The sequence below is a fragment of the Nymphaea colorata genome, chromosome 1 (assembly GCF_008831285.2).
Source record: "Nymphaea colorata isolate Beijing-Zhang1983 chromosome 1, ASM883128v2, whole genome shotgun sequence".
Classification (NCBI taxonomy): Eukaryota; Viridiplantae; Streptophyta; class Magnoliopsida; order Nymphaeales; family Nymphaeaceae; genus Nymphaea; species Nymphaea colorata.
This window is the reverse complement of record NC_045138.2, coordinates 39248566-39376099: the sequence shown is the minus strand read 5'-3', so window position 1 is coordinate 39376099 and position 127534 is coordinate 39248566. Positions and strand designations below refer to the sequence as shown.

At 39.8% G+C, this 127534-nt stretch overlaps 16 protein-coding genes across 28 annotated transcripts in view; 8 read left to right on the top strand and 8 right to left on the bottom strand.

The window, feature by feature from the left end:
* The first annotated feature begins 1673 nt into the window (after positions 1–1673).
* LOC116246050 (RNA polymerase sigma factor sigE, chloroplastic/mitochondrial) lies at positions 1674–6377 on the top strand. Of its 2 annotated transcripts, XM_031617738.1 has the most exons (7): positions 1674–1806; positions 2026–2745; positions 2896–3042; positions 3456–3692; positions 4713–4976; positions 5356–5456; positions 5888–6025. In XM_031617738.1, exons 2-6 carry the CDS (start codon positions 2032–2034, stop codon positions 5422–5424), a joined length of 1431 nt encoding a protein of 476 aa, XP_031473598.1. In that variant the 5' UTR covers positions 1674–1806; positions 2026–2031; the 3' UTR covers positions 5425–5456; positions 5888–6025. The 2 variants fall into 2 exon arrangements, with proteins under 2 accessions (XP_031473598.1, XP_031473597.1); XM_031617737.2 differs by lacking the exon at positions 5356–5456 and having other exon boundaries at positions 5888–6377.
* Positions 6378–14516: 8139 nt separating this feature from the next.
* On the top strand, positions 14517–17013 carry LOC116247734 (transcription factor TRY-like). Its single transcript, XM_031620026.2, has 3 exons — positions 14517–15216; positions 15389–15476; positions 16588–17013. The coding sequence occupies exons 1-3, from the start codon at positions 15156–15158 to the stop codon at positions 16685–16687; spliced, it is 249 nt and encodes an 82-aa protein (XP_031475886.1). The 5' UTR covers positions 14517–15155; the 3' UTR covers positions 16688–17013.
* An 11120-nt stretch (positions 17014–28133) lies between these two features.
* On the top strand, positions 28134–30940 carry LOC116246754 (bidirectional sugar transporter SWEET3b-like). Of its 2 annotated transcripts, XM_031618618.2 has the most exons (6): positions 28134–28217; positions 28553–28589; positions 28819–29041; positions 29406–29567; positions 29691–29810; positions 30509–30940. In XM_031618618.2, the coding sequence occupies exons 1-6, from the start codon at positions 28184–28186 to the stop codon at positions 30707–30709; spliced, it is 777 nt and encodes a 258-aa protein (XP_031474478.2). In that variant the 5' UTR covers positions 28134–28183; the 3' UTR covers positions 30710–30940. The 2 variants fall into 2 exon arrangements, with proteins under 2 accessions (XP_031474478.2, XP_049931363.1); XM_050075406.1 differs by lacking the exon at positions 29691–29810.
* A 1308-nt stretch (positions 30941–32248) lies between these two features.
* Positions 32249–35316, top strand: LOC126410583 (bidirectional sugar transporter SWEET3-like). Of its 4 annotated transcripts, none has more exons than XM_050080697.1 (6): positions 32249–32336; positions 32668–32704; positions 32940–33162; positions 33278–33439; positions 33550–33669; positions 34711–35316. In XM_050080697.1, exons 1-6 carry the CDS (start codon positions 32300–32302, stop codon positions 34813–34815), a joined length of 684 nt encoding a protein of 227 aa, XP_049936654.1. In that variant the 5' UTR covers positions 32249–32299; the 3' UTR covers positions 34816–35316. The 4 variants fall into 4 exon arrangements, with proteins under 4 accessions (XP_049936654.1, XP_049936652.1, XP_049936653.1 ...); XM_050080695.1 differs by lacking the exon at positions 34711–35316 and adding an exon at positions 33775–34018 and having other exon boundaries at positions 33553–33669; XM_050080696.1 differs by lacking the exon at positions 34711–35316 and adding an exon at positions 33805–34018.
* A 400-nt stretch (positions 35317–35716) lies between these two features.
* On the bottom strand, positions 35717–39381 carry LOC116250654 (pentatricopeptide repeat-containing protein At3g29230-like). 2 transcript variants are annotated; one of them, XM_031624464.2, is made up of 2 exons: positions 39096–39381; positions 35717–39011 (listed from the first exon to the last, which is right to left on the bottom strand). In XM_031624464.2, exon 2 carries the CDS (start codon positions 38933–38935, stop codon positions 36734–36736), a length of 2202 nt encoding a protein of 733 aa, XP_031480324.1. In that variant the 5' UTR covers positions 38936–39011; positions 39096–39381; the 3' UTR covers positions 35717–36733. The 2 variants fall into 2 exon arrangements, with proteins under 2 accessions (XP_031480324.1, XP_049932489.1); XM_050076532.1 differs by having other exon boundaries at positions 39185–39381.
* Positions 39382–40254: 873 nt separating this feature from the next.
* Positions 40255–46003, bottom strand: LOC116256925 (rhodanese-like domain-containing protein 4, chloroplastic). The gene is made up of 8 exons (XM_031633503.2): positions 45182–46003; positions 44495–44597; positions 44314–44400; positions 44060–44134; positions 43876–43950; positions 42685–42765; positions 42231–42455; positions 40255–40667 (listed from the first exon to the last, which is right to left on the bottom strand). Exons 1-8 carry the CDS (start codon positions 45835–45837, stop codon positions 40620–40622), a joined length of 1350 nt encoding a protein of 449 aa, XP_031489363.1. The 5' UTR covers positions 45838–46003; the 3' UTR covers positions 40255–40619.
* A 1580-nt stretch (positions 46004–47583) lies between these two features.
* LOC116256932 (uncharacterized) lies at positions 47584–51820 on the bottom strand. Its single transcript, XM_031633515.2, has 8 exons — positions 51350–51820; positions 50952–51025; positions 50659–50739; positions 50497–50581; positions 50169–50266; positions 49959–50046; positions 48267–48618; positions 47584–48096 (listed from the first exon to the last, which is right to left on the bottom strand). The coding sequence occupies exons 1-8, from the start codon at positions 51611–51613 to the stop codon at positions 47843–47845; spliced, it is 1296 nt and encodes a 431-aa protein (XP_031489375.1). The 5' UTR covers positions 51614–51820; the 3' UTR covers positions 47584–47842.
* Positions 51821–52231: 411 nt separating this feature from the next.
* On the top strand, positions 52232–54170 carry LOC116246747 (uncharacterized). Its single transcript, XM_031618606.2, has 3 exons — positions 52232–52731; positions 53496–53735; positions 53883–54170. The coding sequence occupies exons 1-3, from the start codon at positions 52381–52383 to the stop codon at positions 54168–54170; spliced, it is 879 nt and encodes a 292-aa protein (XP_031474466.1). The 5' UTR covers positions 52232–52380.
* Positions 54171–56079: 1909 nt separating this feature from the next.
* On the bottom strand, positions 56080–57198 carry LOC116256945 (uncharacterized). 2 transcript variants are annotated; one of them, XM_031633516.2, is made up of 3 exons: positions 56962–57195; positions 56700–56847; positions 56080–56581 (listed from the first exon to the last, which is right to left on the bottom strand). In XM_031633516.2, the coding sequence occupies exons 1-3, from the start codon at positions 57054–57056 to the stop codon at positions 56519–56521; spliced, it is 306 nt and encodes a 101-aa protein (XP_031489376.1). In that variant the 5' UTR covers positions 57057–57195; the 3' UTR covers positions 56080–56518. The 2 variants fall into 2 exon arrangements, with proteins under 2 accessions (XP_031489376.1, XP_049935302.1); XM_050079345.1 differs by having other exon boundaries at positions 56080–56847; positions 56962–57198.
* A 6311-nt stretch (positions 57199–63509) lies between these two features.
* Positions 63510–73099, top strand: LOC116256917 (polypyrimidine tract-binding protein homolog 1-like). Of its 3 annotated transcripts, none has more exons than XM_031633491.2 (11): positions 63510–63688; positions 64222–64492; positions 65049–65258; positions 68536–68598; positions 68706–68779; positions 68880–68975; positions 70697–70754; positions 71253–71357; positions 71440–71521; positions 72350–72462; positions 72568–73099. In XM_031633491.2, exons 2-11 carry the CDS (start codon positions 64307–64309, stop codon positions 72970–72972), a joined length of 1392 nt encoding a protein of 463 aa, XP_031489351.1. In that variant the 5' UTR covers positions 63510–63688; positions 64222–64306; the 3' UTR covers positions 72973–73099. The 3 variants fall into 3 exon arrangements, with proteins under 3 accessions (XP_031489351.1, XP_031489342.1, XP_049935287.1); XM_031633482.2 differs by having other exon boundaries at positions 63511–63688; positions 64273–64492; XM_050079330.1 differs by lacking the exons at positions 63510–63688; positions 64222–64492; positions 65049–65258 and adding an exon at positions 65421–65474.
* Positions 73100–74216: 1117 nt separating this feature from the next.
* LOC116246266 (pentatricopeptide repeat-containing protein OTP51, chloroplastic) lies at positions 74217–77934 on the bottom strand. The gene is made up of 2 exons (XM_031618040.2): positions 77242–77934; positions 74217–76452 (listed from the first exon to the last, which is right to left on the bottom strand). Exons 1-2 carry the CDS (start codon positions 77872–77874, stop codon positions 74605–74607), a joined length of 2481 nt encoding a protein of 826 aa, XP_031473900.1. The 5' UTR covers positions 77875–77934; the 3' UTR covers positions 74217–74604.
* A 4506-nt stretch (positions 77935–82440) lies between these two features.
* Positions 82441–83208, top strand: LOC116246741 (uncharacterized). Its single transcript, XM_031618593.1, has one exon. It carries the CDS (start codon positions 82441–82443, stop codon positions 83206–83208), a length of 768 nt encoding a protein of 255 aa, XP_031474453.1.
* A 1049-nt stretch (positions 83209–84257) lies between these two features.
* On the top strand, positions 84258–87557 carry LOC116258906 (pentatricopeptide repeat-containing protein At4g01030, mitochondrial). The gene has a single exon (XM_031636359.2). The coding sequence runs from the start codon at positions 84335–84337 to the stop codon at positions 87278–87280; it is 2946 nt and encodes a 981-aa protein (XP_031492219.1). The 5' UTR covers positions 84258–84334; the 3' UTR covers positions 87281–87557.
* Positions 87558–87696: 139 nt separating this feature from the next.
* LOC116258912 (probable polygalacturonase) lies at positions 87697–93392 on the bottom strand. Of its 4 annotated transcripts, XM_031636401.2 has the most exons (9): positions 93040–93392; positions 92738–92819; positions 92475–92559; positions 91853–92261; positions 90090–90210; positions 89338–89512; positions 88805–88875; positions 88354–88543; positions 87697–88254 (listed from the first exon to the last, which is right to left on the bottom strand). In XM_031636401.2, exons 4-9 carry the CDS (start codon positions 92195–92197, stop codon positions 87816–87818), a joined length of 1341 nt encoding a protein of 446 aa, XP_031492261.1. In that variant the 5' UTR covers positions 92198–92261; positions 92475–92559; positions 92738–92819; positions 93040–93392; the 3' UTR covers positions 87697–87815. The 4 variants fall into 4 exon arrangements, with proteins under 4 accessions (XP_031492261.1, XP_031492243.1, XP_031492254.1 ...); XM_031636383.2 differs by having other exon boundaries at positions 92738–93392; XM_031636394.2 differs by lacking the exon at positions 92475–92559 and having other exon boundaries at positions 93040–93391.
* A 12045-nt stretch (positions 93393–105437) lies between these two features.
* Positions 105438–109221, bottom strand: LOC116260764 (abscisic acid receptor PYL8). Its single transcript, XM_031639240.2, has 3 exons — positions 108624–109221; positions 107441–107656; positions 105438–106338 (listed from the first exon to the last, which is right to left on the bottom strand). The coding sequence occupies exons 1-3, from the start codon at positions 108813–108815 to the stop codon at positions 106120–106122; spliced, it is 627 nt and encodes a 208-aa protein (XP_031495100.1). The 5' UTR covers positions 108816–109221; the 3' UTR covers positions 105438–106119.
* A 16618-nt stretch (positions 109222–125839) lies between these two features.
* LOC116248153 (phospholipase A1 PLIP1, chloroplastic-like) overlaps positions 125840–127534 on the bottom strand; it is a 6842-nt gene continuing 5147 nt past the window's right edge. The window contains exon 6 of the mRNA XM_031620785.2: positions 125840–126425. Within this exon, the coding sequence (XP_031476645.1) occupies positions 126018–126425 (408 nt within the window). The 3' untranslated portion in view covers positions 125840–126017. The remainder of the gene's footprint in view (positions 126426–127534) is intronic.

The following is a 127534-nucleotide window of genomic DNA, read 5'->3' as shown; positions in this document are numbered from 1 at the left end:
ATTTTAGAATCAAAATTCAAGACTAAAAAAATTAGTTTTTAAAATTCATTTTAAATGTCCAAAACAAATAGATTTAGGGCACATTTAGTTGAACCTCAAAACCAATTTTGGAGGTAAAAAAATGGTTTTGCTTCCAAAAACTCATTTCATGTGCGTCTGAATGATCCTAAAAGTGAGTGTCATCAAAACTCATTTATAGCAAAATCTGATTTTCAAGAGGAAGCAAATAAACTGGCACCCCCCTCCCCCACCAAGTCATTCATAAAAAACTGTTGTCTTGGTCCACATAAATCAGTTTTCCTGAACTAATTCAAATACTTTTTTTTTAGAAAAAAAAAAAACTAGTTTTCATAAAACCATTTTTTAGTGTGTTTCATGCGAACGCCACCTCAGTGATCGCAGCAAATTTCCAAGTCCATTTACATTAATTAAACAAACCCGAGAAACAAGAATAACGATGCTTCATACTCGATCTGCATCCCTTAGCATCATCTGGTTCGTCATCGTCGCGTTTTGATCGATATATTTCTTGAAAATTAACAAAAAAGAGGCAGGAAAGGAAAATAACATGCAAATGGCAAAATTTGTGATGGATGGAAGGGCCAGTAAAGAGCGAACAGTTGCATTCTAGCTACGCATACTGTTCAACATTTTTCCACAAAATCTTGCTCGATTTTAGTTGATGATGACTGGATCGAATTTGTAAACGTCTTCGACCGTGGTGGGCTCTCTTAGAGCTCATCCGAACTACGTCTGCAAGAGGAGAATTTTCTTGATCAGTCAAAATCACAAAACTTCGTGTTTGAATTTGGATTCAAATTTGTGGATAAGGACCCATCTCCATTACTGATTAATCAAGGACGCAAAAAAGATCTGTGGCCTGCTCTGGTTTACTTGGCGCCCCTCTTCTCACACATGAGAACGAAAGTGCCTGTGGCTGAGCTCCACCCACCTGAACTCTAGTTGGTGCCCTTTGAAATTAATTGAGAGAAATAAACGAGTGGCTTCAACGCGATTCTTCTCATATACGTTCGCTATATCGATCAACATGAAAAGATATTTTGCTTCCATGATGAACTACTCTTCGTTCCTCCAATGGAAGAATAACTAGAAGAGCGATATTGGCATCCATAAACTTAACTTCTTTCTCTGTAAACTTCTATCAGAATATAATAATGCTAGTAGCTACCAAAAAACTATCCTTTTTAAATGGATTCTCAATCTTTTACCAAACCAAACACTTTGTAAAACAACAATAAAAATGTTTTCAAAGTTGTGTTTCAAACACGTGAATCAAGAACAGAATAGTTTATCCAAAAGTATGGAGCAAAGCAGTGTGTAAAATATGGATCGGGTCCGTCTTTAGATCCATGTTTGGATCTAACCCATGTCCCGTATGAGACGCCCGCCACGATCAAATGGCTGAGAAGAAGAAGCCATGTGGACTGCACAGTCACCACATAGGGAAAGCTCAAAAAATCTATGCGACCAAAGACATCCTACCACGTGGACAAAAGAAAATTCACGGCAGCAAGAAATCCGCTTGCTCCACTCAGTTTACAGCCGTCCGATCCGATGCCCAGCTGATCCCCACCGTTGCTCTTCTTGTGGATGTTCTTCCCCTCCCGTTTTCCACCCCACATATATCTGCGCGCGTGACAGTGCACTGGCTCCCTTCTCCTCTGCACACTGCATCGAGCTTTCTCTGCGGCTGGAAGAATCTCGCCCGAATCACGCTGCTCAAGAGATAACTGCTCCGGTGTTCTGCTCCTACATCTCCTCCTGCTTTGCCTCCTCTCTCTTGAGGTACGCCCTGTATCTTTTCCATTCGTGGTGCTTCTATGCCTGTAAAAGTGGCGCAGTCGCTTGTTTAAATGATCTGATCTTACGCATCATTTTTCTGTAATCGCTTTTAAGTGTTAATTCTTCTTACTGCCTATTGGGTTTTGGGGATAAACTTTTTACTGGGTTGGAGTGTGCAATCCGATAATACATATATGAATCATCCTCGCCTTGAATTGGCAGTTTGGCATGGGAGTTTTCACCGTCTCTGGTTCGGCTTCGCGTGGTCCGCTGGGCTTTGATTTGAGATTCAAGACGAACAACTCTTATTCTCTGAGGAAACCGCTTGTTTTAGCCTTCAAATCGGATCAACAGATCGCTCAAAAACCCAAGAGTTCTTCGGCATTGTCAACTTCGTCAGAACACCTGCCTTTAGCTGTTGAGAGTCTTGAGACTATTAATCACCAGCCCAAGAAGAGAAGGGGCAGAAAACCCAGGAAGACAGCCAATGCAGCTGTTATTGATATTGTGGAAATCGATTATGACGAAGCCGCGGCCGCCCTCGAGAACATATATAAGCTGAGCCCTACCCATGTTCCTGATATGGAACTGGAAGCTCCCCGCGATCGGAATAGGCGGAAAAGAAGTAAGAAGGACCAAGGGACTGCTAATTCAGAGAGTGATGCCGGTGCAAGTGGCGTCGTCTTTAATGGGAGGAGGAGGAGTAAGCGCCTAAGCCTAGAGAGTAGGATTGCTTTGAAGAATATCAAGAAAGAAGAGACGACTAGTGGTTCCAAACTGCAGGACAAGAGAGCACGAGAAACAGGGGATGTTGACAGGCTTCTCAGGGAGCACTCTGCTTCCACTGATTTAGTCAGCACGGATTGGAAGAAAATGAAGATCCCACCTGTACTTCCTTCTTCCGAGCACACCTGGCTATTCAAATTGATGCAGCCAATGAAGGTGAAAGTCCAGATTTCTGCTTTATAGATTACGTGGGGAACCGCTGTTCTTTTATCTTTCTTTCTCTGTCTTTCCATTTTCCATTTTTTGGTCTTCGATCTTTTCTTCTTGGCTTGATCGTTTCTAAGTTTTTTTTCCTTATGTTTTTAGGCTATTCTTCAAGTGAAGGAAAACTTGGAGAGGGACCTGGAAAGAACACCCACTGATGTTGAACTTGCAACAGCCACCAACATGAGTGTGCCTGAACTTAGGAGACAATTGCAACTGGGCAAAGCTGCAAGAAACAAGCTTGTCAAGGTCTCTCTTTCTCTCTCTCTCTCTCCCCCACTACCCCCCCCCCCCCCCCCCCCCCCTACACCCGTTTGATTGCTTGTTTCTGTAGGCACTAGGTAGACGTATTTTATGTCCTCTTGTATCAGATAGCAGAATAGAAGCCAGTACCGCTTCATGACCAAATAATTGCTTAATTACACGGTAGAGAAAACTCTTAATATACGAACCTTATCATAAAATTGAAGGATTTCTATGTGAAAGATCATCAAACTCATTGGAAATTGTTTGGCAGGTTCAATCCTTGACTATTTGTTGATTGTCACGATACTTTAGTCGACTTTTTATTCCAATAGAATATTTCATGCAATTGGCAGGTCAAAGGCTGTAGTTTTAATAGGATATCCTCTCACTGTAGCTTTCCTTCTGTCTTGGTGCAGCACAATCTTCGCCTGGTTTTATTTGTGATAAACAAATATTATCAAGAAATTGCAAGCGGTTCCAAATTCCAGGATTTCTGTCAAGCTGGGGCAAAAGGTTTGATAATGGCCATTGATCGGTTTGAACCAAAACGAGGATTTCGTCTCTCCACTTATGGCCTCTTCTGGATCCGTCATGCAATAATGCGATCATTGACCCTGTCAAGCTTTACGCGTGTCTCGTTTGGCTTAGAATCTGTAAGTCATACTATTGCCTTGTTTCTCTCTTCAATTGAAAGAGTTCAATGCTGCAAAATAACCCTTCTGAACCAGCCATAGACATGCATATACTCTGAAATAAGTGAAGAAAAAGCTTTCGCATGCGATAGACAAAGAATTGTGCAGTTGTAGTGTCATCTCAACCCTAACTATTGAATACTTCAAAGTGGCAGAGCTCCAGACAGCTAGATTTTTTCCACTGGAAACATTTAATGGAAACATTTAATTGATAACTAACTATCTTAAACTGCCTAATAAATAAACTAAACTCCACACGGTATGCTTATGAGTGAGATAATTATCATGTTGGCCTTCTACCTAGTTAAGCTCATCTTGCGTAGTCGCATCCTTGCTTCCTCTGTCCATGACCAACAATTTGGCTACCTAACCCCCTCAATTAGCACTTTATCTACATTTTGCTTCAACAATATTACAACCTGAACTTGCGATATATGTAGTGTCTTTTGATGTGAACTTGCCTTTATTTCGGTGTTTTAATCAACGGAATGTTGTTTGAAACTTCAAATGATGGTATGCTTGTGATTCATGTCTGCTGGTGGTCATGTAAGATTTCGTATACTTAGATGTATGTCTTTCTATTGATTTTGGAAACTCATCTGTTGAACCATTAGCATGGCCAACAAGATTTTGGTTCATAAGAATACAAAAGGTTTAGGATTTCTGGACTCCCTACGGATGAGACAGTCCAAGTTGAGCCCTAATGGTTTATGGGCCCAATGGTTTACTGTTGCATATGAAGGTGGGAGACATTTCTCTAACATGGATACTTGTGTTATGAGACTCAGCCTTCCATGCAAAAAGGTCGAACATGATCAATAAATTAGAGTGGTTGAAGTTTGAAGTTCTTTGCTATACGCTCATAATTTCTACTTCCTGAGTTATGTAACTGGAAAATAAATCTAGTTACAGATTATGTTCGCTCGTGCTTGGGGGGCAAAGATGGGTGAGATGGAAAACTAACATCTGGGTATTCTGCAGGTAAGATTAGAGATACAAAGGGCAAAACTAGAACTACTGTTTGAGCTGGAAAGAATGCCAACCGAAGAAGAGATAATAGAAAAGGTTGGGATTTCATTTGAAAGATACCATGAAGTTATGCGGGCGTCAAAACAGGTGCTCTCTTTGAATGCAAGGCACTCCACAACACAAGAGGAGTTCCTAAAGGGAGTAACAGATATGGAAGGAGTTGGTTTTGAGAGGCGTAGATCACCTGCAATTCTGAGACTTGCTCTTGATGACGTGGTAAGTCATTTTTGAAAGAAATTTTTCCATGAATAGGCGTTATGTGATCATCTCTTCAAAGATATATGTATCTCATTTGCCAGCTTTAGTTTTTCTGATTATGAGATTCCAGCCGATCACCGGATGGAGCAATTTATTCCCCACACTAGGCCGTTATGTGTTAGATATTGACATTTTTCATACTAAACTCACCCAAACTATCATCAGCTTAGCTTTATCCAGCCCCTGTACAGTCAAGTGGGGCTTCATCCAGACTGATTGTTCAGCATCTTGCAATCAGACACTCTGAAGCATGAAGTTCCCAATTATGATTATCGCCTTCATTCTCACCCAGATAACTCTACATTAGCTATCTTCCCCTAACATCATTTTCATTCAGATGCAGGGTCACAGGCTTTGGGACCAGTATGTCCCGCTTCTAAGTCGGTTATATAGACAATTTAACTGAACGATGCTGTGCTAATTCATGTTACTGAACAGGTGACGTGCCAAATCCAGCTGAGGCATTCCTTGTCTGATCGTTTCACTGAATCTTTTGCACTTAGCTGGAATTATTGGTTGTGTATGGTGTTAATGTCTGTTTCTATCGTTGGTTTTTTGCTTTATCGTGGGGGAACCAGTCTTACTGTAACCAGTGGTAATCAGAAAAGAGAAAACGAAAAAAATAGGAACCTATTCTCGCTGCTATATTCATGCTTAAGCAACCTAAGTGCCAAGAGGCTTTCTTCCAAGGCAAATTTAGTGTACTCACGAGGTCCAATTATTATATCGCTGGTTTTTCTTCCATGAATGGACACATCATAAACAAGCTCCCAATTTCCATCCACCAATTTCCTTCTTCCAAACAGGAAGGTGACTTTTTTTTTTTTTATAAAGCATGTGTTTAATATGTACACTGGCTTCCCCTGCAGTTAGACTCATTGAAGCCGAAGGAAAGTTTGGTGATTAGGCAACGATATGGACTTGATGGAAAAGGTGACAGGACACTGGGGGAGATTGCTGGAAACCTGAGCATTTCAAGAGAGATGGTTCGAAAGCATGAAGTGAAGGCACTCATGAAGCTTAAGCATCCAGCTCGAGTCGATTACCTTCGCAGATACGTCATGTAACCACAGTCGCGGCAGCAATTGCATGAGTTTTGCACTCTTCACCAACATCATGATCATCATACATCATGACCTGCTTCAGTCATGAACCAAGAAGAAGCTTTATGCCATGTCATGTCACGATACCTGTACATATGAATTTATACCAGAAATTCAGTCACGGGCCGAGTCTTTACTCTTGTATAATTGATGCTTATCCTTAAAAGGATCTATGCATTTGCAAATATGTATCATATATCTTATGCAGTGATTAAAATTTTTCCACAATTTATATATATGATATGTGAATTTCATACTTCTAGTCATGTAAATCTGTAAGATCTGCACTTCGGTTCTGTTAAGCATGTAGGCTCTGCATTCAATTATGTAGGATGGGTTTTGGTGATACTGAAGACCAGGAATGATTGTCCACTTTGAATCTTCAATGCTTCATTGAAGTTACCCTCCGATGTTAGACCTGCTCCAGTTGTGCGAGGTTTGATGTTCTCTTGATTGGATATCCAGTTAACTGTTTGATTCCTTGCCGTTCATAACTTGGCGGGTGAAGGACTCATCAAATCTTACCAGGTGCTTATTTAACTTGACCCCTTCCAGTGGGGATTCGTGATGCAGCACCTTTTTTTTTTTCGAAAATATAAAAGGCTGAATTTCCTTGATTGAAGTTTCAGGTCTAGTTGCACCTTTTTGCCGCATTTGTTTATAAATATACCAGGTGTTTTGGTGGTTTTGAGAGAAAGAAAGATGAGAGAGAGAGACAAAAGTTTACGTGGTTAATTCCACGGACCTACATCCATGGTTCTGCTTTTGCTCTTTCGTTTGTGATGTTTCTCAAAGTACCTCCATGATTCTGCTTAGATTCCACAAATTTGCTTTTCTATCATGTAAAATTGTCGTGTATCATCTGAAGCATGGGGCATAGTGAATAAGAATATAATATCACTTCAGTACCCCGAGATCTTGCATAAAAATTCAGGTCCGTTTTGCATTTCCAAGACACTTTCAGATTACAGGTAAGAAAATTTCCATAATTCACCATTTTGATAAGATCTTCTTGGAAAAATTGGAGGGTTTCTTTCTGCGACAATATACTTTTTAACAAAAGCAAGGGTCATCCTTTCTTCCTGAGATTCTGTTAATCAAGTGACCGTAAACAGTAAAATTTACTATTAGAACAGTTGCAGGATGTTCGTCCAATATTTCCATTAACATGCTTTGCAGCCAGTTTTAGAAGAATATCAGATTAACAAATACATTGCACCAGCATTAATTAAGGATTGGCAACTCGAGGCAAGACTTCAGGAAAGATTCTTTCTGTTCTCGGTCTGGAGTTTAGCAATTCCGTGAATTCAATCGCTACACTGTGTAAGTCAAGATCACCGTACTTAATGGTAGTATGATTCAGGTTTTCACATTATTCGGAAGCATTTGCATCAATAATTGAGCACCAATACTTGTAATTCGAGCAAGTTATAATGTACCCGGGTAAAAAAACAAAAACTGTCTCGTGAAGATCTCTGATTTTAACTGCCAACAGTTAAAAAATATATAATAAAAAAAAAAAGAATAATAGCGTGGCATACATGTGCTGCCCAAGAACCAATAGTTTAAGCTTACGAAAGACTTTCCAAACAAGACATGATAAACACGAACTACATGAAAGAAGAAAAAGGCAGAACAAAAGAGGACGGCTCCTAGGAATCATCTGGTTTTGCACCAGAAGAGGGATCCCAAGCTGCTTCTCCTCTCAAGTAAGTAGACTGCTTAATGCATATGCCCTTCAAGTTACACCGACATGAATGACAAGAAAAGGTCATACCCAAGTCCACATAACTCAAAAATGGAACTGAACGGAAGATTGATCAATAGAACTTCAAGGAATCTCTCACAGACAAACATCTCAGCACACGCAACCTCTCTGTTTCTCATGATTGAGCAGCAGAAAGAGGCAGCGGAGTGACCAAATTTTTTTGGTGAAACATGTCACAGAATCTAGAGAGGGCCTGCTCTTTGTATCGTACAATGTTGCTACAAACATGGCCTGTAGACCAAGCTGACCCCATTGAATGAACTAAACCATGAGTCGTAAGGACCAACTTTGTCCACCCGTCTTTTCGTACCCACGAGGAGACAGAGAAAGGGAGGGAGAGAGAGACTGGTGTGGTTTATCTCTAACTAATTGGGTAGGTGGGAAGTCAGACCAGTCTCAAACCAAGGCAGTCAAACTCAGCAGACCCGGTTGACCCTGGTCAGAAGCCTGACTCCAAATCTGAATCCGGGCCGAGACTGCCCATCACGTTTTAAGATCCATAAATCCCTGTGGAGTCCTGGATCTCAACCGGGTCCCCCCAGATCGGCTCCGATGAGTTGAGTACTGTTTTGGTTCGGCTCCCCCGGGTCTGATTTAGGTTTTCCAAACGAAGCCGACTTCGGACCTGCCGAGAAATTCCAAAACCCAATCGAGATCCAGATCCATTTGCATTCTACCCACATCGCTTGCTGTTCCCTAACGATTTGAATACATTGTAGATGCACACTTTAACATGAAGTAAAAAAATAAACTCGCTCGCGCTAACATAATTTGCATCTACCCACTTCAACCATGGCATATATCATATAAACCAACCGAATGAATGAACAGTTTCGAAGTTTTAATGTAATATTGTTATATAACCAACAGTTTGGCGCCTTCTATAAAGTATTCGTAGTTAATGCACATTCTGCCAACAAAAGAACTGCCATGGGGCATGGGCTGCTAACCACAGTCAAATCAACGAAAAAAAGGTAAGTTTCTTGTGCAAGTTGCATATTTAGTATTTTTTTTGCAGATACGAACACCAGCGGAGTCGAGCCCCAGTTCAATCAACTTGAACTCGGCTTGACTAATAAAACTTCAAGCTTGAGAATGGCTCGATGGAAGCAGCTCGAGCTCGACTCGACAGTTAGGTGTTGAGCTCAAGCTGGAGTTCGACTCGATTAAGGTTCGACAAACTCATTTGAATAGAACTGATCTTCACTATTACCTGTTGAGCTTGAGCTCGAGCTCGACTCGATTAAATTCGAGAAACTCGTTTGAATAGAATTGATATTCATTGTTACGTGTTGAGTTTAAGCTCGACTCGATTAAGGCTCGACAAACTCGATTAACGCTCGAACTCGGCTCGGCAGTTACGTGTTGAGCTCAAGCTCGAGTTCGACTCGATTAAGGCTCGACAAACTCATTTGAATAGAATTGATATTCGCCGTTACTTGTTGAGCTTGAGCTCGACCTCGACTCGATTAAAGCTCGAGAAACTCGTTTGAATAGAATTGATATTCATCATTACGTGTTGTTGAGTTTGAGCTCGACTCGATTAAGGCTCGACAAACTCGATTAACGCCCGAACACGACTCGACATTTACGTATTGAGCTCGAACTCAACTCGATTATTTGAATGAGTCGACTCATGAACTCGAGGTCAACTGATTAAGCAAATAACTTAGCTCGTACTCCAAGCCGAACCACTCATTGTTCATCCCTACTTTAGGCAGAAAAGGACCTGAATCAAGGCGCTTTCAGCCTGCTGATGATGGGATAACCTCCTCTTCACCGTCACTCGAAGTCCACCAAAAAAAACGGAAAAGGACAAACAAAGATGCGCCTACATGAAAACTAAGCAAAGGAATAAGAAAACGACAGGGGAAGAATGACGCAATGTAATTGTGGGTTGAAGTTGGAAGATGCAGGAAAACTTCAAGTGAAAAAGGAAGCAGAGCTTCAAAAAGGAAAAAGTCCGGCACCTTACTAAATGCCATGAGATAAATACGTCTCTAGATGTAATTGCATCTGCACCAATAATAGTTGTAAACAAAGCTTTCGCGCCACTTATGTCCTGATTCGTGCAAACGCAATAGCAATATAATGGTAGGAGCAATGTGTCTTAACTGCAGAAAAGGTAAGGTTATCTTCAACAACATTAATCGGGAAAACAACTGTACCTGTTTGATTGAGCATGTTTGGAAAAGAACCAAAATTTATTTACCGTCCGTCTTCCGGCATTCTTTAGCCAAAAAATAAGGTCCATCTATTTTACGGTTCCATTTTGTGCCGGTGGTAAACTTATTTTTTCTGCCATGATTACCTGTTAATAAGATTTAATGGTTCAATTTCCGGCGATGATATCTTTCCCTATTCTCTTGCTGGTTTTTCTTTTGCACAATGGAATTACTTCATTTTGACAACTGCGAAAGTATTCTTTTCCCCGAGAGAAAAAACGAAAACGCTTCTTGTAAGGAGGAAGAATCTATTCTTTCTCTTGCTTATCATGGAACCCGATGAATTAATTCAGCGACTTCTTGGTAGGAGTAAGAAAAATATTTTTCAAGTTGTAGGAATGCTCTCTTGGCTGGTCTTAAAAATAAGAAAACTGCTCGCTTAGTACCCGAATTTTTTTTTTTTTGAACAATAATTAAGCTGGTATACTGGGGCTGATCCCTGTTTAATTATGCTCACTAATTGCAGTCTGGATATTAAACTCTTCACCTTGTACGGATTGAAAATCAAACTTTCCAATAAGTTTACCAAACTTTTACAAAATCCAAATCCAGTTAGTAAGCGGGTTCACATTTTGTTACGAGATTGGACTAAACAAATTTGAAATCGCACCAGCTGTATCAGGCGGCATAGCACAGCTGGTCGAAATAGAGGAACATGAAGAAGTGCATGTCTAGTCTGATCCCTATGGGCGCTATGACGATAGGAACGGTGCCTAAGTTGAGTGATATATCGTCGCTATCGCTGATGATGATGCAGCTCAAGACAAAGTAAGGGTCCACTGCTAGATCTTTTCTAAGTAATGAGTGATAATCAACTTGCTCATCGAAAATTACATCAGCAGCAACAACAACGACGACGACAACACCAGAAATTACATCAGCAGCAACAACAACAACAACAACAAGAATACAAGATACATCCAGTCTGTAGTAAAGCGAATGGTGTCATTAGCTGATTTCCACAAGAATTCCTCTTCCCCTTCTTCTTCGTATGAACTTGGTACCACCTAATTCCTTTCCTATGAAATACGGTCACCGTCTCATATCTTCAAGCAAAGAAAGTTTTTGGTTGCGAGTGCACTGAATGTAAACATAAAATACGGTTACTCTCTCGTATCCTTGAGCAAAGAAAGTTTTTTGTTGGGAGTGTAAGGTAAATACAAAATTACTGACGCTGTAATAATCTGTGAAAGTAATCATTGACGGGAATCGATTGTCTTTTAATCCCCATCGCCGGCGAATCCAACAATAATAATACAAAAAAAAAATGTGGATGCATCAGTGTGGAGCCCTTTTTGTGACGCTGGAATAGCAGTAAACCTGTCGTCAAAATTGACATGATTTGATTTTGAAAACACCACCAGTACTTAAACATGTCATGCAATAATTATATATTGTTGGTGTTCGACATTCTCACACCATATTCATTTTTTTAGTGAATTAGAGGTTAACAATTTATTGGTTTTCCGTACTTTCCAGGTCCTAAAATATTATATATTATATTTTATTCATAGGAGAATTGAAATCGAATTGTATGTAAGAACACGCTCACATATATTTCAAAAAACAAAAATAGTATGTTCTTTTAGAGCATATATTTCACGACAACTAAGTGAGGTCGGAGAGATGAAAGGGCTGGCAAGCTCATGTGCCCTCATGTATTTTTATATTTTTGAAAAAATATTAAATAAAAAAAATTATTCAATTATGTACAAATTTTAAAAAAAATTATTCAGTTCATGTTCAAAGAGAGACAACCTGTCTCTGCGGTTATATTTTATGACATAACAGGCGATGGGATGCAATCTTTCACCCCCGACGAACACGTGTCCAAAGGCTTGGTAAAAGACTTTTCGGGGAACCCAAGTTCCACCTCGTGTGCCTTAAGATGGCAATCGAACCCCGTGCGACTGGAAAGTTTTACCGTGTTTGGATGGGACATGCAGTCGTTCCCCCTACCATTCAAACACACCTTAATGCACCTTGTTAGATCATTAGATTCCTTGTGGCCAGGAATGCGTACTTGATCACAGGGGCAAAGACAGATTTTTTTTTTTTTTTTTCTAGGGTGGGCTCCTATATAATTTTCAAAGTTTTATGAAGTCAAATTGAATTTCTTAATAATATTAAGTCCTAAGATTTTGTTTTTCAAAATATGAGGGAAAATGAATTCTAGACTTCTTTTAGATTGGAGGGTGCTACATGCAAGCAGTGATGGGGTTACAATATAACCATGCATAACTAGCTTCATATGCTTGATTATTTATGTATATTAGTGTCCCTAAAGACATGAAAATTTTTGAACTAAGGTCCCTCCAACCAAAATTTATTGCTATGCCATGAGTTCTAAGTCAGCTTATTTAACCAGAAGTACACTAAGGCATTGCAGTCAACATTTTCTTTTGTTGCCTTAGTTTGGATGATACATTGAAAAATTGGTTTTTTTTTAGAAATTTAGTTTTGTGAAAAGCAATTTTTTAATGAGTTTTGCAAATCTGGTTTATGTGTTTGGATGACCTACTAAAAACTAGGTTTTTATTTGGGCAACAAAAAACAATGAGTGGATCTATTTTTTGACAAATATCCTATATCTAATGTTCTTACATTGTAAAAATTAACAAAATTTAGTAAAAAATAATTGGATTCATGTTCGGATATGACTTTTTTTTGTACTCATATTTGAATCAGAATTCGAAACTAAATATACGAATATCCAAAAAAAAAAACTGATATAATTAAAGTTATATCTAATCTGAATCCAATTCATTAACATTTCTAATTGATACGACATGTACGGCCTGTACATTTCATGTTTATGTTTCAATTTTTTTTTTTAAATATTCTTATTGTCATAATTTTATTCACAATAAAGTCTGAGAAGGTAGATGAGGCATTGTAATAAAGGGGCTAGTAGATGGCTAGTTTTCATTTTAAATACTGGAAGCATTAATTCTTTGTGTTGTAAAAAAAAAAGGTATACGACCGTTTGATCTTAGGCGTTGCTCAGCAAGGAATCTTGCCTGGAGTCCCAAAGCTGCTGAAGCAAGAAACTTGGGGTACTTGCCTCAATATATTTAAAAGTAGCTACCACTTTTACTATTGGAAAAAAAAAAGAAGTTGCAACTTTTCACCGATAGATGTTCACATTATTTTATATCAAAATATTTTGTCGCTCATTCATTGGGTGTCTTTTTCTGAAAAATGCAAAAAGTTCTGTGGCATGTTGTGGGCATCACTACGTTTAAGAGGGAACAACGGCAACCCCAGTAGTCGAGCCTTTTGCGTTTTTCGAAACACACAGTCTTAAGACATACGATCTAAAATACTGTTCTTTATTCCAACAAACACCACATGACGTGACTATAAATACGATTTCTAGATTCAACAACTCGGACAATCTTTCATATAAATGATATGGCAGTGCCCACAAAACGCATGTGGCGAGAATACGTGCTCAAGAAGCATATACACTAAAAAATGAAAAAAATCAACGGTTTATTCTACGAATTAAAAACAAGAATTGTAAAGTAAAAACTCAAGCAGATATTCTGTATAACAATGGGATTTAAAAGAAAGCTAATGTATATGGAGGGAAGAAGAGTCAAGTTGGATTCCTTTCATTCACCAAGAAGGGATATGTAAATTTTTGGTTGACAAGATAGGCTAGTGAAGATTTGTGAAGGAAAATTTTGACAGAGAACACATGGCCCCATGGCTCATATTATCTATATATATATATATATATATATAGGCCAGCACTGCTGGTGATGCAGGGCCTTCTGGATCCGAACAAGTACAGATGGCATGCGTAATACCTTTGACTCACATATCAAACCTCGATCGACTCTTTGGTGGGGAATCGAATTGAATGGCCCAATTAGAATCAAACGGGATTTTTCCTTTTTGTTCTTTTAAGTCAGGTGAGTGGTTGAGTATCACAAACCGGTAAATTTTTATTCTTTGTATGTTGTTTTTCTTAAATATGGTCTCTATGATGATGCAATTTGGATGCCCAGATGTGAATTTTATAAGTGTAAAACCTTGAAGAAATGTATGTTTATGTTGCAATATATAGTGATTAAAAATCGGGTGGAGTGAGTGGACCGGGTCGCTGGGAACGTGCGATCGACGCCGACGTTCAGCCTCCGGTCTGGACCGTCGGTTTGGTAAGTCCCGCGGCCCCCCGTGATTGTATTTGTGCAGTCCAATTTCCGTCAACAACCCCGAGAAAAAATAGCCGGCGGGACCCTTTCGTCGAGAGAACGCCGTCGGTCTCTTTGACCCGACCCGGCCCGGCCCGAACCCGGTGGGCCCGTTCCCTATCCGAATCATGCACTTGGCCGGCACCATATCGACGCCTCATTGATCGGCGAGCCCGAAGTCGGACAAGAAAGCAACAAACGAACGTCGTCGCTTCCACAGCTCCGGCCACAACAACATATCAACGCGCCCCTTCGACAAGTCGGGCGCGCGCCTCGGGGTCTGGTTAACAGCCAAGGGGAAGACGACATCTCCGGAAAGCTAGTCAACCTCGAGCCTGGGCTCGGGGCGTAGCGAAGAAATCAGGTGCCCTTTTTTTCTTTTCTTGTTTTGTACGCCCTCCTCTGGTTTCACGCGGCAGCAGAGAGCAGAGGGATGGAAATAAAGAGAACAAAAATCGTGGGTGGTAAAAAACTAAAAACCAAAAGGAGCAGAGCCAGCGGTCGTTGAGACAACTACTCGTCAACTCTTCGAGCTGCTGCCCGTTTGTTGGGCCGATATCACCTGTCGTTCCTACTTGGGAACTCGCTCCCATCTCTTTCCCCTCTCCCTCTCACTCTCACAACAGTTTTTTTGCTCGCGTCCTGGTCGTCTCCGCACTTTGCATCCTTTTCTCCGTGAACTGGAGTGGATGTAAACTATTAAACCCCCTTCTCCCCTCCTCTCATTTATTCCTCCACAACTCTTTCCTTCTTTGGTCCTCCCGCTGTCCACAACTCTCTCTCTCTCTTGCCTTCTCCACCCCCAACTCTTTCTTCCATTCAAAAGGAAAGAAAAGAAAATGGCCATGGAGAATAAGCGTCGTCGGAAGCAGGCAAAGACTTCCAGCTGTGATTCCGAGGGTATATTATTATTCCCCTTTTGTTTTGCTTCTCTCGTCCTCCTTGGTTTTTCTTCCTTTTTTTTTTTTTTTCCCGACGACGGGCCGTTAGCCGGAGTTTGTCCTCCGGTCGCGGCCGCTTTTCCTGTTCTGAGGTTAAAGAATGGTGTTGGTTTGGTTTTTTGCATTTGCAGAAGTGAGCAGCATCGAGTGGGAGTGCATCAAGATGACGGAGCAAGAAGAAGATCTCATTTACCGTATGTACAGGCTCGTCGGCAACAGGTGATTCGCCGGTCACCGGCCCGTCTTTTCCCTTTTCTTTCCACCTCCTTTTCCGCTTCCCCTTTTTGTTTTTTCTTCGTTTGTAGGTCCCGTCACTAGAATGCCGTTCATCTGTGTGATGAACGGCGACGATCGTTACAGCATTTTATGACCCCACGATTTCTCTTTTTTTCTTGCGGAACGACCCTGCTGTTGACGAAGAAAAAGCCATCCCTTCGTTGCCGTTCATCGATTTGATGAGCGGCTTCAGGACAACGGCGTTTCCTCTCTTTTTTTCTTATTCCCCTGTTTGGTATCTCCGATACCGTGAGATAAATACGGAAAGCGGGGCCGTTTGCTCGCGTGGAAGGTGGATCCCGCAAATTTTTCATAGGAAAGGGGAAACCATTTTCTCCTGGAAGGTTTGCTCGGTCCTACCTCTGAGGAAACATTTTCCCTATCTCTTTCAGATGTGAGAAAATGGAGAGAACCGATTCAAACGCTTCTCCCCGTTCAGCAGCTAAAGGCTGTCATGAACCTCCGCCTCAGAATGAAATATTGCCATTACAAAATGACTGAGTTTCTTGATGGTTTTCTCCTCAAAAACCTTAAATCTTTTTCATTGCCGTCTTTCTGTTTTTACTGTAAGTATATGGTCATAGAAATGGCTGCTTTACCTTTAATGTTTCATAGGACGGCCTCCATTCCCCCCTCCTTGGGACACTGCAGAGATTTCTTGCCGGTATTCAAGTGCATTTACTATTTTTTTTTAGAGAAAAATCAAACCTACTTAGTACTAACCTATCTCTTGACTTAATTCTAGCCTGACCCGAAGAACTCGCTCTCTCTCTCTTCTTTCTAATTTCCTTTTGAGTTTTGGCTGTGGAAGAAGCTGAATATATATATATATATATATATGGGACTTGAAAATCTCGTCCCGTTTTTGGGACTGGTGTAGATTGCAGGTTGAGGCTGGCTGTCATTCTTTAATTGTCATTGTCTGCATTGAACTACTGAGTTTCACACCGAGGACACATGCCTGACCATTTAAAATGTAGTTGGTCCACCTGCAACTTGAGGGTTCAGAACTCTGATGCAACCAGAGCTTCTAATTATGTCTGCTGTGCTGCAGGTGGGGGCTGATCGCAGGCCGGATTCCGGGACGGAAAGCGGAGGAGATTGAGAGGTTTTGGATAATGAGACACGGGGAAGTGCACGTAATTAGAGGATAATACGGAATTCGGATCAAAAGGCCATTCAACAATTTCTTCTTCTATCTGCTCGAACAGTGGCTTCTTATTTGTTACTTCCTGTTTGGAGTGTGCTAAGCTTTTCCTTTTCATTTCTCAATCTCTTCTGAAACCCCTCGGTTACTTCTACTAGATTTTGGTGGTTCCGACCGTTTGGAAGTGTCTCTTACTCGCTGGTGCTAGTTGGTAGTAGCCCATTCTCGGGCCCCTACTGTCTTTTGGTTTGTAAAGAAATGTTGTTTATCTGTGCTTAAGATGTACTATTTGGCGTTTACTGAGTTAATCAATACACTTCTTTTTGCTTCGCATTGTGAGGCTGTGCTTGGTGGGCACTAAAATAAAAGGAAAAAAAGAAAGATCAAGTAGTTGAATTCACCACCCATCAGTTTTAATTAAGAGGCGTTTGGATGATAGGTTTTACAAAAAGTAAGTTTTTAAATGAGTTATAGAAACTTTGTTTTTTTACCTGGTTTTGTTGAATAACTTTGTTTTTTCACTCTCTTTTAATAGGTAGATTTAACTGAAACACAAACTGAGGATCTCCTATTGAATGAGTAGGCAGAACTCTTAATAATTTGGTGACAGAAGTAAAGATAAAGCAATCAGGTGCTGGACTAAGAAAAAGGGGCTCAACTTTTAGTGGGGATAACAACAACAGTTTCAAGTTTTTTTTTTTCTTTTTTACTTGAACTGTTTCTTTTCTGTCAAAGAAATTTCAGCCTGGCCATGCTTTTGTCTCCTGAAATTAAAAAAAGGGAGACAAACCCGAACAACCTTGAAGTTTGTGTCGCTAACCAATTCTAATGGGTGCTACTCGAAATATACCAAAACGAAGTGCTTTAGTTTCTTCTTCAAGCACCTGATTATTTTATTTTTTGGGTATAAATGCAAACCCTAAATCTTAAAAGCAAAGAAAAAGATGGGAACTTTAGCTTTCATCCGGTGCAGGGATAACTCATTCGGAAGGAAAATGAAAGGTTACAATAACACTATCAAATTTGTATTCCAAAGAAAGAAAATGCGCCATCAAATTCCCAGCTGTATCGTAAGGAAATTAAATACATATATATATATATATATATATATATGCTGCAGCCGACCTGAACTGCGAGACAAATAAGTAAATTCCGTGTCTGCAGTTTGTACGTTTTATATTCGCCACAGTGACAGGATTTCTTTGGAAAAGAAGAGACGGCAGAGCCTGCGGAGACGGCATACTTTTATAAGGACAACTTGTAGACGTTATCAGGATATAGGGGCAAAATTTTCAAGACACCTAAATTTTTAGATATTGTTAAAGACAGATTTAAGTTTTCTTTGGTAGATAACTAAAAGCATTGGTAAGTTTACTTTTTGTCCATTGTTATGTTTATAAAAAGGTCCATTGTGTTGTCCTCTCAAAAACACCACGAGAAGCGTACCTGTACTAAGAATACATTGATCATCGATCTAATCGTGATAAAATTGTTACGAAATACATGCAAGGGTTGCTTCTATTATTACTTCTGCTTTTCCTTAACTTTTTATATTTTTTATTGAAATACATTTTCATGTAATAAAATTACATTTAAATAATTCATAAAAATTTCATGCCTCAGTCCGAATTTTAAATTTGGAATTGAACCGGAGCAACCAGTCGTTGGTTTCCCAGTAAAAGCCTCCACCTATGCCAACAAGGAATGGGGAGATATGTACAGCAAAAGAACTGACCACTCAAGGAAGACAGGGACATCACTTGAGAGTCGACTACGGGCTCCAAGGACCGCAAAATCAATAACTAGCCACGGTAGATGCTTCTCACCCATGCTGTGTTGCTGAGAAAGAGCAGTACTTTGGAATGATCAGAAATGTCCACCAAACTAGGGGAAGGGGTGGTGGCTTCGGCTCTCTCTTTGGTCAGTGGGATGAAATACTGCTCTCGTTATCTAAAAACACATTGAGTAAACCCATTACGAAACTTTTTTCTTATAAAACCCTGCATGCAGGGGCGGAGGGAGGGGGCTCGCCTAGGCCATGGCCTCACCCCACCCAATGAAAAAAAGAATTACGTTGAAAAATAAAAAATTTTAATTGCGCCATGTATTTTTTGGATTTGAATTCAGTTTGGCCCTACCCGGATCCAGAAGTTAGACTATCGGCCCGCCCCTGAATAAAATATAGGTTCCACCCTTGCCCGCTTGTGTGGGCGAAAGGTAGAGAATGTGCCTCTTAAAGCACATTTGTTTTTCCATGACACCATTGAACTGGGTCATCAGCCTGCACCTTTAGCATGTCATTAGTTTGACATTTCTCTTTCTCTTTTTTATGCATCTTTTGGCCATGGAATCTTCTTTCACAGCATTCAGCCCAACCCTTTAAGCTCAGTAGTTTATAGCCTCATTTTTTTTATTTTTACATGTAACACCTCAAAAGTTTAGTTTTGTAGCTAAAATTATGAAGAATCTTAGAGAATTTATAAAGGGTTTATATGTAACACCTCAAAAGTTTAATTTTGTATTTAAAATTACGAAGAATCTTAGAAAATTTAAAAACGAAACTGCTAGCAGGTAGAATCACACCGTTTGGTATCAGAGAGAGCTCATGCATATGGATATGCTTTATAGAGGTGGGTTATAACACCTCAAAAGTTTAGTCTTGTATATAAAATTAAAAAGAATCTTATAGGATTTATAAATATAGTTGTTATGCGATTTGTGGTCGTGGTTTCTAGCTTTGATGGAATGGAACCCAAGCTTTGATAGACTAGTTGGTGGCTATGTAGTCCTTAAAAAGATGGAATGGAGACTAGAAGGTGGTGCGGCTGCGGCTGCGAGAGAACATTCATCTCATGCTGCAGAAACTTCCTTCAAATTTCAACGGTGGTCCTATCTCTTCAGGTAGAGATAAATTCAGATGTGACGGATAGGATAAGGTTTGTAGGCCTTGTTGCCGGTGCTTAGGCTAGCTTTCCTAACTTGCTGCTTCTACGGTCTCTGCTTCATTCATTCATTCATATTCTTTCGATATTAAATCTGCAACGGTGGCTTTCCTTCAGAAGGATTGCATCAGAACAAAAACACATCGCTGTCTGTTAGGACCGTCCCGTATTGAATTTATTGCTGCCATTAATAGATGTTCTCCGTCGACTGTTTCGACTTTCGTGTTGGATTTCGAATCTGTTTTACATTGGAAAGCTGTGGATCTGAAATCCATTGTTTGTTTGACCGGTTCTCAGATGAGCATCGGATTCAAAGTTGCGATTGCAATCTTGAATCTATGAACATATAAGTTCTTTTAGAAACATTTGGTTGTAGTTAAAAACATATGAATCTAGGTATAAATGAAAGCAATGGAGTTGCATAAGTCGCCTATGTTGCTCCAATTCAAAGGCCTCACAGCCTTAGGCCTACTGCCGATGATATAATTAATCATCATGCACATGGATTCTGAGGTTTTTCTTGGGGTTGATTAATTATCATAATTCACAGCCTTTTAAAATCCATCCTTCAATAAGAACTCGGTCAATTTTGTAATACAGGGTTTGAACTAAGTAAATAAATTTAAATCTGCTCAAAGATTGAAGCAGATTCACAAACCTAGTATTAATGCTCCATAAATCTGACCCAGGTTTTTGAAACAAATTCATCGGACACTCACAAAATGTCGCTGCTACCAAACAACCTTTAAGTTCATATAAACATGAACTTTCTTGGCCATACCATGGTTAAGCCGGACTTTTGCTGGGTCTAACCAATTTAACTGTGTAGATGTGGTCAAGTTATTCAAATTTATAATTACAAAAAAAATCAATGAGCTCAGGCCTTATCCAGGTAATCGAACCTTTTATAATAACCACACAGCTGAAATTGAATCTGGCAAAAATGTCGGAGTCTACTGTATGCTTGATTTGTGAAGGGCAATGGGCAGGGCGTTGGCCAGCTAACTGAGACTTATCGGGTGCTCGGCCTAAATGTGGTCCAGTCAAGCCCGGTTGTCCAGTCTTAATCTCAGCTGCAATTGTTGGAGCAAAATACTGGTGCCCAGTAACGAAAATAGGTAATAAAAAAATATTTTAAAAAAATAAAATTTAATATAAAGAGGACACCTCCATCCCCAATGTTAATGAAATAGTAATAGTTTGTTATTACTTATAAAATTATCAAAACGCACCTACCTTAGAACATGAGAACATGTATTCTTTTTTTTTTTTTTTTTTCTCAACTATCAATCTTAAAAATATCAATGCCAACATAAACCAAAATAGTTGATGGTTTATAGGTCTAGCATCTAAGAGATTCCGGATTCTCTCTCTCTTCATATATACATAAACCATCAACTATTTTTGGGGCATACTAGGATTCAACTGGATTTTTCTAAGACTTACAAGCCAGACCACGTGGATGTGGCCATATTCAAACTTAGATGTCTGAAAAAAATAATTAAAAAGTTGATATACAAATTGAATTCTATTAATATTATAGCACAGAGCTGGCGACCCCCACGACGTCAAAAGTAGTGGAAAAAAGAAAACGGAAGAACTCAAAAATAAAAAACAAGAGGAAAGTTGTTTTAAAAATGTGAAATCATCCCTCCAGATGCTCGTTATCGACCAGCAGCAGTGATTATTATGACTGCCTATGATAAAAAAAATAAGCATGTATTTCGGGGGAGATGCTGTGGGTGGGTCTGGTAACGTGTTGGGCACAGGCTGGTCCCCGACCAAAGAACCATCGTTCGTCCATAAACACTTCCGCTTCCATTCGCCAATTTAAAACCTGCATAGATCTGCATTGATTGCAGAGCGAGTCAATTCACAACAATTAAAGGAAGAGCAGACCGATGAAAAGCTTCTCGCATCGCATCTGAATTCAAGGTAACTCATTAAAGCTACCAAGTTGTCTCGACCTCCTTCCACAACAGCCAGACCCGTGACCATCTTTTCTTCTCCCATCCTATCCTGCAAGTGGAGATCAACCTTTCGTTTTAAATGGCCGTCTATCTTTCCCTCTTAAACATCTCCACTCTAAGCCACATGGTGGCTGTTGTTGTCCATGCCAGCGTTTCTTTATTGTTTTGATATATTTGATTGCTTATATATATAAATAAACATTAAAGTTATTGAATTAGTGTCTTTCAAACCAAAATTTCTGGTTTCTCAAGTGCTCTGAAGCATAATTCCATGCTCGAAATAAAGATTGAGGATGAATCGCTGCTCGAAAATTGTGGAATTCCATGTATTGGTCGCTTTTTACTGATGCATGTTACCGGAACTTTCTCATGTTCGTGTTTCACTCAAGTTATGGTCTAATTGGAGCTCCGGCCGCACTGAGTCAGTGCTCGATAGTCATGACATTGAATGCAGACGATAGCTGGGTCTTCGAGTCCAACTAATTTATTATCTAGTCCTCTACCGCACATCTAGCACCCTATCATCTTTAATTTTCGTGGAACGAAGTCTCCACTGCAAGAATGAAGACGCTCTCATGCATGATCAGGTCGAATCTTAGATAGACATTAAAGTAACATGGATGGGATCCGTTTATTTTTATAAAAATAATATGAATAACTCATTCAGCAAGATCTGCTTAGAGTTTTTATATATATATATATATATATATATATATATATATATATATATATATATATATATATATATATATATATATATATATATATATATATATATATATGTATATATAATTGTAAAATTGCAGTTGCAACTTAGGCTTTCAAGTTCAAGCTCCTCCAGCCTCAGTGGCCATAGTATAGTTGGTTGGGACAGGGCGGCGTGCCAGTAGCGCTACTCTCTTAGGCCATTGAAGGTGGGGAATGCTCCATCAAGTTGAACGTAGCCTGCTGTGCAGTCAGGCCCCGATGCTACCAAGACTCTGAAGATAGGGCAACCGGAGGTCCTTCAAACTTCAAGTGGTGGATAACTCTATTCAGGTACGGAGGGAGGGGGCCCACTTAGGCCATGGCCCCACTCCAACTAACTAAACAAAAAAAAATTACATTACAAAAATTGAAATTCTTTAGTTGGGTAATATATTTTTTAGATTCAAGTTTAGTTTGGCCCTACTTGAATAAGTACATTGGACCGTTTGGCCCGCCCCTAAAAAAATCCTCGCTTCGCCCCTGACCCTGTTCACCTGAGTTCAAGCTCCGCTAACTTATTATATAAATCGAAGTTCATGAGAGAAAGTAGAATCATTATCAAATGATTTGGGCTTGCCTCATGGTCAATATAAGCTAAGTTTGTGCTACTCTAATAAATTAAGAAATTGATCTCCAACAAACCTTGTTCGGTTTGGTCGTCCTGTATGCAAGCCCTACTGGTTGTACACACAAACCTTAGCTCGCTCGCTCTCTCTCTCTCCATATATATATATATATATATATATATATATATATATGCTGAAGCTTTCATATTTAGTTAATTAATTTTTTAAAATACCGCACACACATAGACCGATTATATGTTTTGCGTTTGGATACAGTACTGCTGACCAGTGTATTCAATTTGGTGTATATGCTTTCATATACCAAATCTATGTCTTATTCACTTTTATCTGTCATTCACGTCAATTCATATAGGCTTAACAACAAATTTACTTTAGATTTCAAAATTGAAAGGGTTTTATCAACTTTTATATAATTTTTAATTGTAAAATCTGGATTGCAACCCAAGCTTTCAAGTTTAAGCTCTGTTAGCATTAAGGCTGTAACATAGCTGGTCGGAGTAGAGGTTACGTCCTCATTTCGATTCTCATAAGTGTTACTCTCTTGGCCCTCTTGGGCCATTGAAGGTGGGGTGTGCTGTCGAGCTGAAGGCCTCCCACTGCACACTCAGGCCCCAATGCTGCAACGACCCCAAAGGCAAAGGGAATCGGTGGCCCCAAAGGCAAAGGGAATCGGTGGTCCTCCAGGCCTCGTATGGATGGTGGATAGCTCTGCTCACCCCAGTTCAAGCTTAGCTAGCTTAATATGTAAATTGAACAGTTCATGAGAGAAAGTAGAACAAGCTATGTTCATTGTCAAATGACTTGGGCTTGCCTCATGGTCAATATGAGGTAAGTTTGTGCCACTCTAATGAATTAAGAAAGTGAGCTTCAACAAACCTTGTTCAGTTTGGTCGGTTGGTTTTTAAGCTCTACTGGTTGTACACATAAACTCTCTCTCTCTCTCTCTCTCTCTATATATATATATATATATATATATATATATATATATATATATATATATATATATATATTGAATAGTGACTAGCTTTTTGAATTCACCTAATAATTTAATCTGCACTGTTTGATTGGATATGATGGATGGTTGAGAGGAAATAATGATAAAAAGGTCATGGGTATTTTTGTCATCTAACATTAGCTTAAATATTTTTTTCCTTGTTTTTTCTCAACCATTCATCTGCTTTAGATGGGCGGCATTGGTTAGATGGCTGGGTGGTTTTATATATATATATATATATATATATATGTAAACCTTAAACAAATATTCACCAAAGCAAGATTCCATTTGCCCACTTAGAGGTTTCATATTTAGTTGATTAATTTATTTTTTCCAGAATTAAGAGGTCAACCACCCATGGAGCAAATATGGGGCGTGTGGCCTCGTGTCTTTAAGCTTTTTATGCACTTAATGCTGTTCTGGCCTGGAGTTTCACTAGACAAATTTTTTTCATGCATGTGCTTCGTGATGTGGAAACGCCCATATTCTTAAAGCTAATGGCTCGTTCCAACTTGCTAACATATATTAATAAGGGTCTACAACTTTCAAACGCCCATAAAGCTACCATATTTTGTTGTTGGATCTTGAGTTGTGAATTTGGTCGGCAACCGCTCCATGTATCTGACTATGTGGTTGACTTAGACTCCTTCAGCTTGAAAAGGTGGCCAGGACTTTAATACTCGGAACTATGGGTCAAATTCCATCTGCTTCTCAGATTCAGCTGGCTTTTAGGCAAAAAAAGATGACTGGCGAAGGAAAACCCTAAAACTGTAAATAAAATAAAAAAAACCAATTAACCAGGTCGAGTCAGTGGCTGATAAACGGCAGGTTACTAGTTTCAATGGCATGGGCACTGTCGTTTTGTATCACTAGAAAAGAAGCAATAGATAAGTTAAAGTACTGCACGAGCTCCAACCCAGCATCGACACAGCCATGGATCCAGGGTACAAGGGAATGAGACTTCATCTCTCACTCGAACAGTGGCATAAACATCTCACTCAGCAATATATTTATAAATCAAGTTAAAGGAATTACTCACAAAATTTGACAAAGCGCGATCCTGTGCGTGCAAGCAAGCCCATTTTAAGAGGTGTGCGTGTGTGTTTGTATGTAATAAGGTTTAATAACAACAAAATGAAAGAACAACCGATCAGAATTTGGTATTGGACCAACAAAAATATATACACGGGTACGATTTATGAAACTTCATACTGGTTCAATCTGAATTCTTGTTCTATTTAAGATTCAGCAATTTCTCAATGATGGGTATGCAAAGAAATATATGCGATTTGCTTGTTCTCGATATTACTTTCGATATAGCCATACACCAAGAATCGAGAATCATGTACTGCACTTTTCAACTTTTTGGGCAGCAGCGAACAAATTGCTCGATTAATTTTGGAGAGACTCGACAAGATGCAAACTCAAAGTATAGATCAAAGAGTTCGTAGATGATATGCAATCTCAGAACATGAAAGGAAAAATTCCATGAGTGCCTTTCAGGAGAATATATTTTTTTCTTTTCAGGGGAGAAAGAAATATTCTTTCTTGCATTCCCAAGGAGATCCGCCCACTTTCACGCTCAGACATTGACACAACAATGAGACCCAAAATCATCGTGCTCTAATCTATAAATTCTCGAATAAGTACATGAAATCTTGACTCGAAGACTGCTCAATGCAACCTTTGTCAATGTTGATCATCACAAAAAGTAAAAAAATATAAGCTTTGATCGATGGTGGTCATCACATAAAGTTGATAAGCAGGATGAGTGGGATTATTAGTTCCACTAAAAGGGTCTCCTGCAGACAAAAGAATACACAGGTGAAAAGGCAGAGCATGTGCAGACAGAAAAGAACAGCTTCAGAAAAGTTGAAGTTAGTGGAGGCATGCATTAGCAAAAGAATAATCATTCGGAATTTTCTGGGGGGAATGGGGTTTAGCATAGGAGCAAAGCAGCTGAATGAAACATGCGTGCTGTTTTAGACCGCAAAATTTAAAAAGATGCAGAGGCAAAAGCTCTAAAAAGGAGAGGAGAATCAAGGCCAAGTTCGAAAAGTGCGGACGGAATTTGCTTGGAGCCATGTCACTCCTACAATGACCAACTTTCGGGTAATCATTCTTCCTATCTTAGCTGAAATTTTCATACTCAATTTATATGATTTCTCATTCTTTATGTGATCATGGGAGTGTTCAGCAAGTTGGAAGAAAATCTGAACCCACTTGATAAAAACTAGGGATCGATCAGCAGTAGCATTTGACTTTTCACTTTTCGCCGTAAAAGTGCATCATGTGGTCTGCCAAAACATGGTGCCGTAGATCCATGAACCTGTTGGAGAAGTGTGGAGTCTGATCTCAATCTGACCCTGCCCTTACGCAGATCACACTTAAAATCTCCCATCTTCCTATGTGTTTGTCTCTTCTCGATCTATAGTGTGCGAGACCAACAGAACCAACAATTAACTCCACTGTCCTGATACAGGGACTCCAATGGGACAGATTCAATGTGTGTGAATTTTGCCACTTTTGGTATGTCAGACACGACCAGGACCTGGCCTCTAGACTCTATTCAGCTGTCCTAGATTCGACCTGTTTAAATCCCTCCGATCGGTTCCGTTCATGGGACCGATTTTGCTTTGAAATCTTTGGTTTGTACTTTTCATGCACGATGACATCAGGACAGCCAATTACCATGGCGGTAAATATTTCTCACTGCACTGGCTACCGGTAGGGACGTCAGATCCTTGCACCATCGTCGTTTGGCAGATCATATTATATGCTCATGCTCTTCAAAATTTGCAGAGCCATCACTATTAATTCAAAAAACTTTTGTTGGTACAACCGCTAAGTGTGCATTCTTTCTCGTGAACAAGACAAGGATATCCTAAATGTCTGACGCCGATGCAAAAGTAGAGCAGCAAATGGTAACCAGCATACACCTGCTTCGTGCGTTCTTTATAGTGAAAAAGAGAAATGTCGACAGACGCCAATGGACAAGCAGAACAGGAAATGGTCACTAGCATGCACCTCCTTGGTGCATTCTTTCAAGTGAAAAAGAGAAATGTCAAGCGCCAACGGGAAAGCAGAACAGGAAATGGTAACTAGCGTGCACTTCATTGGTGCATTCTTCATAGTGAAAGATTTGAAATGCCAGCGCCGACCAAAAAGCAGAACAGGAAATGGTAACTGGCATGCACCTCTTTGGTGCATTCCTTCTAGCGAAAATGAGATGTCAAACGCCAATGGAAAAGCAGAACAGGAAATGGTAACTAGCATGCACCTCGTTGCTGCATTCTTTCTAGTGAAAAAGAGATGTCAAACGCCAACGGAAAAGCAGAACAGGAAATCGTAACTAGCATGCACCTCCTTGGTCGACAAGGTAAGCATATCCGGAAAAAAATGTGACTGCTTCTCTGGTCAAGTTAAAAAGTTTCCTGGATAAGTTGTCTGATGCAATCGGGACCAGCTCGACAGCTCTCGCTCAGCTAGCCCACCAATGTAGCTTCCACGTTTTGGTGACCTCAGAATAATTTTGTAAGTGATACTTATATTCCAATATTCAAACATTTGATAGCATGGGAACGTGGGCAACCCTGGTGTCTCAAGTTGGGCTTAGTGGAATTCGTATCATCTAATTCCACTCAAGCAGAGAACAGAACTAAGAATGTCATCCTTGATGCTCCAATTTTATATATTCTTGTCTCCCTTCACGAACTCTCCTTTTAATCATTATCTAGAAGCTAAATTACGATAAACCAATTGATTTAGTGGTCAAGGATATGAAAAAGGTGCTTCGAGAATATAAACCTGATAATCGATCACAGCTAAATGCCCAGGAATTTTAGCAAATTAAGTTACAGAGGAAGTAGTGTTCATGTCATGATTTTGTGCAGATCTCGCGCTCCTGGCCGTCGATCTATGCACTAGAAATGACGTGGTTCCTAGTCATTGCTTAGTCATAGGTGTGCTTGATGGTGCGGAAGATCACTGTTAATCAGCGTCTATGAAAAACAGAAAGTACTAGAAAAATTATGTGCAAATTGTTGCAATATTATCTGCTATAATAAATAATTACGATAAAAACTTCCATTTTTCTCTTTTAAGAATCCTATCAGGTAAGGTTTCAGTGGCTGTCATCCATTTCTTCTCCTGTTTTTCCACTATGAGCACTATAAATACCCCTTCACTCACCAAGCGTCATCTACCAGCGACCCGTTCTCTTCTCTTATTTTATATGCTTCGACAATTTCAGTTGTAGGAGCTATGGGCTGCATGCATTTGATTGCAGGGATCTTGGGTACTCTCTCTTTCTTATGTTTAAGTTGACATTGTTCTCTTTCGAGTTTTACATACTTCCTGTGATCAGAGGTTTCCTTGTTTGGAAACCTGACTATGTTATTTTACATTACAAATCATTTATTAAGAAGAGATTTATAGGTAAAACTACCCATCAAAAGTCATGGTCTTTTAATTAATACTATCATGGAGTCTTCTAGCTTACTGCTTCTGGATAGCAGCTAAGGAAACACTTGCAGTAGTAATATGACAAGCAAATTTATGAAACGAAAATTCTCAAGAAATATAGTTAACTAAAGTCTCTAACCACCTACTTTTCTTTGCTTGTTCATGCAGGTAACGCTACGTCTTTGCTCCTATATGCAGCACCCATGTACGTAAACAGATGAAGAGCTCTCAATCAATAACAGATGCTGCATGAAACGTCCCATATTCACAGAAAACCACATTGATTTGACTTTTAAGATGATAAGAAAATGGCATTTCTAGCGTGTGAATGTGTGAATGTGATCATGCAAGCATGGGCATGAAGTCAGAGATGGTGAGATAAAACGCATCAGAAAGATTAGTAAATTAATGGTGTCTTTTCTCCCTTCTTGCAGATTAACCTTTAGAAGGGTAATAAGAAAGAGAAGCACAGAGGAGTTCTCCTGCGTCCCTTATGTTGTTGCTCTCTTAAACTGTCTTCTTTATACTTGGTATGGTCTGCCAGTAGTTAGCGTCGAGTGGGAGAACTTCCCCGTGGTGACTATCAACGGGCTAGGAATTCTGCTCGAATCATCTTTCATCATAATTTATTTCGTGTTCGCAGCACCACGGACAAAGGTCTCTCTCTCTCTCTCTCTCTCTCTCTCTCTCTCTCTCTCTCTCTCTCTCTCTCTCTCGGCATGCTTGACAAGAAAACACCATGGGAAAAGCTCATAAGTGCAAAGTAGAATATATAAAAACACATATTTGATCAATCTGCGGTAGGAGATGAAGGTTTTGAATTTCTCAGTCGAGATTAAAGAAAGGTTGTGCTAAAAGAAGTAAGCTTTAACTTTGTTTTGTGCGAATGACAGTAGGTTGTAGTAAAGCAATCACAAATTATAGAAGAAGAACAGCTGAAGAGAATTAGCTAACAGTAGTTAGATGCAGATATTTCACTCTGTGATGTGTAGCTTCGTATTGACTGCTTGCTGTGGAGTAGATGATGGTCATTCTAATGCTGGCTGCCGTGCTTCTCGTTTTCGGTGCCACGGCATGCGTATCGTCCTTCAAATTTTCTAACCATCATCATCGAAAAATGTTCGTGGGAAGCGTTGGACTGGTAGCATCTGTGTGCATGTATGGATCCCCATTGGTAGTCATGGTAGGTATTTGAGACATAAACTTGTTCTTCAAATTCCTTGTTCTGTATATAATTGTTCTTCCGGAAATTATAGAACTGCATGTGGTCATGAAGGATGAACTTGGCATTCGTCAAACTTTGCAGAAACGTGTCATACAGACAAAAAGTGTGGAGTTCATGCCTTTCTACCTGTCACTCTTCTCCTTCTTAGCCAGTTCATTATGGATGGCGTACGGGCTACTGGGGCGTGACTTGTTTCTAATGGTATCATCCATGGAACACAAAAACCCATCATCACATTTTTAGTCTTCAGTGTCTTCTGATATCATTCTCCTTTGTTATCTTATTACCAGAGAAACATCATTTCATTGCATGTTTCTTGTCTTCTTCTTCTTTAAAGGCATCCACTAGGAGCTCACTAAACTGTTGATCTCAAGACATCCTTAGCAATCTGTCTACTAAAAAATGGGGAAAAAAGAAAAAAGTAAATGGTTGTCTCTTCATGTTCCAATTTGCTTATGAATCAACATCCTATACATGAAATGCTGAGTACGTGTCAGCTGACAAGTGTCATGTCCTAGAGGTGTCCTCCTGAGAGGGAGAAGCTAAGAGATTCATGATTGCAATATTTTATCCACTTAGTGGAGAAGCATTTAAGATGCCTAAAGGTGTTAGGCATCAACAACTTCATTTTTCAGAAACAAGAAATCACAGCAGTATGTGTAAAGCACCACTGTGGGACCGATCAGTGAAAATCTTTTCCAAAACAAAGAAGGAAAAAACACATTAATGTCTAAACGAAAGTTGTTGCTGGGGACTATATTTTACCCAAAGCGTGGCGTTGATTTACTTATGCTACTGAAATGATTGTTGATCTTTGTATAATATATCATGGCTATCATCATACCATCATCTTCATTATGACTTTATCATAAATTATATAACACCATGCCATGTTGCAGGCTCCGAATCTGGTAGGCAGTCCATTAGGGCTGATGCAACTTATTTTGTACTGCATGTACAAGAAGAACGACAGAAAGAATGTTCAGGGCAGCAAGTTGGATGTAGAAAAAGGAGCACAGTTACAGGCAGTGAACGGAGAAGGTGACTGCAACGCCGGGGATATGAAATACAAATACCCACCAGGGGTCCTAGAGAAATAATGCGCCCGCCTTCTGTCTCGCTTGGAAGATAATTGTTCGAGAAGGTTGTTAGTTGTTACCGATAGACCTCTGAAGGTATAATAGCAGGTCCTGAAATATTTACCGAAATTCAGTGTCTTAATCTTGTTTCTGTCTGAGAAATAAAGAGTGAATTTAGTTCTAACGTCATCTTCCATTCATAGAAATCATACTTGAAGCATGGAAGCCATGCGAAAGCCTGTAATCATTATAGCTATAGCTTCAACGAATTTCTGGAATTGATTCTCAATTTCTTGGGGTGACAATTTTAGGGGCGAAAGTGAACATGGACAAATGCAGATAATCATGATTCTTTTCGAGATATGCAGACAGGATTCTTACAGTCAGAAAGTTTCAGAAATTTGAAACCAGAAAATTTTCAACAATTCTGAATTTTCTCTTAAAACTTAAACTACCCAACAGAAAATTCAACTCAAGGATGGCTTTTGTTTGCAGTAATTGTTTGAATCCAAACTTCAGTCGGAGCAAGTATCTCCAAACCTGATCCTCCTCTTGGTCGAAAAGCTGAAACATCTGGATGTGTGCATGGGTGCATGCAATCCAAAATTTTCATCTAAGCTGGATATATAAGAAGGGAAAAAAGAGAGAGAGAGAGAGAGAAAATGGTGTCACTAAAATGGATATGTACTTGGATTTTGACCCGATATTACAATTCAAGCTCGAACCCCCAAACAGTCCGTTAGTCTGATCAACTTGAATCTCAGAAAAAGGACTTGAAAGTACATATTTCTCTCCGAATGGAAGATGGAAGTCTAAGTCGAAGTGGGCACCATTAACAGTAGCCAAATTAAGAAAAGATATTATTGAAGCAAAGAGTGGGTCTATCAAACCACTAGCTAATTGAACATGTGTCTACTAACTATAATCTGCTCTATATTTAGGGTAGATTTATTGGACACTTATTGAATGTCTTTGTGGCCAAACAACTCCATGTAACATCAGAGACAAATTAATTCAAAGATCAAGTACCATTGAATTCCAATTTCGTTTCTTGAAGGGCCCAAAAGGCTACGGCCGTTGAAGTTCTGCAAATAAAAACTATATCATGTAAAAAAAGAAAACTGAAACTCGTCCGTTCCTAAAATTTTGATGAAATGTAACTGGTCCCTCTTTATTGTTAAAATGAGAAAAAGCAAGAAAGGATGATAGGTTTAATGTGATGAAGGTGAAATCTTCACAGCCTTCACCATGGCAGGTCATAGCTATTGACTTTGATTGCTGGCTTGAGCAGAGCCTTTATTTATACCGCGTAAATCTGTCATATTTAGATTCACTGCGTGATCTTCCATTTTATTTTGGCCGATATCTTCTACTAATTTGTATTATCACCTGGGATGTCTTGCTTTATTTGTTGTGCCTGTTAGGACCCTTTGCAGATTTCCCTATAGCACAGAAGACAATTATGTTACGCAAGTATCTTAAATGGCAAGGCGAATGAGGACGCCCGGACCTTCCCTAATATAAATACCCTTAGATGCTGTAGCCTTACAAAAGCATTTCTTCCTGTTCTGTGTTGTAGCTAGAAAGTAGAAACTAGAAACAGTTTCAGTTATGGGTTCTATACCCCGGCTAGCTCTAGGCATCATGGGTATCTCTCTGGTTTTTCTTTAACCAACTTTCTCCATTGATTTAGAACTCTCCGTTTTCTTAGCTGAAAAAAAATCTCAGTTGAACCAATGCTCTGCTTTCAACTAGGCTACTTGTGCATGTCTAGACCCTCGACTTCTCTTCCTTCTGGAGACGTCTGCTTATGTACCCAAGCCGGCAGCCTGCACAGATATGACCTGTAACATATGCATATTAGACCAATCTAAGAAAGATTGATGGCACTCTTAACAAAAAATTTCACATATATTCCCCGACTCTCGTATGTGCACGTTGTTACTAGCTCAGTTGTCTAATGCGTTTTTCTTTTGCAGGCAATGCTACCTCTTTGCTGTTGTATGCAGCCCCCATGTAAGTGAGCAGACCACAAAATATTTTCTCCAAGACTATACCAAATCGTAGCAAAGAAGGAAAAGATTGTTACCATTTACATTTATTTTGCAAAGAAAAAATTGCAGTTAGTCAGACTATTTTCCTTTGACATCCCAATAAACTGCCCTGTAGATCATAAACTTTGTTGTACTTTATTGGTTCGACGTTGTTATTCTTACAGATATCTTGATTGATGTTGCATGCGTCTCTGCAGACTAACATTCAGGAGGGTGATCCAGAAAAGAAGTACAGAGGACTTCTCCTGCACCCCTTATATCGTTGCTCTTTTAAACTGTGCTCTGTATACGTGGTATGGCTTGCCTGTGGTTAGCTACAAATGGGAAAATCTTCTTCTAGTAACCACCAATGGGACAGGGATGCTCATGGAGGCTTCCTTCGTGTTGATATATCTTTACTTCACATCAGCAAAGGGCAAGGCAAGGTTATGAAATGAGTTATGCTTCTTAATTGACTTGGCTACTTTTGTGGGTATTTCTTCCAAGTGTCAATGGAAGCGTCTGAGCATCACACTAATTTCCACAATTGGTGCAGTGGCATGTATGGTCTATCATGATACCAACAGTTATAATTTTCTTAGCCACTGCGTTGATCTCCTGGTGTTTGTTCTCTGAACATCATCAGCGGAAGGTTGTTGTTGGAAGTGTAGCACTAGCCACGTCAATAGCCATGTATGGATCTCCGTTGGTGGTTGTGGTAATGCCATCTACCTCTTGTGATTAGACGAGCGTTCTCTATGTTTTGTTTTTAACTTTCGGATTCTGTTGTGTTCGACGGCCGACTGAATCTTTTGTCCTTGCTTGTAGAAGCTTGTCATCAAGACGAAAAGCGTGGAGTTCATGCCGTTCTATTTGTCTCTGTTCTCGTTTCTCTCAAGCTCTCTATGGTTGGCATATGGATTGGTGGGCCGTGATCTGTTTGTTGCAGTAAGTCTCTCTCTCTCTCTCTCTCTCTCGCTCTTCATGTGAATCTCTTCGAGGAAGCGTCTCAACTTAATTACGGTCTGACCAAGTAATTGGTTCATCTCATAGTTACTAATGGATACGAAACGGACATGCCAGGCAGTACAGGAAGCAGAAGCAGAGAAACAAGCCTCAAAAAAGGTCTATGAAGCGGGCAGCGAGATATTTCACTGCAACGATTTCAGCGTCAAGGAAGCGTACGACTGTAAATTTTATAACAAAAACTGTAAATAAATAAAAAGCACGTACACGAGTACATAATAAGGTAAAGTTTATAATGGAGTAAACTATAACAGAATATACAATGTATTAATGTGTTAGTGCAAAAAATTCCCTAGGATAAGACGAAAAAATCTGGAGGAGTAACGAGAGGTAAGTTTTCCTTTCTTTGAGAAAGCCCCAACCGTCCTGCTTCATAAGTGTGCTTCTGTGGAAGCAAGATTCTCGTTGAGACAGAAATCTCCCGCAACTGTATGTTTCCATCTGGAAACTTGTTCGAACATGATCGATCGCATGGGTTTCTTATTATGCAAAATCAGGTATCCAGCATCGTTTCTTATTAATGTGAATCACCTCCTAGAACACTCTCCAGTATATGCTAACCAGCCTGCTAGAGAGAAGTAGTCCCCGTTGTGTACTGCGTAAAAGACAATGTGTAATCCTTTGCTTCTAATGGACGCTGTGGCTCGACCACCAAACAATTATGTTGACAACACCGAGGAAAAGCTCAAACAACAGAATGGTAAGATTGGGATTTGATCCAAGGTCTTCAAACTTTACACCGTTCATGCTCCCCCGTTATAACATCCTGCATGTGCATAAAATGACATCCTTACATGTCAGCATAACATCAAAAGTATATTAGTGCATCTTCAAAGCTTTTCCCACGAAGATCGGGCAATTGCTCATCTTTCTTGCGTGAAAACGGCATCAACAGAGTTTTCTTGTCACAGTCATGTTGGTTGTCACTCTGTTGTAATCGTTACAACAACTTGATGGGTGCAGGCGCCTAATATTGTTGGCATGCCGCTGGGGCTTACACAACTTGTGCTCTACTTTGTCTACAAGAGGAAAGAAGAAAGCAAGACGCAACCACCAAGTATACCTTGACACACCAACGCTTCTCCCCCAGGTGGTTGGCCACGTGAACTCATCCCCCTGCAACCGTCTCAGGAAACATCAGTCCATCATTATGCCTGTTTTAAAATGTATATTGCTTTGGTGTGGAGCACTGTAATCCCAAAGCAGGACTTCTATTATTGGGTCGTATCTGCTAAACTGTTGTTTCAATTTAATCCTTTAGTTGGGAGACATGAATCACATGGCACGTGCAGAAGGTGTTGAGCTCTGAAACCTTTACCGCATGTCTGCTAGCACTCTGATCTTGGTTTGCTCATGCCATCAACTTTACGCAACACTCTCATGCCAGTGGGTGCCGAATGCTTGATCTGTTCCATGTGTCCTTCCACGTGAAGGGATTGGTATGGAAAGGCCGTGACCTTTATAAAAAGTGGCTGGCGGTTTTTAGACAGAATGAAAAGATCAGAAACGTGTGCGCTTGTGAGTATGCATGCGTGCCTGAGCGCGTGGGCGAGGGATTGGGGGACGTAAACGGTTACGATTCTGGAGTTGTGGCTTACTTGGAAACAATGAAATTCAAAGAGATCTGAGTTCCTTTACTACCCATCGTCTATATATCCCTCAGTGGATGCGTCTGTGCGTGTGCGCGTGATCTCGTTTTGTGGGCAGAGACGAAAGTTTGATTTGATACTTCAGCAGAGTATTAGGCCGCAGCTGTTTCATTCATGCCACAAAGAGCCTCTCACACTGCACTGAGAACTTAACAGAACCAAACGTATTGACGATACACAGACTGACAGAAGTAGTAATCTGATCTCAATTTTCACGCTTCATTATATTTCATGTAGAATATAATTAACCATAGAATTACAGGTTTCCCACAGCTAGTGAATATGGATCTCACGAGTAAAATTCAATATAACTGCTAAATCTGAGAGTGCTGCATTTCTCTAAGACGGAAAGAATGATTCACTTGAACACATGCGAGTGCTTTTGCCCATAAAAGGAACGGAGGGAGGATTTACAGTACTTTATGGAACCAACCTGCATATTTTTGTGCCATTACTGAAACGAAATGCACGAGTATGGTCAGTTCCGACAACGTAAGCTGCCTTCAGTTCTCCGGTCTTGTCATTTTTTTTGTGGTGACCCCGGCTGAGCGGAAGATCGTGTTGCCAAATGGAGAAAAGTCCAAGAGAAATGAAAGAGTCAAACTCATAATGAAGATGTTGCAAGCTTGTTGCACCTTGGAATATATGCTTACGAATTAGCCGTCTCATTACCTGGATAATCCATACTTGAGATACTCCCCTGATGATCGGACGCCAGAAAGATTTGTTCTTGTCTTCCAATATGTGGTTCAACGGGCCCAGTGGCCTGATCAATCGAATCAGTTATCTCCGCTTTCACTTCCCAAGTTCAATCTCTTACCGTTGTCCAGGCAGCACAGTTTTTCCTTGTCCAGTTCCTTGCTTATATATAGCAGCCATGCCATTTCCCCTCTTTCCGCATTCAAGGTCCCCTTGATTAATTTCTGGGACCAAGTGGAAGACAACATCCTTTAATAGAAAAATACTTGTGTCCACATTCAGCTGTAGGTTTATGGCACCAGCTGAATCAGGGGTGGTAAATGAACAGTTTCCAGAGAAGGGAAGATTACAGATCTTAAACTGCATTTTCATAACGTTGAGGATTGATGATATTTCATATCCATTAGTTGAAGGATTAGCAACTGAATGATCAGGTTGTTCCAATTCAAAACGAAAGCATAAAAAATGACTTGGCAGTAGCAGGATCCGCAATAGTTAAAAAAATTGTCAATATTGTATGGTACATTAGGGACCGTTTCTGTTTACAAAAATATGCAATGTACACGAATCCTATAGTCTTAAGAGCTTACAGGTGAAGTAGCTTAATTATCTTCATGCTAGTGCAGAGACCTTTCGTTTTATATTTGAGCCGTGCAGTTAATATTAACTGCCAATCTATCCAATACTTCATAAATTTTAGCAGAACCGGGATGATATCTGCCTTCTACATACAATGAATGCAGAGTGTTCCCCAGTTCTACCCAACTACAACCTGGATCTTTCACAGCAGAAGACCTTTTCCTGATGCTTTGCACGTCAATCCACCTACCAGCTGCAGCATAAATATTCGACAATGCCACACATGAAGAAGTATTTCTACAATCTAGTGTACATATTTTATCGGCTATCTTTTCACCCATCTCCACATTTGAATAGAACCTGCAGCCACTCAGCAAAGCTCCCCAAACAACAGCATCTGCTCTAATTGGCATGTTGCCTATAAACTGTTCTGCTTCATTAAGGTACCCTAGACGACCCAGAAGATAAACAATGCAGGCATAGTGCTCCAAGGTGGGAGTAATACAGTATGTCTCCTTCATAGAAATAAAATAGTCCATCCCTTTATTAACAAGCCCGCTGTGGCTGCAAGCTGATAGAACCCCCACAAACGTAACCTGGTTTGGCTCTATGCCTTCCTCCAACATCTGATCAAAGAGAGCAATTGCCTCATTTCCTAATCCATGAAATGCGTATCCATTGATCAGTGCAGTCCATGCTGCCACATTTTTCTCGGTCATGAGAAAGAATGTTGATTGAGCACTTGCTATGTCGCCACACTTCGCATACATGTCGATACATGACGTCCCAACATAAACATTTGAACCATAAGGTGATTTAACCGCTTGAGCGTGAACAGATCTCCCTAGTTCTAGAGATCCAAGGCATGCACAAGCAGATAATATGCTTGATAACGTTGATCTATTGCTTTTCACTGCATGTTTATGCATTTGCACATAGAGCAGAAGTGCTTCACCAGGAAGCTTGTTCTGCACATAACCGCACATAAGAGCATTCCAGGTTACTGTATCCCGTTTTTTCACATCCACTGCTTCAAATAATCTTCTCGCATCGTTCAGTTCACCATTCAGTGCATATCCTGATATAATTGTGTTAAAAGAAACTAAAGTTTTCTGAGGCATGAGATCAAATAGGCGTCTTGCTTCCCGGATCTTCCCATATCGTGCGTACCCTTTAATCATTACATTGCAAGTTATAGAATTTAGTTCCACCATTTTAAAAAAAAGTTCTTCTGCACAACCGAGTCTGTCATTCGAAATTAGACCATCTAGCAATGTGTTGCAGGAGCTTAAACAAGGTTGTTCCATTTGAGAGAATACATGCAATGCATCATCAACTCTGTCACAGTAACAATACAGATCAATGAGTGCAGTAGAGATGGAAAAGTCACCCTCGTAACCCCTAGCAATTAAACAACCATGAATCTTCTTCCCCAATCTCAAATCTTTCAAGCAAGAAGCAACTCTAACAATGGCATGGAATGTGAACTCGTTTGGGGATACACCAGAAATCAGCATTCTATTGAGGAGTTCAAAAGCTTTTGCAGCTTCACCTCCCCGAGAATAACCAGAAATCAGAGTGGTCCACAAGACGACATCTTTTCTAGGCGTTCTTTCAAATAAAAGATTAGCATCATCCATCCGTCCACGCCTTACATATGCCGACAACAATAATACCCATGGCACCGCAGTTCCCTGACTCTGCTCATCAAATGCCTTCCGTGCTTCATCCACCATATCGCACTTCACGTAGAAATCCAATAAAGAGAACCCTGAATACTCGCAATTTACATAGCCACTTCTCATCGCAAGACAATGTACCGTTCTGCCAAACTGCAAATTCTTCAAGCCCGCACAGATACTTAAAGCAGAACGAAAACTTATGGAATTGAGCCCAACACCAGCCCGATGCATCTCCACTACCAACTTCAGGGCTTCAGTTTTTAGTCCCCACTTTGCATATCCGGCAATTATGGCGTTCCAAGAAACGACGTCTCTAGCCACCATACCGTCAAAGAGCCTGCACGCCTTGTCCAGCTCACCTTTCTGCGAGTGCTTGGTTATTAAGACGTTCATTGAATTCACAAGGCTCTCGGACGCTTCGTCCGTACTACGGAGCTTACCAATCCTTTTCACAAGCAAAGGAGGCTCCCCAACCCTTTGGGACATTTCATCGAGCGCTTGGTTCGCCAACAAGCGGCACCACCGCATCTTCCTGCGATGGTGTTTCCAATTTCTGAACGACGCAAACCTTTGAGCCATCCCGCGCTAGTAATCGAGAGCCAAGCAACTGAATAGCCGTTTCTACCAGGGAGAATACTCTTTGTTATCGGAACCGCTGTTGATTTAGACGAAAAAAAAATAGTCACGAAGTGACGAACTGACGAACACAAAAAAAGGGCAACAGATAACGAAATCCTACTGTCACTGTTTTTTTTCCGAGTATTTCATTCTACCGCCCGGTTGGGAGCCCAAACCCTCATCCATCTCCCCATCCCCCAGGGTACGTACCAGTTCTACTATTACTTATCATGCCATAACGAAGGAAGACGAGGAACGAAAGGAACAACTAGCAGTAGCCAGTAGGGTGGGCGGGATGATGACGGCTCAAAGACGAGAGACACCATCAATCAAGAGGCAAGCCCGGCCCCGTCATCATCGCCACTTTGACATTGCCTTTCGGATCTTATCGTCTCAAGTGGTTTTCAAGTAAGCCGAACGCTAGGCATGGACCTCGAATCATCGCCAAGTTTTCTTAGAAATCGCTTAACATGGTTCAACTAGTCAAATCGGGAGTCCTTCAATTTTTAAGAGAGAAAGAGGAAATTAGATCACCAAATTATAGTTCGAACCAGCCCATAAGTTTTATTTCTTTCCACATTTATTCTTATTGTTGAAGGAACAATCACGCAATTGTAATATCGTTTCAACGTTTAAACAGTGGGTTGTCAAAATCTAATTATACAAGAAATATCGAAGCAGAAAGCTACAAAATCTAGTAGTTGTTCTGAACAGTGGGTATATATATATATATATATATATATATATATATATATATATATATAATGGTCCGCTTTCCTCCAAACTGCTGATAGATAGATGACGAGTACCATTCTGCTTTCTAAAGAATCGATCTAAGAGAAGCACCAAACGTTACTCAAGAAGGCAACTAAACAGAGAGGGGATCAGATCCACCGATGGCTGGCATGCAACACCATTAGGGACAGCCCATGTTTATTCCAGAGCTTTTCAACATATGCTGATTAGCCCTCAAGCAAGAGGCGTGTCACATGCGGTCCAGCTGGTGTTTTACCTGGAACTGGAAAGGACACCCGCTCGGTAAGTTGATCTTCAATTCCAAAAGAATTTGGTCCACCTGACTAATGAAGTTAAGGCCTTACGCGAAAGAAGTCGACAGACGACAGTTTAATCAGTTTGTGGCATACACAGTTTGTAGCATACATATGCACACACGCACCTGAAATGCATTACCCAAATACTTTTCAGCATATTCAACCATCCTGTAAGTGATCCCACAATCGAGAATAAAAACTACTGCTTCTCAGCTATGCTTCTTCAAGTTTTTCAGGTTTGAATGAACAACCTGGACTGCATTAACTGGATAAAAATTAGTTGCTAGGCAAATTGTCTTCCCGCAAGTACATATGTTTTATTACCAATAAATAAAACACCGTAAACCAGGTTATTTAAAGCAACAGAAAGTTCTTGAAATTTACAGATCGCAAGAAATTACACACAAAATGGCTGAACTGATATTGAGGATGCTCAGAGCAGATTAGGGTAAGGTCCTGAAATCAGTCCCTTAACCCTCCACACTTGGTATTATATGAACAGAATGATTTGATCGTCTCTTCCTAGGGCTTTTCTTTCACATTTTGGCGCAGAGCTAGAAGCATCCTGCTTGATCAATGCATGATATAGGCTTTCATGGCTGCGAAGGTGAAGGCGATGTTGGAGGCTTAAAATCTGGATACTGTAAGATAAGAAAATTTGAGATCACACATCATGCATTACATAGTGGACGTTCACAAACTTGCAGCGATGGCAAACTGGGAAAATAATAAGCATTATATACTACCATTAAGCTCACCTTGTGAAAAAAGCAACAGAAGAAATGGTGAAATACATGCATATTCCATAGAAAACCACTAGTTTTCCATTATCTAAAGTGCCACCGATTTCAGGGTATTTGCCAGTAAGTTCCCGTAATAACCCTTTCTATTTATGTTTCTGACGCTTTTCAAAGGAAAATTTCTTTAGTTATTGCATCCACAAGCATGGTGGAAAAATGGACCACCCCTCTCTGCAGCTGAAAGAGTAATGTTATGAACCACAAACAGCTTAAAAGTTGTCTACTAACTCCTGAGAATTATGGCATCCTATAGCTGACAGTGCACAGCTTTAATTCCAGTCGTCCTGTTCATTGTAGCTCTGCCTTCTCGAAAAAAGTCTAGTATCAGCTGCTGCCATTATGCTGCTTTGCCAAGAGCCCTTCAAGCTGTTAAGAAATCTACACAAGCTTACTAATTTATAGGCACATCTTAGCCTGCATGCATACTACGATGGCTTTCATTTCATATTTCCTGATCAAGTTTCAATTTCAGCCACCAATCGAGCGATCTTTTCAAAGATCAATCCTTAGATGCAAATAGAAGAAATAATAAGACTAGGAAATCTATTTTTTTCCTTCGATGACTCCAACAAACTCTTGACAACTTCCTTTGTTGCCATGGAGAGGTCTTAAGCTGTGACGTGATCCCAATTCAAAAGCAAAAGAATAATGGCCTCTTTCCATCTAGTTACGAAAATGTGGTCAGCAACAAATTTTCAAATTAAAAAAACAGGCTTAATAAGTTGTCAGAAATAGATCAACAAGAAAGAAATGTGTTAAGCCATTGGCTAGTTTAAGAATATTAGTTGCTAGTGCTTCAAAGCTGGTGTAAACTGACATGCTTTTAAAAGCTAAACAAAGCACAAAGTTAACTTCATTAGTTCATTGTAACCTCTAAAGCATAGAGGGCGACATCTCTACATGGAACTCTTGGATGGATACAAAAAGACACTCATCTGATCCATGGGCTAAGGAAAGCCTGTAGTGTAACTGACATGAACAGCTAGATTCTTGACCTATCGTTGCATGCTTCTGTTCCACTTTGGAAGACATCCAACCCAGACAAGTACCTGTTTAACAGTACCACGATCTCTCCACTACCCAATAATCAGTGGACCTTTCTTATATGAGAAGGTCAGCCAGTTTGCCCGTTTTGTGCCAAAACTTGATGGACCAGACTACAGCCGATCCACTTGGATAATTTCTTTCATATGACTAGACTCAAAGTTTGGTTTCCCATGGAAAAATGCCAGTTTCATTTCTTGAAATTTTTTGTTTATTTTGCATAGTTTCTATGATTCAACATGAAAAACAGGCTAACAGTTTCGTTAGTATAAAATACAGAATAAATTTAAACAGGCTGATGCTGGCACTATGATGCTTAGAAGTTAGAAGAACAATATGACAAAAGAGGAAAAAACTTACGTATGGATATGGTGATAAAGGTCTTGGTATTTTTGGAGTTACAGAAATGATTTCTGGCTGCGGTGCTGAGTTGTCCTTCATGTCAGCAATAGAGGGTTCAGCTTCTGGTTCTTTTTTTTCTTCAACATTAACTACAGCTATTTCAGGTTTCTGTTCTGGGACTGAAGAGACAGTAGCACCAGCAACTGCTTTCACTTGCACTGGTAGAAAGGCCTTCCCTAACAGCTGCAAGTTCCAAAGGAAAAGTTATGAGAAACTATATGTGCAACTTCTGGATGGCCCCAACAGAAACCTGAATGTGCAACTTCTGGATGCCTCAAACCAAAAAGTAAGGAACATTTTCATAATAACCTATCTGCTTGCTAAGAAACATTTTGTGCCCTCCTATCTGCTTGCAGTGACTTCAACAATCCAAGTTTACGGTGTAAGATGAAACCATGAGTTTATATTATACCTTTATCTCATCAACAAGTTCTTTTGGTGCCACCTTGGTGTTCAAGAATTCATCAATCTGACGAAATGTTACCTCACGGTCCTATTAAAGAAAAAAACAGAAGGTCTGTCCGTAAATGTTATGCATGAAATTGATTACAAACATTGTTGCAAGAACCAACAAGTCATGCATAAAGACAAGGAAATAACAATTAATGCCGTCAATGCCAAGAGCCCACAGGACAAACAAACAGTTTTATACTTCCATTGTCATATCATACAGATGAAAGCCTAGAGAACATGTTTTCCACTTTTTAAAATGACATCCAGATGTGTTCCCTAAAAATACAGGTGTCATTGTATTAAACAAACCACCATAAGCAAATTAGCATATGATCTCATCATTCCCATATGTGATGCACAATATTTCATGAATTGGCATAAAATGAACAGAAGCACTTGTTTTCCAAGCATTAAGAAAGTATTGCAGTATTACATCTGGTATGCTAGGCTATGTTTTACTTCATACCACCATGAGCAAATTAGCATATGATCTCATCATTCCCATATGTGATGCACAATATTTCATGAATTGGCATAAAATGAACAGAAGCACTTGTTTTCCAAGCATTAAGAAAGTATTGCAGTATCACATCTGGTATGCTAGTTTATGTTTTACTTCATACCACCATGAGCAAATTAGCATATGATCTCATCATTCCCATATGTGATGCACAATATTTCATGAATTGGCATAAAATCTCATCATTCCCATATGTGATGCACAATATTCCATGAATTGGCATAAAATGAACAGAAGCACTTGTTTTCCAAGCATTAAGAAAGTATTGCAGTATCACATCTGGTATGCTAGGCTATGTTTTACTTCATACCACCATGAGCAAATTAGCATATGATAGCATCATTCCATATGAGAAGCACAATATTTCATGAATTGGCATAAATGAACAGAAGCACTTGTTTTCCAAGTATTAAGAAAGTATTGCAGTATCACATCTGGTATGCTTGCCTATGTTTTACTTCATGGTAGAAAGTTGTAGAAAGAGATACGGTCTGTAGCATATGTTGCCTAAAAAATGTAACGTAGAGTGCATTAAGTCCAGCATAACATGCCCGAGAAAGGAGAAAAAAGTGTCACGCTATTTATGTAACATGATTACAAGGCTGAGTCTAGGAGGATTCAGGAACTAACTTTTGCAAACAGGAGCTTGTTAAGAGTAAACTGAACAATTGCAGCTGATCCTAGCAGCTGAAGCACAGTCTCTATCTGCACAATCGAATCTAATTGTAGTCAGCAGATCAAGTCTTCGGAATGATGGAACCCACTTTGGATTGGTACGCATTTGTTTAAAACTGAGAAAACATCAAAGTCCAACCTCTGAAAAAGCCAATGCGCCAAGCCCTGTTGCTGCCGCTAGACCCAGCGTAGTAGGGAGAAGATTAGCGCCTTCCTGCAGCAATTTTTTTCCCATCAATGTCCCATCTGATGAGAGAAAGAGCACAGCATTTCGAAATAGAAATAACTAATGCCGAGCAATAAGAACGGAAAGAACCAGAGTGCTCTTCTACAGTGTCACAGCCACTACTTTATACAATTCATACACCCAACGGAGAGAAAAACTCAACATACCCCTAGAGCATCATTAATTGCGTCAGTCAAATTACCGAAGTCGACCCTGAACGCCTTCCTTGGTTGCACCCAGGGAAGATCACTATTCTGGACAAGAGAAACGGCTCAGATATCTAGTTTCTTTTCCATTACAAACAAAAACAAGCCGAGTAAAGACGCTAATAGATTCAGAATTACATACTATCCACCCACGAGTTCCTTCTGCACCATCCTTAATTGCAAAGGCAGCTTTGAAGCCATTGGCAGTAACCAGCTCTGCAACCTTTGCTGAACTTCCATCGAACCTGATAACAGATTTTTAACAATACTAATCACGGTTGGCCCTTTCTCCAATTATAAACGTAAGGAAAGAAGAAAATAATGATCGACACAGTAAATAGAACAAAAAAGAACTTGAGAAATGCAAGGCCTGAAGCAGGGACGACATGCCCGGGAAGACATGTAAGAGTTGGGACAACATGTTCTGGACAAACAATCGCCAAATACACAGAGAATGTGTTGAATCCGACAACTTTCTGGCAGCATAGACCAATTTTCGGTTTCTTTACACTTCTCTTGATCAAAAAATCTGAACTACTCGATAATCCACTACCTTGGTCTCAAAAGATTTTCAAGTCCGCCAGCTCGTTAAACAATTTGATCTGTCATCAAGCAGAAGTCCGAAGAAAATATCACCACTATCCGCTTTAGTTTCAACTCCCACATTAGGGAGACGGTGTTAAAAAATTCCTCTTTTGTTTTGACATTTTCAAGTTAAATCAACCAAGCTCCCGAATAATGTGCTAATAACAGTTAACCTGAAGGAATACACATTGAAGATACCGTCGAGGAACTTTAATAATAAAATTCTATTATCCTTGTCACTTACTTGTCAATAATGAACAATGTGGTATTGCTTGGATCCTTAAATTTTGCAGAAACCTTCGTCAAGAATGCCTCATTGTCACCTCCGTATGCAATTGACACCACCCTCTTCTTCAAACTCCTGATATCAGGACTACCCACTTCTTTTATATCCTGTGGTCTTCTGATGTCCAGCAATTGCGCCTCACCATCTTCACCCAATTTGGCATATGCACTTTTAGCAGATTCAATCCCCCATGGTTTGGGCTTGCCTAAAACCAACGATAGGACGACAGGAACTGCAAAAGCAGCAAACCCTCCTGCTAGAATTAGAGGATTCTCACTACCAAAACTAACCACACTATCAATGATGCTGCCAACATCAAGGTCCGAAGATTGCCCATACGTTGATGCATTTACAGACTGTTCAAGTGCTTCTTCGTAAGTGAGAGCTTCAGCAAAACCACCACCAAATGTAGAAGAAAGGAATGCTGAAGCGGCAGCACCAAGATACGGCAAATTCGCTGACGGATTTAGGCTACCAGGTAGTGGCGAGATTTTGTGTGAAGGATGAAAGGGGTTGAACGAGAAGAGTTTCCTGAGCTCTATTTTCCTCTCGGAAACGGTGGCTGGTTTGTGGATTGAGAATGGCACAAGGCCAGCAGCTGTGAGAACGTCCATGGCAGATTTTCAGTGTATCAAAGGGCACCCAATCTACACCACTCTTCAAGATAGGACTTCACTATATTCTTAAAGGTTGGCCTTGGTGGAAGTAGATGGTTTCAGGACTATACAGCGGTACTGTCTCTCTCCCTCTCTCTCTCTCTCTCTCTTTTCTGACTGTAAAAAAAGTTAGTGGTGGTATGAGGATGGCCTCCGGCGTTCTGATGGTGACCAATGAGAGGTTGACAAGTAAGCTGGTGAGGATGAGACGGTATAGAGAGCTCATGTGGCTGAGAATTCTGTGAGGACTTACCTGTGTTGCAGTACTTGGGTACTGAGATGCGTCTCAAAGAGTACGAGCGTCGAGGCTTAAGTCAACTGCTACCATGTTAGCGTCTTTCCCCAACACGTCTAAACGGAAGAAATAAAAGGAAAAAGTTTAAAGGCTCACCTTTTAAATCATATAGGTATCGTGAATCTGTGATTGGTTCGGCTCGTAATCTCACAAACCTTTTTAACTTTGGACACGAGGAATTGAGTTTTTTATTTTTTCATCAATGGCAAATGATGTTCACGTCTTTTGCTATGAGAAAACATTTCTAGATGATAAATGATTTCCACTACTGGAACATACTATGGTAGCAGTAAAAGGAAGTTCTAGTTACATTTACACACTTCAGATAAATTTTCTTTTCTTCAAATGTTTCAATTATATGCAATTTAGGCGGGTAAATTTACCATGCTTAAAGTTATATTACGCTTGTTATACCTTTTGGTAGTTATACCATGCATGGCAAGAAGATGCAACAAATCGTACTAATAAAAAATCAAAATGTGGCTTATTGTGAAAACGAAGTCAATTTGAAGTTTAACCGGTTCTTGTGGGATTCCTTTCGTAGAATTTTACCGGCTTCACATACTTCGCATAAAATTTGGAGAGTTTGGGAGTTGTCCCGATCTAAATAGGAGTAATAGATCGGCAAAGTTCTGTAAAGCTCCCAATTTCATCTGATCTCTCAAAAGCTTGTGAAGTTCTTATCTCATGCTTATTACTTCGACCGTGTAAAGAGAACAAAGGACAAATTGGTTTATGTTGGCAAGTGATTGCTTCAAATTATATGGTGAATCAAATCGCATCAGTCAATATGAATCAGGATGAAAAGGCGCAATTATATTTTGTAAAGTAATCAAATTTCAAAAAATAAAAAACCAGCAAAGGTTCATGTCAGCCTACTCGTTGCAGTGATGAGCCGACGCACAACAATGTCGAACACATTAGTAGGAACAAATTCCCTGATTGGCTGGTAAGGATGATATTTGGGTTGCAGAATGGATAGGGTAAGCGAACTTTGGCTCACCTAACAGCATCAATGAAACTGGCCCCAGATGACTTGAACTACTTCCGTTGCCGACCAAAAGCAGGGCTGGAAAATGTTAGTCATGAATCCATTCCCTCGCAGCTCGTGAAAAAACTCACTCCTCATCATCAATTAGGCTCAGCCCGTGAAAATGCTCATCAGATCACAAGGTAAAGTCGCCAAGTGATCCACAGAGCTCGTTTACATACTGAAAGGAGCCTAACATAAACAAATTGATGCAAGTCACAATGTCAAAACCCATGGCAATCCTTCCAATCGAAGTATGAACTTTACTGCCCATTTGTTGCGCAACTTAGAAGCATCCAGAGGCGATCAAACATTCAAGACAAAAGCTTCAAGAGGAAAAAGAATGTGTTCAATTCTTCACAAACAGGGCAACCAAAAAGAGGGAAAGTGCCACCATCAATCTCATCAAGTACCCAGAACAAATAGGCAAGGTTACCCCCAGTTCCTGATACTAAGTTACTAACATCAGGACTACAATGCTATACTTTCCAAAAGGATGTAACAAATATATCCTGCTTAATGAAACAGAAAGGAAAAGCACAAAATGTTTTAGAAGGCCATCCTTGCTCCACCGTAAATACTTTTATGCTTTCTGAGTTTCAACCAATAGTGGAAACCATACAAGACATGGAACGATATCAGAGAAGATCAAAAAAATAATCTAAACCTTGCCCAATCTCCCAGATGGACAAACCAGCTCCCCAAGAATGAGCTTCCTCAAGCCGAGTAGAAATTGACATCAATGATGGATAGAAAACAGCATGCTGATAGTTCCGGTCGTCTGGGTACATGAAAAAATGTTCAGCAACATCACTGTTCCATCGGAGTGCAGGCCGATACTTCTCAAGCAAGGCCAAGTACTCTGAGCCAATGATAGGACCACCACCAAATTCTGGTTTTATTGCAAACAACTTAGTACTCAGGTTACATATAAGTAAAGCCTATTAGAAAATCCAACAGCAAGTGAAGAAATGCTGCGGTATAGAACTGATGACAAGATCAGAATCAATCAAATTCCTGTGCAAAATAGAGCAGAATGGATAGAAACATAAAATCACCTACCTTCAGAAATTATAAAATCATTTCCATAAAAGTTGATGCCAATAAGTATCTTATGGGCGAGCTTCTGTTGACTACTTGCACCATGAAGTAGAAGTTTCAAGGAGGAGCGGATCCAGTTCAAAGGTGCACTGGGACCAGGGTATTGAGCGCTTGAGAAGTCATAGGTCATAAGAGAAAACCAGTCCACTGCTTCACTTAATCTCCGCAAATCTTCTGATGTAAAATCATCTGATTGAAACACTTCAGAACGGGGAGCAGGTATAACATAAACAAGCTGTAGCACACGACTTTTGTCTTGCATGGAATGTGTTGAATGCAATTTATCTGCCAGCTGATTAATGAACTGTAGTGCCTGTGGTTTCAGAGGAGAATGCATTCAACCAAAAGCATACAAATGACATAGAAAAGGAAATGCAAACAATTAAAAATTTAAAATACAAGAAACGGGAATTCAAACATGTAATTATTTTTTTTAACTTGACAACTGTTTCAGCTTTGCACTGCCAGGAACTAGCAACAGACACAACAAAGTCTGTGTGCTGGAGCTAGTTTGACATCTGCCTAATTCCTACAATCGGTACTTATCATAATAAAAGTGATAAACTCAAAAACATTTTCCATATTTTTTCTGTTTTTTCATCAGCAATATGTCCTGAAAATGATTGGACTTGGATAAAAGACAGGGAGCTTAGTCTGGAACTCGAAGTCCAGTAGATTGATCAGGCCTGCATTTGGTTAATGGTCACAGATGAATAAACCAGGTCCTATAATGAAGTTCGTTAAGATCTAATTTATCAATCAAATAAAAAAATAGGTGACAGATAAATACATTAGACCAAGTTTGCCATTTAGAAACCAAGATGCGCACGTAGTCTGGCCTCGGTCCAGACACAGACAACATTGTTCATGATGGTATGCTCACTAACTCCTTTAGTATATTGTATATACAATTGAAGAGCTTTTACCTGACTGTTGATTACCAGGAAAATCATCCAAGAAAAAGGGTTTGCCAGTAAATGTGCAGGTATGCCATTTTTTTCAGAAGTACCTTACTGTTTCTAGATAAGGGGACATAAAGTGGACTTTGGATTCCATTCCATGTGCCATCTTATCACCACTCACTTGGAAATCAGTACTGCCATACTTGACAGCATTGCGGGAAGCTATTTCCTTCATTTATGCTGATGATCAGTCATGTAAACCAACTAACATGCTGAATTTGATGCACCTACCTGCATATATCATCTTAAAGATACTGGATGAGCACAAAAGTTATTGCATAACTGTTGTCTCACCCTCTCAGAAGTGGAACAATCCTCTCAGAAGTGGAACAGTTTACCTTGATCAAGTTCATGCCTTATAGGCTCTATTTTCAGCTAGCTATGGATGTTAGAACCCTAACGCAATGTAATTCATGAAAGTGTTTTCCAGTTACAACGTGAGAGCAAACCATCATAACTGGAATGTTCAGATCCATTGCTAGATGAATATTTACCAACCCATTGCTATGTAAGTAATGCCAACTACAGATATGCAACAAACTCAGATTCTAGTCCCTTGTCAACAGGGAGATGAAAATGAAGACCAATCAATTCGTTGCATCCATGAAGTTAAAGACAGAATATTTCACCTAGTATTCCTGAGATAATCACTGCATATATTGCATAGTACTTAGACAAGATTGGATGTTACCAGGCTTCGCATGTTTGGGTCATGCAATACTCCATAAGCAGCCCATCTTGACCAGGACTCCAGTACAACTCCATCATATCCCATTGCCCTATACAAATAACCACGAAGATGACGAGGAATGATATAAAGAAGTTAATCGAACAATTACCTTCATTGTTGTAGATAACAATTTTGAAAAAAATTCAAAACAGACTATAGTCTATAGTTTACTCGCATTCTGCCAGTATGAGATTGATAGCCTTCTCCCACATCATCTTCTTTTTTAACAACTCGTTAGGAAATGCCTCTAGAACCACCCTAGGCAATACCTGCAAAAGTGCAAACACAAATGCAGGAACTTGCAATGCTTGAACCAGCAGATCTCCACTTAAGAAAATAAGAACCTTACCTCCACTCGTTCATTTCATGTAAAGTTATTGCATATGTACTATTAAAACATAGGTAGGCTGCATAACACTAACGGAAACAAAGTCCCTCAATCCAAAACAAAGCTAAAAGCGATTGCTCTAGCAAAAAGGCACTCAGTAAATGACGTTACCAGTGTATGTCCATTGCTTTTCACTTCCAAGACCCAGCCAGTGTCAGCATTATGTTGACCCACCAACGATAATTTGGATCCCTCACTGAAAAAAATGGAATATTCAGTATCTGACTCATGGTATTATACACAAAATAGCAGCATATTCGTTGTGGGACGAACCTCTTCAGCTCATACCACACAGGCGAGACGTGTGTAAATTTTGAATTAAATTTTTTTGCCACATCATATCCTTTGGAATTCCTGCACAACATACTAGGCGTTACTATCATATTTCAAAGGGCCAATGACCAGAAACGCCTTTGCCCTTCGAGGAAGACGGGCATTTTAAATGGGAAATGGAAAATTCATGAAAAAAAATCTGTTGCTAGAGACAATTGAGATGACAATTCAAAAGAGAATGCCCATTGCTAGAAAGTGTATATCACATTGAAGGCAAATTAGCATCTTCTTACCATGGAGTAACATAAGCCAGAACTGGATGTTTGAAGTGTCGATCAGAAACATTTTCCGATGTCTTCGAATTCTCCTGAGTTTCTTGAAACAGTCAAACATTGTCAGCAGATACCTAAGAAAGAACAGAATCAAACACAAAGCGGAAAAAATTGCACTCAATTTGAGCAAAGGGTCAGCTCCCAAAGTAGCCGCATTGAATGCAATGTTCTTAATATTGTGCTTTTTATTCAACTGTTTGTAAAAATAAAGAAGCAACTATGGGTCGTTTCGTATCCATAAAGCAGAAACTAGCATTTGATTGCACGATGAATCCATCTTCGATTCAAACTTCTAAGAAATTCTACCAGAAAGACACAAATGACAACAAGAATAATAATTTTTCGGGGAGTGTAATTACGTTGAGAACTTCTTGGTACCCAACGTTGGGTTTCACAAGGCCTCTCTCGTACACGGATAGGTGGGTGCTCGGCGAGGAGATCGTCTTGGGCCCACGAAACGATTGATACGAGATAAGCAGGAGAAGAAGGCCGCCTAATGCGAGGAGTGGCAGCAGACGGGAGAGGGAGAGGGATTGAGCTGCCTCGGCCGGGACACTTGGCTGCTGGTGCCGGAGCTCCGCCTCGCTCCCCACATTCTTCCTTCTCTCTCGCCTCTTCCGCATTTTTTCCCCGCCACTGCCCTGCCCAAAGCGTTGAAACGCGCGGTCCCCTCTATAAGAAGACCGGGATTCCTAAAATTCGAACCAGACACTGGCAACTGGGCGTCTACGGCGATTTCCTAGGAATTGGTTCGTGCTTCCCCGGTCAGGAATACCAAGTCCGGAACAAGCCCTCTCGAGTATCTATCCCACCCCAAGCTTTCAGATTCTGGAACTTCTTCTCGGGTATAAACGCTTCAAACAGGAATTGTCACTAGTTTTGAGTAAAGTTTTGTGCACCGTGGTTTTGGAGATGAATGGTGGCCATTGATTTCATATGCGGTTTATCAGATGGTTAACCAGGTATGCGGAAGGAAGACGAACTGGGTTTGACTCGATGAACACGCGAAATTTCGAAGAATCTGCTGGGATTGGATATCTCAAACAAAATCGAGTCTCGGGTTCGAGCGCAGTGGTGGGTCAATGGAGACCCGCCCAAGCCGGACGGACCTGGTGGGATTGAAAAACAAAGGGGCCCTAGCGAACGACCTGGCTACGATAAGGAGGCGGCTGACGTAATGGGCACTCTTGATCTGCAACATGGCAGCGGCGTCGTTCTCGGGTTTTGTCCTGCTCTCCATGCACGATGCCACGTGAAGGCGATGACTGAGAACCACCACCATGGATGGTAAGGTAGAGGAGCCTCCACCCAGCAGGGGAGGGAGCGCTTCGTTAGATGTAGACGCACCTCTTTCTCTCTCTCTCTCGCTCTCCCTCTCTCTTCTGCGAAGATGGTGAAGCTGGCGTCGGTGAGGGAATGCCGATTGTATGGTCCGCCTCGGGTTAGGAATAGATGGGAGTACATAAACGCGGGCTTGCACGTGTTCAGTGCCCTCCTGCTGGTTGCCGGATTCGGGACTCTGCTCGCCGGGGGTGGTGTTGCCGGGCTGTATATGATACTTGTTGCGTTGACCCTCATGGCTGCCGTGAACGTGCATGATCTGGTAGCTCACCTGATAAGTTTGGACTTCCGACTGCCATTGATGGGCTTGGATGTGCAGTTCCTCACCGTGGAGCTTGCGTCTCCGCTCGTTCAGTTCGTGGGGTCCGTCCTTACTTTCTTGGCCATCCTCTTCCTTTTGGTATATGCACGACCTCTCTCTCTCTCTCTCTCTCTCTCTCTCTCTCTCTCTCTCTCTCTCTCTCTCTCTCTCTCTCTCTCTCTGTTGTGCTACTGTGAATTGGCACTTTCGATCCATCTCCCTGCCAATAAAAACTCCTGGTTGATGAGAGAGAGGGTGCTCTTTCTATCTACTGGGAAAAGGAGAAAAACCCTTTTACTGTCATCCGATGCTTTGGATTATTAACATGCAAAGGGAAATCCTGAATTTCCAAAGTTTAGGATTCGCGCTCTAAATTTTCAATAGTGGATGCATGAATGAGCTTCACTTTCCTGTGATCAGGTGCCTTCCTAAGGCGTACAGTTTCTGCATAGTGTTTGAAGATTTCAATAGGCCCGTGTCTTTTGATGAGGTCCTTGTGTCTCTAACAATAACAGATGTACATTGGATTATGAATTTTAGGAAACAAGACAATAATCCGACCTGCTTCCCTGTCTTCATCTTCTTCCTTGTCAAGTTTTAACGGACAGACTTGGACACCAGTGGATTAAGACTCATGCACCATGATTACCATCCCTTAAACCTATTTGTCTCGGAAACAAGCTCAAACTTCACATCTTTTAGCTTTTTTCTTTATTCTGTCGATGCTTACAAGTGCAGCTCGCTGTTTTGACCTGATCGGTTAAGAATTCAATTTAATAACAAACCAAGTAAACTTCACGCATGTCAGCTGCCAGTTTGCAAAAAAAATGATGACAGAAGAAAATTCTCATTTCCTCTTGCAGATTGAGAAGAAGCGGAAATTGGAAAAGCACGCCTCGACTCTATTAATTGCAGGCCCTGCTCTTTGGCTCGTGGGCTCAATCCAGAACGCGTGCCAAGTATACGAGAGGGCCGACGGTCTTCTCCAGGTCCTACAAAAGGGAATCTACCTTCCCTTTCTCATGGGAAGCCAACTACTCTTGGTTGCAGGAATTCTCAACAGGCAAACTCCAAGTCATTCAGCCCATGGCCCAAGTCTTTTGGTACATATCTATATAAGCCCCAGTGCCCTCTCTCTCTCTCTTTGATTCTTTTCTCTTGTCATCTTTCTCAATGGGAAAAGAAGCTCATTCTCTTGATTCTTCGATTTTCCTTGTTGGGTTTTTGGATTCTTTCTTTGTTTTGGATAGGGAAGGACTTGGGCTTGGCTGGGGCTGAGTGGGAGCCTCTTGTACTTCATTGGAGGGCTGGCGAACGTTCGTAAAGTGTTCAAGATGCAAAGACTGGATTGGACGAGGCTGGAGCAGTTGAGGGGTGTGGGGCGCGAAGGATGGTGGAGGGAGAACGAAATAAGGACGCCATTAGTCGCTGCAGAGCAAAGGACAGTGAGTGTGAGCCAGGAGGGTGGTGCAGCTCTACCGCCTTCTTCTTCTTCTTCTTCTTCCTATAAAGTTTCCTTGGCTGCCGGCCAACCCTGAAAGGGAGGATTTTTATTTTGTAGCTTGTATGGGAGATTTGCATGATTAACCAACACCACCGAGGCTATTTGTTCTGCAGGATCTTCTAAGAACCAGCAGTAATTTTCAGGATCTTATCAGAACCAACTGCGATAACTAGACCACTTAATTAAAGGGTTTTGCCTTATTAAAATCAACCCCAGTCAGTAAATCTAACTGGAGTAGCGATGAAACTCTATTGGTGTCTTTTGATTATGGGGGCGTTTTGATTAGCCTGGATCTTAAATCTGAAAGTCTGGTTTAACATGGGGGTCGTGGATTTGCAAACGCTAGATTTAAAAACCGTTGAATTAAGGTTTCCATTATCCCAAGTTCAATTTGTAGATGAATTGCAAAAGGGTTTTTGCCTTGAGATTCATATTTGAGGATGCACGATTTACAAAATTTTCGTATGATTAATCCGTGCAGCGTTTTTGAACAAAAGATTTCAGATCGTTGGTAGAGAGTAGAGAAGGCCCGAGATCTTAGAAATTTAGATCTCAAGATTTCAAGTCAGTAAGATTTGAGGCAATCAAACGTCCCCGAAAAGAAAACGTTTATCTCAAATCAAAAGTCAATAATCTAAATGAGTATTCAAAACAAAGGTGCGATTGCAACTGCTTTTGTAAGAAGATAATTCGTAATATGATCAGCTATGAGACTTTTAAGTTACAATATTTTTTTGTCATTGATCTGTTCACTTTGAAATGAGTATTTAAGACAAAGGTGCGATTGCAACTGCTTTTGTAAGAAGATAATTCGCAATATGATCAGCTATGAGACTTTTAGTTACAATATGTTTTTGTCATTGATCTGTTCGCTTTGTACCAGTTGAAGTTCGATATCCTAGCTGCAAGTTCAAATATTTTTACCATAGAAATTAAATAGAACAGAAAAAGGTATTTTCTTTTTCTTTCAGATAGGCAAGTTGATTCCGAGACGCACTCTGGGCATTGATCTTTTGACTTCAACTCAAAGGTCTCTAGTTCAAGTTCCCACTTATGTACACTTTTTAACCTGCATTTGAATATAGGATTTTTGTCTTTTAAAAGACTTTTCTTCCTTTCCACTTTCGCCCCTACAAAGAGAGTTTACACAGGCCAGATCTAGAGCATTTTGTACATTATATCTATCATTGAGAGAGAGAGAGAGAGAGAGAGAGAGAGAGAGATGGGTTAAGCTGATGTATGCTGATTCAAATGAACTGGCTAGAAAGGATCATCAAGGTCATAGAACTGGCCAAGCTGAGCTAAGTCTTTCTCTCAGTCACACCAAGAGATCATGCCTATTATTCTAAATGGGTTAAGACTAAAAAAAAAAGTATGTGTTACTCTCACATACAGAGGCCATTTGATAGAGAAAACATTGTGTCAGTCGAACGCATATTCAATCTTATAATACATTATCTAAACACACCTTGTTTTTCTCTTCAATGAAGCAGAATCAAATGCTGGACAAAATAATACTATATTTTATGAAATAAGAACATGGTGCTTTTCTTCTTTTTGCCAAACACCTCTTCACAACACTTTACATGCAATTTCTATGAGCTAGTTGAAGGAAAATAATTCTTCTCCCTATTTTGTCCTTAACGAGGCATTTTTCATTTATTACCATTTTTTTTCCACCTTTTTTGCGCCAAAGGCATTTTAACCTTTACCCCAAACAACTTTTACTGCGTTTGGGTCGACCGAACAAGAAACTCTGCTACCTGATGGAAAGATTTTTAACTTTTTTAGCTCTGTGCATTTCAACTCCAACCATGAGCCTTCGTACTTAGTGTCCTCGATTCGACTCCTCACAAAGTTTCCAGGACACAGAGCACTGCACATGCGAGTGGAATATGCCTTCGAACAAACAATGGAGTGGAAAACAACAGCGACACATAAAGTTAATCAAAAGGAGGCCCATGTGCCTCGCCATAGAGGGTCGCCTCCTCATTATAGATGCAAAAAGCTGGTACATGGCAAATATTTTTCCCTTTGTTCCCCACATACATGAAACAAAAATCATAGTCTCTCTTCTGTATCATTGCGACCTCTCTCTCTTTCTAAACTCCAGAATGAAGACTTCTTCTTCAAAGTCCACTTAATTTCAGTCCTCCAGTAATCGCCGTCTCCCCTTCTTCGTACATCATGTCATGATATCATATATTCCTACAAGTTTATATGCTTTTAAGATTCGCATAAGAGATGAAAAGGAAAAACTATCCGCAGTTAATGGCACTGCCCTTTAGGCGTTCTCTCATTGCCATCAGTCATGTTCTTGAGACCCTGCGTCTTCGCTCCAAAGATCAGCAAGGAGCAAGAGTTCAATTACCATATTGCATATCAAATGAACTCTAGATTCTTCTCCACCACTCTCACTCCCTCTGCAGATCTAAGCCGGCTTGCCTGCTCAACAAGATCAAAAAAATGTCTGCTCTCTAGACGAGGTGGGGTCTTATTTTTTATGGAAAAGTATACCAGGGAACTGTAATGGAGGAGAAGTGGGGAAAGGATGGAATGTTACCTGCTCCTTTGTTATCTCAACGCCAAATCCATCAACAATGACCCAGGAAAATCTCTTAGTGTAGGTCCCCGGCTCAAGCACTCTCTCCAGCAACATGTCATGCTTCTTGCTAAGATACGCGTCTAACCCATTGTCCCCATTCTTCGACCTGCAACACCCGAGTACAGAGATGAAACCGCAGCTGATCGTATAGGCACATGCAACAGAACACATTTTTAAGCACCGCACCCGTTAGAGAAAGAGAGAGAGTGAGCAACTCGACCTGTTAGATCTTAGACGCTCATATTCAGGATCGAAGTCCATGAAAACGAAATAGAGCTCTCCTGCCGATGCTGGAGTCACTGTGCCACCCTCCATCGCTGCTTCTTTGAACCTCTCCGTATCTCTCTCTTTCTGTCTCGATGGAGGATGGAGGATGAAGAAGGTGCCTCTCTCTGCATTTATAAAACACAGAAGGAAGGAGAAAGTCTCTTATCCGCTTCCTTGCTCTTGGATCAGCTGTCAAAATTTTCAATCTCTCTTGTTGGATTTAAAAGTTAACGTTGATAATCTAAAACCACGATGGGTCTCTCACTTTTTACCGCAGTTTAACGTGGTCTCGCCCTTTTTGCTAGGATTAAATTAGGCAGCGACGTATTCCATGATGCTGAAAGGAAATTCGTGGGACCACCAAATTATGTCTGGGTTATGTCCGCCTTGTTGTAAGCCTGTTGCCGCAATGACAATCGTATCCTTCTCCGTAGTGTGTGCTTCTAATTAATCCGCTTACTTGAGTACAATATTGGTTACTGTTTTATGAATATACTTCACAAAATGAGTAAATTCATACTGACATACTATATGAAAATTAAAAAACCTTTTATACGGATAAAATGTAAAGAAAATTCAACTATTTTCAGAGTTAACAGCGTAGCTTGTAAAGGGTCAAAACATATGAACAGTATGTTCGGGTCCGAACATGCAGCCCCCCTCTAACTCCTTGCATCCACAATCCGGATATTATTCTAGTTGGGAAATAAGATAAGGTGATTATAAAATGTATATTAAAAAAGCCAAACTTGAAAATCAAGTGCCCGCAGTCTAGATTGAACTATGGTTGCAGTTTCCTGAGTTTGTATAAGGCAACGCTCGGTCGACAACCCAATGAGGATCTCGTGCGTGGCATACCAACTCTGGGGCGTAGGTTACCTGACGAGGGTAATATGGTCATCCCAAGATTGGGGTTGGGGGGTCCCTGTCCGATTGGAGGGGACCATCGTAAGCTGGCGTTTTAACGCGGGAAATGGCAACAGTGGAAATAAATAAATATGACCAGAAAAAAGGAAAAGAAATGCCTCTTATTTTCTTCACAGACGACAGCGTTGGTGGGTCCCGCAGAATATCCCCACAAAGTTTGGTTTTTATGCAGGTGGGTCCCATGCCCTACTGAGCAAGATGTTCGATAGTTAGAATATTTTGTTTAGGTTTTTCTTTAACGAGCATAACTGGGAGTCTGTTGCCATTAGGTTGCATTTTTCCGACTGATGTATAGTTTTGATTTGGTTCTAATTTTATATATGGTTGAGGTTGCTTGAATTCATTTGGGCAATCCCCGGCAGCTTTCGTTAAAGCGCGAAATTGCTACTCGACTACTTAAACTCTTAGTAGAACTTAAGAGCAATGAAATCTGAAGACGAAGTTACTGTCACGGCATTCCCACTCTTTAAAAGCCAAAAGAAGAGCACTGATCTGTTACAAAAGAAAAGATAAGGAAAAAACTATCTTCGTAAAGCCATTGCTTTGAAGCTATGCTACATATATTCCAAAAAGTTGCGGAAATACAAACGTCGTACGAGAATGGCATTATCTGCGCCTCAACTACAGAGCAAATTCCGATCGCCTGTGGACGAAATCAGGCCTGCCATGAGAAACCACGAGACCGGAGAGATGCTGCCGGGTCCCTCTGTAAGTCCATCCGTTTAGCAGGCCTTGCAGATTCAGAACGTTGAGAGAGAGAGAGAGAGAGAGAGAGAGAGAGAGAGAGAGAGATCTGCAGATAGCTGCGTGCATTTCATGAGTACTCCCGTACGTGGCGCACAGCTTCAGAAATTGTTCCCATTGACAGACGCTCGTCAAGATGAATCTAAGGAGCGAGCAACGATGATTCAGCGTAAATATTTCACGACTGTTCATTCCTCTCCACAGCAAGCTACAAAGTTCTGGCAGTAATAAATTTTTAAATTTTAAAGGGCATTAGATATATATCAATATGAATGAAGATAACCATTTTAGTGGGCCTGTGTGGGCAATTTGTCCACACATCATGCCTCCACCCCCGCTCTCTCATGATAACACTCAGACCTAGATTTTCACTTTTACTGCACCAGTTTCATGCAGGGAGAGAGTGGCAGAGTTAGGAGGCAAGAACTGGTCTGACATGAGGTATCAATATGGAGCGCCTAACGAAGAATCCATCCATCGATCACGTCCTGCGATACGGTGGGGACGTAGAGGACGTTGATCAAGGATGGTCCCCAAAACTCCAACTCGACCAGCAAAGCAGGCGATGAAAAGGGCGTCCGAATCGATGAGTGGGACGACTCATCCAGGACGCACCTAGGCCTTTGCGCTCCCCCACGATACAACACTACGGAGGGGGACCATTGAAGGTAGCCCCCAAAAGAAAGGGGAGGAACAAATTAACAAGTTCAAAGGAGATCCGTTTGTACAATCTATGATCTCTTGCTTTTGTTGCTTCCCCGCTGGTACATTTTCGAAAGCATCCCCTGGACGGACCTGGGTTCGAGCCAAGCCCGATAACGGGCTCGACCTTGGCTCGAGCGGGTGCGCGCCGAGCTCGGTTCGGGACAAGCGCTGCGAGTTGGCTCGACCGGGGTTTCGCTTTTAACGAACCAACATGGACATGGCTCGCCCAGCGGCGCACCAAGCTGCGCCTCCGGCGCTTTACGGGAACACCTCGTTCCCGGACGGCACAGACATCCACGAAGGATCAGCGGCCTGGCAAGGGCCAGGGAGGGGGCCCGCTGCGTGCCAGGGTGGGCGTGGGGCCCACCTGCAATGTCATCGGTCGCTGACGGATCTACACGTGCGGCTTTAAACGTTGACAGCTGCCTGCCACGTGACCGCACAAACAATGAGGGAAATATCGGAGGCAGACTGCAGAAAATCCGTGTCTGCCGCTTTTTTCTTTTTTTCTTTTTACATAGCATTTATTTTGCCTGTTTTTCAAAATTTTGGAGTGTGATTTTGATGGCGCCAAACTTTCGCTACGAGTTTCATATTCGTGCACAAAATAATGGTTCCCAAAACATCTTCCATGTCTGTTTGGAGCTTATGTTCTGTTACTAATAAAAAAATAACTTTTATATTCGTCAATAATTTAAAATATATGGAGATAGATAAAATGAAGAATAGATTACAGACTACGCACTATAAAATTTATGAACCAAGTTGTGGATGTGGTTAAGTGGTTAAAATTTGCAAATGGTTACTCCTTGCTCTTATGTTGGGCCGTTGTCGCCTAAGCTTAATTAATTCATTTTGCTTTATATAGGCGACTCAAGCTCCTTTCACTTATATTTTTTTGTTGGGAAGCTTTGAATTTGGCCATAAGTTTAAACCCATGAATTAAAGAACCCAAATTCAGCATATAATATGTTTATGTAATATAACATTTTACACATCGGCGGTTGTTCCATTGATCATCTTCGCAAGTTTTAGAACAAGGCAGGATAGCTTCCTTCCTTTCGCTGCACGGCTTCCTAAGAAAGAGTGGCAGCGATGCTGCGAGCCCAAAAAAGAGCTTCTGAAAACGAACCGGTCACGCGTCCAGGCTCGTGCTTTCTAGCTCGCGACTTGGCTCGTACTATTGTGGTCCAGTCTCCAGCGCCTACTCTCTATGTGAATTGTTGGCGGGTGGTCCTCACTCTCCATTTAGTCGGACTCGATGAAGTATGGCTTTCGTTCTTCTTTTTTTTTTTTAATCTTTTGTTGATAAGAATGAATATAATTGTTAATCTATTTAGATTTGTCTAAATTTGAACAAAATATACACTTGAAATTTTGTGACATCAATTACTTGCAACCAAAGTTTAAAATTTTGTCTAGTACCACATTTAACTCTATTTGGGCACATATACATAAGAACGAAAGCCATACTTCATAAAGAATTCGCATTAACGAGGGAGGGTTGGAATGGTCTTGACTCTTGGAGAAACTAAGTTCTAATAAGAGCTATAATTATTTTCAAGTTCACAATAGCTTAATAAAGTGCTAACATATCTAAGTTCCATTTGACTTACATACATGCCTTGAAAACAAAAAAAAAAAAAAAAAAAAACTTCCATTACTGCTGTTGTCAACGGATCTGCTACCATATCTTTTGATAGAATATAATCACTTAATTTTGCATTTAAATGTCAAGTACACGTTGATATTTAACTCCAATATGTTTACTTCTTGAGCTATCTGCTCTAGTGTAAATTAGATGTATGGTTGGTTTGTTATCATATTCCAATTGTACTAATTCTTTAAGAATATGTAAATGTAAATAGTTTAAGAACCAGTTTATCCATACTCGAAATGTTATTGTCATATTACACGCTACATATTTTACTTCTTGTGTATGTATAACAATACATCCATGTTTCTTAAAAGACCAAAAGATGACTCTACCTCCTACCATAAACACATATCAAGGGCTAGATTCTTCTTCAAATTTATCTCCAGCAAAATCTACATCAAGTTCTCAATCAATTTTAATTGATTTGCTTGATACCACAACTTAAGCTTGTTTGTGCCTTCTACGTACCTAAATATTCTTTTCACCGCATCCCAATGAGGAAGGCAAAGTTTTTTTTTTTTAATCTACTTACTAGACTGGCAACTAAACTAATGTTAGGTATAATCCATAGCATTGCATATATCAGACTTCCAAATGCCTGACATAAGGGACTTGTAGTTTACTTTCCCCACAAAGTGTTTTTACTTAACCTTAAGCTTTTTGCTATAGGAGTGGACTTCGATTTACTTAGTTCTATTTTATTTTTTTTTTATGATGTGATCAAAATATTTCTCTTGACTTAAAGCACGACAACTTGGATTGTCTGTCTCTAGAAGTATATATGATGTTTCACAGCCAAAACTGTAAACTTACTCCACTATTCTTTACATAAACACAATGATCTAGTTTGTTTGTTTTATATCTCAAACTAGACAATGGCTTATTAAATATTAAATAGCATTGCCTTGGAGATTATTTAAAACTATACAAATAATTTTTCAACTAGTATAATTTATTTTTGTGTCCAACAACCATGAAACCTTCTAGTTGCTCCATATAAATAGTTTCATTTAAATTAAGAAAACACTTTTAACATCCACCTAATACACCCCAAGCGGTTGTAGTGCACTGGGCAGTAAGGCAGTCCACCTCATTAAGGGTATTGGATTCAATTTCTGTGGTAGTCATGGTCACATCTCAATGCACTCCTCTAATAGGTTCCAAACTAACCTCCGTGAACTCTAGGGATAGTGGGCGCAGGGGCATGTTTACTATGAATTGAGCAAGTTTTACTACAGAGGAGCATGTTTTTATGTACTCTATCCATTCACATTAAAAGTATTCTTTTGCAACTAACCTAGTTTTAAATTTGTTAATATTTCCATATGCTTTATATTTCTCTCGACGAACCTATTTACAACTGATTGCTTTTATATTTGTAAGCATCCTACATACAAATTTTGAAAAATTATATTTTGGTTCTTGTTAAAATTTGGAATTATAATTTGGCTCCATTCATGAAAAAATTCTGGCTTTGCCTCTGTACACAGTAATAATCAAATTAAAAAAGGAAGAGTAATATAATGTCTAGGTTCTTCATTTGACATTGAATCATTAATTTGAATGAGTAGATTTTGTTTAATTGAAGGCTTGCGTATATCATTTATGGTATCTAAAGGTGTTTGATCTTCTTGTTGGTCATCAATTGATACTCATTTTCTTATATGATTAAGATTTGTCTTTCTTCCAATCCACAATTCATAAGGTGTTATCTCTACTTATTTGGATGACACTCTATTTAAAACGTAAATGTTTGTGATCATGGTCTCTCATAACAAACAACTTAGCTTCAAAGGAAAAATGAACAAATAGGGGCCTTTGATAGTAGGAACATTGTATTTTGTTCTATAAATTTGTCCCAGGACAAATTTATTGAATACTAAAAAAATGCTGAATCTAATATGATCATTGGAACATATTCATGAAATGTTAATACAATATTTCAATTACCAAACACTTCAAAAGATGACATGTCGTCGTGTTAAATATTATTTTTCTTTTGCATATTAGAAATTTTATAGAATCCTAATAATCATAGTATTAGGTAATATGACTGTTTCAAATCACTCATAATACAACAATGCCTTATGGACTAATAATACATTAATAGATCGATATGACTAGATCCACGTCATTTTTTTAAAAATTTACATGTAAATTTTAAAAAACTTTCCTTGTCTTCTATAAAAAAAAAGAAAAGAAGAAGATATTTCAGCTTGTGTCCAAATTTTGAGAAGCGATGAGTGGAACTTGGTGAAAGTGAATAATACACAATGCACACTCCTTTTCAGCCATTGGAGAGAAAATAATTTTGTGTTATCTCATTAATGACATCGATTTATATGTGACAATCACAGGCACTAATGTGTAATACTTAAATAAACGCGGGGGCAGACATGTTAATCGGCCAGCCGCCCAGATGCGGGTAACTATGGATATGATTCTTTTTATTGGTTGGTTGGGTCTGAGTCGTCTGACTAGAAAATGATCTTAGGGTGGCGTGGGGGAACTAGATCCTGAGAGGCGTCGACCCTCCGACACCGACACCGACACCGAGACCCTCGATCTCTTCTCGCTTCCTGCGTTTCTCTCTGTCTAGTTGAATCTGGGTGATCGTGCGGTGAAAGCAGCAGACTCGGCAAAGAAGGTCTCTCTCTCTTTTCCCCGCTATCTCTCTTTGTCTCTCTGGTACTGATTGGTTGTTTGGGGTTGGGACTCGATGGTTTTGCGATTGGATAAAAGTTTCCGGTTTTGATTCGAATATATGACGGTGACTGCGGATAGGGTTCATGGTTGGGATTGAGGAGCTAGGATAAATGTACGGTTTCCTATCAGGATTGGGGGTCAGGGCTCTGTTTCGGGGGCTAGGGTTTGATGTTGACGCTATCTGGTTGATTGATTGATTTATTTAAATTACTGTGGGATGTGAAGTAGTATATCCAGATGAATCGTATTGCACGAATAGAAGGGAAGAGGAAAAAGAACCGTGAAGCAGTTTTGTTTTTCGATTTTGAGCAATAACTAAAGTTTGGTGGTAAAGTTTCTATGCTTCTTTTACATCTTATAGTTTTTATTGTTTCAATTCCAAGCTCCACTGTTTGTATGGAACTTTTCTTAGGAGAATGAATTTTAAAAAATCTGTAACTCATTAGTGAATTTTTTCCTGGTTACTTCCACCAGGTTTCAATAGATTCCTCTGCTACTTGTGATCGTATCTTCTTTGTATGATAGCTTTTCATATTTGTCTTCTGGGCTTCCTGCTGGGATGGCATCTGTATCTGGACAACCTCAGTTTCGTTACACTCAACCACCTTCTAAAGTGCTCCATTTAAGAAACTTACCATGGGAATGCACAGAAGAGGAGTTGATTGAGCTGGGGAAACCTTTTGGAAGGATAGTCAACACCAAATGTAATGTTGGAGCAAATCGCAATCAAGCATTTATTGAATTCGTAAGTCATCTTTTATTTTCCTGTTCTCACTGCTGCTGAAAATTTACTGTGGGACTTTTGAACATCCGAACATCTGGTTTTTCAGTACAAATTAAACAGGAACATGCATGCCATTGTAGGATTATCTTTCGTTAGTCATCATTTATAAGTAACCCATGCCAGGAAACCCATATTCTTTTCATTTCCTTCTTTTTTTGGGGATGTTGGCTTAAACAGATAAGTGCCCTTTTGTAGGTCGTACGGATTTTGAATAAACTTGGGATAAGTAACTCTGATGTGTTCTGTGTTTAGTTTGTGAGCATTTTCTTAGTCCCAGATGGGCCTAAGACCCACATATCATACTGATGATATTTTCAAAAGTTTCAAAATGGTTGCAAAGTGTGTGTGTATATAACTAAGCATGGATGAGTGCCTTCATGATGCTTTGCTATTTCGTGCCTGAGAAAGTGAGAAACTTTAAAAGAAAATGAAGTCACAGTATAGAAGATTGTTTGTGATTTAATAATTAGTATGTCTCTGCACGACTGCACCTTACCTGTCTAACTGTATGTTTCAGGCTGAATTAAACCAAGCTATTGCAATGATTTCATATTATGCTTCATCACCAGAGCCAGCTCAGGTTCGTGGGAAGACCGTCTATATTCAGTATTCCAACAGGCAAGAAATTGTCCATAATAAAACTTCTGGTGATGCTGCCAGCAATGTTTTGTTGGTAACTATAGTGGGTGTTGATGCAGCGAATGTCAGCATTGATGTATTGCACCTGGTAAGAGAATAGCTAGATTTCTGTTTTTAAGGAGGAAGAAGAACACTTGCTCGTTGTACTGTTTTTGTTTGTATCATGATACAGAACCTGAAGAGCTGTTGATGCATGGCTTGTAACTACTATAAAATCTTTTGACACAAATGTAAATGGATCAGCAGGACCATGTCAAGGAAACATCTTCGATGGCAGCCTACTGCATCGGGAGAATGCGCATGTGTGTTTGTTTCCTTTCCCTTCCTTAAAGCTGCCTTCTGACCCTTCTCCTCCTCCTGTCCTTACCTTTTTTAGGGTTAGGGTTGTGTGTTTGTTTCTCTCCCCTCTCTATCCTTACCCATGGCTCCACTGGTTCAAGTCCACAGGACCTGAAATGTGAAGTCTTTTACTCTCATTCTCTATGGAATCATGTGACTGTCGGTGATAGTTTCAATTGTTTTTGTGCTCTAGTTCAATGATTGTTTCCACACAATTTCTTGTTTTTTTTTTCTCTAGATAATCACATTATCTTTTCCATCTAACGAGGACCTTGAGGTACCATTTCTGATTATGTGTATGAAAGGTACATGCTCATGATTCACAAATGCCAAGTGATAGCCATTGCTCTCTTCAAACCCTTCTAGTTTTGGTTGGTCAAGTGTCAGTGACTCATTCCTAATTGTTAGCAACCATGTTTTGGACTAAGTCCATGGTTGCTTGTCCAGGTATAGGTACAAAGGGTAGACATGGTGATTTCAAGAAAATGTCGGTACAGGGGTATAGCGGGATATATTTATATATGTAATTAATAGTCATGAGCCGCAAAATCCAATTGAATAAGTCATAAGTTGCAATGATTCACAGAATTCAAGCAAAATATTTTATAGGTTTGTGCTTCTACATAATTAGTTGCAATTATAGGATAAAGGAATTGTTCATAGTACATAACAAAATGGTCACCATGGTCCTAGCTTCTCCACCTCATCTGCCATGGCCTAGCAGAAAAATGAAAAGAATCAAATTCTTCAATATGATAAAACATGACTGGATAGAAAACAACTGTATCTGAAATGCTAAATGTCATTGAATAGCAATTGTGAGTAACGCTAAAACATGACTGAGCATGTTACTTCAAAATATGATTGAAATTTGAACATGTTATTTTGAGACATGACTCAGCAAAATACTAAATATTTATGGATTTGTATTCAAGATTAAGAAACGAGAACGCTAGACCATGGCTGGAGAAAAGTTCTTGAGGGTTGTAAAATAAGACTAAATAAGAAATAAGTGAAGAATCAGTTATCCAAGATGCTAATAGGTGACTGAATGTATTGGGCATGTCTTACACATTCTAATAGAGAGTTTGAAACACAGAATAAATGGGTACGGATCAAAACATTAAAATAGATAGAAACACAGCAGTATATTTCAAAAACAAAAAATAAGAAAAATGGGTTTGATAAAAGAAGAAACAGAAGAAAAAATAAATAAAGGATTTAGGATCTAAAACAAGAGAACCATATATCTCAACAAGAAAAATAAAGAAAGAGTTTAAAGCTCAAGTAGGCAAAACAGCAGAAAAGAACTTGTTAAAATGCTGATTTGTTTGGAAAAAAATTTCATACTAAGCATAAAATTCTGTGTACCTCTAGGTTGCCACTAATTGCTGGAAACTTCAGACTGTTTCTGGAGTGAGTCGTAGTTGTTGGAGGTTAGGACAGGTGGCAACTGGCATGAGGCCCTCACGGTGGAGGGATTCTTATGGCAGATTAGAGAAGAAAATGCTTGGAGGAAGAAGAAAAATGGGGGATTTAGGATTGCCATGTTTTAAAAGAAAATTTGGGTTGGCCTAGAACTTACTAAACATAATCCAAAACCCCCTTTCCTAGCAGTTCTATGTCCAGCATACCAACTCAGGTGCATGTTATTTATGTGTTTAAGCTTTCATCCTTCTTTATTTTTTGTTGCAAAAATTTGCAGGATATCGAATCATGATAAAGGTGATTGAATTGACCTTATTTTTACATAATTTGGCATTTGACAACAGTATCTGAACTACGATTGATTAGTATGAAGGTGAGGATTATTAGTTTCCATTAACCATGAATGCTTTTTGGGAGCTGGCAGCTGGTATGAGTTGCCAATTTTTGTAGGTTGACAACTACCAGCTACCAATGGGTTTAGACTTTAGCAATCCTGAGCTTCCAAATCCTTTGTGCCAATTCAATGCCAAATAGCGCCTCCACAATGTACTATTCCTCTGTTAGTTTTTTTTCACACTTTTGTGTGGAATATGTTTGGCTCTAAGAAGTGATAGAAAGCATGAAAAAGTCAAATTTCCCTAGAGCTTGCTAATAAAAATACACATATCACGATAAGGACATGGCTTTTGAATCTACCTTTGAAAGTCGTTCTCCACCTTTTTCTTGATTAAAAGAAAGTACATATAGGCATAGTTGGCAAACTTGGGAGTCAGACTCGTATCAGCAGCCAACTGGGTCAGCTAGTTAGTGGGTTGACTCGAACACTCGATCATGACTATATCTTTCTTCTAGGTTTTCTCCAAATGATCTAATTAACTATTCAACGCTTAACGACTTGGTGAATCTACTAAAATGGAAAAAAAAAGTATGTTCTCTTCCTTGTTGGGTGGTTATCGATGGCACGATTGACCACCTTTGGGGCATGAGAGAAATAGAGAGAGAGAGATCAAGAGCCAGGGTGGTTTGGGGTTTTGAGCTTAGGCATTGTCGAAAAGGCAAAAACCCCACAACAAATGATCCAACCTTTATGTACATATTGCGAAAGAGAGAGAGAAAATAAGAGAGAGAACCAACAAATTCAGCATCCTCCTCCCTTTTTTTGGCCTTTCCATTTTGATTCAAGGAAAAAAAAAACTGAGTCACAATTATTCTTTATTATTAATTTATTTTTTATCTAAAACTCATTGTGCTTGACTCAGTTGTGTCAGTCGAGTCAACTGATTCTCGATTGAGTCAAATCTTGACCCGGTTAGTGAACGCTGTGTTCAACCTTCAAAATAATTGAGAACACAAAGAAAGTTATGACATTTGCCACCCAATCATTTCTTATTAGTTTGTGAGGATATACAGATAAATTTCAAACCATGAACTAGCAATGTGTTCTACTTTGACATAGAAGCCACTTTAGGAATCTTCTTTTATCATCTTTCTTGGTTCTGTTGTAGAAGCTTCATGCACCGTTGACAAATTTTCGTCCCTTTCCTCCCCTGTGGATCATTGGATTCAAATGCCTGACATCCATTTTGGCAAAAATGCAGGTCTTTTCAGCCTTTGGTTTTGTGCACAAAATTGCAACTTTTGAGAAGACAGCTGGTTTCCAGGTGATAAAACATTGGCATGTTTGTATAAGCATTTGAGGAGTAGCTCATGCAGAAGAGTTATTTGAGGACCCTCTCATGCCTCTAATTTATTTGTTTAATATCTCCAGGCTTTAATCCAATTCTCCAACACTGAAACTGCAACTTCTGCAAAAAATGCATTGGATGGAAGAAGTATTCCGAGGTAATGTTTCATTCCTATTTGTCTGTGTAGAGTTTAAGCCTTTAAGGTATTCTCTGGATTATAGCAGGTTTTTGATGTTTAATGTTGTCTTCTTTTCCAGATATTTGCTTCCAGAACATATGGGGACATGCAACCTCAAAATTAATTTTTCTGCTCATACCGACTTGAATGTTAAGTTTCAAAGTCATCGAAGCAGGTGCGACCACAAAACCAATCTATTATTGTTCCTTCTAAGTTCTTAAATATTTCATTTAGGAACACTAGCATATACCCTTAGATTGTTGTGTTGAGTTATCACTTTCTTTCTTCAATATGTACTTCACTATTTGCCTTTGAGATTGCTGCTGGTATTATGCGCCTGGTCTTATTGTTTATGACAGAGAAGGCTAAAGCAATACAACATTCTTTTTTATATCCACTTTGTCTTTGTTCTGGTCAAAGGCATGGCAATATTTTCCTTTGTTTGTTGCTTTGAGACTTTGAGTATATGATGGGAACCTTTTCCTCCTGTAACTTGACGGACCTTGGTACTGACCTGGATGGGCTGGGTCTTGCTGCTTCTTAATGTACATATCAGGTCTAGCTTTTGGATGAGCCTGACTTGGCCTGGTGTAATGGGCAAAGAATGAAGGCTCTGACGAGCCTTAGTGTAACCAGCCTCGGTCCAAGCCTGTTGGGCAGTGTTTGCTTCTAACAGGGGTGGCCCTGCTCATTTCAGTATCCACCCTATCTTTGCATTAGAGAAGATTCTATGCAAAATTTGCTTCAGATGGTTTATTCTTTCATTGAGATGGACATTTTTAGGCAGTGGTTGTCAATTGTCATACCAGGACAGTCAATTAACAAATTAGTATACTGGTACATCCTGAGCAGCACCCTGCATTTTTGTTTGATAACTCATATTTCATACTTCTTGATTTGCTTGCACCTACCTTCTCTAGACATGGTAATGTTGACTAAAGTAACATTGTGAATGTTATATCTTATAGTACTCATTTACCTTCAAAGATATATTTCATTCTCAGAGCTTCTTTTGTGAATGTGTTATGTATTTTCAGCTTTTGTTTGACTATTCCTCATGTTACGTCACAAAGACAGCACAACGACATGGGTGGGGTAACAAATACAATATGATAATTATGAAAATCATGACTTCGGGTTTTAGGTTTTGACTTATTGGGAATATACTTCTAATTCTTGTGGAAGTTTGCAATATGAAATATTGTTTTCTCTTTTAAACTTTAAAGTACATAAAAGTTGAATGTTGACAATCATAGAGATGAAGGTTTTGATCTCAAAATTTCATAAAATTTGTAAATTTATACTGGTTATTATGACTAAAAGTGCATGTGCTTCATATGTAGTATGAACTCTGTTGTAACTCGAGTCTTATTGAAAAGAGTTATATGTGCATTGTTTCTGCTAGCATAGTTCTGTTTTTGCCTGGACTGTCAGTGCTACCTTCAATTTCTAACCGAATATGGAATTCTTAGATTTGTCAACAGAGGAAGGGTACGAGTGTACAGGTTTCCAGTAATCTTTTTTCTGTTAGGCTTTGCGAAAGACATTCCTGTTGGAATTTAGTACACTAAGCTTTTAAACACTAATATCGAGAAATTTGAGTTATCCAAATGACCCTTTTCTTTTCCTTTCCTTCTTTCTCAATTCTTTCCGGTTCAGCTTCCTTTTTGTTTTGTTCCTGTCTCTTGCCTTTTGCTTCTTTCACCAAATATACAAACTATTAAGTTGTCAACCGTGGATGTCTTAGCTACTGTGATGCCGTACAAAACTTGCATTTTACTTTCCATGCAATAAGTAGTCTGACTGTATATCTGAAGTTTTTTTTTTAAAAAAATTTTTTTTTTAAATTTTTTTTACAAAACTCTTTCTTATGGTCGTATGTATCTTCATGCACAGGGACTACACCAATCCTTACCTTCCTGTTGCTCCCTCTGCAATTGATGCCAATGCTCAGGTAAGACTTCAAAAAAAACGTGTCTATATTATATAAAATCCACTGATGAAGACATCCAATTTGTTTAATGATTGATAGCTGCCTGGCTTCATCACTGGACCCCAGGTGCTTTTATCATGTCTGACTGCATCTGTATGGTCAAAATGTCTAAAACTATCTATTCAAAAGGAAAATTGCCGAAATTCAAAATGTAGATCAAATTTTATAAAATCATTAAATCAACTGTTCAGAATGGCTATGTTGTAAAATCCGATCTATACATTGGACTCTGGTGATTTTCCTCAGGTATATAGCTTTGGATATCTGACCATGTGGTCAGATATGTGATACACAGCCAGGATAAGCCGGTGCCAGACAGCTATAAGTACTGGACATCAGAAACGTTGTTCTTTCTGTCTCTTCCTCTCTCCCTCTCTATGTGTGTGCATATACATATGTTAAGCATACTTTGTTACCTAGTTTGTGGTCGTGTAATATGAGTTTCATATGTTTATGCAGTTTATCGTTGGGCCTGATGGAAAAAGACAGGAAGCAGAGAGCAATGTTCTCCTTGCATCTATAGAGAACATGCAGTATGCAGTAACTGCTGATGTTTTGCATACGGTACTATATAATTTCACCTGGTTTTAAGATCACATGACTTCTCTTACTTACAGCTCTCTTCCTATTTGGCCTGATGTTTTAGGTGTTCTCTGCATTTGGGATGGTTCTAAAAATTGCAATGTTTGAGAAGAATGGTGGGTGGCAAGCATTAATTCAATATCCAGGTACATATTAACCCTTTCTCTGGGTAGTAGTGTACTGTTAGTGCTACCAATTTTATCTGTTCCTGTTTCTTAGTAAAAATGTTCCATTTGGACTTTGGACTTTTACTACACTGTTCTGTTGAAGTCTATTGATGACTATGGTGAGTATGTTTATAAATATGAGAGGCTTAAAAAGGCGCGTTTTTTGAGAATTATGAGGGTCCTGACAAACAGAGGCCTCAAAACTTGTCAAGCAGAAAAAGGTAATGTATAATTTCAAATTCTGAAATAGTTGAGGTATAGGATAAAAAAGTATTTATAATTCTAAATTTCAACCTGTCCTTAAAGAGTTTCCTTGCTGTAAAGTCTAAATTCACAATTCTATGAAGAAATTATGTACAAGGTTACAGTTCAATGGAATATCTACTGGATTACTCATAGTCTTCCAGTTTGTGTTTTGCTTTATTACATATATTCTGAGTTCTGACTTTGCCTATTTCTCTTTTAGTTTGTGTTGCTCAATAAATATTAATTTTACGTTTTCATTTGTTTGGAAAGATTTTAAAATTACTTAATATTTTATCAAAAATCAAATGATGGTTAGTCTTTTATATTTTTTTTATTTGGTTATACACATTTTTTTTTTTACAAAAATTTCTGTATAGTTTTGCACATTTTAGGGGCTCTTTGATATGGTAAATACTGCTGGTTCTGGTGTAAAATTTCCATTATGAAGAACTTGCATAAGTCAATATATATGTATATTCAGTGGCTTGCCTGTGCATTTCTTCATTGTAAATTAGATCTCTGGGAATCCTTGAACAAACTGCTGCATTTTCATTTCGACAGATGTGCAGACGGCTAGTGTTGCCAAGGAAGCATTAGAAGGTCACTGTATCTATGATGGAGGATATTGCAAGCTTCATCTTACATATTCTCGGCATACCGATCTCAATGTGAAGGTATTATTCGCACCTGAATCCCATTCCCGAAAACCTTATCCACCAAAAGAAATGACTATTGACCTCTCACATGGGCTTATGAAAGAAACAATGTTGATTTGCTAGGCAAACAATGACAAAAGCAGGGACTACACGAACCACAGTGCTACCGTAGTTCAGACACAACCTTCCATTCTCGGGCAGCAACCAGTCTCCCCAATTGGGATGACAGCCTCTCAGCTTCCCAACTACGGTTTTGCTCCTAGTTCTGAAAGAGGAATGGGTCCTAGTTCTGTTGGGAATTGGGATATGGGTGGACAAGCTTCAATGGTGCCGCTGCCTGCACATATCCCTGCAAACATGAACATCCCTGCAAACATGAACATCCCTGCGAACTTGCCTGTGCCTGTGCACAATCAAGTGTATGCGGTACCAGGTGCTATACAAGCTGACATTGGTGCTACCATGTTGCGGTTGCCAGTTCAGAACTCTCAGCCACATATGTCTTGGATGGGTCCTTATGATCGTTGATTAGAATACCATTTGATGTTTTTTCCTCTATACATTACCCAAAAGGGACTTTTTTGATGGCATTAATATATAATTGTAGTACCTTTTCTCGTTGGTGGCATCTCTGATAATGTTTTGGTACTCTCTCATTTAATTGAACGGGGGCTAGGAGTCTGGTTCACCATTTCAAAGTTGACTCCTGCCTAAGTTTCAAGTTTTGTCTAAATATCGGCGTCAACTTTTTAAAACTTGTTCATGCATGTGCGCATGAAAACTAAGTTATTAAAATTTTATACTTGCGCATTTCGTCGATATCAGTTGCATTCAGTAGCTTCACTTTTTGATTGCTGTTTGTGGTCTTACGGGAAATAGGATTTAAGGGTGGAACTATTTGCCATGTGCGACTTTACTATGGTCTCTGGTATATGCCGTTGTTTTTCCAGTTTTTCTTTATGGGAAGACACTTGCAAGGTCAGATTGCTAAAGAATACAGATGAAAGGTTCTTGAGTATACAAAGTGGCTGCCGAGTAGTCTGTAAAGTGGGACTATTGGTTTATCCACTTGGAGTTAGTGCCTATCGTCTGTCTAAATCCAACCCTTCATTTTTCGTCAAACTGTTTCGACTTTCTCTAGCGAATGAGTCAGTCATTTCAGCCCGAGGCCAGAAGAGATCTCGTTTGGTATAAGAAAATAGATTACGTTCTGTATGACGAGCTACAGGTCGTTCTGTTCAACACGCTGAACCTGAAAGAATGCGGCTTGATGGTAGATCAGACAGGCATATGCTTTCAACTTGGGGGTGTAAAATGGCCGATATATTTGCGGGAACTCCAGTTCCACCTTATACAGCCTTTGGATCAAATGAGGCGCGGTGTTGTTCATGCACCAGCGTACATAATTCGGTTCCATCGACAGTCAGACCGTCATATGCAGAATCATGATTTGATCGTTCAGGTTGCAATAGCATGTACCATTACATACTTTCCCATAATGCAAACCAATAACCAGAACCTGCTACTCTCTGTTCGGGCACTTGCACTAAAAAGAAGCAATCACATTTCTACAAGCCACGAAGATTTCAGACAGCGCAGACGCCATCAGGCAGCAATCATTTCATGTGGCTTGTTCTTTGCTGTTACGAAGTTAGAAAAAAAAGATTCCCTACTCTGTTTTCGTTGAACTTTTGCTTTTGGTTCTCAATTTAACAATTAGCATAGCATATTCCTTTGCTTATGTTGATATGTCAAGACAGAACAGCAGCAGATACTAAACCACGATGTAAACCTTGTTGCACTATCTTTTCTTATTGTATAAAAACTAAAATCTGTCTAGTAGCAGGTACCAAGATTGTACAAAATTGGTTACAACAAATTAGGCAATTTTCATTGCGTCCTTGCCTCTGGGGGGTTGGTGGCAAAAAGGACAGAGAATAATTTTATCTTACAAATTGTACAGATTCACGAAAGTATAAACAGGTAATCAAGGCTGTTTTTTAATACTAAGTTTCGTAATGAAGACACCACTGCCTTGAGGTTCTTTGGAGATGACGTCCACGGAGGAGGTTATAATGTTCCAGACCCGATTATTTCATGTTCGTACCATTTCCAGTATGAAATAATACTCATCGCACTAATGAATCAAAAATTTCATTGCTAAACATCCAATCCAGAATCTGTATCAGATCCACTATAGCCCCCTCCTGATGTCTCCTCATCTACAGAGCCGTGAAATTCAGGATTTAGAATACCTTTTAAATCTGGCAAGATATAAGGTTCCACCAGCTTCCAGAACCATATCGCGTTGCTATTTTGACAACCGAGCCAAAATGTTTTGCCTTTCCTCTTAACCTTGCAATCAATGGACTTCATTTTCAATGCCTTGACCAGCCGCTCCACATCCTCTAAAGTGCCCTTTATTCTGAGCAAGACATCCCCTTTTGAGCTCTTATGGCCTCCATACATATACCAGTAAGCCAGCACACGAGGAGAGAGCCATCGATGAATAAGTTTTGGGATCATCGGCCGACCCTTTGGCCAGAATTGATCAGCAAAGAACCCAAAAGATGAATGCGGAATTGTGCTAAGCCCATATGGGATCTCTTCAATTCCATTGCTCTGTCGGCTATAACAGTCCAACCACTCAAAAAATTTCTCCTGGATATGCATCTTCAACATACCATGAACAAAGGAATTCTCTTTGAACTCAAAGTGGAACAAATGATTCCTTTGTTCAATCATTTCCATTTCAGCACCGCCTAAAAGTAAGCCAATCAATACTTCACGTTGTTCTTTCTCAAGCTTTAGCCTTATTGGTTTCTTTACGACCTTCTTCCTTGAGCTCAGCATATAGTCAAGCTTATCGATCAGCGAAGGCTTGATCTCATATTTTTTCCGGCACATCAGATCATAAATTTGTTCTGCCTTCTCATGCTGACCAGAATCCAAATATGCCTGTAAGATAATGTTGCATGCACTATCGTTGGCACCAAGTGCGCCATTAGTCTGCATTTGAATGAAAACCTCCTCAGCTTTTTCAAGATTATTGGTTTGCACCAGCGACTCCAAGTAGACATTATAAACAGTTCTGTTTGGACGACATTCAGTGCTACATTGTACAAAGGCAGATTCTACTTTATCATGCATACTCAGATCCAGATACATATTCATCAAGTCAACGTAAGCTGGCAACAGAGGCTTCATCTCATTCTTCCTGAATTCATCCATAATTGTTTCTGCAATTTCAGCCTCTTGGGCTTTCGACATTACCTCAATGATTTTATGATATGCCACAATGCTGTTGGGCACTCCATGTTCTTGTATCCTCCTGAATTCCTCCAAAGATTTCATAGGCTCCCCTAATTTGGCAAAGAGTTCCATTCTATAAACAAAAGCTTGAGAAGGAATACTAAAATCAGCATTAAGTAGCTTCTTCCAGATCCTTTCAGCTTCATCAACATCTCCTTCTTTGGAACAAATCCTCAAGATGGAGACAAGCACATCTCGACTTTCCTCCAACCCTGCTTGCTGCATTTCTCTCCTAAGCTCTGCAACCCTTTCTTTATCGATGTTGTCCTGATAACTGTGCAGCCAAATTAGACCTGCATATATATCCCCTTGTATCTCGAGTTTACTTGATTCCAGATTATGATAAATAAATTCTGCTTGCTTCAGATAGTATTTTGATGTCCCCCCTGGTTTGCTCACGAGGGCCCTGAACAGAGCATTATGCAAACTAAGGCTAGGACGATAACCTCCTAGCTGAATCATTCTGTTATATATCACACAAGCTTCTTCCAAGCAACCATGGGAATCCGCTCCAATATAGGCAATAATTAATATATGAAACGTTGATTCACAAGGCACCTGCCCACGATTTACAATGTCATCAAACAACTCTCGACACTTTGAATATTTACGCTCCTTGCCCAGGTGATCTGCTAGATTAGTAGCCAGCGCAAAATCAAATTGAAACCAACGTTGTTGGACCATCCACTTATACACCTGCAGAAATTGCAATGGATCTTCTCTTTATTAAATGGTATAGCATACCTCTACAAAGTGCAAACTTATGCAAAAGCTTTTAGAATTTTAAGAAGAAATAAGAGAAAATTCCTAGTTTAGACATATACAAATAAGCAAGTTTTTTACAAGAAAAACTTTTTAAGGCATGCACATCATATAGTAACTCTTTTTTCTTCAATGATGCCATTACTTGCTTCAATATTGCACGCAAACATGGCTTAAAGACTAAAGGTCTTCAATTTGATTGGTAGACTTTGTATCGTTGTCAAAGGTAGCATTAAACGTACCCCATATCTTACTTTGTCTCCCTAGCTTCTGGAAGGCTTTCACATCTTTTCGGTGTTTCTCCTTCACCTCAGTTCCTATATTTTGGTTCGTAACTTTTAAACCTTTGTAGGAAAATCTCATTTGTTAATCCCATGTACCAAAACTGCCATTTTTTTGAAACTCACCCTAGCTAAGGTTCAAAACTAAAAACATTGAAACTTGAACTACTATATATTTCAACCTACGACCGTGCTCTACAAGATAAAATTAAGCAAAGACAGAAAAGGAGGAACTAAAAACAGAAACCAAGGAACTAAAAAGATGTACTAAACGTTGAACGTGTTAAACTCAACTTGGTGGCCGATAATACCAACACCAAAAGCAACTTATATTCTAAGAGCCAAAAAAATTCAGATTGAAAGAATTAGCTAAACTCACACCTTCTAAGCCAAACAAATAAACAGGAAGCTCAAAAGCATAGAAGGAAAAGAAGAAACGAACCCGGAAACTCGCATCGTTCTCCCGAATCCTCAAGAAATGAACGATGATATACTTAGCTTCCTCTTGGGCCATCCACTTCCGTTGAGAATTAAGTAGTCTGATGAGCGTCGCAGGTTTATGAGAAGGCAAAATCTTGCACAGCCAGGCAACTTTCGAACGCTTCCATTGCTCAGGAAGCTCCTCCAGATCCCTCACCTCCAATAACGGGCCTGTGGGCGTGCGAAACTCCCTATCAGAACCCCATGTGCCTGCCCCAACGAACTTCTCCTCGACATCATCCTCGCTGGTCCTCTGGTCATGCAACTCGACGGAAGAGGCGGGAAGCGGACTGTGGGGCAGCTGGCGCTGAGACGTGAGTTGGGTCGTCTTGGAAGAAGGCTGGTGGTGAATGCCCACACGAGGAGGAGGAAGAGGAACCTTTGGGGAGTGAGAGAACAGTGGGGAGAAGCGAGTGAAAGGCGTGGTAGTCTTGAGGGAAGAGAAGGCACCCAAAACCCTAGACCTCAGCATAAGGGCGGAAGCGATAGAGAAGGAGATGGTGGCGGTCGACGGCGGTGGCGGCGGCTTGTGGAGAAAGAAGAGTTGGAGAACGCCCACGGACGCTATCTCCTGGGTTCCGCCGCAGAGCAGCATCTCTCCCTCCCTCTGGGCTCTCTTACGCAGGAGGCTGGACTTGGAGGGACCTCTCCCCTCAAAAACCAAGGATATCAAAAGCGGGTCGCCGCCGGGTTTAAACGGTTGAGATTTTAATTTCATATCCAATGAAACAAAACCATGCCTTAATACGATTTAACTTTTCCATGACGAACATTTGACGGATTTCCAACTCACATTGTCTTGACTTTGAGTTGTAGTAGGAGCAATAGAATCTAATGGTGTCTGCATGCTTAACTCACGTTATCTCTCTTCTTGATCCAAGAGAACAGTGAACTTCGTCAATGGAGAGAATTGGGTTCATCAACAAAATTTGGCCACATATACTAGTGCACTTTTGTTCTTTTGGTCCTTGAGAAATTGGACGACTACAACTCAAAGCCAAGACAATGTGAGTTGGAAATCACCCATGTGATTACTGTTTACTGTGTAAACGGTTGAGATTTTTTTGGAGGACATTTTTCGTTGCCTCGATGATCAATGGAATCGTTAACCATAGGACCAATCGATGCCATTAGTACTAACCATACCAATCAAGATGCCATCTAATGTTGCTCAGTTTACTAAGTTAAAGGGAGTTAACGAGACAAGCGATCTTCTTGCATCACTTTACCTCTTGTTCATTCGATGCTACAAAAAAATCACCCATGAAGATTACTTTTGTAAGAAGATAGGATCGATTAATGTTTCACATTGATCCATGGAAACAAATGAGCGACTGTGGCTGCAAAAGAAATTGGATGTCATAAAATAATCTCGTTAAATGACTTACAGTTTTATAAATGAAAGATTTATATTTCCTTCACATAGCTATGTACATGTGACTATAAGTACACTGCCATGGTCACCCATATAGGCAGATTGAATAAATAAACATCACAAGGAAGTACCTTAAGCAGGTCAAGTAGTTTCTCTTCTATGTACTTTTGCTCAGTGGTTGCATCTTCATAGGCTGAACACATGATGCTGCTCTTCTATACATTTTCTTCACAAAAGCAGAAACAAACATATCTGCAAAAGGTCAGGATCCATCCACTTTGAAGCATGTCATTTCTCTTTGGTACATCAAACATGCTTGCTACTTGCTATAGTTTTTAGCAGTAAAACGGGCTCAAGATGCTTAAATTTATACTCCATTCCTTCTAAGTCACTTACAGTCTTTCTCTTTTTGAAGGAATTTCATTACTTCACTAAAACCCTACTTGTTTCGATCTCAAAAAAATAAAGGGGGTTGAAATGTTGATGTCAGAAGCATGCAATCATATGGGTGGAGGAACATCTGCACTTTGTCATGAAAATGACATCAGAAAGGAAAAATATTGTTGATCAATAGGCCCTAACCATTTTCTAATGTTGTTTGCTACATTTCCCCAACTGGGATTTTGCATAAATTCATTAAAAAAACATAAAAGCAAAACAGTAATAACAAATGTAAACTTGAAATTTATCTGAGTACAGCACCTAAAATTTGTCACAATTTTCCCAACAATGGCATTGAGTAAAACCGGATGTTCCTAGAGATCGAGTTGTGCATTGTAACTGCTGCCACTGCCACTGCTGCAGCTGTAGTTGCTATTGTTGTTGCGTGCTCACTGCCAACCATGCCGAAACGCCCTGACAATTTTTACTAATGCATGATCCAACAACTGAACTAGTGAAAGAGATATACAGGTAACGTTGATACTTGAAATTGCAACACGGTGAAAAAGAATATTTTATATGGAGACATGCATATAAAATCCATGAAGATGGAACTTAGGCCGAACAAGAAAAAACAGATTCTTCAATCATCACACTTTATGTCAATCAACTAGCCTTTTAGGTGATCTCCAACTCCTAGTTCATCTAAAACCTTCCTCCCATTTTTGAAGAGGGTCAAGGAAGTCCCACCACCCGAGTCCCTTGCCCCAAACACCAAAGGTTTTATGCTCAACCTGGAAATTGGAAAAAATAAATTAGACTCTAATCGCCTTGCGACCTAGAATGTGTTTTCAAAAGGATGCTCTTGATCAAACATAATTATTGAACCCTGAATTCCTTCCCTAGAAAGGCCCAAATAAACTTTGAGACCAGTTCCACATTGTCTGCTGGAGATAGTGGTGGTCGAAAAATAAAACTAATTTTCATGAAGATGACTTGGAAGTTGCAGTTCAATCCATGAGGATGATCATACGGAATCCTGTAAAGAAGAGAATGATGCCATTAAATGGAAGGAATATATATCAGGAAAAAGGAGCTAATGAGACTATGGTCTAACTTGGGTCTCGTATGTGAGGCCGATCGACTGGATGAGAGAGAATGACACTCTCCAAACAGATCAAGATGCTGTTCAAAGTAGAAGAATGGCTTTTGATTTTGTCAGCCCCTGCAGAAACAATGGGTATTGTTGGTTGCTCTTAAGGTGGTGATGAAGCTCAATGGAAAGCTCTTAAGTGGGGGATCAATCAGCTTGCAAATGATATTGGCGCCTATCTGGTTACAGTGACCAATAAAGGATGGCAAAGAAGACTGATCGGGATTCTTGAAAGAAGAAGAAGGTGGCCAGCTCGATGGTTGCATTTAGCAAATAGCAGTAATAGAATGGAGATATGTGAAAGCAGAATTTCAGCTATAGTAGGCAGGAAAGTTGTGAATTGCAGGGAGCAGGATGGAAAGCATGAACTTGGATAAGATTGGCAGCACAGGCTCTCTGGGTTGGTTAGTACCCTTCTTTGGATAGATCAGTAGAGACGATGTTTGGATAGATCAAAGGGATTTACATTTTAGGCATGAGTGATTCATGTGAACAAACGCGATGTAAAGACAATCGATTTGGAATACTTATATATACAATTTGAAAAGTATAGAACTAAGCTGGAAGAAAGAGAGATGGCAGAAAAGCGATTCAATGAGTTCCAAAAGCAAAAGTGCCCTTGGCACGTCCGTTGAAACCTTAGAATCTAAGGCTCAAGGAAATCAAAGTCTCCCCAAAATGAGGCCCCATTCACGAAATGATATGTGCGACATATAGTGCTTTCACACGTGGGTCAAAGGATGGTAGGAGGCAGAAATTTTGAAAATGCAAGGTTGATGGTCCCCATAGTGAGCAAGTGAGGCCCGAAAGTCCAGCTTGTTTTCAGACTTGTCTTCTCCACAAGGAGCTTTAGATCAGCCTAAGATGTTCTTGATGGATCTCGTTTGACTGCCATCTTACATTCCTTATAGGCAAAATGGATATATAATTACTCTTATTCATAACCCTTATTCTTCTTCACTTGATTTTAGAACTTTTAGGAAATCTTATTATCTAAATATACACATCTTAAAGCCAAAAAATGTGTGAAAAAGGTTAATTAATGAAGGACAGTGCAGAGAGAGGAAGAAATAAGAACTTATACACTTGTGTGTTAATGTCAATGCTATTATTGTCCTGTTTCCTGAAGTAAGAACTTATATACTTGTATGTCAATGCTATTGTTTGTCCTGTTTCCTGTCTTCTGGTTTCCAGGTATGAACCGACTTAAAGGCGAGTTGGCATTTGTTTCCTGTCTTCGTTTACTCCCCTGCCCCGGGAAAAGACTACAACCTCTCCCAATTCCTAACCTTCACCAGATATCTATTTGTTTTAGTTTTTTAATTTTTAACGTCCTTCAAAGGCCACACCATTGGATAGCTTTGCTTCATTTTTTCGTAAGCTTCTATTTATTTATTTATTTATGGGGGCTGAAACTGAATGGATTGCTTCTCATGAAAGAGTTCTTCCATATTCTCATCACAGCTTTTAGTGAATGTCAAATACCAATCCCATCCATTTTTTGTTGAACACCAAGGTCACTGCCCTCTACAAACAGTAGAAATTCAGCTTTCAGATGATCTCATCAACCTATCAAATTCAATCTAAATAATATCTCATCTCTCTCTCTCTCTCTATATATATAACTCTCTCTCTCTCTCTCTCTATATATATATATATATATATTATATATATATATATATAGAGAGAGAGAGAGAGAGAGAAGAAGAAGAAGAAGAAGGTGCGGTCAGCCGCAGCAGGAAGTGGAAATTCACCGGTAAATAGTTTCGACGGGAGGCTTGAGAGAGGCTCATCGTTATCAGCGGAAGCGTGAAAAACTCCTCCGCCATACGTGACTGCCGCGTGAAACGCGGTCAACGGTCATAGCCGGTTACCGGGCACCCGCTCACCGACAGTCACACGCACACTCCTCCTTATTTGGTAAGACCTCGAATTAGGCCCGGTTCGGCTCTGCTCAAGAAACCGAACCACGATTTTACTTCATAGACCCCGTCTGACTCGGTCCGATCCCTTTGAGGGGTCCATTGACATTTGGATCCGGGAAATCTAAATCACCAAGTTCTCATGAGTCGGGAAACCGAGAACCGAGACGAGCTGGACCGGACTCGGGACCAAGGACGCTAGCCGTGGCCGGTGCTTCCGGACTCCACGCAGAGCCATAGGCGTGACGTTTCCCCAAAACCACCATTCAACGCCTCTATAAAAGTCTAAGCCAACGCTAGTCGTCTCCTCATTCACCCAAGTCCCCAGCCATGGCGAAGGGTTTCTTCTTCCTCTCCCTCCTCCTCTCCCTAGCCCTCCTTATCAATGCGCGGGTTCCTACCCTTCTGCCGGAGAAACCACAGGAAGATGGCCAGGATTCTCTTGTAAACATTGAGCCCAAGCTTCTCCTCCCGAGCGAGAAGCAGGAGTCGGAGTCCGAGCCGGCGACGCTACCGGCAGAGCCACTGACCCTGCGAGGCCCGATCCCCACCGAGGAGGACGATCTCTTTGCCGGAAACCGCCATCACGTGCACCACGTTTACATCCGCCGTCCTTTCCTCTTCCGCTTCCCCCGCCGATTCCACCACCACAAGCACGAACACGAACACGAGCACGAGCGCCACCACGACCACGAGCACCACGACGACCACGACCACGACGACCACGACCACGACGACGATCACGACGACGACCACGACGACGATCATGACGATGATCGCTATAAGCACCACCACCACGAGCACATGGGCGGTGGTCTTCATTTCTTCCCTGAGAAGGAGGGAGAGATCGAGTTCCCGATCAGAGGGGCGGAGTTCGAGGGCCGCTTCCTGGACGAGAGCCATCTTCCCGATTGGTTCCGTGGCCACGATCAGCCCCATCACCGCCATCACCACGACCACCACCACCGGTTTTTTCCCGATGGGTTCAAAGAGATGAAACGCAGACACAAGCACAAGCACGAGGATGAAGACGATGACGACAAGCCGCGGAAGGGAGGTGTTCTCAAGTGGTTTAGCAATCTGTTGAATATGCCATAGACAGAGGAAGATAGAGAAGGAGAGAGAGGCGGTTCTGCTTCTCCTTGGTGTTAGAATAGAAGGACCATGTGATCTATCAGGATAGGCCCCTTTGTCAGGCCTCCTGCTTTTGCTTCGTTGCTTGGTATTGATTTTGCCTGTGTGTGTAGTATGTATATGACTACTGTAACAATAAAACCTTTTTAGGTTTTGGTGCTCTGTTGACGTATACCCATATGGTTTATATAATGATGTTCGTTGTATAAAGTTATTGTTATAATGATATATACTGATAAATACATTTTGATTATTTGTTTCCACTCTTTCTTCCGCTTCATTCTTTTATCCTCTGCAAGTCAGTTTTCATTGTTTGTAAAGTAATGAAATGTGTTACTGACACAATATTTGAAAGATGTTAAATATGGAAAAATTGGAAATGTCAATGGCATGGGCACTGGAAATTGACCAGAGCAGATCGTATCAATGATGAGGTCTGTAGTGTTGGGTCTGTGAGGATCATGTTCTCCTCAAATGGGTTTCTATGTATTTGTCACATCTAATGGAACAACAAAAGATCCTGGGTCATCTGCTTCTGGATCTAGTTATATTTCTTAATTCTTATCCGATCTCATTCTAGATTCACATCTGCAGCTTCTTTTTTGAGAGCAGTGAAACTTTCACTGGAGAAGGAATTGGATGCACACTTTATGCAGGCAATCGCAAACTAAGCAAATGATGCTTTTGGAGGAGGCAAATCCACAAGGCCATTCAAGCATTTCCCCAATGCTTTGATTCCAAGCAATTCAGTGGATTGAAAGTCTGGTTTTCTCGGAACTCTTTGAGAGAACTACAGAAAAATGTTCTGACTAATGCCAATGTAGGCCATGGAATGAAGCCAGGCTAGCCAGCCTATGGTCCAGGTATCCATGTGATTCACTTTCCCATATTCTCAAATCGCAACCTGATTAGGATTCACCTTTCGCGTCGTATCGGATCTGTTCGACCCATTTACCATGAAATAAAATTCATGAAGGACGACGTGGTACACAGAAAAAGGTAGACGCTGTAAATTGCCTTATCCGCTTCCATAAGCCTGGAGCTCACCAGCAACCTGAATGTCTCTCTCTCTCTCTCTCTCTGATTCAAGATGGAGACAATCACTAGACAATCCCAATTCCAGTTGTCATCTCCCTGCAACTTCAATCGTTTCAGTAGATATCCTGCATGTGTTAAAAGCTGCAGCACCCGAGTTCAACCAATTCTTGAATTCTCTGAGTCTTCGACAACGTCAAGTCTTGAAGCGAAGCCATTAACCCTGGCACCACTATGGCGGTACCCGACTGAATCTGTCTTCTCTCGCTTCGACGAACTCGAGAAACCGATCTCCATGGATGCCCTAAAACAGATTCATGCTCAGATAGCAAAAATGAACCGGGAAGATGCAGTGGATGCGTGGAAGAAACTAGTAGACATGTATGTACACATCGATGATTTCGAATCTGTAGGCATTATTTTTAGCCATCTGGCTGCTGCGACGGAATCCTTGAATCATTTGCTAGAAACAATCCGCGGCGCGGTGAAACCAGAAGCACTTCTTAGGATTGTGGCTGAGTTGCATAAAAAAGGATTGATGGCACGCTTCGAGGACGTTCTAGCTTTTGCGGTGAAGATTTGTGGAGACTCAGGGAATTCGCTCATGGGTGGTATGCTGCACGGGGTCATGGTGAAAACCGGATTCACTTCACATGATTATCTAGACTCTGTTTTCTTGAAAATGTATGGTGGTTCTTGCAAGTTAGAAGAAGCACGTAAAGTGTTCGATAAAATGAGTTCAAGAACCACATTTCTCTGGGATGTAATGATTGAGATGTATCTGAAGAACCAATTATGGTTTGAGGCGCTAGATTTTTTCCGCGAGATGCAATTCTCACTCGTCAAATGCAGTCGAGCTACGATAGCAAGAGTTCTCCAAGCTTGCGGGAGGCTGGAAGCTCTCAGAGAAGGCAAACAGGTGCATGGATATGCTATAAGGTACGGTCTATTGCAGTTTGTGGCTGTAGGGAACTCGTTGATTAGCACCTACTGCAAAACCAGGCAACTAGGATCTGCAAGACTGGTTTTTGATGGAATCAGTAACCGTGATTTGATCTCTTGGAACTCAATGATATCAGGGTATGCACTGAATGGCTTTTTGAATGATGCTTGGGACGTTTTCCAGGAACTGGATTCTTCGGGAACCAAGCCAGATGTAGTCACATGGAATTGCTTGATTTCTGGGCATGCACTTCATGGATCTGTAGAAGAAGTTGAGAAAATTTTTCATATGATGAACAGGGAGGGGATAAAACCTGATGCATCATCCTGGAGTTCAGCTATTTCTGGTTTTTCACGACGGAATGATGCATCAGTTTCGTTGAGACTATTCCGGAAAATGTTGAGTTCAGGCATCAAACCAAATGCAAGCTCTATCACAAGCATACTTCAAGCTGTTGCAGAACAAGGAACAGCGAGACTAGGGAGAGAAATCCATGGCCATATCAGCAGAAATGAATATGAGAATGACATCTGCATGAGAACCTCATTAGTGGAGATGTATGTCAAGCACGGGAGATTAGTTGAAGCGAGGAGGGTCTTTGATTATATGAAGCACAGGAATTCATTCACATGGAATACTCTTGTTGCAGGGTATGCACGTAATAGGCATATCGGTGAAGCTTTGGATCTCTTAAATCAGATGGAAGAAGAAGGTATCCGGCCAGATCTGATCACATGGAACAGCCTCATATCGGGGTATTCTCTAATGGGTCAGAGCAAACAAGCATTGGTATTGATTCGACAACTGAATAAGACGGGCTTTACTCCAAATGTAGTTTCATGGACGGCAATGATCAGCGGATGTTCAAAGGCAGGAAATTATGGAGACGCTTTGCTTGCTTTCAGAGAAATGCAGAAAGCAGGAATTCAACCTAATGCTGCCACCGTGGCAAGTTTAGTTTCTGTAACAGCAGCCTTAGCTTCATTTTACCAAGGAGCAGAATTGCACTGTTATGCCATCAGAAATGGACTTGATGACTACAAATACGTAGCGTCTGCACTTGTGGACATGTACTCTAGGTCAGGAAATTTAGAGAACGCTTATCTTGTTTTCAGTAAGATCAAAGACAAGAATTTAGTCTGTTGGAATGCCATGATCAAAGGATATGCTCTTCATAGGCTGGGCGAAAAGGCAATTTCCATCTACGACGAAATGCGTGAAATAGGTATCCAACCAGACGGTGTTACATTCACTTCTCTTCTGTCTGCTTGCAGTCATTCTGGTTTACTTGTCGAAGGGTGGAAATTTTTTGATAGCATGAGAGAGGAATTTGGTGTCATTCCAACCATAGAGCACTATGCGTGTATGATAGATCTTCTAGGTCGGAACGGTTATTTGGATGAAGCACTGGATTTGATCAAGACCATGCCACTAAGACCAGATACAAGTGTTTGGGGATCTTTGCTTCTTGCATGCAAAGTTCACCAGAACGTCAAGCTTGCTGAATTTGTAGCAAAGCGACTCTTCAAACTAGAACCCTATAACTCTGCAAATTACTCGCTACTCATGAACTTGTATGCTGCACAAAGCCGATGGGATGAAATCGAAAATCTAAAAGATGCAATGAACGTTATAGGTGTCAGGAACAAGAGGGGGTGGAGTTGGATCTGGATCAATAAGGAAGTTCATGTTTTCTCTGCGAAAGGAAGGCCACATAGAGATATGGGAGAAATATACTTTGAATTATGCCAGTTGGTCGCTCAAATGAGAAGATTGGGTTATAAACCTGATACAAGTTGCGTGATTCTTAACGCTGATGAGGACCAAAAAGAACAAATGGTTTTGAGTCATACTGAGAAGCTAGCTATAACATATGGGCTTATAAAGACAGGTGAAGGCATGCCGATAAGAGTTATAACGAATACCAGAATCTGCGGAGATTGCCATGTAGCAGCAAAATACATATCTAGAATTACTGGCCGCAAGATATACCTACGAGATGGATGCAGGTTCCATGAATTTGTGAATGGGAAATGTTCTTGCAATGACTATTGGTGAGTGGTGATGGAAATCAAACACATCATCAAAGAAGGTTTATTATTATTATCTTGGCCAAGGAGCAACATTCTCTTCGACAAAAGCGAGATGCAGAAACTTTTCCCTGATTGTCTCAAATTCTCTTCCCGAAAGCTATAAGATTTTGCCATCTGCATAGCATATGGAGAATACCTACAACAAGTGACGGTAAAATGAAGTGTTAACAATGGTCTGCTAGTGTTCAAGTCATTACGCTTACTCCTGAAGTTGTGTGACTATACAACCAGGAGAGAACGAGGCGAAACGCAACGTGAGTTGTACTTGGTGCTAAACTAAAACGAATTGCATAGTCCAAGTACAGGCAAAAGAGACCTATACGCTTCTTCATCAACTCCACTCTTCATGCAATAGCAGTTTTCCAATGTAGAAAAAATGCATTGAACAAATGGACGGTGACTTCTTATCACAGGAAAAGGATGCATTACACGATTATATGAATTACAAGATTTAATGTGGGGAAGGGACACAAGTGGCCAGAAACAACATTCCAAGAAATTCAAGGACAGGAGCCAGAACCCTGTGTACTGATCAGTTGGGTACAAGGCCAAGGGTGCACTCCAAGGGCAGAGCCCTCAATACTGTCGCATTTCCATGGCAAAGTGGCGGCCGTCCCTTTGAGATTTATGTTTGAAAGACAAATCCGTTGAAACGGTGACTTCTGCATGCCTTCGAGAGATCCTGGATTCCTCACATTGATACCCCACACGTTAATGATTGAGATGCCATCCACAACTGGAAGTGCATTGGGGTTATATTTGTCATCGGGATGATCGCCAACATTTCCTGCAAACCTGATCGCATTCTTCACATTCTCCATGTAGATATCTCTGACTGTTATATTTCGAATTATCCCTCCCCTGCCAGCGTTCGTTTTGAGGAATATGCCAGTGGAAGTATTGTAGAGATTGATGTTTTCAACCAAAATGTTCTCGATCCTGCAAAGAGTATCTTGTGAACGTTAATGCCTCCCGTCGGCCACAAAAGATTTCTCATTTTTTTATTAGGAAAGAAAAATGCACTAAAGAGCAACTTACCCGCCAGAAGTTTCACTGCCAAAGGCAATCCCTGCATAAGGATATGATGAGCCACTTATCCGTCGGATGGTGATGTTGGAGCTTCGACGATTATAGGCGATCCCATACTCATCCCACCCACTTTTTATTGCTACCAAGTCATCACCAGTATTTATATAGCTATCTTCGATGCACACATTAGAACTAGAATCTGCAGAGCATTACACATCATGCTTCAGTCATAAAGAACAGCTTTCAAGCTGGCTAGATTAAATTAGCGGAATTCCACAGAATCAGGAAGAAAAATAGCTGTTGATAACCAATTAGCAGGAGGATGAAAAAAGGAAGCATTATCATTTCTGAAAAGGAAAATAAAATTTCAAATGCATAATTATAAAAACAAAAAACAAAAACTAAAAGGCGTTATCACCCTGCAACACAGATCCATCATAAAGGCCTTGCAATGCAGTACCTGGATCAATTCCATCAGTATTGGGGGAGTCAACTGGTGCCAAGATTGTCACATGATTGATAACAACATTGCTGCAATGGTTAAAAAGGATTGGCATGAGATGCAGCATCATAAACTGAGAATTGCCAGAAATGAGCAAATAAACGAGACTTGACCAATGAAGCTAGGAAATGGCTGGAATTACCATCTCTTTTGATGTGTATGTGTGTGTCTGGCTGTGTGCACATCTAAGCAAACTAAAAGCTTGAGTGGCAATACAGGTTGTGCAGCAGACGGGAACACAACCTTGATATTCATTAGCAAAAGATGAAGTGTGGAAGTTTTCTCTAGCCCATAAACCAAGCGTACTGCTAATATCATTTTCTTTATGAAAGTATTGTACCCAATCACAACATATTTTATTTAGTCTGTTTCAGAAATTTAAGAAAATGTAAAAAAGAGAGAACTCGCAACGTCCCACTTCTAAATCACCCTTTTCCCAACCAAAAGGGAAAAAATACAAAGCCAAAAAAGCACAACTCAATTATCAGTACCTGCAATAAACAGGATGAATGTTCCAAAATGGAGAGTCCCTGAAGACCACGTTTGAAATAATGATGTCTCTAGAATGCATCAATTCCAAAAGACTTGGTCTTGTATACTGAAGGGAGCGATCTTTCCACATGTTCCACCAGACTTGACCTTGACCATCGATTGTTCCATTCTCACCTGCATAACTCAAATCAACATTCACTTTCAGTTATGTGCAATAAGAATTGCAAAATGGTTAGAAAATTTGATAGTTCATTAGTCCATATAAAGGAATCCGCCTCAAACTGGGATAATTAGAAAAATTTACAACCAAACCCCCACCCCCCACAACCGATGAGATTCACTCTAAGCCCAGTACAGAACATACAAGATTACCAAGCTTTCAGTTTACCAAGTAATCAGAATCGAATGAACATCTTGTGCATTTGACACACAACAAGCTTCCAGAAATTTCAGAACCTAATCTCACCCAGGAAACTGGCTTTGGTGAAAGTTGGATCTACTCCCCGATATATGTAGTACAACCATAAACGTTTCCCAGCTTTACATTGATGAGGACTGAGACGCATTCTAAACAGTGGACATGCGCACATCAAGTACATTTACAGGTAAAATAAAAGTTTATACAAAACGAGCAGGAAAATGCTGACGAAGAAACAGTTTCAAACAAAAATGGGGATTTATGAGCGCGGCCTAACCCAGGACAGAAATCATCAGAAGAGTACAGAGAAGTAAATGTTCCGGGAGAGCTCACCTGTAATTACAACGTCATGGATGCTATTCCCATGAATGAAACTGATGTACCGCCCTCCAGGCCTCTCCCTCCCCCTCCCATAAGAAGGCAAGGGTGCTACTAATGGCCAACTACTGGCGTCCTGCATAAGTAAACACAGCTTACAGTTACACCCATTCTTTTGATTCTCAGGTAGCATGTACCTACCAAACAGACTTCAGATCCAAGTACACAATCAGAGAGGGCATCCCTCAGTAAGCGGCTGGAGTTTTTTACACTGAAAGTTTCACAATGCTGGGGAGGCAACAGTAAATCTGGAACTGACATCATGTCACTCTATTGAATTGCCCAGCAATGTGAACCATACATTTTGTTCTGTTAGAATGGTCAATGTAATGATGAGAGTACATTGACAATAAGATGAAGAACTCCTATGGCCGAAAGAGTCTCAAAATGAAACGGGCGGCCACCTGATCATCAATCTGGCAAGTTACTGCAACCAGTGTTATCCGTATCGGCCCAATACGTCGAAAAACCTATACGATACACTTATAATACACTATATACATGTGCATCGTAGGCGTATTGCCTGTATCGTGTGATACAGGGAACTCTGGGAGGGGGAAGTTTAACTAGTTTTCTAAAAAAATCAATCATATGTTGGTGAAGGCATTCATTGATGATAATCATGAACGAATTGTATTGTGTGGACTTGTGGTATAATCTAAAACATTTTAAACTTGTGATTAATGCTTATTATGTTATTCTGAATCTATGATTTCTCGTTTCTCAATGTGTTGTTGATATATTATAGTTTATGCATGATGAATCATACATTCTTTGTGAGATGTGTTGTTTATATGGAATGCAATTTTCCTATTTTTCTTTAACTTTTTTTTGTATGTTTTGAATTAAAAAATTAATCTTAAGATACGCTATACTATGTTTACGATATATTAAGATACAACGTATAGATACGCTATATTATATTTACGACATATTAGGATACAACGTATAGGTCGGCCGGACTGATATACGTTACCATACGCCCTTTACAACATTGACTGCAACCATGTCTCCTGTTCTCACCTCGAGGGTGGTTTTTCTATTCCTAAAAATATTCAAGCAATTTTTCAACAAGGAGCACGTGACAGCAGTTTGAAGATTAGGTTACTAAAATCTGTATGCAAATCAAGTCCATGTATGTCGAATATCTTTCACGATTTTCAAGTTCTCTATGAGCAGGCCTGGGTTGCCGTCAAACACGCTTTAGTAAACTCCACATACAATGAATCTCCGCGAGGCCCCAATTCACAAGGGAATGTAAAACTATAAAAGATTATTATAGTTACCGTGCCAGAAGCTTGCCCGGTCCTTCTCTTACGTGCTAAATATTAATAAAGGAAAACGGTACATGGGTGAATCACGTGCAGGTTGTGTTTTAAAATTCAGGTTTCAAATATTTAAAGGCAAACACTCGCCCTTTTTCTTTAATTGCTCTTATTATCCTGTTAAGTTACTTTTGCCCTCCAAAGTAACTCTCTTTCTTGAGCAAGTTCATGAGAGAGTTAGGAAACCGAGACAGATGCCAATCTCTTCTCATAGGCTCACGAGGAATGACTCCGGTCTAGGACTACGTCTTCCCGATACCAACATGACAGAATTCATTTCCGGTCCCCCAAAACGAATCGAATCGGTTAGTCGGATCCCAAAAACCAGTTTCGATCGCCATTGCAAATCAAGCAGTTGAAAGGGAGAGTGGGGAGAGGTAGAGAGGCGGGTACCTGAGTGGCTTGGATAACGGCGCCCTTGGCCAAGTAGAGGGTCATGTGGCTGGTGAGATTGAAGGGGCCGGTGAGGTAGACGCCCGGCGGCACGTAGAGCAGGGTGCCCCCTTGCCGGTGGAGGTGCTGAATCCTGTAGATGGCGCTCCTGAACGCCCACGTGTTGAGGGTCCGGCCGTCCCCGACTCCTCCGAAGTCGGTTATGGAGATGACATCCCGCCGGGTCTTCAGGGGCACCGTCTGCGAGCAGGTGGTGAAGTACGCAGCATCAACCGCGGACAGCATCGAAGCCCATCCCACAAGCGCAAGCAGCCACAGTCGGAACATCCTCCCGGTGGCCGCCATGCTCTGCTTTCCTTTCTTGGAGAGAGACAGAGAAAGAGGGATACGGCTCTTCTGAAATGTGATTCTGGAAAGACGAATTGAAGTTAATGACAACAGTTGGAGTTTAATCAGGAGTTTTCTCCTGGGCAGGAGAGTATCCGTTGCAAGAAGAGCGTTAATGGCAGACTTCACTTGGAACCATTTCTCAAATTAAGAAGATTTCTACAGAGCGAGAGAGAGAGAGAGAGAGAGAGAGAGATTGCCAACAAGTGCGCAAGATTCGCGAAGGAAAACTAACAATGGCGAACTTCTGCCCTTTTCCTTTCAAGCGGATGAAGGAACAAGACTCTTGTTCCTTACAAGAGACATTTGAGACTTAATCCCTGACCCCACGCACAGAGAAAAAGAAAAAAAAGAAAAAAGAATTACATAAATGAATACAAAGAGGAAACAAGCAGAACACTCCAAGGAGGAAACCCCTCAAGGGAGAGATCCGCACATCCACAAAAAGCAGATAAATAAATAAAAATAAATGCAAAAAAGATTAGAAGGAAGAAGAACCTAGGAAAACTTCACTGGTATCGGATTGACCGTTGTATAATCCAAAGGAAAATCCCTTCGGATCGCCCTCCAATGGCGGAATCTGCAAGCAATGACTCTATTAAGTATGAACAACACAGCAATAACAACGGTCCAAGAAGCAGAAGACGCTAGTCCAACACCAGTGGTAGTAGCAGAACCATAGTAGCAGAAAATCAGAAAGTGGGGAGAGACAAAGAGTGCTAGAACAAGCGAGGAAAGGGGAAAGGGAAGTTGAAAAGGTGGAAACGAGAAGCTTTGCTGGGATGCTTTTCAATGCTTACAAATGGAAGGCTCCAAAGCACAGATGGGGTGCGGAATATTTAATAGCAGGAAGAATGGGTGGAGGAACTAATTTTCATTCCCTTCTTCCCTTTTATCTACGAGCCTTGGGACTGCAAAAGGTGTATAAACAGATGTACCGGGTAACAGGGCTCTGTGAGAGAGAGGGAGAGAGAGAGAAGGGGGGGGGGTAGTGGCCTTCCTATTAAAAAAAAAAAACGAGAGAGAGTGGAGAGTAGCAGCGAGCGTTGGGGAGAGAGAGAGAGAGAGAGAAAGCGCCCTTTATGAGGGAGAGGGACCATCTTCGTGAAAAGTGAAAACTATCTTCTGAGCCGATTCTCTAGGAACATGAAGCCGTGTCTTCTTAAGCAGACAGCTTGGAGGAGCAATTTGGTTGCCAGGTGCTTCATTTTCCTCCTCCTTAAAGCAACGAAGGATCTATTCAAACGATACTTGCAACTCGAGATAAAGAAAATAAGACAAAGCTGCTGATGTTTATTAGTATATGTTGAGCTTGAATTAAAGATGCAAGCAATGTGGATCCAAAACTGTCAAAATACACGTTGAATCTAGATCTAAGACATCTAAACATTGAGAAAAAAAACACATTCTGCAGCTTCAACTCGATCAAACACTTGGTATATCCACCAATTTTGAAGAGATGGCCGACCTTCCTAACAACCGAGCATGTTGGTAATGAATAGTTGGCCTAAAATTAGTAGAGCATCTCCTGGTTGGTTGGGAGCTGATTTTAGCATCTTCCTTTTGAATTGAATATGGAAGTTCTGAAAAGACGGCCGTAATCCAACCGACGGGCTTAGAATTGACCTCAGTTGTTATTTTCTTTGGAATTTCAACAATGAAAATGAATGTCCAAAGATCAGACGGCTCATGGGCATCCATCTTTGGGAGGTAAGTCCCTATCAGCTCCAACCACCATTCTTCAAGAATCACCTGTCTGAAAAAACCGAAAAGTGCATATCAATCTTTTTCCCTTTGGAACTTGATTCCTTATCTAGAAACATATTTACAGTTACCATCTTTTACCAACACATTATTAATTTCATTAGCGCAGATTTACTTATGATGAGCAGGTTGGTAGGTGGCGGCATAATGTGTTGGTAAAATTCGTTAATATCTGTACTGCTGATTTACCCTCTTTAATACGAGGGATTGATCTCAACTAAAGAGGAAGAAGCCGGCGGCATAAAGTAGGTTCCCTTGCCTTCATGTTTGTTTGACAATTCCTTTTCTTCTCTACTTTGATTTCTTCGCCTACGACGAACTTGGGAGTAAAGATTCGTGAAGCAATGTCACCAGCAGATGCCATGATTCATTTCGAGCCCAAGTGCAACGTGGTTGTGTCGGTGGAAAAAAGGCCAATTTGGTAGGTTCTAGATGGAATTTTGGTAGATTGAGCCGAGGGAACACATATCAATGACTCTGGACTATGATCAATTGAGAAATCAAGAAATTCTGATGAAAATCAAGCTAAAACGAGCTGCAGACATTAATAAAAGCAAAGTTATTAAGTGAATAAGATAATTTCTGCAGGTAGGCCATGGCGGTCACAGTGGCATCGGAAGAAGACAACAAGCTGGAGATGCGGTGAGCCATAAAACTGTCACCATCCTCACATCCATCTCCTTGTCCTTCTCATAGATTCTGTAAAAGGTAACAATTAAGGCAACATCTTCACTCAAGACGAGAACCATCCAAACGATCATCCAGTGAGTTTCCAGCAGCAGCAATAATGGAATTACTAGAGGCACCACTTAACCATGAAACTCCCCTGCTTCACATTTGTCGTTTTGATTTAAATTAAACGATATCAATGTCCTCCACGTGATTGAGCATATAGATATGTATACGTAGTACCAGATCCATAGTTTCCGGTGTTTCCCCTTTTGATAGACCCACATAAACTACTGTTTCTCTTCTTTAATTGAAAAGGATCTAAACTCTTGACGTGAAGAAATTCCACCCTGCTGTCTCGTTTTATTCTGATGGAATTGCCACCAACAGTAGCTTTCGGCCTGTAAATCTATAAAGAATTTCGATGCAGAAAGCCTCACATGCGTCCGGCTTTTTCCCCTACCACCATTACTTTAATCTTCGTCTTCATGTGATCATGACGAAATTGCCTGTTGGCTCCATAGAAAATGAAAGTCCGAATTCCCATTTGATCGCCAATGTCAGTCTCGGCATCTGCTGTCAAGAATTTGGTCAGAGAATCCAATATTGCTGCAGCAAGTATTTGATTTATTTTTCCTAAATGTTTAATCAGATATGCTAAATACCTTTTTATCTGAAGCCAATATAAACAATTCAACATTGTTTTTAGGTGAGAATGAGGAATATTTTGTCTCACTGCTTAAAAGCTGGAGGAATATTTCATCCTACCGCTCAAAAAATCACCCACAAGAGAGTTGAAGCCGAAGGAATATTTTACCCTACCACTTAAAAGAGAGCGAAAACTGTGCATGTGTTTGCGCTGCGCACATGCAAATGGTGTGAGCTTGTATGTGTGAGTGGGCGAAGACTGGGGAATAAGTTCCTCAACGTGCCTAGCCTATGTGCTTGCTTGGTGCATTTTCATAGAAGGTGTAGGCAGAATTTTTTAGGGTTTTATTTTACTTTATAGGAAAGTTGGAGCGAGAGTATGGTGGGTGCCTGCATTTATAAATAGATTAGGTGACTGGACAAAAAGGGGATCAATCAAACAGCCGAAGTGAAACTGATGAAAATACTCAAGTGGGTCCAGAACCAGGTCTCGCTTTCTTGGCCCATAACCAGTCTGGCCCACTTTGGATCTCCATCCAATCTTGCACGGACCCGTTGTGATTGCGATTTTCTAATCCTTTTTCTTAATTCCCATTTTCTCAAAAACTGGAAAAAAAATAACTGAACTAGTTCGGACAGTATATATATATATATATGAGCCGAAGTAGCCGTTGGGGACCGATAAGAGTGGAAATTTAATTGACTTGTCATGAATGCGCTCAACAATATTTATTTTTCATTTTGACATTTTTGGATGCGTCGAATTTAATTTCGACTGGGCCTCCAATTTAATAAATTGTTTGGATTTCGTGTCGTGGGCGAGGCAAACGGCCACAAAGTGGGACAAAATGATGGCTTGTGGGTTGGGTTACCGTCGACGGGAAGTGGTAGATGTTGCCATCACGATGATTTTGCTATCCCAAAAATGTGACCGTTTATGTTGGTTTTCAATTTACGTAAATATAGAAATTTTTGATTTCTAATTTTGGCTCTTGGTTTTTTGGGTTTTTTCGTTACTTGGCTATGAGTCAAGAGATGGGCCCCCGTATCAAGGGCAGGTGCACAAAAAGTTCAATAGTATCTTTAAAATTTTTATAAGCTATTGAAAATTTTCAAAATCATAAGTGTAAGCATGATAGATTTTTTTTTTTAAAGCAAAAGCATTCATTTGCACGCCCATCACTTTTATAACTTTTTGCAAAAAGAGGTACACTTTTTTGAAAAATATCCAATAAGTGCATGAAGTGAACTCCGGACAAGGGCAGGGGCAGAGGTTAAATATATAAAAAAAATGGAAAATTATATTTGGATTCATATTAAAATTTTAAAATTTTAGTTCAGTCTCTACAACAAAAAATTCTTTACTCTACACCTTAACCTAAGATGCAAAAAGAAAGTATCTCGGTGTTACTTCTATCCCCAAGTTACATTCTTACTGTTTTAGCTAATGTTTTCTGTTTTGAAGGTCAGTTGAATCATTCATTTAACAGCATTTGTAAAGAATGTGATCTTTATTAGAAACATTGCAAATGCGACTCTTTTCTTTAAATTACAGGTAAATGGTAAACCCATAAAAGAAATTTTCCTTTTTAGCAATAGAAAGGAAGTCCGTCCTGCATTTTATTTGTTTCAATCCGGTGTGTTTAGCTAACAAGATATATATTGGAGAATAGAATAAGAAAATTCGACAATATTTAAAATTATTGGTAAACTTCACGGTGGAGGGAAAACTAATATAAACAAAAACATGGTGGGGTACATAGTTGATGTAATGTCACATCTAACAAAGATTATATCATTATTATTGTCATCAATAATTCAGCAGTAAAAACATCGAGATATTATATATGTTCTATTATACTATATATAACTTTTAAGTAATAGGAAAAAAAAAAACTCTAAATTCTTAGCAATTAAAAATTAAACATCTTGTGAGTAGTTGATCTTCGCTTCGTAGTTGAACAATATATCTGCCATTGGTTAAACAACAATATGGCAAAATAAATAAAAAAGCGTGCATTGAAAATTTTATCTGCTTAAAGAAGAAACAAATAAAGAGTTGCTTTTGGTCAAGGAAGGACCTATAAAAATGATTTGAAATAATTTTATAATATAAAAACCTATAGAAATCCACCAAATGATCAAAAGATGGCATTTTTGAATTTGGAATGGAACAAAGCCTGAAAGAATCGCCATTCCTCGTTTGCCGTATAAGTAATTAATTTAAAAACTATCGAACATGCATCAATAGTTAATATGCCAACTTGGTAAACTTGTCTCCTGATTTATATTTGACTATGAATATTCTATATTTAACATGGCAGGCGTATCCCTAACTTCAGCTTATGAATAAAAAAGTTTTTTTTTGCAAAATGGTACTGACCTTGTGAACGTATTGCAAAACATACTGCTCTTTATGAGGTTTTGCAAATTAGCGGTCCCTAATTAATCTTTTTTGCTAAAAAGTGCTCGTAGTAACCATAATTAATGTTCAATCGTGGTTAAACAGCAACCCCCATGATTCAGAAAGGAAATAGTTATTCCCTTGTGGCTCGAAAACCCCTGGCAAAAGAATCTATATGGATGACAATTTCATGTTTAAAAAACTAATGTGAAATTCATATATAAGGAAGTTTTCAAAATGATTGATCTGCCCTTTTTCTGCATTCTGAATTCGGTATACACAAAAAAATAAACATGTCATTTAATAAACTTCTATAATGCCATCTACATGATTAGTTTCGTGTAAAATGACTTGCATTAAGAATAAATTTCAAACGTAAAAATTTGAACATAAACTCACTTTTTTACAAAAATAGGGCTTTACCTTTTTTAAAAAATAAATTCGAGTATTGTGGCATTTCAACATGGTTGATTGAGGGAGGTTAATGAAGATAAAATGACCATGCAATTAAAAACCCTAAAAAGGGAATAACGTAAAAATTCCTACAAGGACAAGCACATCAAAACTTGACGAAATAAAATATTTAATCAACCTCATTTTCATTCATCATCATTATTGAACCTTAGACCGAAAACATGAAAGGACAACGTCTCATTATAAAAAATAAAAACGTTCATTAGAAGAAGAATGGAAGACCAAAAAAAACAAAAATCAACAAGGCGATCATCTGATTGCATGTGAGACCAAAAATAGCTCTTTGTCCTTTGAAGCTTTTGTTTATGCCCACACACATGAAGAAGCTTTATCTAGAAACAATAAGTTCACATTTCTCTAGAACACTCCCCAAGAAAGGGGGCAGCTCTACCTAAATTAAGCACTTTTGGAGTGAACGTTTCTTTTAGACTGATCCTTGTTGGTCCTGATCTCTCCCATCAACAAGCTTAACAACTTTGACTATTCTTTCTTCATTTAAATCACAGAGAAGATAAGAAAAAGTTATATATATATATATATATATATAGATAAGAAAATGTTATATATATATATATATATATTGAAAGAGAGAGGGAGAGCGACAGTTCCATCTCTTTCCCTCCCTGTTTTTTCACTTTCTATGCTAACATTATTAGATAAAGGAACCTGGAAAACCAATGAACATCAATCCAAGCCAAAGAAGTAGCGCTTGAAAGGGATATCGATGTTCCCAAGGAGTTAAATGTGAAACTTTATTAAGTCCTGCCAGCTACTGCTTGAAACAACTCAAAGAATTTTTTGTTCACTGTCATACATTTAATGCATGCATTTCTTCTTTTTCTATACGTCGAAGAAAACCGCAAGGCTCTCCGGAGTTCGAAGTCTTGGCCGAGCATTGCGCCGTCAAGTTCGTGCCGCTCTCCACCTCATATTTACTCTTAATACAATGCATTGGTGCTAGTATATGTAGTAAACCAAGCAGGCTTAACTGTAGGAAGTTATCTAATACATGCATTGGTGCTAGTATATTTAGTGCAGCAGAGTCTGTAATTAAATATCTGCAAGAGTGTCAACTCTTTGAAGAAGCCAAAGCATGTATAAAGTCTCTGAGAGAGAGAGAGAGAGAGAGAGAGAGAGAGAGCACCAGAGCGCTAAATATATTCTTACGACTCTCGAGCGAGCAACTGTCTATCAACCCATGTGCGATTTCTTCGGATACAGCCTTTCATAATGACTCCGCGTTATCGGACTGTCTCCATTCTTCTCCATAAATTGCTGAAACTAGTGGGCCTTTGCCAACTCACGCAGAGCAATGGAAAATAATTGAATACATGAGAAACGATATCGATGAGAAGAAGGTAGGAAGCAATTGGACAAAGGACATGACTGTGAGCACGCGTTAAGAAAGATGAGCCACCATTGATGGTGGGGAGCCGAGCTTTGCCTTTGGCAGTACTGATCTGTGGCACAAAAAGAACCAACAGCATATAATTGAGTTGCCTAACGGACCAAGATCCAGATCTGAGTGGACCCGAAGGATCTTTTCAGGCACATGTCGGCTACCTAACTATGGTTCCCCTTACCTCCAATGTCCTTATGTAAAAGAACGATCAGAAAGGATATATATATATATATATATATATATAGCCAACGGGTCGGGTATAATCCTAATACTGGATTCAAGTTCAAATTCAAATAGGTGGTTTCCATAAGAAAATATATATTCAATTAGGAATAAGATACGCATGCGATATAGCCTTTTTTTCTTACCGAATTCAACAGGTGCCTGATTTGGATCGACTTCTTGTCCAACCCATCATGGCTTGACAGGCCGATGGATCAAGTGGCCGATTCTAAAGTGTGAATGGCTCTGCGAGTGAAGTCCAAGGCTGGGACCAACAGAAGAACGCTGCTGGAAAACGTCTTTAGATTGCATGTTTTAGAAGGCAAGTCAAGACTTGGTCAGGGGCGTCCAAGTCCCAGGCAAACGCAGGGCCCAAACTTTTTTGTTTAGATTCGAAAAGATGACGGCTCTAGATCTCAAGCATCGACTCGATTTTGGTATTGATTTTGATAAACCCTATAAGCTAAGCTGCTAACCCATTATTTCTCAGGCTCACCGATATAAGGAGCCTCTCTTCTCTGCGACAAAGATATGACAGGGTGATCGAACCAAGCTTGGCAAAGGGCAGCCCCAGGGCCAAATTGATAAACTCACTGGTAAGCAGAGACATTAATACTGGGGAAGTCACCTAAACAAGGAACAATGTTATATTATAAACGCTTGAATGGTTTTTGAAATCTTCATTCTAATATTGTTCTCGAGTCTTTCCTCACCTGCGGTGTTAGGTAGTAGAGAGTTCCTGTTTATCTAAAAGTGCAATGTTTGAAGGTGACCAAGATCGGCCACCCGAAGGATTTCACCAGTCGGTCGCCTTTCAATGTACAGCATCCCATGAGGTATCGCTTTCCTCGTGCAATTCAATTGCCATGTAAACTCTTATGCCTGAACATATGAATCAAGGCTTCCATGAAACAGGTTGTATTCCGGCAGGCACTTCTGGTTTCTCGGTGAACACATGTTAAACAATTAACTAGAAGCAACCTATTATTATTACACTTGAGGAAATATGGAAGAATTTTAAACCAGGTTTAAGCCGTTTTTTCATCACAAAGAGGAAAGTTCATGAAAACAGTCATGAGACAGCAGCATTACAGAACCAGCTTTAACCTTGCCAATGAGCAATTGGTGACTAATAATGTCTTATCACGAACTTGGTGACTCATGATCAGTGTTCTGGCTACAATAGAAAGCTGATGCGGGGTTTTTATTTTGAAACGTATTCTTCACTTGGCATGCATCTTACTGTTGAAAGATTAAGAACTTTAAATTGGAACACACAAACACACACACGTAGAAGCACCTCCAAGTGACAGACAGAACAATTCGGTCCCGTCCCATTAATGCATTTATTATGTCCTGGTGTCCCTTCATTTACTTAATTTAAATACTGGTCTAAAATAACATGCCTCATGTCCTTCCACGTGGTATAGTTTTCAAAGTTTCAGAGACCTTCTAGAGATCATAGATTTGAACCAACTAGGTCCAGAATATTCAATCGGCAACACAAAGTTGGATACGTGAAATCAAGCAAGCTCAGTTGGTTGCATTGCAATTATTGATGGCTTGATCGGTTCAAACCAGCAATGGAAACACTTCAGAAGAGTGCTTTCGGTCTCTGAATGGATCTGCGCTGAGATCAATCCTGTTTGCCGTTGATACACAGACAGCACATATCTGCCAATGCTGCTTGAGATCATGTGTACCAATTCAACCAGGCAAAGTATCTATTAATCCTGATGTAACATAAACTTGGATCGAGGAAGCTTGGACCCAATGTGTGATTAATATGGTGCCAATTTAAAGAAAACAATTAGTTTAAACGCATTTAGTTTTCTTGTTAATACGAGAGGTATCAACTAGGATGCAGGGCTGGAGACTTGGGGTTCGAGTCAAAATGCTACCACCCGTTTCAACCCGTTGACTCGGTTGACTCAGACCAGTTGGACCCAAAACTCGGTTTCACTTGGCAATCTGGTGATAAAAGTCATATTAGACAATCAAGGAGGGGTTCACTAATTGCTACTTAATTACTTAATCTTTTACTTGACTTTCTAACCTATATTGGGACATAAAATTTTAAAATTATAGCTCATTTATTAAATTTGCATAATGCAAATAAAAAGTTAAAGCAGATTATGCTTAACTCATCTATGGTTATTTACTTGTCACAATTTGAGATCATTTTGCCTCTTCACCTTTTGGAACTTTAGTTTTAGATAATATACGCACACATGTTTAGTTTGTCAACTATTGGATAGTTGTCCATATTGAATATATTGATTTTCAAGTTTGTTTCTTGTCAAATTGTTCATTGATATATTGATACTTGTTACTCAGTTATGTTGAAAGATGCAACTACCAAGAACAACTATTTAATTGTTCAGTTTCTTGTTATCAATATGACTTAATTATTACTTACTTGATATTAATATGTTTAAATGACAATTTTTATATTATTTTAGTTTCAAAGCCAAAAGTTAACAATACCAAGCCTGTGTTACCAAGTTGAGCTACCGAGTCACGAGTCAAGGATGGACGAGTCGAGTGCTGAGTCATTGGGTTTTAAAACATGGAACAGATCATCTGCATGGAGGGTTCTGTCGTTTTCTATTATACTACATTTGGTTGCAACCAGTATCCCAAGTCCTAGGTGATCTGAGATCTTGGGATCTTTGATCACCAAGATTTTTTATCCTTGACCTATAGTAAGGATTTAGATTGTTTTTTCTAAGGATTGCATGAATTACAAAAACGAAGTTATGATCATTGTATCTTTAATGATCAGCAAACTCTCCCTCCTTTGACAGGAGATGTATGAATTGAGTAATGCTGATCTGAAATTCATAATTCTGGAGTCAATCGGCAGTTTGTTAAAACTATAGTTTTCTGGTAAACTATTAGATTAGTTAGACCCAAGTTGAACAAACCCTAGTATGTCCAACAGCTCCATGTGTGGCCAACTTGCAAGGTTACCTAAACAGCTTTCCCGTGGCCTTCTTTTCTTGAGGTGCAAATTAAGGTCCGTGCCCACTTGAAACCACTAGATGATATGGTCCATGGAGTTTTCTCATCATTAAAGAAGGAAAGAAAGAAAGCAAGAGCTTATCATGAGGATGGTGATGTTTGTAGGAGTTTTTGAAGGTTGCGGCAGGAAGAAGTTGATTGGTGGACATATATACCATATGGCCAAAAGGTTGTGTTGTTTGAAGTAATAATAATAGTGAAAGTGGAGTTCTAGTGGCCAATGACAAAGGGCTTAACATACGTAGTCAGGCGTCTGTATCAACTCAAGGACGCAGTGATGGAACCAAACTTTGATTGAAGGACTCTAATTCAATAAAATCTTAAACCCTTTCAAAAATGAATGAAGGGTACCAATATATCATGCCAAATGGTTGGCAATGTTAATATGTAAATAAATAAAATTTTATTCATCCACACATGCCCACATGTAGCTCAGGCAGCTACTTATAAGGACATCACAAGCTTAAAGCTCTAAGGCATGCATTGTACTTTCATGAGAGCGGAGGCTAATCGAGGTGTGGCCGGTGAATATGGGAAGGGCTTTCCTTTGGCCAGTTGAAGAAAGCCAAGTCATAGGTACCCAGCCAAATCGGCGTAAACTGTTGAATCTTTGAACATGGGGCGGCCTAAAGAAAGGAAGGAGAAGCAGATTCAGAAAAAAGAAAGAAAACGATGTGGTGATTTGGATCTTCGCAAATCCACGCATCAACTAAAGGTGGAAGGGACGTCGTCGGCAAAGATGGTGGGGTCTGAGAGCTAAAAGAAGACTCAGTTTTTGTCCGAGCAGCATGATGGGTTGCTGTACAAGATGGTAGTAGAAATGCAGCCACAATTCCACAGCTTCAATTCGAATTTTCATGGTGGGCCTCTGCAAAGGGAAATGTCGATGGGTCATGAGGAAAGCGAAAGGGTGCTAGTGGGCCGGTGGTCACAGTTCTGGTTGCCTCTCTTTCGGACCCTTGTGGCCTAGCTGCACATGGTGAAGGCCGTACCTGGTGTTGGTCAGATCGAGCTAGGCATTAACTGGCCGGACCGGCATAGGCGCGCATAGATTCGGGTCTGGGTTCGACCAGACGCCTGCTCGATCTAGACCTACTAGAGGAAGAACGGTGGGTCAACGTTAGGGGTCGATGCCGTGGACTTGTAGTGGATCCAAGTAGATCAAATGACATAGCTGGAGTATTAAGTGGTGTAGTTGTAAACCAGGGTTCAAATCCAACATGGGCCTAGTAACCAATATCTGAATAGTTCATTTGGTAAGTCCAGAAGGCCGGTCAAGATTGCACTGATGGAGTAGGAGACCATTAGTTGCAGCTGCGGCCAAAGCCAACCAACTGTGGGTTCCTTAGGTTGGCCATGGCGAGTAATGAATCTACTCAAGAGGCTTGAGTCTGAGAAGATTTGTCTTGGATCATTCACAAAACAAGTCGAAGCTCCATCCCACTCCAAGCTAATGAAACCAAGTACAGATCAGCCTCTCTAGAACCTCCATAATGCTTTCATTCAAAAAGAACAAGGACGTGAGGTCTCAACCTCAGCAATCTCTCTCCCTCTCATCCACATATATTTTCTTCAGCTTTTGGGGTTTGGGATGGCAACTTTTTGATGTATTCAGGGTTTTGCCATGGATCCCAGCAGGTGGGTGCTTTTCCTGTGGAGCTAATTAAACCTGCACAGCTTCTTCACTCCAGTACAAGGCCAGCGTTTTCTGTGGATCTTTCTGGCGCATTTATCATCTGTGGCGTAAGAACCATATTCCCCAACTAGAGTGGAGATGATAAAGCCAAATCTCTCTCTCTCTCTCTCAATTGGTTTCTTCCCCTCCCCAGTAAACACACACTGGATCTACTCATTTGACTGCACAAGACAAGGAAAAACTGATCTCCTTTTCCATGGCCATCGTCATAACTTAAAATTTCACTGAGGACCAATAGCCGGCCTTCTTAAGCGACCATTGCCTACCCAAACAGGACGATGTAGCGTCCATCATCCGACAAGATATTCGACGCGAATAGTGGAAGGAGAAAGAGAACCTGTTTTGGTTCAGAATACACGATATCAGTCGCTTGACTTCGCCGCTCGTTCATTTCCTGCGACATCTAAATCCATCTGATCCCGCATATGCCCCGCAGATTTCAACCAAGAAAGCAAAGCCATGACCGATTATGCGGAGGCGCAACCATCCATAGGTCATCAAAAGCTTGACAGCAGTTGAGCGATGGACGTAATCGCAGACACAAATTTGGATCCCTCGATGTGCTTTTGGTAATAAATAAAAGCTGCAGCTTACGTTGCCATCAAAGAAACTATAAGAAAAATGACAATACGCTGGTGGTTATCTGATCATCCTCTTGACTTTTACCAGTTCATTAAGTTCATCAAGGAGTCAGGTGACCAACACCCAGATAGTGCAGAAAGGAAAGGTAGATCAATTAAATCACTAAAGAAATAGCGAAGGAGGGTAGGAGGAGGTGGGCACAGGTGCACTTAATGGTTAATCCATGTTTCTTACGTCTCGTAGTTGTCACCAGGCGTTAATCAACCCGGTCCGGTCGTCTTCCATGTCCAACAAAAGAGAAACATACGTACACTTCTCCAAGGAGATTGATGGTCAGAATCCTATTACGTTTCAAAATGAACACCATGAATTCCAGGACGATACACGGGAACAGTAAATGAGATCATTGAACAACAGAAACGGAAAAGAAGGTCAACACTTGCACAATACAGAGTAGACAACCGGTTCTTCCTGTCCGAACAAATCCCTGACCTTAATGAAGAAGCGATCAGACGGTGACTTTTTCATTCATGGAGATCCTTCTTATTCTGCTTTCCTTTCTCACCCCTTTTCCATGGAGAAACAGCGTCGGGAATTCCAGCGGCTTTCTTTTTCCTTTCTTTTTATCAGCAGTAAGGAAGGAAACCACCGGTGAGAAGAGATGGTTCCATGGCCGTCAAAAATTACGCCACCAACAATCCTCATGGGAATGCTGAGTGTTTTTCTTTTGCATACTGAAGCAAAGCACCTAGAGAGGGCAGTTGGGGATGCGTTCACAGCCTCAGCCGGCCCTTCACCATCTCCCCCTCCTGGGGATTTCCCAGCTCTTAACAGACAAAAGACACGAGTCTTAAATTGAAAAACCGAAAACAAAGAACCACACAAGAGAAACGGGGAAAGCTCAGGTCTCAGAGTCTCCACCCATGTGTTCCTCCAGTATCATCGCAGATTCCCTCTTCTTTCCCCTCCTCCATTTCCACCCACCCTCCGGCAACTCAGGCAGGATCAATGGGTTCGGTTCTATCTTGAATTGCTAGTCTCTCTGAGACTTCTGACAGTGACTTGAGGTTACATTTGATCAGCGCCTCCACAAAGTAGCATGTTTCATCCTTGGTGTTACCTTCTGGAATATCCACCACAAATGACTCGATCACCAGTGTACCAGGCCTCCCGTCAATGACCTCTGGATGCAGAGTGATCACGGAGTAGTAGTTCTGCAACCACAAATGGACCAGGTAAGCACTCCTGAGGGCTTCACGTGAGTAACATACCAGATCGAGCGCAACGCTCCTGCAACTACATACAGCAAAGCGCCAACAGAACATAAAATTCCTCCGCCACTTTGCTTCTCCCCAATACGGCAACCTATAGCCAATGAAGTATTTGAAGTATGCAAGCATGTAGAGATAAGTCAAGCCAAAGTTAGACGGCCATAAAACGGAAAATCACTATCTTGACGACAACCTTTCCCATTTAACCGTTGAAATGCAGGATAGAGGTCACCATGAGGCTCTCTCCTCAGGGTGACCGGAAAATACCCTTTTATCCTAATCCAGGTTCCTTTGGTCATTGAAACGATAACATTTATAGCTTGTACACTGGCAAATTTGCACTTCTATTTTAAATCTTCCACTAATTTAAAAGTAAATAGAAGTAAATAAAAGAGTTCTACATCAAAAGTCAAAATGTGATCAACAATGTCAAAGCCAAGTTATGCATGATACAAATTCATTGAATGCGTCCAGAACAAAACTTGGTAAACAAAACAATCAGAACTTCTTTCGTTCAGTATATGAAAAAGAAAAGAGCCCCAACTTCCATCACAACAAAAGAAAAAGTCAAGCCTCCTGATTTCAGCATGTTCATAGACGTTTATCATCATCGTGCTAAAGAATACTTAACATTACGTAGCGCATTTATCACACTGCATAGTGTATTTTATACCCATGTGAACCACACCGTTCATGGTTTTAGGTGTATGTACAAGTTGAATAGCATTGCCCAACATGGACCAAGAACAGTAGCTATCTAATAACAAGGAAATGGGATATTTCTGAACCTGCACATCTGTTTCAACAAAGATAACAGTCTCTCTGTTTTACTGCCGCATAAGTTTGAAACTGTTGTGTACACAAAAAGCATGAAACAGTTTTCCCACTAAATTTCGTAACATATACTAATTAGAATTGTAAAATCGCTCCAATGTATAATGAATGGCAAACGTCAAGACAGCACTCAACAACTTCAGTTGGAGGAGATGAGAAAAAAACAAGGATGAACATAAAGAACAACAGACAAATAATCAGGCTCTCTTACCTTGAGCCTGTGGTCACCTCCAACGATCCTCATGCTGAGTATGTGTTCATTATCGTCAAGAAATTCTAATCTCTCTGTGCTTGTGGTAGCCGGAAGCCCAGATTTAACATTAACTTCCCTCACGCTGCCGATAGTGAGATCACCTCGGACCACACACCTGCTGATGAACGGCTTGTATTTCTGTGGTTGATCGAACCTCCGGACCAGCGACCAAACCTTTCGACCCAGTTGAAAAACAGTAGCAAGATTAGTAAAAATATAACATGATCATGTAAAACTATTAAGAACAGAGCATTTACTATTCATTCAGTCATTTTCCTCATTTGTACAAAAAGAATGAAAAAAAACCCAAAGACTTCTTCAATTGAGCACAAGGTTGATCATGGGATCCCTCACAAGTATTGAAAAGAGAATTAAGAGACATGCCACGAATGAGACAAAAACTCATGAAATTATAAGAAAAAAAATACATCGAAGAAAAAGTACCAAAGGATCTTAAACCATTTCATCCCCTCCGAATTGAACCACAAAAAAAGTTCATCATCAAAGCAACACGGATCAAAGAGAAATTCGCACTTTACGGCAAAGCACATATACAAGTGGATCATGAATGACACAGAAGAAGTACTCCCTGCGAACATATCTAATCGATCAACAGCATGATCTACTCTACTATTGAGCCGCCAAATCCATTCAAGTTTCACTACAAAAAGATCCACCCATTTTTATTAAGTTAAAAAGAGAAGAAAAAGACAAAAATGATCCTTAGCTTGCAGCAGAAAAGCTTAAAACCTTAGCAAAACAAAAAGATGATGAAGGAACAGAAAAAGACCACGCATAAAGTTTCAGTTCGACAACCTAAAACAAGATCTGTAGTCTCCCTCTTCACAGAATAGGCATCTGCTATCTTCAACGGGAAAAAATACACACCAAGAGTTGCAATCTACCTGAAAACGATCTGAGAAGGAGAAAATGATTTTTTTTTTTTTTAAAAAAAAAAAAAACGAAGAGATCCTCATCTCTTCTTAGGGGTCCAACAATCCCGGAACAGAGTACAAACAAAACTTCGAAAAACTTAGTCAATAAGAATACAAAGAGCAGGATTCAATAACCAACCAAAGAAGAAAAGCAGGCCAAAAAAACGTGGAGACGAAAACCCAAGAAAACAAAAATTCCAGATTACCAGAGGAACTGGAGCTTTGATGTGCTTTACAACAACAGAGGTACACTGGTTCTCAGCCGTCTCGTGCTTGTGGTGCCTCCTTTTATACTCTGCCTCCATCTTGTTACTGCACCCATAAGCACAACCACCACCTCCACTCATGACTCTCTCCTCCTCTCCCTCCCCCACCTCTTCTCCTTCCTTAACCAACATATAAGCCTTCCCCCCACTTCAACTAAAAGGGGACTACAGAAAAACCGATGTTAACCAGGAAACCGCCTCCCCGCCCACAGGTATCCCTCTCTGTTCCTCCCTCTCCACTCCTCCCTTTCTCAACCTCTGTCCCCTTCTCTCCCTTGAAAGAATTAATCCTCCCCAAACTCTATGTCAGGCCTTCATCCACTTCTCATCGTCATCATCATCCTTCGCAATCTCCAAAACCACCCTCCTTCCCGGCTGGAAAACCACGCCAACGACTCCTGGAACCGCCGGTTTTTGCCGAGTTGAGATTTTATAGCGTCCTTGTGCCTCCACCCCTCCTTCCCTCCAAGAAAAAATTGTAGCAAAAAGTGAAAAAGTGAATAAAATACGAAATTCCTTTGCGCTTCGCTTTTATCCTCTCCCCTTCCCGGTTTGCAATAAACGGATCATCAAATATTTGTACTACCAATATTTTTTCCTTATTTCACATTTTTTATTTAGCAGCGAGATGGTCCACTCCCTGCTCCGTTGCCTTCACTTGGGTCCCACCCCACGCCACGACAAAAATGTCCTATATTAACAGGTCGGGTTCAGGTCCGATCCCCTTGTGTCTAATCTAAGTTGGTCGGATTTTGGATCCCCTTGGATCTTAAACATCCGAATCCGAAATCAGATCCAATTGACACATCAAAATATTTGACCCAAATTGGTCCCTAACCAATCACATTCAGAAAATGCAGGCCGAAGCAGTCAGTTCGGATACCGTAATGCCAGATCCGAGCCACCGGTCTCATCACTGATCCGAACCCGATATGTTTACATCATCACCCGCATGGGAACAAGCGGGTCAGATTCAACTAAGGAAACCATGGCGGAACTGAACTGTATCCCATGGTTTAAAAATGGCAAAAACCCTTGAATCGTATCCCACTACAAAGTGAGAGGTCATGTCATAAATGAATCCATACATGTAATTACAAGATCGGAAAAGAATTCCCACTGCTAGAGTAAGGGCCAAGCATCATCCTTCCTCTCATTCTTCTAGGGTTTAGGGCTGCTTTCCTCTCATTCTTCTAGGGTTTAGGGCTGCTTTGTGTCGAGAATCCAGCTTTTGAAATATCTAAAAATATGTTTCCCAAAAACAATATGGTTTTTGTTGATTATTGAGTTTAATATGAGCTGTGATGTACGTCGCCCGTTGTATTTATTTGACAGCATGGTAGGAACGCGTAAAATGCATATTCAATGCAAATAAATGAAGGTGTCTCCCTTCTGGAAAGAACCTTTTTTTTTTTTTTTTTTTTTCTGCTCGTATTATTGGTCTTCGCCGGGAAAGGTGAAAGCCAAAGAAGAAAATGCAAGCGAAACTTGTATGTTAAACAAAAGCAGATGACGTGAAAAAAATTGAGTCTCAGAACATTGAAAGCCATTGACAAGCAAATGCAAGAAAGGAGAAGCGAGTGCACAAAATCGATCGATTAGAGAAGTGTTTGATCATATTTTAAAGGCTTCTTAATCTTTTATCCCTCACTCGCTCCATTTTTTCATTATTCTATTGTCTCAGGAGATGCTTCTACCACCTTCAGTGTTGAACATTTTTTAGTGACTCAGTCGATGGTGCTAAAATGGGCAATCCAATGCAACTGAATGCAACTGAATGACTCCAAAGGTCAATAATTAAAATTTTAAGATGTGATGGGGTTTGGTGCACCACTGGCTTGGGCTGGTGGTTGGTCGGCGGCAGAGATGGGACCCAGAATTTTTGTTGGGGGCCCAATTATATTTTTCAAAATCTTTTACCAAAGGCAACAAATAATTTCCAAAATTTTTAAAGCAAATTTTTTTGCAAATTATGAGAAGTAATTTTCTTTTTTCAAATTTGAGGGAAACCATGCTCCTGCCATTCCCCTTGCTTCTGCTTTTCGGCTCACCTGAACACACATATATATATATATATATATTACTACCAACGAGGAGCTTTTGTTGCTTTTCAAGAGATAAAGATTAGCTCATCCCCATTTAAGGACTTTAGCTTAGCTTGGTAGGTAGAGGGCGTGTTAGGTGGAAGGGCCCAGGCATGTAACTTTCTTAGAGACCAGTTGTAAGTATAAGCTTCAAAATGCCCCCTCCCTTATTTAAAAAAAAAAAAAACTTTTTCTATATAAAAATTTTAAAAAATGATATTTCAATTCATGTCAAAATTTTGAAACTATAATTCGGCCCCTTCATAAAAAAATTTTGGGTTAGCCCCTTGTCTTGGAGGGTACAACTTGCCATGCTTGCCTGAATCAAAGTTTCTGAAATTTTTCATATTGTTAAGAAGGCGAAAGCTATTATGCAAGAGATCGTTCTCATTCAAATGGCAACCCAATACTTGTTTCTACTAGCTAAATTCTAAACAGTGGAAGTCAGTTTTCATTGTATTGGGTCAGTCTAAAGTTACAACTTCTAAATTAATTTCCACTGAAATGCAATAGAAAATCCTTCTAATAAAGAAAGGGTGGCAACTCCCAGCAAATTCACATCCAAAGTCTAATAGAAAATCCAATAAATGCCTATGTTGCAAGCTTTTTAAAACTTGAATAAAGCCTTAAACTTGAGTGAGATATGTCGAAGTCTCTAGGGGCATAGAGTAACCAGTTGGTCTGGTGTGTCACGGAAATGTTGGTTGCAGGACCGTTTGATTCCGACAGACACTATACTCTCAGGCTATATATAATGTAGAATGTGGCACCAAGTTGACAATGTACTAGCTCCACACCAAGCCTCGAAACAGCCTCAGAGTTGGGGAACCACTTTCGCTCACCCAGAATAAGTTATGGAAGATTTTCATAACACAAGTTAAAAAAAAAAGCTTTTTAATTTCATCCTCAACCTTATTTATATCAAACAAACTCTACGGGCGGATGCAGGTGTGAGTAATTTTCCGCGGACCTACAAAAAGTGTTTATTTTCATATCGAAACATCATGGCAGTTTTTCTGAGTTACATGCATGCATGCATATACACATTTAAAATTATATAATAGCCCAATAGATTTGGGATATGCAACATCTTTCGATATGAACGTGATATTATTTGAGTTTGTTTGCATCTGCAAGTTGCTGCTAGTAGATAATGAGAGACTTTGTAAATGATCGCAAGAGATTTCGTCATTAAATTCTCCTGTGTGGTTTATAGTTATCATGTATATCTTTGGTTTGTCACATAGCTTATGACCGGCGAGTTTTTCCACCTTGAGGGCTTGACGCATGCATCACCACCTACTCAGATACATGAAAAACTAAGTAGTGGATAGAGCCAAAGAGTTTGTCTCGACGCCATACAATCTGGTTGTGCTATATTGACAAATATATTGGCAAGAAAAAGACAAAAATATTAAAAACCAAGAGAAAACAGAACAACTATTTCCTCATAAGCTGCTTTCTTTGTCCATATGTGATGTGCCTACTGTTTCCTTAATTGCCTTCCACTATTTTTTTTTTTTGTTAAATAATTGGAACATTAGGTTGTAAGGAAGTTCTTCAGTTTTTCAAGGGGCAATGCCGGTTGAATGTTTTCCAAGTGTTCCAATAATGAAGTAAGTAGTGGGAGTGTAAGGCAAATGGGGTGCTAGAATAGTTAAAATAACTGCATGGAAATGACAAATTTTCTCATTATTTTGGACAGTCTTCTAAAAACATGTTGCAAGAGTAACAATGTTTTTGTTTTTGTTTAAGAGAGAGAGAGAGAGAGAGAGAGAGAGAGAGATTCTATATTGCTATTCGGGAGGGAGGAAGTCATCACTAATCTTGTTTTTCGGTCAAGATCTAGTAAAGCAAACGCATTGAGAAAATGTGTCTTAAAGGGTATAGCATAGTTGGTCGGCAAGTCGTCGGGTGCCTATTCAATTTCTGTGGGTACTACCATTCTAAACTATAAAAGGTGGCAGCGTGACACTCTATTTGATAGCCAAGTGCCGACACATTATAGAACCTAGAGGTAGGGGGAATAGCCACTCTTTTAAGCCTTTTTTGAGCGGTAGATTGTTAACTTTATGCTCACCCGATCCTATTAAAAGCAAGCAAACCATTACCAGTCAAAACTGGCGCTTGTAAAAAATCCATTGCACTTAGAAACAAATTACAAAGAAGGCATCTTCAAGGGAAAAAAAGAGAATAAGTTCACGGAAAAATTCCGCTCAAGTTTTCAAAAAAGTTGCCGGCCACCCACCATGATAAGCTAACCTAGTTGAGAATCACATCAAGCTCCATAGCCATCCGAAACCTTCGCACTCCAACAACAATAATGATAATAATAGTAACTACAATATAATAATAAGTAACGATAAAGTAGCATACAATTGCCTAAAGGGAGGTTCGTTTTGTCGCTGAACTCTAGGCAGTACGACGCCTATCTTCACTGTGCCATTCTTGTCGCGACCCAAACTCTCGGCCATTGCAATCACGCCTCACTTACATCTTATGGCACTGGAACCAGGAATTGTTATTTCAACCAATCCCACAGCGACAGGTAAAAAAGTAACACAAGTCCAAAGTTGTAAGCAATGTAATATAACTCCCAAAACTTGACAAGATCACAATATATATATATATATATGTGCTCGCCTTCAAAAGAACCACCAATAATTGCTGCATTAAAAACTGTTGCTAATGTTTTGCATGTTAACAATAAATTTTTAATTTTTAACCATTTGAAAATAGCTTGCAGCGATGCATATTAAAATTCCTATATGTTTGTAAAATTGATAGGTATGTGACTGTTAGGTATAAGACTCGTAAGGAATTGTCCTGGTCGTGGTCGTTGATCTTTTCAAGATGGAATGCTAAGAAAACAATCAAGGAAAAAAAGAACATATAATATTTTAGTCATATAGTATTAGTTAACAACTTTTTCTTCTTGATTTTCTCTCGTACCAATGACTAAGATGATTCATTCCTTGTAGGACTTGCACTTAAGAGTCGTGTACTTTACCAATTTCTCATATATGTATAAAGATTGGTTTACATACCGTATGACAATCAAAGCTACCACCTAATTGAGAAGGATGATAGTCAATGCGGTAGCCGTGGAGTGGAATCACATGTGGGCTTGGGTGCTACCACCTAATTGAGTATAATGATAGTTAATGTGGCAATGGCGGAACCACATGTGAGCTTGTGTGGACAATTTCAATTTATATATTGATATTTTCAATTATTTCTAAGATTTTTTTTAATTACTGTCTTTCATCTTAAGTAGAATAAAGCAATAGAACGACAAAAAAAAAAAAAAGATCATTCAAAATAGATAACTGGGTACTCCTCAAGAAACTCATGAACAACCAAAGTTCTTAGACATAGAAAAAGCAGCCTATAAATTGGGTTTGCAACAACTAATTTAAATAACTAGTCCACGTTAAGTAGCATTGGTGCTTTCAGAAACTAATTAATTAGTGCCAACTAATTCTAGGAATTACTTTAAATTTTTGAGTTTTTATGTCTCTGTCCACCGAAGAGCACATACTATCGTACGTTCTAAAGCAACTTCAACTGTATATTGTTAAATACATCTGCCCTACACGCCCCCATTAACACAACATTTATAGAAGGCTTTTCAAGACACAGTGAAGATATTTATGTACAACAGTGTTTCACAGCAAAAAGACGACGAGAAACCTCTTGATCACAAGAAGACAAACAAAAGGACAACGGAATAATTTTAACAGACGAAGGATTTGAAATATATGTTACGCATGCATGAATGTATGCGTCCAAGCCTATGTCTGTTTTAATGTACTGCAAATCTGCGTGCTGCCCAGGGTCACAATTAAGTATATATGATTCGGTGGACCGGACGGGTCGACGGTCCGGACAGGTTCATGAGGGAGAGAGGGTGGAACGGACCATCTCCCCAGGGCCGGTAGATTCCGAAAGGACGATGACGGTGGCAGTAGTCCCGTCCATGCCTTTTATTGTGGGTTCACGAACTCACCGGCGGGTGCTTGCTGCACTGCCATGTACGTCGCCACCCAATCCCAGTCGGGGCCTTTGATTAGAGGAATCAAGGTAGTGGATGGCACTTTACAGAAAAAGCCATTTCATCATAGCTAGATATTACTTAAATTTTGGTATTTCAATCTGTTTTAGAAACTTAGTTTTTTTTTTTATTTTAATGTTTATTTGGGGGGGGGGAATAATTTTGGATGTAAAATATTTAAAGTCATACCTTTCTACCTTCGAGGTTCTAGCTTGTTTCTATTTACAGTTACCAATGTTGGCAGTTCAAATGAATAACACGTCAAAACGTAATGAAGGTCATAGGATTCGAACCTCGAACCCCAACCCCCGTAGATGTGAACCTTATTTCCCTTGAGGGTAGTTTACATATTTGGTCTAAGACTAACTTATTATGTGAAAAAATTGGGAAGGGTACATGTTATTCACTTCATTTTAAAGGCAAAATAAACCCAAACACACTTTAAATGGTGTTTGGTGTGTTAGAAGACATCGGGTTTGAAAAGTTTTTTTTTTTTTTTCAAAAGAAAAGAAATTTCTTGTGAAGTTTTAGAAAACTGGATATGACTTTTAAGGTTATGTTTGATAGCCTCGGATCTTATATCATCAGTTGCATAAAAAAAAGTGTGTTTTCGAATATGTTCAGTTGAAACAATAGATTTTAAATCTATGCAACATGTTTTAGATTGGGGCGAGGGAGTTTCAAACCTTAAATCTGCAGTAAAACAAACACAACCAAATAGTCTAGGATTCAATTACACCACCAACCATAACTAAGCTTTAAAAAACTTAATATAGCGTTTGATGACACCCTAAAAAATATCATAAAACCATGCTTTGTTCAAATTTGGTTTATTAGCTTTCATTTGAAGATACCGCTTTGACAAGACGAGTTTTTCACAGCCCAAACTTGAACATTATTTTGGCTCTAAAATGCCCTTGTTTAGGTGCCATCCAAATGTGAATGGCGTTAAAAAAATGAATAGGAGAATAAGCTTCCTTCTATTTGGTTCATGAAACTGTGAAGTATTTAAAAACTCGATATGTTATGGAGGAATCATATCATCTGGAAATAACGACAACGATGCTTCGTTGAACCGCTTTATGACTGTTTCCTCGCATATTCTTATGACTTTTTTTGTTATATTCCATTGGAGAGTATTTGCTTGGCTTTGACGAAGTGTACTATAAGAATCTGTGCGAAAGATTTGGTTAGTTTAGTTGCTTGTTTGCATAAAGGACAAAGAAAACTCTGGCATTCTTTTCTACATTTCTTTATGTTGTGTTTGATAGGCTCAGATCTTAAATTCAGGATGCAATTAAAATGTGTATTTTGAGAGATCCTCAAAAGATCTCAATAACATGGATTTGAAGGAGGTCTAAAATTAAATCCATAGATTTGAGATTCTAGGGATCTCATAAAAGCTTGGATCTCAAATCTGGGGTGAAACAAACACAACCTTATTTATTTAAATGAGATTAGCCAGATAATGATTAAGCCTGCAACTATGCTCACTTGGTAGTAAATTATTTATTCAAGGCGCTAAGATCACCAAAATCAGCATGAAGCCGATTAAAAGGTTTAGTTTATGTCTTTATCAATCACTTGTGCAACTTTAAGACAAAGATAAATACCAGCAAACTTTGGTACATTTAAATTGAGTGGGTTCTTAAGAGCATGGTGCACCACTCTTATAAAAATAGGAGTACTGTTGATGATCTTGACCACCCAAGCATGGAAAGACATGGACGAATAAAAGCATATATTATAGCCTTCATTAGTGTTTCAGATTAGGGTTATGAAGTCCAATAATGAAAGTATAATACCAACTTAGGAGAATTATTATTAGTCAAAGAACCATTTTATATATAGGTTTTTTACTATAAAACCTTGCTTATAATGCTTGATAAGGTGCAAGCCAGAAATTTTAGGATAAGAGAGACTAACTCAAAAAAATCCTAAGACACTTAGCAGATCAAATTGCATTCACCAGCCTGTAAGCAACATAATGGCGGAAACCACAATAAATTTCACCAGTTGTAGAACTAAATTCCACAATTAAATCAACATGTACTGCCCTCGCTAAATTTATGAGGGGATGAGCTTCTTATCTGTCCCATGTACATCTCACCTTACAAGATGTAACCTTTTCATGACCCCACAGAAATTTTCGATAAAACAACAACTTATAAGAACACAGCTGACTTTTGGTTGTACTACAGAAACTTGTTTAAGCTTGATTTTTTTTTCCCTCCATTTAACTGCTTATTTTAATCGATGAACGTTTTCATTGCTCTTAAAGATCAGGCGTGTTCTTTGTACAGTCTTCAATGAATTTCCTCTAGCGTGCAAAATGAGAACCGGCATGATTGTTTTCTGCTACTTCTGTTGTGCTTCATACGGGTGGAAACCCTTTTTGAAGTCGCCATTAGATTCTTTTGCTGCTTGGGGAGGTGGCAAGAAACTGCTGGGTTTGATGGAAAAGGGACAGGGTGCTGATTTAGTCCATCTTCTCAAGGCAAAATATATTAAAATTAGAAAAGATTGATCTTTCGACTTCATTTTCCTGAAAGCATCATATTCATGCCTCTTTGATCAGCACTCCTGTAATTTTCTTTGGATTCTGCTCAACTTTTTTTCTTGAAAGACCCAGATTTCCAAAAGAACTACAATGCTTCTGTTCCAAATCTTCAAGATTTTTACTCTGCACTAAGATTTAATTTGCTCGCAAGAAACAAACAGAAAGGTAGGCGAAGGATTGTTTGGTGGGAGCAAGAGACAAGGACAGCAATCGACATGGCACAGGCAAGCAAAAACAGAGAATGCAGAAACAAGACCACGTTTATGTGAAAGTTCATCTGCAGGGTGGAAGAAATCATGGTTTTACCTCATATAAGCAAACACCCAAGTTCAGAAAACATTTTAGTGATCAAGGACAACAGCTCTCTGCGCAATTTTCCAGGGCCAACATCATGCTTCATTTTCTTCACTTCCTGGAAAATATAACAGAAGAATAGGATACACTGGGGCAATAGAACCGAGAAATAAATGAACCCAGGACAATTAACTGCTCCCAACAAACGTCATCGGTTCACTTTCCAATTAGCAATACGTCCATCATGAATCCGTTCATATTCATTGATAGAAGTAGATATAAGATTAACCTGTTTGAGGCTCATTGTACTTGGATAAAAAGTCGGAGTAGATAACCCATCCTTGACCTAGTTGTAGGGCATTGAGATCTACTCTTACTTAATTACGTCATTAACTGTCTCATGTTTGCGTGGGTTCACTGCATAATGGACGAAGGCGTCCAGTTGGAATGTCCTCTTAAATGATCTAGCTTGATCCAATCAAATTAAATGGAATTCTCTATGAGGGTGTTTGGTAAAGAAGAACATTGTGTTTTTAAAGCTTGTTATTGCAACATATATCACAAGAACATCATGCTTTTGTTTTAAAAGACGTTGTATTGAATATATTCATTGTTTGCTTGTCGGAAAATAGTTTCGATACCAAAGAAATAGTTTTCTTAAGACAGCTAGCCGTGTTAAGAATATGTGTTCCAAGAACAAACATACTCAAGTTTCATTGGTCTAAGAAGCTAGTGCCTTTAGCCTGACAACAGGGAACACATATCTTCCCCATCTCTTTTTGGATTGGTGACATTTACAAGCTGTTCTTTTTTTTTTTTTAGATTTGGGGAACTTTTGCAGATAAGCTGTGGAGAGAGAGAGAGAGAGAGAGGTCACTCCTGCTTTTGAAAATGAAGATAATGCCAAGCCGTTCGACCAATGGCAAGCAAACACGTATAGCATCAGAGATCACGGGATTGGTCAGCAAATGGACCTTAAGGGATTCCCAGTTCAGAATATTCTCAGAGAAAGTATCATGAGAAAAATTCCTTGGAATTTTTTTCTTTTGGGAAAAATGAACCCTGCAAGAAGTAAAACCCCTGTTCTCTTTTGTCCTCTTTACACAAATAACTACCCAACATTCTAGAGAGAGAGAGAGAGAGAGAGAGAGAGAGAGGGAATGGGATGGTGAAGAAGGACTATGCAGCCCTATGTTAGTGCAACTCAGTTTCTGTTATTGCCTAATGAAACTAGCTTTGGTGGGGACTCTTAATCAACAAAGAGAAGGGATAAAGAAAGGGTAAGCTACAAAAACCACTTGGCTTATCTCCTTTTTTCTTTATTCATCATTCTTACTACCCACCAACATGTATTGCTTGGAGGAAAAGGGAAAAGCTGGAAAAATTAAAAGGAGAGGGTTGCTTGCTTATAAAGCTATTTTGGCTTACATGAGAACCTGACTCATGGTGAAGCACAAGGGGCGCCCCTTCCTCGAGCTCCTGTTTGATGAGATGGGCCATCCACAAAAAGGAAAGGACATGAAAAGGACCCTTGTGTTTTGGACTGATGTTGGGTTTATATCGATGTGGACCATATGGTATGCCTCTCTATTTGGGGAAGTAGGTGAAGCATTCTTTGCATTATTCATGTTGGAAAATAAATTGGCTGTTCATCAGGAGATTAGGTGTTGCTTAGCTTGCCTATTATATCTCGTCTACAATTAGTTTGTTGATTGATGAGCCACCAGGTTTATGATACAATGCTGGCTTATTTTTTGCAAATTAACCACATTCGAATGTCGTGATTTTCCGGCAGAATTCGCTCTAAGTACCAATAATCTGCCCGGATTAGATCATCATATAGATATGAATTACATAGGGGATTAGGGGGCATCTGCGTAGCACAGTATCCTTCTAGAGAGGAACTTTTTTTGTAGATATAGAACTGAATTTATGTTCCTGAAGATTGCTTTTGGTTTTCAGGATGTAACTCGGTAAATTTTTATCATGTTTGATTTGAAGAAGTAGAAGGGGGTAAAATATCTTTGACAGTGTTGCCAAATGCCTCTTCGTAAATATCTCAACTCAATTAGGGTGTCCTGGATATCTGTATCTGATGTGAATTTGGTTGTCATTGTTCGTTTAGTGATTAAGAGAAAGAAAAACTTGTTTTGTTTGGTAATAAGAAAAAGAAACTTCACACGCTTACGCTGCTTATTATGCATGCCTGCCTGGAAAAAGGAAAACCAAGATAAGGTCCATCGAGTAAAGTACCATGACAGAGTGTCAAATCAAACAATCTATTAGGCCAGAAATCTGATATTGCACATTCTTTTTACACAGTTCATGAGGCACGTGAAAATGGCAAATCACCTTTATTTGCCTTAAAAAAAACATAGCATAGCTGGTTCGGCAGACGGTTTTATAAATAAAAGACGTATCGTTGGTTTGATTATGGTGTGCTACTCTTCTCATGCACTGTAAATGGTGCGATCACAACACTCTTGTAGACTCTATTCTCCTTGCCTCTAATGTTCTGGACTCTATGTTTCATAAACTCTTCTTTAAAAAAAAAAGACAATGTTGATCTGAAATCAGTACTTCATGAGAGTTGTAAATGTATATGAGAAAAGAAAAAAAGGAAAAAAATGGTGATTGAATTACATGTGGGAAATTCTTAACATGTATCCTGCCAATCTAAGGTTGATCTGAAATCCGCACTTTATGAAGCCCATGGTTTAAAGAAACAAGGTATTTAACTAATTATACATTTCAAATCTACATTCGATTGTAGAACCCGGGTGGTCAGACCTGAAATCCTCAATGATCTGAAATTATCTTTAATCTCAAATCGCAAGCAAACAAACACAAGCCAACAGTGTTCTAAATGTCGGCTTCTCAAATCTATACTAGTCTTTTCAAAAGTAAGCGACCAAAGCTTGAAGGAGCTCAGTAGTTCAATATCTGAAAACATATTTTGAATGTAATTTCGTTGACATATAATTCTTTAGAAAAATATACTAAAAAAATTATGATACTTTAATGAATGGTAGACAACTTTTACCAAAGAAATTTGTTAAAAACTTAAACTAGTTAGACAGAAGGTGGGTAGAGAGAGAGAGTGTGTGTGTATTGTGTATTTAATATTTTGTGTTGCAACTTGCAAATGTTGACAAGTTAAAGACGCCAAAATGAATCCCAACTATGATAGACCAAATAAAAATGGTTATTGAAGCGTTCTTGGAAATTTTCTTGTCCTTAGTTCCTGCTCACCCAAAAAACTTTTCATATTTCAAATGTGAACGGAAGTGTGCAGAAAAAGGAGGTATCTAAGTCATGTCTTGTCTTTTGCATTGCGAAAATTCACAAGCTAACCAGGTTGGATCATTATCTGGTATATACTGCCAAACAAGCATACCAGTGATCCTCCATGTGCCCAATCTAGCTACTTAATAATTGACCTCTCTGCTTAGCCAGCCTAGGCTTTGTCTGGGTTCGACATGGTTCAGAATGTAGGCCAAAGCCATCCAGTTTGTACATTATATAGATGCCTCATGGATCTGCTGCAAATTAAAGATTCTCCAAAAAAATGTGGTTTTCAATGATGTGTGGATTCAGATCCCTTGGAAACTAATCCAAGCGACCATAAGGATTCCGGAGGACCAGAGGCCGAGCCAGAAAATTATGGTTAAAGGGCACTAGTTATACAATTTTAAATTTTTAAGGGACACTTATACATATATAAAGAAAATTACATTGAAATATCAATATAAAAATAAGCTCCTTCTTTTTTTTTGGTGTCTGTCTAGGCAATTACCTACAGAGTCTACACTTGCCTCCTGTGAAGGGCAGATTGCTTTCTTTGATTAATTCAGAAAGGCTCCTCTGTCTTTGCGGGAGCCCGCATGACTTCACCTACTTGAGACTTCTAGAATTAATTACATGGAGTTTACAGCGACAAATTTTCATTGGCCAAGCTGTTAATGGCAGCAGTTACTGCTCTTCAATTCATTAACTGAATGTCTCATAATATGGAGAAGTTAGAGTTTGATCAATGCCATGAAGTTATGGACATCGATTTCTTCTTGGATTTAATTTGTTCATCACATAGAACAAAATCTTCGCCTCCCACAAGGTAAAATCTAGTGCCTGCTTACACATATTTGACTGTGATCTTTTGCTGACTCTTGCATGCAAGAAATTATTAATGGGGTCATTTTCAGACCTTGGCTTCTGGCTGGTAGGGTTAATTGCTTCTTATGTGGTGACCTTGATAGATCGACGCGCGGTCAACTGATCTTAGCTTCAACTTCACTTGGTGAATTCATTGAGAGAGTCCTTTTTGCGAATAGGACGACACTTCTTGTTAAGTTTGTAGCTTAATGACAACAAGAAGCATTGTCTTCTCGAGAAGGATAGGCCGTAGGGCCGAGGGTCGTAGCCTCAGCATTTTGTAATTTTATGTAAAGTGATAAAATTATGGTTCATGTTTTCTAGGCAATTTTGTTTTATGTGAAGAATTTCGGGTGGACGGAAGTGGACCCTCACCATTCCGGTGAGAGGCCGAAGCCTCCATTCCTCCCCTCTACTCGTAGGGAGAACTTACAGTTACTCAATTTAACTTGAGTGTCTGCCACCCTTTCTAATCCAGATAATTAATGTTTATGGGAATCAAATTGTTCTTTTTCTCCCCTTTACTCCTAGAGTCTAGAGATGTGTTGAGATCTGAATCAACTTACAGTTACTGCCTTTAACTGCCACCTTTTGCAATCTAGATAAGTAATGCTTATCTGAATCAAGTTGTTCTTTCCTCCCCTTTACTTCTGGAGTCTAAGGATACATTGGGATCTGAATGAACTTACAGTTACTACCTTTAACCTGAGTGTAGCGTCTGCCACCCTTTGCAATCCAAATGAGTAATGCTTATGAGAATCAAATTGACAATTGAGCTCTCACCGTCCAGTTATGCTACGACCTTTCGGCAAACTGATTGAGATGTTTATTGGAAGAGTTAAATTCAAGGTAAGACTGGCAACTTTGAAGGCCTTGTAAGTGGTGTAATATGGTCTCCATGCAAACGACGGATATGTGATTGGTTCTTCCGGCTGGTAAGCAGAGAGATCTGAAGTGAAAGATGGTACGTGAACTTGTTGTGTGGAGGAAAGAATATGGAAAATGGTATATGCTCGAGCAGTTGAGATTTTGAATCCTGTTTACCTGGATGCTGTAGGACATCACTGGACTTGTCCTTCGCGTCCAAAAATATGACACTTTTTTTTGTTAATGGCTGGAGTTTTTCCGGGCTTGCAGAATCTACAAAAAGTTACAAAAAGAAAAAACTTTTGAGCAAATACTTTAGAAAGTTAAGAAATAACGGCTCAATTTTTTGGGAGAAATTCTCAAACAGCTGCTCAGGAAAAGAAAACATTAATTTTTAATGTAAAATAACAAAAAAAATACCCTCTTGAGTGCGAAAATATCATCCTTCAGTCAAGAGAAGAATTCTTGCTTATGAAGGACATTTTTTTACCATTTTACATAAAAAAATTAGTGCTTTCTCTCATTAGAAGGGTTTTGTTGAATTGAAACGTCTAAATTGCACACTGAACAATCACAACTTCTTATTTGTACATCCTGAATATAAATTGCATAGCCAAAGATCTTTTTACCCCAAACAAAAAAAAAAAATCCTTACATAATGTTTTGGATTAAGGTTGCCCCATTTCTTTATTGAGGAGCTCAATTCACCTGTCTTTCTCTCTCTCAGTTCAAGAGTTCAGAGGAAGTAAGTTCTCGTTTTGGTCTTCTAATCTCCCAATTTTCTTTTCCATATTCTACTTTATTCAATGTGACCGACGACCAGGGAAAAAAAAAAAGAAGAAGAAAAAAACATAAGTATCTTCCAGTTATTTTGTAGTGAAAAAGTGAGGATACTCGGGAAGCAATTGCTGACAGGCTATAAAATTGTTGCCTGGCATGGCTTATGAAGCCCACCAGTATAGATATCTTGCTCTTCTTCTTCTTCTTCCCTGTGAAGAAGGATGAGAAGCAAAAGTGCAGAAGCATTTACATAAATGAGAAGGTGTCCGAGACTGGTCAGGCTAAAGTGCTGAGGTTGGTACTTAAATTACCTGAAACATGTCTTTGTTTCCAAAGTTCTATGTAGATTTGCAATAGATATTGTGCTAATTAATTTTCCAATTTGTGACCAGTTACCGTCTACTATAATTTGCTTTTTGGTCGTTTATTTGAAATCTTGACAAAGATGATGTGTTGGCAATGCTTGTTTTTTATTTACATTCAAAAGGTATGTTACGAGTTTGAGACTCATTTATTATGTAGCAAATATGAGCTTCGATTTGGGGTAAGTTAAATTTTTTCTTACATCCAACATCCATACGATTGGTTATCTCTGAATTAAAATCCAAATCCGAGTAATCAGAAGCGTGGGCATTCGCAGTCTTCTTTCTCATTACAGTGCTTCGCTATCCTTCCCTATCTTCACCCGTTTCCCATACTGGGATGCCTCGCTAGCCATTACGTCATTAGGCAACCATGATAAACCAACTAATAGAGAGACAATCAGGAAAGTAAGAGTAGTTTTTGTTTGACAACATTCGCCAAGAATAATTAAAACAGGGGCGCTGCAGATGGTGAAACAGAAGCGATTCTTCGAAAATGCTGGAAGGTCACATTTCATCTGGTCATACGGTGCATATGGAAGTGTAGCAGTGTGTGCAGACACAACCCACAAGCAGTAATAACAGAAAATGAGAGATGGTGGGTGTGGAACTACTACCCAAGAGCACTGAGCACTGAGCAGTATTTGTAGACGGATATGGATGTGCAAAGGTAAGGGAAAGAAATCAAATGCACTCAAGCTATTCCTGAGACCCATGGAAGAGATTTATCCACCCCGTTAGCACTTCAACAGTGGAATAATCAGAGCTGGAGTAGGTATGAAGTTGTTCAAATGGCAACTTTCCTACAGGTATGTGCAGTTTTACTTGTAAACTTGATCAATCTGGATATTAAGGGATGGGGTCCTCAGAACAATGTTTGCATGTATGGAAAAGAAAGTTTTAATAGATAGAAGGGAAAGGAAAATAGAGAGAGGAAAAACTAATGGGGAGGGAAAAGAAAGGAAAGGAAAGAAACTATTTAAAAGGTCTGTTTGGATAAAAAGGAAATGAAATACAAAAAATTGTGTTTATTTAGCTGTGTAAAGAAAAGGAATTATCGGTTACACAATGGAATACAAAAACTGATCGCCTTAGAAATCCTCAGTGTAAGGAATTGGCATGTAGAGGGACCATATCTCCTTTAATGGAGATTGCAGGTCCACGGTTCGAGCTCTTGATCAACTGGTGATCGAGGAACACGACCACCGCTGCTTCATTGAAAGACCAGAGCTATACTGTATGGAATTGTAGCTTAAGTTATATACCCACGAATCCCTCTAGTCACGTATTGCCATTACACATTTGAAAGGACGCAATGTTCATCTTTACATTCCTTCGACTTTTTCCCTTCTAAGTTTACTGGAGAGACATCAGTCAATTTTTCTTTTAGGGCAAATGTTATAGTTCTACAAAAGCAAACCTTTGAAGTATTGGGGTTCATAAGGAGATGCAAAGATTTGGACCAAAACGAAGGGAAATAAGGGGAAGTGACCGTGTACCCTCATCAAGAAGAAACGATGGGGAAGAACATGAAAGGAAGCACATTACTGTAATCAAAATTAAATCATTTCCTTTCTTTTCTGTTCTCAAGTAGGGGTTTTGATTTTTGTCTGTACGTATTCATTTTTGGGTCAATAAATTGGTATAGGGCCTATCCCTCAACAGGTGTTTGCCAGAATAAGAAAAGATTATGCTCAACTGCGTAATCAAACTTAATAACCGAACATGATTTTCAAAGTGAAATTCTGACTATATAAGGATATGATACAGTAACAAGAAACATGGGCAGCCAGTGGACGGTATTGGTTCGATTGGATGTGAGTAAGGTTTTATCACAAATTTGATAGTCATTAACATTTTTTGACTTATTTATTGGTTCTTGACAAGCATGCCGCATAAAAGTAAACCCATTAAAGAATGACATTTTAAGTTCGGAACCCCGAAGATAGAAACTATATTTTCCCAAAAGTAACAAAAAAAAAAAAAAAACTTTGAAAGGATAATTACACAACCTCTCTGCAATCACTACCACCATGGTCTCAAAGGCACGTTCACTTTAGCAACAGTACGTAACACCAACTGTTTGATTTGGTAGAAACGATCAAGAACAAGCTCTTTTATGACAGTAAGAATGTAAGGCATAAGAATTAATTCATTTACACAACAACCCTGTCGCAACAATTACAGAACCTCCACACCAATGGCGATTTCCGTCGTTGGCGGGGATGACATTGCATGTGAACACGGCCTGAATAGAGGCCACAGATCATGTTTCCGTTGCTCCCGCAGCATCCGTCGCCTGTGTTTCGTCTGCTGCAGCACGATGCCGTTGACGGCCTTCAGGTAATTAGCAGACTCATGGTCCCTTAGTATGGAGCCTTCCGAACCATAAGCCTTGGGATCACTAAGAGTTTCTAATGGATGTGGTGAATTGAGGAAGGTGCGCACAGCACTTGCTAGCGGACCATACCCCAGCGTCGTTCTAAGCTTGTACAGGCCACTCCCATGTGGAAGAAGGGGATGAGCTGGAGACAGGGCTTCGTCAGGCTGCACGATGAGAAGTTCGCCCAGTGGGGTGTACAACAATTTCTGCAGATTCAACACCAATCATATGTCAATGAACCTACTGAAACTGCTTAATTTCATCCTTGCAGAATGGAAAGGAAAATCAACCAATAGCCCAAGTAACCCTTCTTACGAAGAAAAGAGGCATGCTCAATGCAATCTAGAAGAGGTTCGTTTTTGTGTAGTGCCATTCCTTGACAACCATGTGAAAGGGAAAAGGATTCATCAAGTGCCAAAGACCAGCCTCCCTATCCCCATTCATCTTTTAACTTGGTTTAAAAGCACAGTGCAATTCAATGCTGTAACAATATACTTCTTTCTTTTATGACATTATATTGAACAAAAACTCCAAAAATTTCTGCAATCTTTTACTCTGAAAAACTTCGACCCTGTCCGGCAGTCGTCAGCAAAGGTGTGGCTAACATAGGAAATTTTGGAAATAATAACATTAAAAGTTGCTCGCGCGTGCAGATTGAGTGAGTTCACTTTCAATATACAACGTTGGATAACAAATAAAACACCACTTTTTCTTTTGGAGTGGACACTATTGGACTATAGTAAAAAGTAGGAAAGCCCCTTGTCGTATGCGGCCTGTTTACAACCTAGAAGAATGCCTTTACAACGTAACTTGGGGACAGAGAGCAATCCTAATTCCTAATCCCACGACGGATGCAACACAAGTTGATCTTTCACACTAACCAAACCTCAGACACCAGGAGACAGAAAAACAAAGGTGTTTTGACTAAATGTGTGGAACACAAGCTTCCATTGAGGTACTAAGTCAAAAAAAAGTACAGCAAGATGCGACGATTAGCCTATTATACTCAAAAGGCACGATTTTGGCGAGTTCCAACATGTTTCTTAATTATTAACAAGCCTCCCGTCAAATCAAAATCCGACACCTAATTTCTAAACCCAGATCCTAAAGCCTAGATCTAAGGATGCAATCGGGCTTTTTCTCGTACAAGAGAGAACGGAGGTACTTAACGATCAAGTTGTTGGTGTGGGATCACCAATCATAGTAAACTCAGACCAGAGCGGCATAGCCATATCAAGAGCACCCCCGTTACGCTCTCACATGAAATTTCCTTCTTACATCATGACCACATATGCAACCCCGCATGCGATTCCAT

Coding starts and splice junctions, on each gene's coding strand:
- LOC116246050 (XM_031617737.2), top strand. CDS start 2,032: ATGGGAGTTTTCACCGTCTCTGGTTCGGCTTCGCGTGGTCCGCTGGGC. Junction 2,746..2,895: donor AATTGATGCAGCCAATGAAG/GTGAAAGTCCAG, acceptor TTATGTTTTTAG/GCTATTCTTCAAGTGAAGGA. Junction 3,693..4,712: donor TCTCGTTTGGCTTAGAATCT/GTAAGTCATACT, acceptor GGTATTCTGCAG/GTAAGATTAGAGATACAAAG.
- LOC116247734 (XM_031620026.2), top strand. CDS start 15,156: ATGGCCATGGAGAATAAGCGTCGTCGGAAGCAGGCAAAGACTTCCAGC. Junction 15,217..15,388: donor TTCCAGCTGTGATTCCGAGG/GTATATTATTAT, acceptor TTGCATTTGCAG/AAGTGAGCAGCATCGAGTGG. Junction 15,477..16,587: donor TACAGGCTCGTCGGCAACAG/GTGATTCGCCGG, acceptor GCTGTGCTGCAG/GTGGGGGCTGATCGCAGGCC.
- LOC116246754 (XM_031618618.2), top strand. CDS start 28,184: ATGGGCTGCATGCATTTGATTGCAGGGATCTTGG. Junction 28,590..28,818: donor CTCCTATATGCAGCACCCAT/GTACGTAAACAG, acceptor CCCTTCTTGCAG/ATTAACCTTTAGAAGGGTAA. Junction 29,568..29,690: donor GATCCCCATTGGTAGTCATG/GTAGGTATTTGA, acceptor CAAACTTTGCAG/AAACGTGTCATACAGACAAA.
- LOC126410583 (XM_050080694.1), top strand. CDS start 32,300: ATGGGTTCTATACCCCGGCTAGCTCTAGGCATCATGG. Junction 32,337..32,667: donor GCTAGCTCTAGGCATCATGG/GTATCTCTCTGG, acceptor TTTCTTTTGCAG/GCAATGCTACCTCTTTGCTG. Junction 33,440..33,549: donor GATCTCCGTTGGTGGTTGTG/GTAATGCCATCT, acceptor CCTTGCTTGTAG/AAGCTTGTCATCAAGACGAA.
- LOC116250654 (XM_031624464.2), bottom strand. CDS start 38,935: ATGGCTCAAAGGTTTGCGTCGTTCAGAAATTGGAAACACCATCGCAGG.
- LOC116256925 (XM_031633503.2), bottom strand. CDS start 45,837: ATGGACGTTCTCACAGCTGCTGGCCTTGTGCCATTCTCAATCCACAAA. Junction 44,598..45,181: donor ACATTGTTCATTATTGACAA/GTAAGTGACAAG, acceptor ATCTGTTATCAG/GTTCGATGGAAGTTCAGCAA. Junction 42,766..43,875: donor ACAAGCTCCTGTTTGCAAAA/GTTAGTTCCTGA, acceptor TTTCTTTAATAG/GACCGTGAGGTAACATTTCG.
- LOC116256932 (XM_031633515.2), bottom strand. CDS start 51,613: ATGCGGAAGAGGCGAGAGAGAAGGAAGAATGTGGGGAGCGAGGCGGAG. Junction 51,026..51,349: donor GGTACCAAGAAGTTCTCAAC/GTAATTACACTC, acceptor CAAGAAACTCAG/GAGAATTCGAAGACATCGGA. Junction 50,047..50,168: donor CTCATACTGGCAGAATGCGA/GTAAACTATAGA, acceptor TTATTTGTATAG/GGCAATGGGATATGATGGAG.
- LOC116246747 (XM_031618606.2), top strand. CDS start 52,381: ATGGTGAAGCTGGCGTCGGTGAGGGAATGCCGATTGTATGGTCCGCCT. Junction 52,732..53,495: donor TGGCCATCCTCTTCCTTTTG/GTATATGCACGA, acceptor TTCCTCTTGCAG/ATTGAGAAGAAGCGGAAATT. Junction 53,736..53,882: donor CCCATGGCCCAAGTCTTTTG/GTACATATCTAT, acceptor TGTTTTGGATAG/GGAAGGACTTGGGCTTGGCT.
- LOC116256945 (XM_050079345.1), bottom strand. CDS start 57,056: ATGGAGGGTGGCACAGTGACTCCAGCATCGGCAGGAGAGCTCTATTTC. Junction 56,848..56,961: donor GAGCGTCTAAGATCTAACAG/GTCGAGTTGCTC, acceptor CGGGTGTTGCAG/GTCGAAGAATGGGGACAATG.
- LOC116256917 (XM_031633491.2), top strand. CDS start 64,307: ATGGCATCTGTATCTGGACAACCTCAGTTTCGTTACACTCAACCACCT. Junction 64,493..65,048: donor ATCAAGCATTTATTGAATTC/GTAAGTCATCTT, acceptor TGTATGTTTCAG/GCTGAATTAAACCAAGCTAT. Junction 68,599..68,705: donor AGAAGACAGCTGGTTTCCAG/GTGATAAAACAT, acceptor TAATATCTCCAG/GCTTTAATCCAATTCTCCAA.
- LOC116246266 (XM_031618040.2), bottom strand. CDS start 77,874: ATGCTGCTCTGCGGCGGAACCCAGGAGATAGCGTCCGTGGGCGTTCTC. Junction 76,453..77,241: donor AGAACGATGCGAGTTTCCGG/GTTCGTTTCTTC, acceptor CAATTTCTGCAG/GTGTATAAGTGGATGGTCCA.
- LOC116246741 (XM_031618593.1), top strand. CDS start 82,441: ATGGCGAAGGGTTTCTTCTTCCTCTCCCTCCTCCTCTCCCTAGCCCTC.
- LOC116258906 (XM_031636359.2), top strand. CDS start 84,335: ATGGAGACAATCACTAGACAATCCCAATTCCAGTTGTCATCTCCCTGC.
- LOC116258912 (XM_031636383.2), bottom strand. CDS start 92,197: ATGGCGGCCACCGGGAGGATGTTCCGACTGTGGCTGCTTGCGCTTGTG. Junction 88,876..89,337: donor ATTCATCCTGTTTATTGCAG/GTACTGATAATT, acceptor TAACCATTGCAG/CAATGTTGTTATCAATCATG. Junction 88,255..88,353: donor GGCAGTGAAACTTCTGGCGG/GTAAGTTGCTCT, acceptor TACTCTTTGCAG/GATCGAGAACATTTTGGTTG.
- LOC116260764 (XM_031639240.2), bottom strand. CDS start 108,815: ATGTTGGTTAAGGAAGGAGAAGAGGTGGGGGAGGGAGAGGAGGAGAGA. Junction 107,657..108,623: donor TCAAAGCTCCAGTTCCTCTG/GTAATCTGGAAT, acceptor CTGGGTCGAAAG/GTTTGGTCGCTGGTCCGGAG. Junction 106,339..107,440: donor GAGGTGACCACAGGCTCAAG/GTAAGAGAGCCT, acceptor TTGTGGTTGCAG/AACTACTACTCCGTGATCAC.